Genomic DNA, 143,682 nt, shown 5'->3' with positions numbered 1-143,682 from the left:
ACAGAGTTTATTTCAGAGCTGTCACGGGACAGAAGGGAAAGAGGAGGGCCTGGGGTCAGGCAAGTCTAGGTCACTTTCTAGTGGAATGAACCTGTGGCCTCAAACAATTCACATCCCACCTCTGAGCCTTCGTTTCTTTGGCTGCAAATGGGAACAAGGACCCGACCTCACTGGCCACGCGAGGATGAAACGCGATCACAGCCGGTGGGGGTTGATACACTCTTCCATCACCTCTTTGCTCTTGACGGAATGTCTTTTCGTGACCCGGGAAAGGAGGAGGTACCAGCGAGTGAAAAGGAACAAGAAAACATTTAAAAGTAAAACATTCAGCATTCCTAATCTTTGAAAACCAAACCTTTCCGCCAGGTTCAGGCGCGGACCCTCCTGCTGGGTCCTGGCTCTCTGCCCCTTTCTCCCCACACTCAGGGGTTCCTGCTTTGCTTCTGTGCCTGGACCGGAGCCAGACAGACAACGGAGCACTACCAGCCCCTGAGCCGCTGCCCAGAGAAGGGCCAGGCGCCCAGGCAGCGGGAAGGAGCCGGGAGAGAGGCCAGAAGCCAGCAGGGAAGATGGTGTGTGTGGGAGTGTGTGTGTGCCTGTGTGTGTGCATGAGACAGACAGAAAGATGAAAGAGAGAGTGAGAGAGAAGACAGACAGCACACAGAGACAGAGACAGAATGAGAAAGAGAGACAAAGAAGGAAAATTAACTGTGAATCCCTCTCTTTGCCTGGCACCCTCCCTCCTCCCTTACCCCTTTTCTGCCCCATCTTCACTCCACCACCACCCCAACCGCCCCCCAGCTCTGGTAACTCAGCCCCCCTTCTGTAAGTAAGGGCGATCACAGCACCGCCCCTGGGGTCCCGTGAACCATCGCACAATAGGTGTTCAGTAAACGTGGCTCTTACGATGCCCCTCGTTCAGGGAAAGATTTATTCGGTAGAATCTGGGCTGTGCTTCCCGAGGGAAGCATCCAGAGGAATCAGGACCCTTCTGATGCAGCCATCACCTCATCCAGAAAACCAGGACTGCTTTCAGTTGTTTATTTCTTATAAACGTTTTGATGTTTCATTCATGAAATATGGTTTTCCTGAGGCCTCTTGGAATACAGAGGCTGGAGTGAAGAATTTAATGAGAACTCGGGCCTGTGCTCCCTGAACAGCACCAAGGACACCACTCCAGGAAGCTGTGTCTGCTCTCAGAGCACGAGTCCTCATCCTAATGCTGCAGATTAAGTGGGGGGAAGGGTGGGGGACAACCTTCAGCTACAGGAGGGAGCGGGGGTCATGGACCCATTGCACAGGGAGGCAAAGTGGAGTCACTTCAGCATGCATAAACACACACCGTAGCTGGAATGGGGATGATAGTTCAGACTTTTCAAAGCACATAGGAGGTGCACAACGAAGATTGACAGAATGAATGAAGGACATCCCATTTTCAGGTTCGACTTGGGTCCCAGAATGCCCCTGAGGATGGGGGAGGGCAACTGCCATTATCTCATCTTTCTTGACAAAGAAGCAAAGGGTCAGAAAGGTCAAGCTACCTGCCCAAGGTCACACAGCAGCAGCTGGTCCTCTTGGCTCCTGGGGAGGACTGATCCAACTCTCCTTTGACAGACAGGGGAGCTCAGGCTGAAAGAGTGACAGTGGTGAGTGCAAGGGCAGCAGCAAGGGTAGTGCCAGGGCTGGTCAGGACTCACACCCAGGGTTTCTCTGACCCAGCACAGGCTGGGTCCCTGGATCCAGGCCTTCTCCTTCTCTTAGGCCCCTCTGCACTCCCACCTCCCTGTTCCCCTCCCACCCAGAGGCTGTGATGGCCCTTGGCCCCGCCCCTCCCCGACCTCAGCCTTGGGAGCCAAATGTCTGGCACTCACCAGGCCACTGGAGCTATGCACCCCCTTCAGCTCTCTACAGCCTCCAGGGAGATGTTCCCTTGTGTCCTCCCCACCAGAAGGTCAGGGGAACGGGGACCTCCCCACAGATGTTCTGCATCATCCCAGGAAGTGGGCTGTGGTTGCCAAGTCCAGTACTGAAATACCTCTCAGGGCACTGCCACCAGGCCTCATGACCGGGCCTCGCTTACATACCTCCTGTGACGGGACACTCACTCCCCTAAGTCACCCACCACAGGGAGGCAGCCCTGACTGTTAGAAAGCCTTTCCCTAGACTCACCTGAAAGCTGTCCCTGTGGCCTTACTCTTCCATCCCAGGCACAACTGCTGGGCCACCCAGCCTGAATCCTCTTTTCCCATGGCAGCGCTCTAAATATTTGAAGGAATGATCATGGCGGTTCCTTCTTTCATGAAATATTTACTGGAAGATAGCCATGGTGGCTTTTTTCATTCATCCATTCATTCATTCATCTTACCCTGGGCTGGCTTCCGAGGATGCAACTGTGACACAGCCGCAGTCTCTGTCCCCAGCATAGTGGGCGAGGCAGGGGAATGGACCAGCAGGGACACAAAATGTGTAAGTGCTGTGATGAGGTTGGCTAGGCAAATGGCTGTGGAGCCCAGAGAAGGCACCTTTGGGAAGGCAGGTGGAGGTGAAGGGAGCAAGTTTCAAGCGGAGGGAGCAGGAAGTTCCGAAGTGGAGAGAGACTCCACAGCACCCTGGGGACTGAAAAACAGAAGGGAGAAGGCCGGGGGGCGAGGGAGGGGCGGGGTGATGAGGGGGAGGGGTGGGCACAGCCCCGAAGCCATGCTGCCCGCAGCACCCTGCACCCCTCCTCCCTACCTCAGTTACCCCCATGTCCTGGATGGTCCAAGAGGCCAGAGTCCACCTCACCTTGGTGTTCAGGTAAAAGTGAAACTCAAGGACACAGGAGCCAGGACCAAGTAGAGAAAAGGCCACGAGGGTCTCCCTAGTCTGGGCCCAGGGTAGGGACCCAGGCCAAGCAAGAGGACAGAGTGACCCACTTTGTTACCCCAGAATAAGTGCCAGGCCCTGGCCAGGCTCCCCACGTGTAGCGTGGGATCTGGACCTCACTACAGTCCAGCAGGGCGGAATCACTAATCCACCTGCTGAGGAGTTCAGTGAGGCACGTTCATTCACATCCCACAATCCCGTGGGGAGGGGCTTACTGGCCCTGCATGGGGGCTCCGTGACTTGTCCAGGCTCACACGGGTCTCTGGCCCCAGTGCTCAGTCTGTGCCCAGCCCCCTCTGGGGCGGTAAACAGGAGGCCAAGATGGGAGTGACAAGACAGCCCTGTCCAGGTAAAGGTCCTGTGGTCAGACAGGAGCCAGCAGGAGCCAGCCTTGGCTCTGCCCTGGTCTCAGGCTCAGGCCCAGGCCCTGGTCAGGCCTGCCCAAGGCTTGATCTCTGGGGGCTGGGGTCACTGGGGTTAAGGTCTCTGCCCAGGGTCAGACAGACCCAGGTTAGAGTTCTGTCCCAGGGACTCAGTGGCTGATCCTCTACTGCCTGTGGTCTCCAGGATGCTGGGAGTTTGGGGGGAGTGGGGGGTGGTGCTTGCTGTGGGATGGTTGCTCTCTGGAGGCCTAGAGGGGTAGACGGGCTCTGGAGTCAGATGCACCAGTTCACATCTTGGCTCTGACCCTGAGCAGCCACGTCATGGGCAAGCCACGTAACCTCTTGAGCCTCAATGTCCTCAACTGTAAAATGGGGAGATAACAGTACCCCTCATAGGCTGGTTGTGAGGGGTCAGTTACCCACAGGACGGGCATTCAGCAGAGTCAGAGCCCCATCAATGTCAGATGTGATTCCCTGGCAGCCCTGAGAATGTCATCGACAGAGAAAGCCCTGGGGTGACAAATCTGGGAGCGAAGCTCTGACATTCACTCCCCTCCACACTCTGTGATCCTCCCCAAGGCTTTGACCCTTTATATGTAAAAGGAAGATGGGGACGCCCATTTCATAGGGCTGTGGTGGGGATGAAATGCCAGTGTGAGAGCCCCCTCCCCAACCCCAATGCCTGGCACCAAGGAGGGCCCAGGGAATGAGGTCGCCCCGCCCCTCCGCCCATTGAACTTGCCCCAGGCATTGCTGCATGAGGGGCCTGGAGCTAGGCCAGTTTGGAAGGTATCTGGTGGGTTGGCTGGCTGGTAATCCTATAAGCTGACACCCGGCTCACTACCTATGCCAGGTAGAGAACAAAGTGCTTCGCACAGCTATTATCCCCCTGAACCCTCCCAATACAACTGCTGATGCCCCCATTTTACAGATGAGCAGGTCAGAGGTGAGCAGTGACTTGCCCAAGGCCCCACAGGTGGCAAATTGTGGAGCCCAATTAGAACCCAGCCAGCCCCCCCGAAGAACCTGCTCTCTCAGCCACCCACCCTCCCCGCCAGCAGGAGCAGAGATGAACAACCAGAAGGTGACAGTCCTGTCTGTGCTGATGGTGCCTGAGGGGACAGAACCGTCTGCTTCCCCTGCAGGAGACCCCATGACTCAGCAGGAGGGGGCGCGCCAGCTGGCCCCGCACACGGATTCGCTTTCTAGGGCAGATCTGCCCGGGACACCGTCTCCCACTGTTTCATTGTGTCTATTGAGCTGCACAGGCCTGCAGGACAGAAGGTGGGCACAGCCCTGCTAGCATCCCTGCGAGACGGGGACAGAGGAGGGACGGAGGAGGGGTGCCGCTCCGCAGTCAGCTCTGGATGTTGAGGACGCCCACCTGGTGTCAACTGAAGAAAGCGTACAACGTGAGAGCTGTTAGTTTCAGTTTTATTCAGGGATCTTACTGGGGACTACAGCCTGGGAGACGGCCTCTCAGAGAGCTCTGAGGAACCACCCCGAAGAGGCGGCGGGAGAGGCCAGTATATATGTGATTTTAGCTAAGGAGCATGTGCAATCCAGCACACACCTCGGTAGAAGGTCACTGCTAGTCACGAGGAACAGATATCTCAGTTAAGGATTTTAGTGCTTTTCTCAGTATGGGAAGATGCAAGAATCTGGGTTCATAAAAAATTCTTCTGGAAATATATCTATCTAAGGGCCTGTTTTGCCTATTTTTCCAAAGCACAGAGTACCTCATCCTGTTCTTTGTCTTGAATTCCTTTCAGGGTGTGCTGCAGGTCAGCGACTGCAGTGGCTAATGACTTGATCCTTGTAGAACTGGGTGGCGGGTAACTTTGTTTTACACCAGGCCCCCTCCTTTGGTGACTTCCCCAACCCCTTGGCAACTCAGTGACCTTGTTCCTTCTCCCCCTCATACTCTGCACCCAGGAACAGATCCACTCTCAGTGTGAATGTGGACAGAGGGGAGATGACCATTATTAGGGCTCACAGAGGGGTCTCCCACTTCATGGAAAGGGGCTTGTGGTGACAAAGAGACAAGCTTTGGGGTATATTGGTCTCAAGTCACTTAACCATTTGGGATCAGTTTTCTTGTCTATAAAATGGGATGATATGTATTGATAATTCTTGAAGCTAACTGAGGGATTCATGGGGATTTATTACACTACTCCTTCCACTTTGTGTATGTTTGAAATTTTCCATAATAAAAAAGTTTTTAAAAAATGGGATGATAAATCACACCTTTGTAGGAGGAAGTAGGATAATACCACATGTAGAGAGCTCAGTGCTGGGCAAGCCTACAGCAAATGCTCAGTAAGTACCAGCTGTTACTGTTATTATTAAAACAAAAACCATCCAGTCCAAGCCCCTGTAACTGTATGGAGAGAGAAACTGAGGCCCCGAGAAAGCAAGAGATGGGTTCCAGATTCCAAAGTTGTGAAGAGGGGGGTCCAGAAGGAAGGCCCAGGTCCTCAAGGCCTGCATCCCTCACCCTGATAGGTCTCAGCCCTGCTGGGGATCTTCTGGGTGTCCTCAGAGAAGCCAGCAAATCTCTGGCTTCAAAGGGTAATTTTCAAAGAAAGGAAACACTCCCTGTCTCTGATATTAAACATAGAACCATGTCAGTGCCCTAAAGGGGCCCCTGGATTGGGAAGGGGCTTTTGGGGAGGGAGCTCAGACACCCATTGAGCACCTACTGCATGCCAGGCATGGTGCCAGGCACTTAAGTCAGACAAGGCTGTGCTCAGATCCCAGCTCTGCTGCTGATTTGCTATGGCCTTGAGCAATTCCTTTACCACTCTGAGCCTCAGTTTTCTCATCTGTGATATGGGAAAATAAGAGCCACTTTCTGGGAGGGTGAGAGGAATAAATGTAATAATTTACATGGGGTGCCTGGCACACAGTGGGAGCTCACACACTCTAGTTCTCTTCCCCTCAGCACTGACTAGACTGGTGACCTGGTTGACCCCTGCCCCCCTGGCTCCATCCCCTCCTCTGCTGGAAACAGCCTCAGAGCTTTACACTCCTCCCCTGCACAGCAGCCCAGGGTCCAGAACACCACATTTTCTTTGTCTGCTCCTTACAGATCAACAAAGGCTCATCCTGAGGAGGAGACACCCCAGAGAGAGAGGAGCCCAGAGCACCGGGAGGCCAAGCTTGAAGTGAAGGACTTAAGCGGGCATCTCGGGAGGGATCCTCTGGAGCCAGCCCCTAGCTGAGCCCTTCCCCAATTTCTGACCCACAAAAAGGTGAGCAAAATAAAATGGTTGTTTTAAGCCGCCAAGTGTTGTGGTAGATTGATGTGCAGCAATAAATAGCTAGAGCAGAATTGCCTTCCCCAGCCGAGCAGAGCTCAGTTCCTTCTCCTCCTGCATGTTCTCAGCCCCAACATCACCTCCTCAGGGAAGCCCACCTTGACCTCCACATGGCGTCAGACGCAGGGCTCTGTGTGCTCATCACCCACTGTGCTCCTCCATCACGGTGTGCAGTTGCCCATGTGTCCTGCGGGTGTTGAATCTCTCCATCTCCCCTCCAGACCGAGCCCCCTTGCTGTATCACCAGCCCCACATATCAGGGCTCGGGAAACACCTGGGAAGCGAGTGAGCACATCTCTCTGAGAGGTGGTGCCGTCTGTCCCAGCCCCACGTGCAGGGCGGGGGCAGGATGGCGACCCCAGCCCTGCTTCCCTGCACCAGGCCTGATTCCCTCCTTTTTTTTTTTTTTTTTTAATAAATATTTATTTATTTATTTTATTTTTGGCTGCGTCAGGTCTTAGTTGGCACACGGGATCTTTTGTTGCGGCGCGCGGGCTTCTCTAGTTGTGGTGCGCGGGCTTAGTTGCCCTACGGCATGTGGGACCTTAGTTTCCCAGCCAGGGATCGAACCCACGTCCCCTGCATTGGAAGGTGGATTCTCAACTACTGGACCACCAGGGAAGTCCCTCCGATTCCCTCCTGATGATAGGTTGGATTCAAAGGGCTTGGTCACTGTGCCAGCCCTGAGGCCTAGTCCCGGGCTCTCCACCTCCGTGTGGCCCCTGGGGGTGGCCTTCCCTGGGGAGGGGACTGGGAGTACTGGGGGGTGGGGGAGAGAGAGGCCTGAGCCAGGCCAGGAGGACACCAGCATCAACCTCCTGCTGCCCTCCCCCAACAGCACCTGCCATCTGTGCCCCACAGCCTGTCTCGGCACCGCCTCCAGGAAGCCTCCATGGCTCCTTCATAACCACCAGCGGCTCCTCCATCCAGCATACACCTGTGGGCCTTAGGCCACGCCCGGGCGGCCTTTGAGTCCTGACTTCTCCTCTATTTGTTGTGCCCCTCAGGCTGTGTACTGGCCTCCAGTTGTACAACAGCCCCATTTTACTAATGAGGGAACCGAGGATCAGAGAGGCTGAGCGACTTGCCCAAGGTCACACAGGAAGTGGAAGAGGCAGGACTTGAGTTCTGATTCTCTGGCCCTGAGTCCAGTGCGTTTTCCACCTCATCCGGACAAGGTGACTCAGGAGCCCCCTGGGATTTGCAACATGTTCCTTCCCTGAGGATCAGCTGAGAGCTGCCTGCTGCCGAAAACTGATTTCTCCTTCCTCAGAACTTAAGGCCCTCGGGTCCCCGTGTTAATATTAGCAGCAAATATGAGGTGGAAGGAGTGAGCAAGTCAGACAGAGAGAGAGAAATTAAATGGCTCATTGAGAAACAGAGACAGAAATATCGAGCAGCCTTTATGAAACACAGACACCAGGTTCACAAACACATAAACACACACACATTCACACATAAACACACACACAAGGTGAGAGATGGGATGTGTGGAAATGAGAAATATAAAGAAAATATAAAGAGAAAATATAAAGAGAAATATAAAGAGAAAGGAGAAGGAGGGAAAGAAAGAGGAAAAAGCAGACTCAGACAAGGAAGGAAAAACAAAGAATAAGAAACAGTCACAGGAAGATCAAGATAGAAATATACAGAAACGGGTTGAAAGGTACAAAAGCCCACAACACGTTTACAAAGACACAGTTACAGACACCCTCACATGAAGAGAGAATGTGAAACTCAGAAAGAAACAGAGGCTGGGCGAGAGAGAGACTTAGAGATGCACAGCCAGGCAGAGATGGACAGTCAGACAGTCAGCCATATGGAGAGACAGAGGCGAGTTACAATAGACACAGGCAGAGGGAAAGAGGACCGGGTCAGGGAGATAGAAAAGGCCATAGTGAGTGAGAAAGAAGAGAGAATGAGAAGAGGATAATAAACAGAGAGAGAGAGTGATGGGGAGAGGTCATGAGAGAAGCTGGAGGGGAGGGAGCTGGAGGGAGGAGGGAGCTGGAGGGAGGCAGGAGCCAGCAGCGCCCAGAGCATCAGACGCTCAGAGTTCACCCCTCTCCTCCGCTGCCCGAAGCCCTCTTTCCTCCACCACCTCCTGACTCAGCTCACAGGAGCCTGAACTGTCAGCAGAGTGGAGACAGTCACCCTCCCAGATCCAGCCTCCCAGACACGCTCGGCCTCCATCCAGGTGTTGTGGGCACATCGGCATTGAGCAGGGCTTTCTCCTCCTGTCCTCACCTTTTTTTTTTTTTTTTGACTGCGCCACACGGCATATGAAATCTTAGTTCCCCGACCAGGGATCAAACCAGTGTCCCTGCAATGGAAGCTCAGAGTCTTAACCACTGGACCGCCAAGGAAGTCCCTCCTGTCTTCACCTTGAACCAGATTCCCTGATAGAAAGACAGAGACCTGCCCAGCATTTGCACCCCAAGCCCTGGTCTCAGAGCTGCTTGGTTCTACTGCTGGTTTCTGAGTCACAGGGACTAGGGGTGGGTACAGCCCGCATCCCCTCAGCAAACCTCTGCAGGCACCCACTATGGGCAAGACACAGCCCCTGCCCCAGGGACCCCCACGTGGGAGGCAGGCAGCCCCCCTCACTGCTGCGTGACTATGGTGCCACCTGACCTCTCAAAGCCTCAACGTCCACCTCTGTGAAATGGGGATAATGGGACTTCCCTCTCAGGTTGATGAAAAAATCAGAGGTGGATGCTGATGAAGCGCCTGACACAAAATCTGGCATAGAGCAGGTGCTCACTAAGCACTAACTTTCTCTCACTAAGAAAGTCTGAAAAATACAGCAATAAAGGCAGAAAGTGAAACATAGCCAATAAGAGTGAGGGGGTCCTGGGAAGGGAGAGGTAGGTCATTCTAATTGGGTCAGGGGACATGTTGGTGGCATTTGAACCAGACCTTGGAGTATTTAAATGTGAGAGAGAGAGATGGAGGGGGTGGTGAGCATTCACCTTCTCAGGAGGGTAGATGCTGATAAACTTCACTCTCCTGGCCACTTGGATAAGTTTGGACCTACATAGATGGGGTAGGAGCAGAGAGCTGCATGGCTCTGCATGAGTAAGAGAGAAGAGCTTGGAGCTCCCAAAGGCCATCAATTAAGGGGGGTGGGGTAAAGGAACAGTGAAAGGAGGGGAATGCCACCATTGTCACAAGTCAGGTCACAGAGTATGAAATTGTCTGGGACTTGAGCCAATCATTCCTAGAGCTGAAGAAGACAAAGGGACCCCAAGAAGCTAGCTTAGACTTTATGACTATATATAAATGCATATTTTCCTAGAGAAAAGATCCATAGTTTTTATCAGGTCCTCAAAGGGGTCTGTGTTAGTCAGGACAGGCCAGAATTATGCTTAGTAACAAACAGTCCCAAAGCTCCCTGACTAGGAGTTTATCTCTTTGTCTGTCATGAACTACACTGTGGGGCAGGTGACTCTCCAGGGTCCCACATGGGTTGACTCAGCGATCCAGGCTGCTCTGAGCTTATACCTCAACTATCTCAACATGCTGCCTCCATGATCTCCAGCAAAGAAGAAAGAGCTGGCACAACTTCCAGGGTCCTCTTCCTGCTGCAGCCCACATGACGCACATCACTTCCACTCACTATTCCTTAGTCACAACTAGTCACATGGTGCACCTCACTGCAAGGGAAGCTGGGAAGACTTCCATGTGCCCAGGAAGGGGAGGAGAGCTGGATATTGATGAGCACCAGTTATGTCAGGGACCCCCCCCCAAAAGTTAGGAGCATTAGCGTTAGAGCAGTGAGTCCCAAACTCTGATTTATACACCACCTGACTCAGATAGTATCCTGAAAGTTTTGGGGAAATGCAGATCCCAGGCTATGATCTTAGAGAGTTATGTGCTAAGGTCCAGGAATCTGTATTTTTAACAAGTTCACAGGCGAATGTACAGAACGAGTTTGGCAACCCCTGGAGTGGAAAGTCCTTTGATCACAGCTAGGAGTTGCCTCAGAGGTCATCCCAGGTTAGAATCTTAAACTGCCTCCAACTGGCTTGCTCTCCACTCTCTATATCTTCATGCTGCTGGGGTGAAATTACAAAGCCCTCTGTCAAGGTTGATGCCTGCCATCACCCAGAATTCCAGAACCCAGGCCTGTGCTTCTCATGCCAACACTAAGATAGGGCCCATTTTGCTGATGTGATACTCCATCCCCAGTAGGTATGGTTCTCTGGTATTTTCCAGGGCAAGTGGGCCTTTAAGACACAGGGTGCTCAAAAGTGCTCAAACACCTGCATTATGGTCAGTTCTCTCTTGGCCTCTGTTGTTTAATTCCTCCCAGAGAACAAGATTGGAAAGACAGTGCTAATTTAATTTGTCAGAATGCATAAAGATAAGATAGTAACCGAGGGTGATAAAGGGTGATAAAGTGCTGGGAGCACATAATTCACATCCACAAAACCTGAGCTCCTCCCATCCCGACAGCCTTCCCCACATTGGAGCTGATTAAGCTAAAATGATGGCAGTTAATTATCTTCCTCTGTTGCTGAGGAAGGCTGGCTTCCCCCAGCCAGGCCGTGGGCGTGAGAGGGTTTATAAATGGGCAAATGAGATCAAGGGGAGGAAGAAAGGAACAGAGGCTTGTGGACCCATCTGGGTCCTCTGGGGTCAGCATTATGCGGGCGAGGAGGGCACTTGGAGAACGAGTTCATTAGTTAGCGGTTCACCAATCAGCCCCCAGGGCTTGGAGTCCGGTGCTGCTGGAAGCTGTTTCCGGGGCTACCTGAAAGCGGGTTCATCACTGAGCCCAACGACCTGCTGGATCCAGAACACGGGCAGCGACATCCATTGTGTTCACAGAGGGCATCACTAGTGCTCACGGGACATTCACCTCCCTGTGCACAAGGAGGCTTTCCATCGGTGCACACAGGGATGTTGCCCATCAGCGAAGCAACAAGTATTTTCCTGGTACACGTTGGGGTGTGCATTGGTGTAAGGGCATGTGGGGATTCCAGGGGGCTGGTTCAGCAGTGCCTACATGGTGTGATGTAGAAGCACCGATATTCAGACAGCCCTGGGGATAATTCCCTGTGCAACTGCTAACTAGTTGCATGACCTTGGCAAAGATTTTTCTCTAAGCCTCAGTGTCTTCATCTGAGGAATGGGGACAGTCGTAGCACCCACTTTATAGAGCTCTAGGGAGGACCAAGAGATAGTGCCTGGAAAAAACCCGGCTCGGCCCCCAGCCCACAGGAAGGGCTCCATGATCACGAGTTACCATCAGTGTCATTACCGTGAGGATCACACGGCTCCTTTCCGGGTGAACATGAGGCACATGTTTATCCGTGAACATGGGGGGAGGGGGCTGATGCGCTGATTCATGGACCTCGTGGGCAGAGACATTTATGGCCACAGGGAGAGACCTTTCTGTCACCTCCAAGGTGCCATGCCACCCTTCCTCTGTGGCTCAGACAGTGAGGACTTGGTGCCCAGCCAGGAGGGAGGGAAAGCAGGTGGAAAGCCATCCCTCCAGGGCCTGAGAGCTTGGACTTTATGCAAAGCCCGAGACCTACTTTGCTGGAACTGGAAACAATTTGCGGCAACACAAAAGGAGGCGTTAGAGAGAGAGGCAGGCGCCCCAAAGAAAGGGAAGAACTGATTGTGGGAGAGCAATTTAACTGCAGCCACAGCCTGGAATGAAGGGTCCACATGCAGGTGCCCTGGCCCTGATGGGGGGAGGGGAGGAGCAAACCCCACACAGTTGCAGAGATTCCGTGGCTAAGCTTTAGTCTCCTTTTGTGTGGAGCCTGAAATGAAGACAGCTGATCTTGGGGCCTGGGATGGGGAGACCCTTGGACCTGGGTCAGATAAGGCTGGAATTTTGGGGGGGTGTGAGGGAGAGGGCAGAGTCACAGTGAAAGATGAAAGGGATTTGGAGCTGAGAAGGCTGTACCAGGCACGGGTTCAAGGAGTGACCCTGGCTGTTGGGGGGCGGGGGTGTGTTTCAGGGAGCGGGAGCAGGTGGGACTGAGCGGAGCTGGGAGGCTCAGGTAAGGCTGTGAACAGGGGGGCGGCAGGCGGTGGTGCCAGGTGTGTGGGGAGCGCAAGGGCTTAGAGGAACAGCAGCCTGGCTCTTAGACCCGCACCCCAGCCCCAGCTCACGACTGGGCTCTGCGACCCCTTGGGAGATTGGGCGGCCCTGGATTGAGGAAATGTAACAAACCCCACTCTCGTGGGGTGTCAACCAAGAAGACGCACAAGGCTACAAATAAGAAAAAACTTATTTGGGGGTCTTAGGAACCACAATTCGGGAGACACACATTCAGGTAAAACCTGCAGTGTTCCCGGGGAAGAGAAAGAGTCAGGGGCTTACAAAGGCAGTGTCACAAGGTTAAGTTGTCTGGAAAGAATTATGATCGACCCTGACACAAGAAAGGAAATACTTGTCCTCAAGGGATCGGCTGTCATGAGTTATTTTAGGGTAAGTGTCCGATAAGTATCTTGAGTTTCTGGAACCTTGGGCGGATGTTCTGGGTGCCTTCGATAAGACAATAAGTGGTCAAAAGGTCAGATTCCATCTGAACTGGGACGTCCATAAGTCTCACTCCCTCCATGGCCTCCCGGCTCTATTTAGAGAGCTCCCTTAACAATGCCAGCTCCATTTTGATTTTCCTTTCACAGAGAGTTGGGGATAGAAAAGCTTGTGGACATAACCCAACTCCATAACCAGACAGAAGGGATTCCCAGTTCTAGGGGTGGGGAGTGATTGTTCAAAGTCTCTGCAGCCGTTTGGATCCTTTTCAGCAAATATTCACGGCCTTCTGCCCTACTGATGCAGAGCTTGGCCCTGTGACCTGTTCGGGCCAAGAGAGTGTCAGCGGATGTGACAAGTGGCAATTCTGAGCCAAGTCCCTAAGGAGCATCCCGTGTTTCTGCTCAGCCTCTTGTGCTTGTGCCATTTTCGACGAGCAGAACACGCCGTCAGGAGCCACTGATCCACAGGGGTTTGTCCCGGGGCCCAGCAGGAAGGGCACGTGATGATCACAGAACTGGAGATATACAACACAGTAGCCAATATTCTATTCATGAATCACTCGGTTTATTGCACACAGTTAGCATGCAACATGGGTTAATCAAAGTAGGGATAAAAGGGGTAACAAACCACTTCCAGGAGAAGTCCGGGATGGAGATATTTCAGCACGAGCAGCGGTCTCCAGTCCAGCAATGGGTCTCGCCACAAGCGTGAGTGGGAAGCCTCCTTCTGCGCCGACAGGGCCTCTGGCAGCATCTTTCCGCAGCGTGGAGTCAGGTCCTCCCGCGAAGAGCCTTCAAGTCACTCGTCTTAGTGGTCTCTTTTTAAGGAGGGATGGTCACCCCAGGAGAGGTCTTGATTCTATCAGCTTCTCCTTCTGTTTGAGTGATGTACGTGATCCATCAAACTTCTTTTTTTTATTTATTTATTTTTTAAATTTATGGCTGTGTTGGGTCTTTCTGTGCGAGGGCTTTCTCTAGTTGTGGCAAGCGGGGGCCACAACTTCATCGCGGTGCACGGGCCTCTCACTATCGCGGCCTCTCCTGTTGCGGAGCACAGGCTCCAGACGCGCAGGCTCAGTAGTTGTGGCTCACGGGCCCAGTTGCTCTGTGGCATGTGGGATCTTCCCAGACCAGGGCTCAAACCCATGTCCCCTGCATTGGCAGGCAGATTCTCAACCACTGCGCCACCAGGGAAGCCCCTCAAACTTCCTATCTGAAGCAATACTCTTAGTTCATCACTCAAAGACACTCGCAGTCCCACAGTGAGCATTTCCAAACATCCAATATGGAGTTCACGTTGGCCACTGTGACTCCATTTTGAACTACTTATCGTAGCTTAAGTCCTATAAGTTTCACACAAGATGAGTAGGAGTCAAAACAACAGAGGACGAGGGGCTCGTGGAGCAAGCCAAAACCCAGCCCGAGGTCTGCCGCCAAGTGCATCCAACTCAGAACCCGGGACAGGCTGCCCAGCCAGTCCACAGACCCACGAACAAGAAGAGCAAGTGCCCACTGCTGGAAGCTACACCCTTCAGGGGGTGTTTCACGCAGCATTATGATGACAACGTCTGTGTGATATTGTGATTTATCATGAGAAATATCTGTTTGGTCTTCATCCCCATTCCTGGCACAGAGCTCCTAAAACCTTTGGAATTTCATAAGTGATGAGAGTAATAAGGATGTCTTTATTATGCTAATGAGGCAACTTTTGGACCCCACCTAAGGACGGGGGCTAGTTGCCAGGAGAACCAACCATGTAATTAGAGGGTGAGAGTCCCATCCAATCTCCCTGGAGGGGAGAAGGGCTGGAAATTGAATCAATCATCAGTGGTCAATGATTTAATCAATCATGCCTACATAATGAGGCTTCCATAAAAACCCAAAAGGACAGGGTTCAGAGAGTTTCCATGTTGGTGAACACGTGGAGGTGCAGGGAGGGTGGTGTGCCTGGAGAGGGCACGGAAGCTCCGTGCCCCTTCCTACCTACCTTGTTCTATGCATCTCGTCCATCTGGCTGTTCCTGAGTTATATCCTTTTACAGTAAATGGGTAATCTAGTGAGTAAACTGGTTTCTGAGTTCTGTGAACCGCTTTAGCAAATAAATCAAACCCAAGGAGGATGTTATGGAAACCTCTGATTTATAGCCAGTAGGTCATAAGCACAGGAGACAGCCTAGACTTTCCACTGAAGTCTGAAGTGTGTGTGGGGTGGCCGGCAACAGGGACGCAGCCTTGTGGGACTGAGCCTTTACTCTGTAGGATCTGAGACTATCTCTAGGTAGATAGTGTCAGAACTGAGTTGAATTGTAGGACACTGAGCTAGTGCTGGGAAATTGCTTGATGTGGGAAAAACTACACCCACGTAGGAATCGGGAGCAGAAGTACAGGCTGACAGAGCGCCACACAGCAAGTCAGGGGCTGAGCTGGACCAAATCCCACAGAGAATAAAGGACTCTTTCTCTACCACCTCTGTCCCCACCAGGTCATCACGCCTCTGACAGCATGCTAGCTAAGGTCTCACTCTTAAGAGGCTGTGTTTGGACGGTCCCCCTGGGTATGCCGTTTCCCGGGAGACCCCTGTGAAAGGCTCAGGCTGCCTGGAAGGGCTGTGCCAGCCCCCCTCCCTCTCCCCACAGCAGGGTCCCTCTCAGACCAGGCAGCGACACTGCGGCGACGCGGCGGGGTCAGCTGGCGGCTGTGAGGCAGAGCAAGCCCGGGAGGAGGGCTGGGCAGCAGCAGAGGAGGTGGTACCCAGGGCTGGGGTGGGGGGGGGTCACAGGAGGGAGGAGGTGCAGGGCGCCGGGCGGGCGCTGCACCCGGGGGACCGCTCTCCCGCCGGGATGAGCTCTTGGGTGCAGAGTGAGCAGACTGCAGACAGGAACGGCGCCCTGCTCCACACGCGCTTCTCTGTGACCCTGGGCCAGTGGCCTCGCTGCTCTGAGCAGGGCAATGGGGATAATGACACCCCCCCAGGACTGCGGCTCGGAGTAATAGACCCTGAAATATGCAACAGGCCCAGCCCAGAGCCTGGCAGGTGGGCGGTCCCTGCCAGAGCGGGCTCCCTCCCCACCCAAACCTGGCCAGGACGCCCCAGCCAGGGACATGGCTCCACAGTCACGCTTCTGGGACTTGTGTCCTGCTCCCCTGCCTCCTGGCGGTGAGACCCTGGGCAAGCCCCGCCCCTTCCCTGAGTCTCAGTCTCCGCATCTGCAAAATGGAGATAATGATAGCATCTCCCTGCAAGTCGAGCTGAGGACTCAGTGAGACGATCCTCCTAAAGTGCTGGCACAGGGTCTGCACAGAAGGCACCCTCCATCAAAGGCAGCCGGCGTCACCCCGAGCTGGGGGCTCTGCAGGGGCCTCTTAGTGAAGCCCTGCACCCACAGGAGGGTTGTTCCCAAAGTTATCATTCGCTCCCGGTGTCCTTTCCAGAATCCCACGTGGGGGGTTTGTGGCTGTCCCTCTCCTGCCCCTGACACCTCCTCTCTCCCTCCCCATCCAGGTTTGACAGAGTGGGTCTGGCTCTATGTGGAGAAGGATTCCCGGTTCACGTGAAAATTTCATGGAAAACAATATCTTCTACCCGGTCGATGACAAGAGCAAAAACACACCAGCATCCTTGCATTTTGCCTTCATGAGCAAACAAGCTGTCCCCATGTGTGAGGGACTCGGTAAAAACTATTCAGGGACACCTGGCTCCTCCTTTTAAGCCACAGTATGTTAAAAGCAGTTTCCTCTCCACTACATGTTACCTTTTCTCCTTTTTCTTTTCTTTTATATGCAGGCGACCCTTGTTCATTACTATGGACTTAATTAACTCCTGCCCAAAATTCGTATGTTGATGCCCTGACCCCCAGTGTGCTGGTATTAGGAGATGGGGCCTTTGGGAGGTGATTAGGGTCAGATGAGGTCATGAAGGTGGGGCGCCTAGGATGGGATTAGTGTCCCTTTAAGAAGAGACCTCAGATGGCTTGCTCACACTCTCTCTTTCCCCACATCCCGTGAGGACACAGCAAGAAGGCAGGTTCCTACAAGTCCCCTCACCAGAACCCAGCCGCGCTGGCACCCCCATCTCAGACCTCCAGCCTCCAGAACTGTGAGAAATAAATTACTGTTGTTTAAGCCCCCTTTTGTTATAGCAGCTGAGCTAAGACGTTCATTCTTATGAATGATCTGTTAAGGGAGATGAATCTAGGAAATTCATGTACTGCTGGAAAGATATAGCTCTTTACAAAAGCATTCATTTATGGTGCAAAATACAGCTGAGTGAGAGTGTGTAAACCCAGGCAAGGTCGATGGGCCATTACGGTGCAGGTTGAATAGCTTTGCTGTAGAGCTGTCTGTAATTAACTGCTCCTAACTGGTGCTCAGGGCTTCTGTTTCTGTTCATGACCTGCAGGGAAATGGTAGAGGTCTGGCGGGGTCTGTCACCGCCTTAAAGCCCCAGCTGCACCCTCAAACCTGTACAGCTCCATAGAGCCCAGGTCCTTTCTCTGGTTGACTCCATCCTTGGGGCTCCAGGCCCAAATGGTCCTGTCTCTGGACCTTTGTCCATGGCCTTGGCGTGGAGTCTGTGAGTCTCCCTCTCCCTAATGACTTGGTCCAGCCTCTTGGTTCCTTCCCACTGTCGAACCAGGCAGACAGTCTGGCAGGTGGAGCAGGGCTGGATTTCATACCATCCTCAGACCTGGGGCAAGACAGGCCCCTACCCTGAACCCCAGACATTAAAGGACCCTGCTCTGTCCCTCCTCTAGCCATGCCTCTCCTCACAGGATGACGCACATGTGTAGCCAAAAGGATGTGCTCATTGGAGACTAGCCCCTGATTTAGACAACAGTTTGGATACCTAGGACCCCAGAAATCCCCATCCAAGTGGCCTGAAGCCCACTTCCTGACCCAGGTGGGCCTCTTCCCTGGGCCTGTGCTGCTGAGGGTGGACGCGCTGGGTTGGGGGGTGGGCACCCCAGGCTTGAAGGGCGCCAAGGGGCAGCTGCTCGTGGGGGTCGTGAAAGGAGTTTGAACACGTGCGCTGGGGTATCCACGCCCTTGTGCTGTGGGGCGGACCTAGGGAGAGGAAGAGAAGGGGATGGGCCCGGGGGGGCCAAGGCAGGTTCTCCCTGCACCTCCACATCTGGGCTGGAACCCCAAGCACTTCAAGTCAAACCTGGTCTCCCAGGTTGTTATAAAGTTGTCTTTGTCAAGGTAGCAAATAGAATATATACTATTTCCACTTCACTGGTTTGATTTATCACTTTAAATATTTAGGAATGAGGGCCTCCATTAGGTGTGGTCTCTGTCCCTCAAATATCAGGGGCAACCTGGAGCACCTACAGCGTACAAACAGTATGCTGGGCCCTGGGGTCCGCGGGGAAGAAGCCCACCTCCAGCAGGTAATGCCGGCCACCTCGCCCTTGAGTGCAGGAGTCTGATCTGACTGAGGGGCAGGCGGAGTCCTCACCGGGCCGCGTGCTCCCGCTGTGGGCCCCGCGTGCGGCTCAGCCGTCCATGGGGATGGTTTTATCGCGCTGTGTGAGGGGTCACGCTCTGCTTCAGGGCGCCTTCAATGCTGTTCCAGAGAATAGCAGGGCCCTGTAACAGGACGAGAGGCTGGACAAGGTGGCAGAGGCCCCGCAGCTGGGCTTATGGCCCCATCCTCTCCCCGCTCTGTCTAATTACTCCTCACAACCAGCCCGCAAGGGGGTACGATCACCTTCCCATCTGCAGGTGAAGTCGCCTGTCCCCGGTGGCGTGCTCAGCGTCAGCACCCCCAGCCTCTGACTGTCAGACCAGGGCCCCTTCAGGGGTCAGCTGGGTGTCAGGAGCGAACGCCCAGAGCAGGGCCAGGGGCTGGAGTGGGCGGAAGCTGGGAGCAGCTGAGAGAGGCCCCAGTCACTCCTGTTTCACCCCCAGGACCCATGGTGCCCAGCCCAGTCGTGGCACAGAGAGAGCATCCCCTGAGACACGTGGCTGGTGAAGGGACGACAGCTGTGGGACCCGGGCGGGAAGGCTCCCCCAGACGCCCTCAGCCGGGTCTGTCCTGTTTCCCCAGTCTCCTTCTATGTCTGGCTTCCCCACTCTGTTCCCTCTGCCCTCCAGCATTTAGGGCCTCCTCTCAGTCTCCCAGAAGACACCAGCTCCCGCCCACCACAGGGCCTTTACAGGTGCCCTTCTCTCTGCCTAGATCACCCTCCTGGTCCCGGTGGCTCTTCCTCCCCTTCCCTGAGCAGCTCAAGTCCATATTATCACGTCTCTTTCAGAGCATCAAAGCCCTCTCCTGCCTGGCAGTTGCCCCGCGTGTGATGAATTAAAGATGTGGGCAGTGATCCATTCAGCGCAACTCTCCTCCGCTGGCTGCAAACTCCACGAGAGCGGCCACTGGGTCCTGGTCACCTGTCTCTCCAGCATCATAGCTCATGCACAAGAAATACGGAATGGATGATTGAATGGATGAACAAATGGAGGGAATGAGATCTGAGCTGAGCCTGTGACTGCAGCCTGGAGCTTCCCCCAGCCCCACCCATCAACCTCTCCCATCCCCAGACTCAACCTGAGGTCCTCCTCTGGGTTCCCGTCCCAAGTTCACGCCTCTGGAGTCCTTATCATTCTAGGTGGTCTGTGTAGATGGTCTGTGTCTCCGCCTGCCTCCCCATCCAGACCGGAGACTGTGAAGGTGGGATTCTCTCTAGGGCCCCAGTGTCCACCCCAGGGCAGGACCAGGGCGGGACAGGGAGCGTGTGTTGAATGAATAAAGGAGGGGCTTTTGAGAGAAGAGAGGCACCTGGCTCTACTCAGAGGCAATGGCTCTGGCCCTTTGCTCTGCAGGCTGAGCTGTGGTGCCTATTCTCCCCAACACACACACACACACACACACACACACACACACGTCTATGGCACAGATTTGGCTGCAGCCTTCAGAGGTCCTGGGGGAAGATACAGGAAACAAGGTGGCACCTGGGAGCTGAGGGGCTGGGAGTAGGGCTGTCAGGGTAAGAGCATCAGTGAACTGGGTCTTCCTCTCTCCTCTGAGAAGAAGCAGGCAGTGGCATACCTGAGACTGCTGTCTGGTGGTCTGGCTTCTATCGTGGCTGTGGAGTTGGTAGTATCTTAGAGGCACTGGTGGAGTGATGGCTCCTAACTCATCCCCACCCCCTTGAGGTCTGACATCTTAAAATTCATGGAACCATAGCACCTCGGGGAGGCAGGGACTCTCCTAGGCACTTACTGATAACCTGCCATGGCAGGAACAGGATTTATTATCGTGTGCATACTTATTTGCAACCATTTACACACATACACACAAACACACACACACGAGAATTTTATCTTTACCCACCCAGCTTCCCCACTTCCCTGCCCTCTAAACGAGAATGTTATCTTTGCAAGATGGTTTCCGATGTGTATGTGAGCCCGCTTACAAAGCAGAGCCAGGAGAATTGACAACAGGGAGAAAACCAGAGGTGAAACCAAGACTGAGGTGATGGTTCTACATGATGCAAGCGGGGAAGGGAAGGAAAGGAGACAGAACAGCTCTGCAAGCTGCGGGCTGGAGAGACCTGGAAGCTTCAGCTTGTGAGAGGCTCTGCAATTCCCCGAAAGTGAGGAATGGGGCCTTGAGAAATTGTGGGAGCACAAACCGCCTCCCCGGAGTCTTCTTCAGGAAATGGGAGTAAAATAGGAATTCCTTTTTAAATGACTGTTGGTCACCGGACTGTTTCTTTGGGTACAACACTGAATTGAGACTGGGCCCCACGGAACTCCAGTTACGATCAGGTCACGGCGTCATGAAGGATGCAGATGTTTCTCAAGGGCAGAGGTGGGGCTCTGGGTGTCACCCCCGGGGCCCAGGACCTGGCCTGTGCAAGGGAGACACTTCATAAATAAGTGCTGAACCAAAGAAGAGTCTTTACTTGTAGGAGTTCATTTTATCGTCAGAGAGACTGCAGAACAAAAGTAATGAACAAAAGACTATCTTATTTTTTTTTAAGGTTTTCACATTTTTTTAAAATTTTTATTGGAGTATAGTTGCTTTACAACGTTGTGTGAGTTTCTACTGTACAGCAAAGTGAATCAGCTATACGTATACATATATCCCCTCTTTTTTGGATTTCCTTCCCATATAGGTCACCACAGAGCACAGAGTAGAGTTCCCTGTTCTATACAGTAGGTTCTCAGCAGTTATCTATTTTATACATAGTATCAGTAGTGTATATATGTCAATCCCAATCTCCCAATTCATCCCACTCTGCCCTTTCCCCCTTGGTATCCACACATTTGTTGTCTACGTCTGTGTCTCTATTTCTGCTTTGTAAGTAAGATCATCTGTACCAATTTTTTCACATTCCACACATATGCATTAATATACAATATTTGTTTTTCTCTTTCTGACTTACTTCACTCTGTATGACAGTCTCTAGGTCCATCCACATCTCTACAAATGACCCAATTTCATTCCTTTTTGTGGCTGAGTAATATTCCATTGTATATATGCACCACATCTTCTTTATCCATTCCTCTGTTGCTGGACATTTAGGTTGCTTCCATGTCCTGGCTATTGTAAATAGTGCTGCAATGAACATTGTGGTGCATGGAGAGATATACCATGTTCTTGGATTGGAAGAATTAATATTGTGAAAATGACTATACTACCCAAAGCAATCTACAGATTCAATGCAATCCCTATCAAATTACCAATGGCATTTTTCACAGAACTAGAACAAAAAATTTTACAATTTGTATGGAAACACAAAAGATCTCGAATAGCAAAAGAAATCTTGAGGAAAAAAAAAGAAAAAATGGAGCTGGAGGAATCAGGCTCCCTGACTTCAGACTATACTACAAAGCTACAGTAATCAAGACAGTATGGCACTGGCACAAAAACAGAAACATAGATCAATGGAACAGGATAGAAAGCCCAGAGATAAACCCACCCACCTATGGTCACCTAGTCTATGACAAAGGAAGCCAGAATATACAATGGAGCAAAGACAGCCTCTTCAATAAGTGGTGCTGGGAAAACTGGACAGCTACATGTAAAAGAATGAAATTAGAACACTCCCTAACACCATACACAAAAATAAACTCAAAATGGATTAAAGACCTAAATGTAAAGCCAGACACTATAAAACTCTTAGAGGGAAAACATAGGCAGAACACTCTTTGACATAAATTGCAGCAAGATCTTTTTTGACCCACCTCCTAGAGTAATGAGAATAAAAACAAAAATAAACAAATGGGAACTAATGAAACTTAAACTTTCCTTGCACAGCAAAGGAAACCATAAACAAGACGAAAAGACAACCCTTAGAATGGGAGAAAATACTTGCAAGTGAAGCAACTGACAAAGGATTAATCTCCAGAATATACAAACAGCTCATGCAGCTCAATATCAAAAAAACAAACAACCCAATCAAAAAATGGGTGGAAGACCTAAATAGACACTTCTCCAAAGAAGACATACAGACGGCCAACAAAAACATGAAAAAATGCTCAACATCACTAATTATTAAAGAAATACAAATCAAAACTACAATGAGATATCACCTCACACTGGTCGGATTGGCCATCATCAAAAAATCTACAAACAACAAATGCTGGAGAGGGTGTGGAGAAAAGGGAACCCTCTTGCACTGTTGGTGGGAATGTAAATTGATACAGCCACTATGGAGAACAGTATGGAACTAAACATAGCATTACCATATGACCCAGTAATCCCACTCCTGGATATTTATCCAGAGAAAACCATAATTCAAAAAGACTATCTCAAGGAGAGTGACCAAGTCAGCATTTACTGGGTGCCTCACCGAGAGTCAGGCAACAGTCTGGTCAGTGGGCGTCACCTCCCCCATCCCACAGAGGAGGAAATAGACTCAGAGAGGGGAAGAGACTCACCCAAGGTCACACAGCTGGGCAGTGAGGAGCAAACCCCACCTGCCTGGCTCCCCCATTCATGCTCTTTCCACTCACCCCCCTGAGCAGAGGAGAGGGAGGCAACGTGCAGCTATGGGGGACCTGGGCAGGAGTCAGGGCGGGGTGGGGGGGAGGTCACATGTGAGCTGGAGTTTGAAGGAGGCTAAGCATTCTGACGGACAGAGGGGACAGGACACTGGTGTAGGCGAGGGAGGGGCGTTCCAGGTGGAAGAAGCAGCATGAGGAAAACCAGGAAGTGGGGAAGCCCAGAGCATCTTTGGAGCATAGAGAAAAGTGGGGTTTGGTAGGATCAGCAAAGGGAGATATAACAGGAAGGGCAGAGTGGTCCTTGGCCAGAAAGTCCCTCCAAGGTCACAACTTTGCACAAATCTTCCAGCCCCCTGAAGTCAACTGTGTGACCTCAGTTTGGATGTGAACGCTTAGGCCTGTTTTTTCAGCCCTTCTGACTGGGGTTATTTCCCTGCCCTATCAGTAGCCATCTGCCAGCCCTCCCTTGGGGCCCTGACCTCTCCCATAGGCCCAGCTCTGCACATCCAGGCTCAGCAGGCCCTGCAGACTCCATCTGCCCGCGCTGAGCCCGTCACCCAGTCTCCTCAGGCTCCGCCTCATGGACGGCTCTGAGCCAAGTCACGGCTGGGGTCAGTGATGAGAGTGGCTATTTGAAGCACCCACCCCTCCTGCCTATTGTCCAGATTAAAGCCACATCTTCCTAAAGCACCGGCAGAACAAGTCAGTCCCCTGCTACAGTCCACCAAGGGCTTGCCATCCCAACGGCCATGGCCTTTAAAGCCACACACGCTCTCCCGCCTCCCAACATTGCCACTTCAACCCTGTTATTCTCACCGTGGGAGGAAATCATTTTTCGGGCTGTGCAGCTGTTGGTTTAGCGCTCACTCCTAAGCCACCCACCAGCCATCGGGCACGGGCCAAGGCTGAAACACTGCTTCCACCTGACCACTCCCCTGGGCTTTCCATCATCTACTCTCCCCCAGACACATCCCCAGTATCCCTGTGTTTGTCTGTGGCCTGGGCTCTCTCCTAGGAGTCAGGCCTTGTGCTTTCCTTTAGAGCATCTGCCGGGCCTAGCCGTCTCTCTCTCTCTCTGGGAACCCAGCCCAGGGCCCTCCGTCTCTGTCTGCCAATTGGGGAGAGTGTCACCGTCAGCTCAGGGGCCACACTCAGCGTCTCTGGGAGGGGGAGGGTTTCTGGCTGGCCGGTAGCCACTACCTGCCGGACGCCTGGGTCTCCACCATGAGCGTGGGGAGCCATGGGGGAAGCACTGCTGCTGCCAGAGAGGCCCTTCTGAAATGCACATTCCCCGTGAAAGGAAGCACATCACACTCTCCGCGTTCTCCGGCCTCCCTCCCAATCACCTGGATGCTGAGTCCTGGAGTCAGGACTTGTCACTGGGGTCAGGTGCTCATGTCACCGACAGCACAGGCTCCGGATTCAGCCGGGCCTGAGCTCGAGTCCTGTCTCTACCTCTTGCGCCCTGGGTGACCTGGAACATGTCCCTTGATGGCTCTGGACCTCAGCCTCCCATCTGTTCTTGGGGCAAAAGATGCGAAGGAAAAGATGGGGTGAAAAATGGCCACCTTGGAGGGTGGAGGAGAGGATTGGATGAGATGAGTCTTGTAAGTGCTTGGCCCCGTGCCTGTGTGTAGGAGATCTCGGCACGTATCAGCTGTCGTCGCTGTCACTGTCATAGAAGCAGCAGGGCAGGGTGGTGACAGGCTCGGTGCCAGGAGTCAGCCTGGCTGGGTGTGAATCTGGGCTCTACCCCTCCCCGGTGTGTGACTGGGAAAGCTTCTTAACTGTGCTGGGCCTCAGTTTCTGCATCTGTAAGATGGGGAGGATGGTGGTGCCTTCCTCGCAGGGTTGTTGTGAGGATTCAGTGAGTTCCTGTGGGTGAAGCACTTGCTCACAGTGCCTCCATGTGAGCCCTTCCCACCGTGTTCACAGTGGCTGTTTCTGGGTCTGTCAGCTTCACCCCACCCCAAGCTCACCAAGGGCAGGGCCAGTGTCTCCATTCGGGTGACCAGCTCATCCCGTTTTACCTGGGACTGTCCCAATTTCAGCACTGAAAGTCCTGCATCCCAGGAAGCCCTCAGGACCCAGCAAACCAGGACAGCTGGTCACCCTAGTCTCCATTTGTGCATCCCCTGACCCCCAGCTTTGTCCATCTGATTCCAGCTCACCTGTCACCTCCTCAGAGAGGCTGGGCCTGACCTAAGACATATGTCCCCCACCTGGTCCCTCTGTCACTTGTCACATTAATGTCTCCATTTTTTTCCCATCCTCCCCTAAAACCTCCGGAAGGGAAGTTCTCTGGAACCAGGGGTCCTGCTCCCCCTCCTCCACAGGATCCCCAGCACCCACTTAAGGTCTGGCATGTAACTGGTACTCAATACGTAAGTAAATGTCATTCATTTATTAAGCACCTGCTATATGCCAGGCCCTGTCCTAGGCACTGGGGACACTCCTCTGAGCAGGACAGATTCAACGCCCTGGGAAGGGGGCACGGGCAGTGGGCAGAGCAGGGCAGACAGTCCAGCGTGGGTGCATCAGGGGCCCTCCCAGAGGAAGTGGTGTCTCAGCTGGGCTCAGGAGGACGAGCAGGGGTACGCAGGCCACAGGAGGGAAGAGGCTCCTGGCAGAGCCACCGGCGGAGCAAAGGCTGGGAGGACAGAGGAGGTAAAAGGATCCAGCAGTCAGTGTCCCTGAAAATTCCAGAAATAGAGCTGCCCAAAGGCTGTGCACGGCCAGAGCCATTTCACCCAGGAGGGAGCCAGGACTGGAGAGGTGAACAGGCCTGCCCGGGTCAGCCGGGGGTCAGTGATAGGATCGCTGGGCTGGGAGCCCACTGCCCCGGACCCCTGGCCGGCCTCCTCGGCCTCGGGTCTTTCTCTGCATCCCGGTCCACCCAGCCGCTGTCAGGCTGATCTTTTTTCCTCTTCTCCAGCAATTCCTCTTTCACCTTCCACCTTGGTGGCTGAGACAATTTCTCAATGTCCAGCCAAAGGGGTAATACTTATTGGATTTGATTTAAGTAATAAAACACTTGCTGGCCCAGCCATTTGGGTGGGAGAGCTGGGAACAGCGGGGCCCGGCTGCAGACACACACATCAGTCTCGCTGCTTTCGCAACATGAGACCCCAGAGGTGCTGACTTGGGGCTTGGGGCCAGCGGCCCTGGGGGTGGACCCTCTACTTCCAGGCTGCGCGAGCCTGGGGACGTCTCTTCACCTCTGGGAGACTCAGCTTGCTTCCGTGTAAAGTGGGGCACCACCATGTACCCCGCAGGGGTTGTCGTGAGGACTGGAGATTCTGAGAAGCCTGAGAATGGTGTGCGAATTGTCATCTTCCCAGAGCCCCTGGGGTTCCAAGGCCTGACAGGCAGGGGCACTGTGGCCGCAGCTGTCTTGGTCCTGCCCCCTTCACAGACACAGGGCGCTCACCACCTCCCGAGCCAAACAGCACACCTCGTGGTGGCTCTGTGTGGAAAGAAACGGATCAACCCACCCGTCCAAGTCCTCCAGGCCCCAGGACAGGCCCTGCCCATCCTCTGAGCCCCTGCCCTGCACGTCGGGCACTGGGCGGAGACCCAGGTTCGAAGTCCTGGCCCTGCATCCCCGTCCCACCCCCCAGAGCTGCTTCCCCCTCAGGTCTCACCCTCCTCATTGTACAATGGGGTCATTGCCCCTGCTTCTCGGGCTTGTTGGGGGACTCAGACATGAAGGACGCCCGCCATGCTGCCCCGTGTTCTGTGATTGCCGTCATCCTTGTTAGCGTTTTCCCCACCTTCTCCTCTGCAGGTTCTCTCGGAGCCGGGAGCTCATCCTTAGGGAGAAGGTCCCTGTTCTTATGATCTTCCCGTCTGGACTCTGAGGCCCCTCAACAGGGTTTAATCCCCGTTTCCAGCCTGAGGTTCACTCTTGTCTATTTGTTATTCAATCTAGAGCAGCACTACCGTAGAGATCGTCTGGTCCAATTCCATCGTTGTCAGGTGGGGAAACAGAGTCCCAGCAGGTCACTCGGAGACTCCGAGCTGAGATTAGAGCCGGGGAAACCCAGTGTCGAGCCCAGGGCTGTCCACCTCTCCAGGCGACCCCCTTTTCATGTGCCCTCCTCTGAGACCCACCACTGGGGACTCCACACGCAGCCTCTCCCAGATCAGGAGAGGGCAGGTCCGCTCTGCAGCCTCCGGGTTTCTCCATCTGTGAATCAGTCACAGTAATCCCTGCCTCTCAGAGGTGCTGGGACGAGAGCCTTGCTTGGAATTGTCCCAGTCAAGGAACACTGCCTGGCTAGATCCGGAAAATTCAGGAATGGGTTGAGGGGTCAGGCATGGTATCTTCGAGGGAGCTAATGGATAAATCACAAGTCATTCAGACGTGTCTGAAGCTCATCTGCCTTCACTGGACTGACCTTCCTCTGTCATGCTCTCCATCCCTCCAGCAGAGTGCAGGTGAGGAATAAATAAACAGCAGCTTCCCCACCCCACCACCTGACACACATATCAGCTTCCGTGCAGACGTCACTCACCGGGCTGGAAGGGCCAGAAGCGGGAACCCCAGCCAGCCTCCCCTCTGGGACCAACCACAATCCTAATACCAACAGCTACTGCTTATTGAGCACTTACTATGTTCCATGCATCATCTTGTTTCTGTCTCACAAGAAGAAGTGAGTTAAGCACTATAATTAGCCTCAACTTACAGAATTGTAAGAGGGTCAGACAGTGGCACAGAGGAGAAAAGACAGGCTCTGAGTCAAACTGGCACGAGTTTGAATTCCAGCTCTAGCCCTTGACCATTGTGAGGCCTTGAGCAAGTTATTTAAGCCTCAGTTTCCCCATCTCTAAAACGGGGAGTAACAATCTCGCTGGGCTCTTTTGAGGATCCCATGAACAAGTGGGTCAGGGTCTGGCATGTAGTAATTATTCAGCACATGGTGGCCTTGTTTATTCATATTATCGTTGTTGCATTACTCCTGTGTTATTTCTTTCCCCTGTGCCACCCTGGCTGCCTGTGCTGGGAGAACTGGCGAGCTGAAACCAACCAGAAAAAGAGCATGAACTTCAAGTGGCTACAGAGAGTTAAGACTTCCCTGCTGGGGGTCAACACACGCAAACACACACACGCGCACGCGCGCACACCTACGCTTTTCCTCCAGCAAGAAGAGGTAGGTGAGGACTCCTTCCTGGTGGCAGCTCCTGGGCACTCTGCAGTTCCCGATGGTTGCAGGCTCCTGGTGTGTTGCCCTGTCTGGGCGGGGTCCCTATTTGCTGGCACTAAGCAGAAGGTAGATGAAGCCTGGGCAGGCAGGAGGCTTGAGTGAGGCTCTTCCCCCTGAGATCCTGATTCCACTCCTGCTTTAAGAATCTATTCTCGACCTGCAGAATTGTCTCAGCACCCAGCACAGAGCCTGGCACCAAGGGGACATTCAGAAAATATTTATTAAATAAGTGAACAAATTCTAAGATTCTATAGTTCTAGGTACCTGAGACTCTGATGCTAATATTCTGTGCTTCTGTGGTTCAAGAATCTTAAACTGTTAGTACTTTTAACCAAGGATCCCAGGCTCAAATGCCAAGAAGAGGCAGGCAGAGAATGTGTGTGAGTGAAACGGGCCAGATATGAGTACCAACACACACACTGTGTGAGGGGCAGGCTGGGAGGGTCTGGGGAACCCAGTCCCATCATAGCTATGACCAGTATGAGCCCAGTGTGGCCAGATCTTCAGATTTTTCAGGGCAAGGCAGACAGCTGGATTTTTTTGCCTTTTCTCTTTCTACCTTTTTGTTGTTGTTGTTGTTGAATAGCCTCATTTTTTTTAACTGCCATGTTTTTTAAAATAATAATAGGAGAAACTGTGTGTGGGGTTTATGGGAACTCTCTGGACCATCTTTGCAACTTTTCTGCAAATCTAAATCTATTCTAAAAGAAAAAATTTTTTTAAAGAGAACAAAAACACCACGAGGGCCAAAAGAAATAGATCTGTGAGCTGAATCAGCCCCCGGGGCAACTGTTTGCAAACTCTGTGCTCAATAGCAGTGAAACTAGGCACTAAGCTTGAAGTCAAGGCCCAGGGTCTGAACAGCTTACACACTTCCACCTCCTGGCCAGGTCAGGGAGGCAAGGCCCACACCTAGAGACGGAGGCTGGAGAAGTGGGGGGAGAGGCAGAGAGGAGCAGGTGAGGGGCAGCGTGGGGCTGGAGCGGGGGATTCTGGGTAGATACATTAAGTTGAGAGGCCTAGAGGATGTGGAGAAAAGGGGACCCTTGTGCACTGTTACTGGGAATGTCAACTGGTACAGCCATTATAGAAAACAGTATGAAGCTTCCTCCGAAAATTGAAAATAGAGCTACCGTATGATCCAGCAATCCTACTTCTGGGCATGGATCCAGGTCCAAATCCTGACTCTGTTCCCTACTAGCTGAGTGACCTCAGGAGAGTCACCTCCCCTCTTTAGGCCTCAAGTTCCTGATCTGTAACATGGAGATAATGATTGCTTGGCCTCAGCTCATGGCCCCAGAAGCTATCTGGTCTACCACATCAGGGCAGAAGGCACAGTTCCTCAGGCCCAGTGCAGCAGGGCTCCCACAGGCAGGCCTGGCCGGCACCCCAGCCTGGCATGGCCGAGCCTCTGCATCCAGCCCTGCTGACAGCTGGCCACTCTCACTGGTGACACGGCCCATCGTTCCCGGCATCTCAGCTCTGAGGCTTCTCTCCTTCTCTGTTCTGGGCCTTGCTTCCCTTTCAGAGTCAGGTTCTGCTCCTTGATTGCAGCTTGTTTTAGGCAGAACCTTTTGTTGCAAGGGGCAGAGCACGAAGAGTTAAAGCAAAAGGTATAGGACTTGTTGGCCCACAGAACTGGAACATACAGTGCGTGGAACTGGTTCCACAGGGGCAGCTGGAGGCAAAAGCTCTACCTGCTTCCTCCCTTCTCTTCGCTCTGCTTCCCTCTGTGTCGACGTCCTTCTCAGACCGGCTTTCTCCCCACTGAGGGGAAGATGGCCACCAGCGATTCCAGGCTTAGATGGTCCTTACAGCTTGTGACCTCAGAGGAAGAGGGCCCATCTCCCTCCCAGTGTCCATATCAGAGGATCCTGTTAATAAGAGAGAAGGGAAGGGTCTGGACAAACCCCTCAGAGCTCCTCGCAATGAGCTGATGCACCCTTCAGTTCACAGGACCCGGGGAGAATGAGGGTCTGTCTCCCTGATAGGACTGCAGCCCCCTCGCCCCAGCCCAAGAAGGTGAACTGTGAGGTCCATGGGGTCAGCAGAGGCAGGGATGGGCCAGATCAAAGGTCTCAGGAGACAGCGGAAAGTCTGGAAAGGCAGAATCTGCTCCCAAGCTCTCTGATCAGAAACAGGAAACAAAGGCATGAGTGGAGGGAATGGAGGACTCGACCTCCCACCACAGTCCTCAGGGCCCCTGGAAGAGGTAACTTCCCCGGCCTTCTCCTGGGCTCTGGGCCTGGCCAAGCTGCCTCCTGCATCTGGGGGTGAATGAGTAAACAACAGGAAGGCGGATGCCTTAGAATAACCCAGGATTTGGGGAAGAAAATATAAGCAAGCAAATCACAAGAGGAACCAATCAGCAGGGACCGCCAGTCAGCTGGACCAATGAACTCACCCAGTCAGATGAATTCATTTGTTCGGCCAGTCCCGTGTTGAGTTCTGCCATGAGCTACTATTAAGACACAGTGGGGCTGGCATTGGTGCTGCCTCAGATTCCCAATGACCTTGGGCCTCTAGGAGTCTCCCCACCTCCCCCACCAGGGGGCACATCCTTCCCAACACGCAAAGGACAAAATGGCCTTGCATTGGACGGGAGCCTTTCAAGGCATGCAGGGAGCCGGGGACCAAGCCTGACACGTCAGTGGTGCACTGAGACACTCGTGTCTCCAGGCCCCTGATGATGTCAAAATGTTATGATTTCCCTGGAAGAAATGATGAGTGGAACTGAGTGGAATTAAATACCGACCTGACTGGAGAGGCTGCTGCTGAGTGTGTAGCCATGGTGACAGCATCCCTGCTGACTCCCCACTCACCAAAGGGGACACGGGCAGCCGGGAGAGAAGGAGCCTGTCGGACCCTCCTGGGGACACCCCTGAATTTCTGTCTCATTCAGGTTACTGAGGACCCAACTTTGTTCATTCGTTCCCTCACTCATTCCATATATTTCCCCAGCATCTATTTTGTTCTGAACACCATGACGTGTTCCCTGTCCTCAGAGATCCTATCGTCTAGCTGAGGAAGGAGACGTAAAGAGATAAACAAATGAATATAATCAGAAACTGGGATGCTTATTGTGAAGTGAGAGAAGAAAACAACATGAGGGAGAAGAAGATGGCGGCTTAATCTCGGGGGTCCAAGGAGGGCCTCCCTGAGGGAATATTTGAACTGAGACCAGAAGGGTCAGGAGTCAGACAAAAAGGGAAGAGGAAGAGCTTTCCTGGTGGCAGGAACTGCCAAGTGAAGGCCCTGAGGCAGGAAGGAGCTTGGGGCTTCCCAGGAACAGAGGCCGCTAGTGTGGTTAGAATGAGGCTGGAAACAGACAGGACCAGGTCAGGAGGGGCTACGTGTTCTAGTAGTGGCTTATCCCAGGGCAGTAGGGGCCGTGGGAGAGCTTTAAGCAGGATTGTGACGCCACCAGGCCGGTGTTTTTACAGCTCTTTTGTCTGCTCTGTGGAGCGTGGACGAGGGGAGGAGAGGGAAGGGAGAAGAGCGTTCCAGGAGGAGGGAGCAGCTCGCAGGCAGGTCAGGCCTGAATGAACAGGACGTGTTCCAGGAACTGCCGGGAGCGGGTGGGAGCATGGAGGGAGGGGGAGGTGCTTGAGATGAGGGGGGGTTGGGTGGGGCCCTGCCACAGAGGGCTTCACAGGTGCCTGTTCAGAGTGTGACTTTTAAACGGGGGGAAGTGACATGATTCAATTTTTTTAAGTTCCCCTTAAGCTCAGCCTTACTATGTCCAACAACCACTGCTGACCAAGGTTTTAGGAGGCTCAGCTCCTATTGGATGGGAAGGGGGTGTGGCGGGAATCCTCAGACGGAGAGGGGCATTAGGGCCCTGGCTCTGTCCTTCTCAGCTGTGTGACCTTGGGTGAGCTCCTGAACCTCTCTGAGCTTCATCTCCCTCCTCAGGAAGCAAGGTTGAGACCCCTCACTCCACAGGGCTTCCCTGAGGGCCTGACGAGCTCCTGTGTGTGGCTCAGTCCTCGGTGCTGTCACCCGTGGCATCATGAATCCAAATCCCGCCTGGGGAAGGGGCATCACAATATCCCTGGGAGGCAGAAGGGCCAGGGGTGTCTCTTCCATTTTCCAGATGAGAAAAACGAGGTCCAGGGATGGGAAATGACTTGCCCAAGGGTGGCGAGCGGCAGGCAGCGCCCAGGAGACAGAGGCTGAGGATGGTGGGTGGTTACAGTTGGCGCTCTCTGGAGCCCCATGGGCGTGGGTTCAAATCCCATCTCCTAGTCACCAGCTCAGTGCCTTGATCAGGTAGCCCAACCCCTCTGGGTCTCAGTCACCTCATCCCCAGCCTGTCAGAGGCTCAGAGGGACTGGGGTCACACCATGTGTGGAGCCCGGCACAGGGAAGAAGCTGCTTAAACTGACAAAAAGGAAGAGCATCAGGGCGAGACGGAGACACTGCCTGGGAGAATCACTCTCCCCTCCTAGGGAGCAGCTGCCCCAAATCCCCCCACTTCTCTTCTCCCACTTGGCTCTTGGCAGGATCCACTGTCATTTCTACACAGAGGTAACAGTAACAATAATTATACTAATCCCAGTTCGCAGACCCTTCCTCCCAGTGGTACTTTGCCAGCACCGGTTGCACTCCACCCACCTCCCCAGAAAGAGGGGCACTAAAGGCAGTCTAAGGGCAGGACATCCAACACCAACATGCCATGTGACTCTGAGCAGGGGCTTTCTCATCCTGGGCCTTTCTCATCCTCAGTTTCCCCATCTGCACAAAGCAGGTATGGAAATAGATACTTATAGAGGTAAGAAGTGTCAGTCACACTGGGCCACTAACTTCTGAGGCTGTTCAGAGGATGTGTGTGTGTGTTGGCCCCTCTGACCTTATCCCTCTCCCCTCTCCCCAGATCACAAAGCAACAGCCTCCATGACCTCCTGCCATTCCTCAAAGAGGCTATGCCTTTTCCAGCCTCAGGGCCTTTGCACTTGCTGTTTCTTCTGCTTCTGCTTCCCTCAGGTGTCACCAGGTTTGTCCCTTCATTTCATTCAGGTCTCAACTCAGACATCCCTTAGAGTATCACCCACCCCAGCCTATCACTCCTTGACCCCCTGAATTTGCCCCCCACAAACTTCATGTGTTCAAACCCTAACCCCCAGTACCATAGAATGTGACTGTACTTAGAGATAGCACCTCTAAAGAGGTGATTCAGTTAAAATGAAGCCGTTAGGAGGGGCCCTAATCCAATCTGACTGGTATCCTTATAAGAAGAGATTAGGACACACAGAGAGACACCAGGGATGTGTGTACACAGAGGAAGACACAGCAAGAAGGTGGCTGTCTGCAAGCCAAGGAGAGAGGCCTCAAAGAAACTAAATCTGCCAACACCCTGATTTTGGACTTCTAGCCTCTATAACTGTGAGAAAACAGATTTCTGTTGCTTAAGCCACCCAGTCTGTGCTATTTTGTTAAGGCAGCCCAAGCAAACTAATACAGCCCTCAACCCTACTTTATTTTTCTGTGTAGCACTCATCAGGTCTGACATTATTTATATATACATATTTCTTTATTGTTTGTCCTCTCCTCACCCCATACAATAGGAACTCCACGAGGTCAGACACTTGGCTGGTTCTGTTTCCGGGAATCGTAGGCACATAGTAGGTCCTCAGTAAATGAAGAAGTTGGAGCCGGACACCCCTGAGTTCAAGTTCTAGCCCCGTCATTCCCTTACACTGTAACCTTGGACTGGATCCTTGACCTCTCCTCCTTTACAGAGGAGCCCAAAGTGTCTCCTCTGTAAAATGGACCTAATAATCATGCCAGACTCAGAAGGGGTGTGACACTATGGAGGATTAATGCAGGCAAATTGCCTAGTGCAGTGCCTGGTGCGTAATATATGCTCCAGAAATAAGAGATAAGTTGTTGCTGTTCTCTTAACAGTAGTAAGTCCATTCATTCATTCATTCATTCCATAAACACATACTGACACTTTTTCTGCTGCCAGATGCTGGGGACATAGAAAATCAGGCTTGGCTTCTGACTTAGAGGTGCTCCCAGGTTAGTGGGGGAGACAGACCAGGGGATCGGTAATGAGGGTCCTTGAGCAGAGACAGAAATAGGCTCCTCAGGGAAGGTTCACAGAGAAGATGGTGTTGGGATTGGGTCTTGAGGAGTGAGTAAGAGCTCGCCAGGCCAATAGGGAGGGGAAGGGCATCCAGGCAGAGGAAAGGGCAAGTGCAAAAGCAGGGGCAGGTCCTTGCCTGGTGTGTACCTGGCTAATGTCTGTGCCTCTGCGTGGCTGGTGCAGGGCCAAGGGGTTTGGAACGTGATCCAAGGACACCATGGAGCCTGAGAAGGATTTATAGCAGGAGGGAACCAGTCAATTTTGTGCTGTGGAGGGTCACTCCAGGGCAGCGTAGAGGGCTGGAGTGGAGGTACTTGAGGGCAGAGAGGCTGTCAGTGCACAGAGCTGGAGTATGGCGGGGTGGGGGGGGTGGGCAGTCAGCCAGAAGACCAGAGAGGAGCCCAGTGGTGAAGATGGGCCCCAGGTCAGCTCTGGAGAAGCATCCAGGCCAAGGGGCTTGATGTGGAAGTGCCTGAGCTGCAGGATGGGTCTCCCGGCTAGGCAGAGCTGGACTGACAGGTAGGGCTCCATGGCTGTGGGGTCAGAAAGCTGAGGTGGGTCAATCAGGGTGTCATCTTCATAGTTCACAGGGAGTCAGGAAGGAACATTCTGTCAACCAGAACCAGAGCAGGAAACTCGACAGGACTAGAGAAGTTTCCTTCCACAAGAAAGCCAAAGGGAAATACATTTGTTTCCATGACACATGTTTTCAGGAGACCATGTGATTGTTTTTGCACTGGAAAGCCATGAATGGAAAATTCCACCTGCTGAGACAGAAACTTTCTCCTCCAGGCACTAAACAATGGAGGAAGCTTCTGTCCTGAGTTTACTGGTGCCTGAAACCCTACCATTTGAGCTTCATTCCTAAGACTTGAGGCTTTGTCCTTTGTCAAAACGCAAACAACTTCACAGAAGTCATGTCTTCAACACAGACTTATTTTCATTAATTCAACAAATATTTATTGACTTCTTGCTCTAAACCAGGCAGTACCTAGAGGCTGGGAACAAAGAGATTAGTTAAGACTTGTCCAGGTCCATACCTTTGTTTTTAAATGATTGAAGAAGACAATGTAGGTGATACAAACAAACTTTAACACTTCATGAAGCAGGAAGTCTTTGTTCCCAAGGGTCCAGAGAACTGCAAAATTGGGCAGAAGGCAGGAGGCATTTATAAGATAAAGAATAAGGAACAAGGAAGAGAAAACCAGAAAATGAATATAGAACAAGGACGAGAAAAGGAGAAAATAAATAAGGAACAAGGAAAAAGCATAAAGTCCAAAGCTGGCTTGGCCTTTGAGGATTGATTGGCTTACTAGGTATACTGCATTTCTGGTCAAGTGGAGCATTTACAGGGACACAAAAGTTATCTGGGTTTCGTCATGCTGATGTGACACCTTGGGCAGGAGCGGCTCCATCTTGGGCCTAGAGATTTATTTTATTTTACACCTTCAAGGAACTGGTAAGCTCTGTGTGTAGGGGGTGGGCAGGGGACAATAGAAAACTTGATCATAATGGTACAGCAAACGGTGGTGGGGGCACCCAGCAGAGGTGACTCATTTCGTAGTTGCAAAAGGTAAAGCTTGAGCTGCGATCTAAAGGGTGAAGGGGGTTGGAGTGGGGATGGAGAATCCCAGCTGGGGGCACAGCCAGGGAGATGGATGGAGTCATGAGCCACGATGGTGGGAGGTGGGGGACTCCATGCCTCTCAGCAGCCTTGGACATGAGGCAGGACATTGGAGATGGGGCTGGAGAGGCAAGGAAGACTTCTCATTGATTGGATGTTATTACCCATCTCAGGTGGTGGCATCTGTCACAACCTTTGCTGCCCCCACCCCCCAGCTTCCATCTCACCTCTTTCCAACAAGCCCACCACACTCTCCTTGAGGGAGCTGCCTCTTCCCACTCACTGTCATGTGGTATGAATGACTCGCCCTCAGCTCCCGAGGTGGGGCCTGATTGGCTTAAGCCATCAGCCTACCCCATCCTGCTGGTACGTGACTGGTTCAGGGCAGGGCACATGACCCAGCTCAGGCCAATGAGAGGCGAGATGTTTGCTGGAGTTTCTGGGGGAAAGGATCGCCCTCTCTCCTCTGGTGGAACTCCCAGAAGGGACCCGTGCTTTTCTTCTGGCTCCAGGGAGTGAGGGGCACGAGGGGCCAGGGGTGAAGGCAGCACTGGAGGAGAGAATGTCAGAGAGGTGGAGCCTGGCTGGAGCTACCTTTGCTGGTTCGCTGAGCCAGCAAATTCCCACATTTGTTTAACCCGTTTATTGTTACCTTCAAGTGAAAAGTTCCTAACTGGAGCAGAGCATTTCTGGAGGACAGAATTGGATAGAGCTGGAAAAGAAACAGGCAGGGGTTGCTCCGACCAGGGGTGGGGTGGGGGTGGTCTAATCCCCTTTCTTTTTTATTCCATCTCCATGTACAGTACTTATGAGTCAAGATTTTTCCCCAGAAAACATTCCCCGACCCCTATCACTGCCCTGGCTCCTGGTTGGAAAGCCCAGGTGTCAGGAGTCCTAGGTTCTATCCTAACCCAGCCAGTTGCCTGACTGTGGGGCTCGGGGTGAATCATACCCCCTCTCTGGTCCTCCATTTGTGATTCGCCCACCAGCCCCCAGACTGAGCTCTAGGGCAATGTCCAAGCAGCCCCAGAGCCCAGGGCAGGCCTGGCACAGAGCAGATGTCAATTGGGTTGTTGACCAATCAGTGTGGGAGCTGTACCTTCCTGCTCTAACCTCCTATGTCAGGGACCAGCTGCTGTTCCTCTGTTCACCCAGAATGCCTCCTGGAGACCCCAGCCCCATGTTACAGCAGCAGAAAGAGATTTCACTGGAAGAAATTTAGCATGCAACCTGCATGGTTCAGCTCACACAGAACCTCTAGTGCTGTTAAAGGCTCACTGAACCACAATTGGAGGGGGAAAAAATTCACCAAAAGCTCAACCCTTTACTTTCCAGTTGCAGCTGACCTGGGCAGTCAAGCTCTAAGACTCTCTCCTCAGTCTGCTCATTGAAAACAGCAGAGCCACAGCGCTGATCTGCTGGGTGGCATGGATTGCATCTCAGAGTGCAGGACGTGTCTGTATTCACAGGCAGAATCAGAGAAGGAAGGAGTGGAGGGACCCACCTTCTTCCATGAGAAAGGATACAACCCCAAGAGCACTGAAGGGTGAGTCAGGGGTTCAATGGGATTCTATATATGTGTGACGTGTGTGTGTGGTATGTAGCTCTTGTGTGAGATGTGAGGGTGTGGCATCAGTGAAAGTGGTAGAGGAAAAGGAGGAGGTAGCAGATGATGATGTGAATTCCAAGGTAAGTATCTTGAACTTCATCCTGTGAGCACTGTACCCCACCACAGACACACACACACGCACACACACACGCCACAGGAATTTTTAAGGTGTGCCCAGCAGTACAAGAAGACATTACATAAGCATAGGACATCCTCCCTCTGTTTCAGTTTTACTCTAATACACGGAAATATCCATTGCTCTGTATTTTATATTAAAACAATCATGGGTATAATATAGAAAGCAAAATGTGCATATTTTTGAAATATTAAATTGGAGAATTTAAAGAACCTGTGAGCTTGTGGTTTGGGGTCTAGATGAAGCACTGTCTACATTCAGACCTTTTGGTAATCTGGGTGTTCCCATATCATGACGCCATTAGCAAGAAACCCCCAGTTTCTCCTCCGCGGTCGGCGTTGGCGGGGAGGTTGGGGGGGGGGCGGTGGCGGGGTGGGGTGGGGCTCTGTCCGTGGTGCTGAAGCAGGATTAAATCATTCCAACGGGTGAGTTCAGACCTTAAAGCTTCTGGTCTATTTCTATCTCTTGGAAGGGGATGAAGGGGGAAGAGTCAGAGAAGACTCTCAAGAAGTTGAGCAACCCTGAAGGCTAGGGAGTGATTATTCCTTACTACTTACCCTTCAGTTCAGGGGACAGAATCCTCAGAGCAAGGTAGAGATGGAGGTTAATGAGGAAAGCTGGAGGAACAAGATTAGGGCAATTGTGTGTGGCATTCACAGACTTCAGCGAAAATATTTTCTTGAATTTGGAGACTTTTTTTCACTTCCTAAGAACGATCCAGTGTTCTTGAAGAAGGAAAAATCCCCAACGACCTTCTCTTTGTGTGTGTGTGTGTGTGTACACATGGGTATGTATCTGACTGACTGCATGTAATAGATTCTCTGTGTGATGATACATCTCTCATATTAAACAATTGGCATCTCATAATTCAGTTACTCAAGAGGGAGAATCTAGGACAAATCTTTAGCTTGCATTTTATCCCAGTTCAAAAATGTGTTCATTCCATGATCATTTTGAAATATATAGAAATATCGAATCATTAAGCTTACAACAGGAACTAATATAGTGTTGTAGGTCAATTATACTTCAAAAACAAACAAACAAACAAACAAACTCATAGCAAAAGAGATCAGATGTGTGTTACCAGAGGCAGGGGATGGGGTGAGGGGAAATTGGATGAAGGCAGTCAAAAGGAACAAACTTCCAGTTATAAGATGAATAAGTACTAGGGATATAATGTACAACATGATAAATATAATTAACACTGCTGTATGTTATATACAAAATTTATTAAGAGAGTAATTCCTAAGTTCTCATCACAAGGAAACATTTTTTTTCTATTTCTTTAATTCTGTATCATATGAGATGATCAATGTTCACTAAACTTATTGTGATAATCGTTTCATGATGTATATAAGTCAAGTCATTATGCTGTACACCTTAAACTTATACACTGCTGTATGTCAATTATATCTCAATAAAATTGGAAGAAAAAAATTTAATAAAAAATAAAAATTAATTAATTTTTAAATGTGTGCCTCCTAAGTTTTTTCAACTCCACCCATAGCTTTGTGATCACAGCAACCATGTAGATCTGCTAAGAAGAGAAAGCTCTGGCATCCCTAAGGGAAGAGTTCTCCTCTTGGTGGATGCTGAAGGGAAAGCCTAAAAGGATTTCATAATCCCAGGGAGCTGGAAAGCCCACAGCTCAGTGCATCCATCCTTCTGGCAGACAGGGTCCCTGGTTATACTTCATGACCAGCCCATCAGGACTGTAGGGAAGGTCCCCTCACCCCAGTCCCTCAGTCCTCAACTGCTCTGTCCCCCAATCTTGCTGGGCCTGCGAGGCCTGGGAAACTCCAGCCTGAAGATGATGTGGTGCTGGCCAACTTTGATGGGTGGTCAGAGCCTCGGCTTCAGACACCTGGGTTGGAGTCTGGGCTCCACTCACCCACGGTGGGATTTGGGGAGTGTTGTTTCATTTGATGTCGTTGCTGATCCCGGTAAGTGCCCCATCACCCCCTCTACCATCTCTCTAACATCATACCTATTGTTTATACATGTGACAGTCATTTGATCATGGCTGACATTGGCATTTCTTCCTGATGGATGTAATGACTTTAAATTTGCCTTCTTGTTATTTTAATCAGTTTAGCCACCATTAGCACGTGTATTGTTGTCCTCACTAATATAATTGCTGTTAGCCAAGTAAGAATAATTCCTGCTATAGTCAACACAATAAAAATGTGTTAACTATATTTCTTTGCATGTGTTATCTGGGTTTCTGTGCTTCTTCAGTCTTCTGTGAACTTGGACAAACCCACCTGCTCCTCTACTTGAACAAGCCCTCTTGTCTTCCTCTAGCCACAGTCACTGGGATGGATCCTACATCCCCTCCTGCAGAACACACTAATTGGTAGATTTACAGCTAATTACTCTGTTTATGTGGCCACTCTAGTTACTGTGTATTGAGAACTTACTCTGGGCCAGGCACGGTGCTAAGCACTTTGCCAAGATTATCCCTAAGACAGAGGCACCATTCTTATCCCCATTTTACTGATGTGGAAACAGGTTTACAATGGTTGAATCATTAGCCCAAAGGCCCCCATATGATGAGTAGATGAGCTGGCCTTTGATCTCGGGTCTTTCTGATTCTAGAGCCCACACTTCCTGCTTGCATTTTGCACCATTGAATGGAGACGGTCATCCCCCTCCAGATGTTTCTTCTCCTCCTCTTTGCCCTCCTCTTCCTCTCACCCCCTTTTCTTCCTCCCCACCCCCTTGTAAATCACCACTTTCTCCCTTTCCCTTCCTTCCGCTCTTGCCCACAGCCCAGCACTGCCAAGATCCCTTTGGGCAGGCACCCTGAGATTTGACATTCCATGTCAATTGCTGGGACAGCAAGAGGGAAATGGCTTCAGAGACAACCTCACCTTATGGGGAGAAAATCCAGATTTAAACCCACCCTGAAACCCCTTTGCTGCTCCAGGGCCTCTTGGCGAGGAGATGATACATTGGTTTCCCTTCACTCCTTCTAGCAGCTCAGACGTGGAACCAGCTCTACCCTCAGCATCACCTTGCTGCAGGCATGTGCGTGATGATAACACTATCCCTGAGGTTACTTTCACACAATTGTGTCAAGGAACTTCTTCTGGACATCACGTGATTCTCACATCATCCTAGGAAGTAGAGCCTTATACCCCTTAAATGGGGAAACTGAGGCCCGAAGTGATTTTTGGAAGCTGAAGAATTCTAGAGGTCATTAATCTTCTGTTTCACAGAAAAAGAAACTGAAACCCAGAGAGCAGTCTCCAGCAAGAGAGAGGCAGGACAAGCATCTGATCCCAGGGTCTCTAATTTTCAGGCCAGTGTCTGTAACAAAATGGCAGGCACAACCTGTGAGTCAGTCCAGGGTGTTGGTTGTTTTTTTGTTTTGGTTTGGTTTTAGTTTCAGCATGACTCCCATTTTGCCTGGTCTTCTGAGAAGTTGGGGACTATTCGGGGCAGATCTGTTTGGATTTAGACTTGAGTCCCAGGTTTGCCACTGACTCACTGCGCATGACCTTGGGCAGCCTTTCCTTTGCCTCTGCACACCTCGGTTTTCTTATGTGTACAGCAATCTTTCACAGGACCAGGTCGCTGAGTTTGAGTTCCCCAGCATTCTGGATGTACTCAGTGTCCCATTCCCCCAAGGGTTTCAAAACTGGACATGGTCTCCATGACCTCTTGGCTTGGGAGCAGCTGCTTCACTTCCCCAGCAATGATTTTATCTCCTCCTGCTGGAAACTCGGCTCCATGTACTTGGCCTGAATAAGTTAATTTCTAGAAATTACCATTTCCTGGGGCTGCTCACATCAGAAGCAGGTAGTTGTTCTGAGTGCTTCTGCACGAGCCCCAGAGTCCATCTGGGATAACTCCAGCCCTCCAAAGCAACGTCTGCTGGACGGTGGCATTGAATTATGTCACACTATAATAGCATCTCCCCGGGCTCCTGTAGCCTTTATTTAACTGAAGTTGGAATCTCCCACCAAGAGACGCACTTCCCTGTCTGGGGACTTTTCCTGGCAGGAGGCGTCCTGGGAGCCAACTGCGACGGTGTTATAGAGGGCAGAACAGGTATCGATGGCAGAGGGAGGTGCCTCAGGACCTGGCAGGTGGGTCAGGAATAGGCCCCCCGATAGGAGAGGAGGAGGCAGGGGTTCAGAGGGCCACACCGATGGGATAATTCAATTCACAGGGTCTGTCACCCAGCGTAGGTGCCCTGGAGATTCATGTCATCATTTACCCATTTACTTTCTCACTCCCTCACTCAGCAAACACTTCTTGGCCAGTGATGGGACGGGTAATGTGCCAGGTGAAGGGGACACAGGGGTGATGAAGAGCTTGCCGTTACCCTCGAGGGGCTCACAGTCTGGAACAGGAGACAGAGGCTCTGCCTCAAGAAGTGCAAGAAGAGACACCAGGAGCAGGAGGACGGAGCACAGAACTCCCTCAGGGGCGGGTGGGGTGGGCATGGGTCTTAGGGTGGGGCCCCCAAAGCGGACCCTGAGACAAGGGCTCTGGTGCCGGTAGTTCATCTGGGGGGTGAGTCCAGGGAGCACGCGGAAGGACATGGAGAGACTGAGCAGGGCAGGGAGGAGAGCCAGCGAAGCCTGGGCTCATGAGTGGGTTACAGCGGTGGGCACTGGGGCTCAGTCCTTCTGGGACCCTCTGAGGAAAGAATAAAATAAATGCAGGCACTTCAGTTGGGAAGATATCAGCACGCCCAGAACTTTCTGTAGCTGCAGGAGAACTCAGAAAGTCGAGGGGGGTGAGGTGGGGGATCAACAGCATCTGCTATGGCGTCTTAGAGAAGCTGACATTTGAGCTGGGTTTGAAGCGTGACTAGGAGTTTTGCAGCTGGAGCAGGCGTGGGGAGCAGCTAATCCAGGCAGCGTGAAGAGTATATGGATGGGAGGGGAAGAAATAAAAGTGGCTCAAAGGGCCAGAAGAGTTCAAGAAAATAACTTATTTTAAAATTAATTATGGGGGAGATTTGAGCAGCCTTTATGCAGGGAAGCCTTAGGTAGTGGAGTTGAGGGAGTTGACAAATGAGAAAGAGAGACAGGGACAGACAGAAACAGAGACAGGGAAAGAATACTCAGTAGGGACAACCCTTGGCAAAGGTAGATAGGAATGGATCCAGAGGACAGAAGAGATGTCTTCCACCAGAAGAGAAAATTTTCTGTTCCTGAGCTGGCTGAGAATAGGTTTAGCCATAGGAGAGAAGGGAGTACTCAGGAAAGTCAGTTACCTGTTGGGAGTGAAGGAGTTGATGATTGGGATGGGAGAGGGCTTGTGAAAGCAGAGGACTTGAATAGTCCTTGAAGGTAGGTAGGGGTGTGGAGCAAATTACAGGAAGGCCAGAAGGATGGACGATGCTGGAGCCAGCTTACGTTGGCACTGACTCCCTGGCAGTGTACTCGTTGAGTACAGTTTTCTTGATGGCTTCCTGGCAGCTCAGAACAGGAGTTGAGAAAGCAGATGGTTGCATTGGAAAATGGCTGGGGTTTGGCAGGGCAGGGTGGCAAGAGGAGAATGCCAGCCCCCTGCAGACACAGGATTCGTGAGGGCAGGCCTTACTGGCTTCCCATCTCCTTTGCTATCCTTGCCCCAGGAAGAAGAATGGGTGATAGTGAGGCCCTGGACTGTCATTCAAGTTCTGCTGCCCACTTTCTGTGTGACCCTAGGCAAGTCATTTCCCCTCTCTGGACCTCCATTTCTATATGTTAACTCAGGACTTCTCAGCCTCAGCACCATTGGCATTTGGGGCCAGATAATTCCTTATTGTGGAGAGCTGTCCTGTGCATTATAGGATGTTCAGCAGCATTCCGGGCCTCTGTGCACTAGATGCCAGTAGCACAAACACACACCCTTGTTACAACCAAATGTCTTCTAAGAAGCAAAACTGCCCCAATTGAGAACCACTGTACTAATTGGAATAAGAAGAGGAAGACCTATCCAGCCAAACCATGTGAAAATGGTTCTCATGAGGAACACATAAGATAATGGGAACTGAGGCTGGGAGAAAATCTTCGACAGCTGATTAGAGAAGTATGAGTAGTTATTTATCACAACTTCTGCTCCATTTCCTACCTGTAAAATACATGGTTCAGAGGCTGATCTGGGTCTAAAATCCAGGCACCCTGTTTCCAAGGTCCAGGCTCTTTCCATACTACCAGTTTTGTGAAAGTCCACCTTTTTGCAAGGCACCCTTGGAGGATGCCACATCCTTGTCTTTGCACCGTGACAGGAGGGACCTGAAATAGGCAGAGGTGAGGAGAAAGGCAAAGATGATAAGAACAAAAGAGAGCCCAAATCTTCCAAGGGTTGGCATGGAGATAGCAAAGGAAACCAGGGTGGAGAGTATTTGAGTCAGGGTCTGTTCAGGAGGCAGAGAGCACATCAGTGATCTGAACATGGAAAATTTACTGTAAACAAGTGTTAATTAGGAAAAGGGGGTTAATGACTAAAACTAGTAAAAAGGATACTAAAGAAGAGAGGAATGGCAAATGTAGGGAAATTTTACTACCTCTAGGAATGACCGAGGGCGTGGCTGGAGCTGGTCCCTCCAGTGCCCCCTACTGACAGATATTAACATTGCACCAGCTGGCCGAGAAGAAATGTTCACAGGGTCCAGCTCCAGTATCACAAAGCAGGGCAAAGAAGGGTAGACTTGGAGCTGAGAGAAAATAAAGTGACAACAGCCACAATCCTTACCTTGGGCTAATCAGCTTCCACATACACCTTCCATGCACGTTGGAACTTCATTCACAACACAGCAACTCTGTTTCCACCTAACAGGGCACAGCTATCTTTTGTACAAATAAGGAAGTTCTCACACTTGCCTCAAAATAAGGAGATACATAGTTGCAACGTCATTATATCCATTGCTGGCTGTATGAATGACTCCTCAAATTCAGTACAGTCACACTGAATATTCTGTTTCCTAAAGACTAAATTCTAAAGTTAACTTCCAAGAACTTATATAGAGATAATAATGGGAAGAAGGAGAGAGGAGAAGAAAATGGTTAACATACAGATAAAGTTTATAAACATAACAAGCAAAGCTACTACAGTCCTCATTTCTGTAATTGGTCAAAGCCATGGTTTATATTTATTGCTTCCTTCTTCCACTGCCTGTTTCACATTTCCCCCACCCTCAACCAGAACCTCAGCTAGTTGGGATTTTTTACCAGGAAGAGTGAACCAAAACTTCATTCCTGAATGGTATGAATCCTCAATTATTCTGCTTTTTTGGGTTGCTGAAGTTTTTCAGTAATATTTACAACTGGACATGGAAGTATTAAGAGGTGCCCCAGAGAATACCCTGAGTTCCATACATAGTCCTCTGTACTCTCATTGTGTAGCAGCAATCCAATTTCCCCTTATTAATCAGGATCAATCCTTCTATGCGGTAGAGTAACGCTTTTTTTGGCTTCAGTGTTTGTTCAGTGACATAAGGATCTCAAATGGCTACATGGCAGTCTCATTCTTCTGCTCACTGGAACCACTGTTGAATCCTCTGGTATGCCCCCTCCGGAACAGAGATCTCCAAGCCAGTAGAGCTCAAATTTGCTACGACAAGAAGCAGCAGTTCTGCAAGTGGGTGATTAAGAACGATAGTGAGAAGTACTAGTTGTCAAGTATTGCTTCTTGGCTCCAAATCCACCCTTCAAGACCTGCCTGTGGCACTAGAACATTTTTCCTTACAAGCATGATGTTAATCTTTGTCAATAGGTGGCACCGGCAGGACACAGGACACTCTACCTGATGCCAGTCTACTCTGCTGCTTCTTGCTCCTGCAGCACCTGGTTGTGTGCAGGACACTCAGCGGAGCACGCCCCTCATGGCATCAGTGGCAACCCCACAGCTGGCTTCTGAAAAGCAAGGTTGATGGGAGCCCCAGCTCACTTCCAAGAATACTCCCAGTCTTCCCTATACCCTAACCCTAACCCTAACCCCAACTCTGTGAGAAACTTCTTAGCAGCCAGTTCCCTAGCTGGCTTCTCAGTATGTTCAACAGCAAACCCCATAGCCAATTTCTGAATGGCATCAGCACCTCAGCAGACCATTCTCTGCCCACTAAACTTAGCCCACCATTAGACTACCTCTGGCCTGCACAACCCAGTGACATTTTCTGCCATCCAGTGGGCTGCAGCCATGCTCTGCCCAATGGTCTGAATTCCACCCATGGGGAGGATCCTCCCTCCCTCCCAAGTTTTATTCCTTGCATACTCTCCTTCCATCTTAGTGGTATTCTTTAGAGTTCTTTTTGTTCCCCTTTAGTTCATTTAATGTAATTTCTGTCTCCTGGTTGGACCTTGGCTGACACAGAACACTCCCATTTCCACACCTTGATTAATGGACTCATGTATTCTAATGATGAGGGAGGCAGCCTCATACAATTGTGTCTGATTCAAAGCATATACTGCATCATTTCAGGATTTGTCTACCAACTGGTGCCGTACCTGAGCCTTCAGGATGCCATTCCACCTTTCCATTAGGCCATCCACTTCCGGGTGATGAGTTATATTGTAAAACTAATGAATCCCATGGGGATAAGCCTACTGCTGCCCTTCCTTTGTTATGAAATGAATTCCTTGAGAAGAGACATTCTGGGTAGAATACCATGATGGTGGCATTCTGTAAGTATGAACATGGTGGTGTGGATAAAGGTATTACAGGCAGAGACAGCAAATTTATATCCAGAAAACGAATTCTATTCTAGGAAGGAAGTATCTCTGCCCCATACGTGATGGAAGAGATACAATGAAATCAACCTGCCACCAGGTAAGCCGCTGGTCTCTCCAGGGAATGCTGCCATATCATGGGTGCATGTTGGTCTTTTCTGTTGAAAGATTGAGCACCCAGCAGTGGCAGTATCCAAAGCTGTCCTTAGTAACGGGAAATTCATGTTTTTGAGCCCATGCATATCCTCCATCCCTGCCACTATGGACACTTTATTCACAGTACCATTGGACAAGAACAGGGACCACTGGATAAACAAGGTAACTGATACCACAAAGTATGACATGTTGTTCATCTGATAATTGAAAGCCTCCAGGGCAGCAGATTCCCATTAGTGAGCATTCACATGGGACCCAAATCTTCACAGTCTATGCCCATCCTGAAGAGTCCACCTTCATACCTCTTCCCCAGAATTCCTTGTCACCAATCTTCCAATCCCATTCTTTCCAAGTCCCTTAACATCCAGCCAAACCATACCATTAACAACTGCTCATGGGGACTTCCCTGGTGGTCCAGTGCTTAAGAATCTGTCTTGCAATGCAGGGGATGCTGGTTCAATCCCTGCTCAGGGAATTAGGACCCCACATGCCATGGGGCAACTAAGCCCACGTGCCACAGCTAGAGAGAAGCCCATGCACTGCAACTAAGAGCCTCTGCACTGCAACGAAATACCCTGCATGCCACAACTAAGACCCAACGCGACCAAAAAATAAATAAATTAATTTTTTTAAAAAACTGCTCATAAATCAGTGTAGATTCATATTTCATATCCAATTCCAAAACGGAGAACCAAATACACTGCTTAAAGTTCTACCCACTGAAAAAATTTTCCTTCACCGCTGTCCTTCAGGGTCACCCTCTGATGACGTTATAATGCTGCAGTCTTCTGCTCTGGCGTGGTACTCACATATCATGTAGCAGCAGCATCTGTAAACCAGGGTTGAGTTTGTATTCCTCAGCTAACTGGCCATAAGGAACTCCCCACAAAGCCATCAGCGTGATATGAGGAAGAAGAGGCAATGAAGCGGGAGTCTGAATCATTGAATCATACAACTTACTCATATCTTCCGGACTTGCCCAAGCGTGGTCTCTTTTATACCACTTCCATCTGATTGTAGATTGCTGCTACACAAAGTTAAATTTATGGCTAGCTGTGCTAGAGGAATCCTAAATGGGGGTCTCAGGCAGCATGGTCACCTGCTGTGGTCTCTTACCACAGACCAGTAGAAAGCTAGAAGCTGTCTCTCAGAAGAAGAAGTGTTATCTGCATAAGAGGGAAAGATTTACTCTAAAATCCTCTACTGTGATAGAGTAAAATCCTAAAATTTACTCTACTGTGATTCTCCTTTGGGGCCTTGCCTGAGACTATACGGCATTCCTATTTGCTATAAAATCTTTGATTATCATCAGATCTAATGGATTATAAGAGCCAAGTGGTAGAAGGACGTGTACTAAAGCCTTAACTTGCTCTTTTTCTTTGGTGCCCACTCAAAACTGTCCGTCTTGCAGGGATTTTGTCAATGGGTCAAAGAAACACACACAGATGTGATATATGCTTCCTCCAAAATCCAAAAAGCCTACCAAGTGCCGTGCCTCTTCTTTTGAGGTAAGTAGCATAAAGTGCAGCAACTTGACTTTCACCACAGAGAGGATATCTCAATGTGTTCCATACTATTGAAGCCTCAGAAACTTTACTGAAATGTTGTGGTATTTATTTCCCACCCTTTCATTCACGTATGTTGTTCTTGCTACCTCCTGTTCATCAAAAGCAATAAGCTTGTCATCAGTGTAGTGCACCAGTGTGATGCTTTGTGGAATGTCAAGATGATCACATTATCTGTGGACTATATAATGGCAAGAGAACTGACTTGGCTCTGAAGCAAGACTGTGAAGGTGTATTTTTGGCCTTTCCAGGTAAAGAAAAACTGGTTTGGCGGTCCTCACAAGTTGGTTTGGAGAAAAAGGCAGTATCTAGGTCAATGGATACATACTCAGTACTATACTGAGTTGCTCCCGTAAACATACTGTATCTGGGACAGCAGCTGCAGTTGGAGTCACCACCTGATGAAATAGATGAATAATCTAGTCATTCTCCAAAACTCATCAAATGTCTGCATAGGCCAAACAGGAAAGTTAAATAGGAATGGGATGGGAATCACCACCTCTGTGTATTTCAGCCTTCACCAGTCTCTGAACTTTCCCCAGGGATAGAGAATTGCTTCCAATTTACTATCACGGTAAAGGGGAAGTTCCAGGAACTTCCAGTGAGCCCTTCCTTCCACAAGTGCCCTCACTTCATGAGTCAGAGACCCAAAGTGGGGATTCTTCCAGTTGCCAAGCATGTCTACTTCAATTATACAATTCAGGAAATGGGGAAGTGACCCACCGGACACACCTGAGCTGAGTATCTATCACCTGACTACCTAAGTTTTCACTTTGACCGGTAGCCTCAGTGGCATTTTGCATTCCCAGGAATTATCATAAATTCAGAGCAGTGTCTAGTAATCTCCAAAGATCTGAGTGCCTTCCTTTCCCAAGTGTAGTCATCTAGTAAACGGCCAAAGCTTCCTCTGGTGAAGGCTTGGAGGAAGATTTATGGTACATACTCATAGCACTGCTGCAGGAATCTTCTTCAAGGGGCCTGGCCTCCTCTTCAATAAAGGGGCTCTAACCTGTCTCAAAACGAAGAGAGGCCACCACTCACCAATGTGGTGAGTCAGCTCAGGTTTTGGCTGGTTGGTTGGTTGATTTTTTTTCTGTTATGTAAATCAAACAATACTCTAGTAGGCTGTCCACCTAGTTCCTTCCTCGGGATGCACTGATCCATTAGTCACTACCAAAGATCTCTGTTGGCCAAGGCATTCTGATTACTGGTACATCCCTGCTGCCATTTATGGTAAATGCACTCACCTTGTCTTTGGCTATTAAGTACTGCCACTTAGCCTCTACCACTCCAGGATCCTACCATCTCCATGAAATCAGGGAGCCTGTCTGAATGACAGCATTATAATATCTGGTCTACAAAGGTGAACATCCACAGAGTATCTTAAGGATGTAGGTTCTCAACTCACTAATATGTTTTTCAAAGCCTTGTTTGTGAAAGTGTCTTCTTGGAATTTTATGGAACATAGTTTAGGGGTGGCTGTGCAGGTCACACATGATAAATCCAGTCCAAAATCCTCTATCCTTAAGCCTTTGGATCAGAGGAAAACATAGGCAGAACACCCTTTGACATAAATCGCAGCAATATCTTTTTCAATCAGTCTCCTGGAGTAATGGAAATAAAAACAAAAATAAACAAATGGGACCTAATTAAACTCAAAAGCTTTTGGACAGCAAAGGAAACCAAAAACAAAACGAAAAGACAACCAACAGAATGGCAGAAAATATTCACAAATGATGCAACCAACAAGGGATTAGTCTCCAAAATTTACAAACAGCTCATGTGGCTCAATATTCAAAAAATAAACAACCCAATCAAAAAGTGAGTGGAAGACCTAAATAGACATTTCTCCAAAGAAGACATACAGATGGCCAAGAGGCACATGAAAGGATGCTCAACATCACTAATTATTAGAGAAATGCAAATCAAAACTACAATGAGATATCACCTCACACCAGTCAGAATGGCCATCATCAAAAAATCCACAAACAATAAATACTGGAGAGGGTGTGGAGAAAAGGGAACCCTCTTGCACTGTTGGTGGGAGTGTAAATTGGTACAGCCACTATGGAGAACAGTATGGAGCTTCCTTAAAAGACTAAAAATAGAGCTACCATATGATCTAGCAATCCCACTCCTGGGCATACATCCAGAGAAAAACATGGTTCAAAAGGATACTTGCACCCCAGTGTTCACTGCAGCACTGTTTACAATAGTCAAGACACGGAAGCAACCTAAATGGCCATCGCCTGATGAATGGATAAAGAAGATGTGGTACATATATACAATGGAATATTACTCAGCCATAAAAAAGAACAAAACAATGCCATTTGCAGTGACATGGATGGACCTAGAGATTGCCGTACTGAGTGAAGTAAGTCAGACAGAGAAAGACCAATATCATATGATATCGCTTATATGCAGAATCTTTTTTAAAAAATGATACAAATGAACTTATTTACAAAACAAAAACAGACTCACAGACTTAGAGAATAAACTTATGGTTACCAGGGGGAAGGGCAGGGCATGGATAGACTGGGAGTTTGAGATTGACATATACACACTGCTATATTTAAAACAGATAACCAACAAGGGCCTACTGTAAAAATAAAAAATAAAAATAAAATAAATAAAATAGATAATCCTTCAAAAAAAGAAGACTTTGGAATCCTTCTTCCACATTATTCCATGGAAACTCTAGCTCCTCCACTCATTGAATGTAAGTCATTTTCAAGTCCAAGTTTCAGTCAACCAACTAAAATGTTAGAGCCACCTTCAGCTGCACAAACTGACACTTTAAATCCCAACTCTACATCCATGAATTCAGAATGATTTAGTATTCTCTTCCACCCTTAGAATCAAGTCCATATATATTCCCCAGGATTATGTCAAAGCTTGCCATTCTTCTACTGTATAAACTATCTCCTCCTGGATCACAGTATATACCTGACCCCTTGGAGCATGTTGAGATTTGACCTTCATTACGGATCTAATGGCAACAAAGGATGCTTGTGTTATGTCTTGAGGAGAATGGTCATCTCTTTTCAAGGTATATGCCCCGTATCACAGGGTTTTCAAACAAAGGAAAACTAGTCTCTTTAGATACAAGAGGGAGAGTTCTTTCTTTCTTTCTTTCTTACTTATTTATTTTTGGCTGCGTTGGGTCTTCGTTGCTGCACGCGGGCTTCCTCTAGTTGCGGAGAGCCGGAGCTACTCTTCGTTGCAGTGCGCGGGCTTCTCATTGCAGTGGCTTCTCTTGTTGCAGAGCACGGTCTCTAAGTGCGTGGGCTTCACTAGTTGTGGCTCGCAGGCTCTAGAGCGCAGGTTCAGTAGTTGTGGTGCATGGGCTTAGTTGCTCCGCGGCATGTGGGATCTTCCCAGACCAGGGCTCGAACCCGTGTCCCCTGCATTGGCAGGCGGATTCTTAACCACTGCACCACCAGGGAAGCCAGGGAGAGTTCTTTCCATTGGTAAAGTGAGCCTCAGAGTGGCTCTCCATTTCATCTGAGTCCAACCAGATGTCTCTACCAGACGTTTCAGGATCCCATTCTTTCCTAACTTATGCCCAAACTCTCATGTGAGAAACTTGGAAATGCTGTAAATTTAACTGACGTTTAAATTCTGTGACCCACACCATTAAATTTTATATTTTCTTTTCAGCAATATCAGCCCTGTGGTTACATGAAATAAGTTTCTTTTAAAGATGCCATGGAAGCTCTGTGGTTCTCAAATCATGGTTTGAGCTGAGAATTAAATGACCTGAACTTATCATTTTCTTTCGAGTAAGTGCTCCAGTACATTCAAGAATCCATGTCACTGGAAGCAACCTAAGTGTCCACTGACAGATGAATGGATAAAGAAGATGTGGCACATATATACAATGGACTATTACTCAGCCATAAAAAGAAACGAAATGGAGTTATTTGTAGTGAGGTGGATGGACCTAGAGTCTGTCATACAGAGTGAAGTAAGTCAGAAAGAGAAAAACAAATACCGTATGCTAACACATATATATGGAATCTAAAAAAAAAAAATGGTTCTGAAGAACCTAGGGGCAGGACGGGAATAAAGATGCAGACGTGGAGAATGGACTTGAGGACACGGGGAGGGGGAAGGGTAAGCTGGGATGAAGTGAGAGAGTGTCATGGACATATATACACTACCAAGTGTAAAATAGATAGCTAGTGAGAAGCAGCCACATAGCACAGGGAGATCAGCTCGGTGCTTTGTGACCACCTAGAGGGGTGGGATAGGGAGGGTGGGAGGGAGACGCAAGAGGGAGGGGATATGGGGGTATGTGTATATGTATAGCTGATTCACTTTGTTATGCAGCAGAAACTAACACACCATTGTAAAGCAATTATACTCCAATAAAGATGTTAAAAAAAAAAATCCATGTCACACCACAGTCTTTGCAGTCATAATTACTGACATGATGGTCAAGTGCACTAGTCACTTGGGCTCCCCAGACACTTGCTTCAATTAGCATTGCATCAAAATCCATCACAGGTGATTGCATGATTCCGATGCCACTATGCTGTTGACTAGCAGCATCCCATGTCCCACTGGCAGGGAGCACAGCACTGTGCTCAAGCCCAAGGGCACAACGAAACCAATCAAAATCCCACCTTTGAGGGTCTATTCCTGGGAACACCCCTGCTCCCAATTCTATATCGATTAGAATCCAGTCAAGAGACAGAGTTCAGAACCCATAAACTGAGCATGGAAATTTTTAATATAAAGAATTGTTAACTAGCAAGGTTAGTTAGTTACTAACAAGGGGTGAAAGAGGATTCTAAGGAACCTGGAAGCAGCAAGAAAGAAACACCCAGAAGAAAAAGGGGTCTGCAAAAAAAAGCAGCTAATATGTCTAGGCTGAGGGAGAGCGTATAATGATGGAACTAAAAGACAGAGGAGAAAGTCTTCCCCCAAGACTGAGATTCAGACCTCTTCAGGGAGGGTATGAGGACCACATGCAGCCTCCAGTGGCTAAGAAACATGCCAGGGAATATGGGCTAGCACTTGTCTGTAGAAAAGGCCCTCTGGAGAGTGAAGCTTGAGGATACATCCAGAGCTGGTCCACAAGGGCCACTGAGGTCATGGCTCCTGTACTGAGAAAAAAAAAAAGAAAAGATGTGTGGAGGATCAGAAGCTGGAATGGTAGGGCACTCCTGCTATATTACCTACAGTGTCCCTCTAGTGCCCCCTATTGACAAAGCCTAACATTGCTCCAGCTGGCAAAAGAGAACTGTTTACAGGGTCCAGCTCCAGTATCTCAAAGCAGGGCAAAGAAGGGTGTATTTGAAGCTCAGAGACAAAAAAATGGATAACTGGTATTGTGGGAGAGACAGACTTGGAAGGGAGCACGAGTCTGTCAGGGAAAGAGGCTAGAGGGGCAAAGGTTTCTCTGCCTTTAGCAGAGGGAGGGGCAGGCAGGGGCTGTAGCCCTAGGGAGTGAACTCTGCCCCCTCCCCGTGCTCTTCAGAAAGAGAATGCAGTCCCATAATAAACACAGCTCAAGAAAGCCACATTGTTCAGCTTTCAAATGAACAGAAAATAAAATTCCTGGACAGGTTCCCTCTCCCCACCCCTGGGAGTAAGTAGGAAGTGAGTTGAGATGCATTTCATTTCTTTTGAAGAGGCTTTCTCAGCTCCTTGGCTCCTGCTGACTCAGGCCAGCCCCACCATCTGCAGATGCAACAGACATTCAAATGTTCATCCAACAGCATTATCAGCAGGCCTACTAGGTGACAAGCACTGAGTCTGGGAGGCTTTTTGACTGTGGGCCTCAGCTAAGCCTGTCTACAGCGGTCTGTGGCTGAGCCTGGCTTGAGCAAGTGTTGAGAGGGAAGATTGATCCATGGACAAGAGAAATTGCAAGTAGTTAATGTGGTTCAGGTTCAGATTCTCCAGAATTCTGTGAAGATTACAAGAGCAAGGACTTTGGAGTCAAGTGACATGGGTTCTAATTCTGACTTGGTTCTTTAGTGGCTGTGTGACCTTAAGCAATTCGCCTTACCTCTCTGAGCCTGTTTCCTCATATATCAAATGGTTTTGGCTGTATCTACATCAGCGTTGCTGGGAAGATTAGGGATAATGTCTGTATTAAATGTAATCCAAGGACCTGCTAGGGTAGGTGCCCAGACCCATCAGACCAAAGCCCAAACCACACCCAAGGTTTCACCAGACTCACAGAGCAGATGCTCAGGCCAGTGGCCTGGCACCACCACCAAACAATGCCAGCCCCATTGTCACTAATACTGAACCATCGGTGCCCTACCTGATTCCACCTCCTCACTGGACAGAGCAGAGCCCCAGAGAGGGCAGGTGATTACCCAAGGCAACACAGCATGGTGGTGGCCAAGCCAGCACTGGAACAAGGCCTCAAATGGCATCAAGCCATTTGACCATCTGGAAGACTAAAAATAATGTGTTTCAGGGTATGGGTTCTGGAGCAAGGCAGGCCTGAGTTCGTGTCCTCCCTCTGCAACTTTCATTTATTCAGCAAATATTCATTGAGCGTCTGACACATGGCAGGCACCTGTGCTCAGTGTTGGGGACCACAGGGGAACCGGATTCACATGGCCCCCACCCTCTCACAGTCTGGAGGGCGAGACAGTGAACAAATAACCAATGAATAGATAAGCTCATCACCCACTGTGGGAGAGCAAGGAGGGACATACAAGGGGTGAGACCCTGAGACAGACAGGACAGTGGGGCAGGGGGTCCCCTCAGGGCAGTCAGGGTGGGCCTTTTTGGGGGGCATCTGAGCTGGGACCTGGACACCAAGAAGGACCAGCCACACAGAGACTGCTGCAGGGCGTCCAGGCTGAGAGCTCAGGGCAGTGAGGAGAAGTGAGGCCCGAGTGAGCAAAGGAGCAGGAGGGACACGCAGGGAGAGGGCAGAGCCCCGTCAGGCAGGGCCTCGGAGGCCACGGCCAGGAACTCAGCTTCGCCCGCCGAGCAGTGGGAGGTCACTGAGGGTCTGAGCGGCTGGTGATGGGACCTGGCGTATTTTTTCAAGCGATCGCTCTGGCTGCTGCTGTTTGTCAGTCACTCGATGGCTCTGTGACCTTGGACAGGTCGCTTAAGCTAGCGGAGCCCCAATCTCCTCACCTATAAAGTGGGGGTGACAACGGTACCTGCCTCACCGGCCTCCTCGGAGGACGACAGGACAATCCACAAGGAGCACTTGGCAACGCGCCCTGCGTCTTCTAAGTGCTGAATAGAGCTTCCTTTGCTTTTTTTTTTTTTAATAGATCTTTAGTGGCGTGTAATTGCTTCACAATACTGTGTTAACTTCTGTTGTACAACAAAGTGAATTAGCCATATGCATACATATACCCCCATCTCCCCTCCCTCTTGAGCCTCCCTCCCACCCTCCCTATCCCACCCATCTAGGTCATTGCAAAGCACTGAGCTCATCTCCCTGTGCTATGCTGCTGCTTCCCACTAGCTAACTATTCTACATTTGGTAGTGTATAAATGTCGATGCTACTCTCGCTTCACCCCAGCTTCCCCCTCCCCCCAACCATGTCCTCAGGTCCATTCTCTATGTCTACGTCTTTATTCTTGCCCTGCCACTATGTTCATTAGTACCATATTTTTTTTGATTCCATATATATGTGTTAGCATACGGTATTTGTTTTTCCCTTTCTGACTTACTTCACTCTGTATGACAGACTCTAGGTCCATCCACCTCACTACAAATAACTCAGTTTCGTTTCTCTTTATGGTTGAGTAATATTCCATTGTATATATGTGCCACACCTTCTTTATCCATTCATCTGTCGATGGACATTTAGGTTGTTCATTGCAGCACTATTTACAATAGCCAGGACGTGGAGCTTTGCTTTTTCACATCACCACGTCTAAGGCTCTCGTCCTTCACCAGCAGGACGTCGCTTGGCCTGAACCTGTTGAAACCATAGGTCCCTCCAATTCCATCAACACCACCCAGCCTCCCACTGCCCTGGGAGCACCACAGCCTCTGGTTCTTTCTTCTCCCATTTCTTGGATGAGGCCCCCAAGGCTCACTGAAGGTCAGGACCGGTCTCAGTGCCCCTGAGAGCAGGAGGCCTGCGGACCAAGAGCCCTGGACGCCATCGTCCCTGCTCATGTCACCACATCACAAGGTAGGTTCTGCCCACATAACGACACCGTTATTTCTGCCCTGGGCGTGTCTATTAAGCCCCTGTCCAGCAGAGGTCGCTGGGAGCCCAGTGACAGGGAGCAGCCAGGCCCCGCTCTCAATTAGGGCTTTGCAAATGGCCTTAGCGTCTGTCAAAGTCACGGCTCCATCTCCTGGGTGCCCGGGATATATAACATGTCCCAATCAGCGCCCGGCGGAGAGGCTGTGAGAAGTAATAATTGCCTTGGCAGGTTCCTACAGCCAGATTTATTATGACATAAAGAAAAAAATTTAGCTCCTGGCAGTCAATAGGCAGCTGGCCCCTCTGTACTTGTAGAAATCCTATTTACTGGAGTGGGGCGGGCGGGGGCTTCTACCCCACAGCTGCTCTGCCCGTGGCCCTGGGCAGAGCCAGGCTGGACCATTCGTCTTCTTGTGCTCCAGGCAGCCTCGTCTGAGAGGCCACTGCCTCTGACACATTTCACAGCATTTGAAAATCAGCGCCCAGGCCACAGATCACCCATTTGGTGTTGCATCAAGGGATCGTCTGGCTTTCAACGCCACCCGGACGGGCACAGAGCAGAGCAGTTACAGGCCCGGGCTTTGGAGTCAGCCCGGTGTGTGTTCAAGTTCAAGTCAGGGCTCTGCCGTGCAATGGCTGTGACCTTAGGTGAGGAAATGCCTCCCTCATCCTCCGTCTCCTCACCTCTAAAATGAAGGGGTAGTGGCCCCTACTTTGAAGAGCTGTCGTGTGGATTAAGTAAGAGAAAAGCCTGCAGGTGCTCAGCGACAGGCAATGGTGACCACGTTTACTACCCAGAGACTTCAGTATCATGGTAAGAGATGGCATTTACTGAGGGACAATGATGTCACCAGGGACTCTGCTAGTTCTTTTTAAACAATTTTATCTCCAGACTTCACAACCAATCCTGCACGTAGGTAATGCTATGTCCATTCTCTAGATTAAGAAACTGAACCTGGGGTGGTTCGGGGACTTGAGCAAGGTCATCAGCTAGGGGGATGTGGGAGCTTGGCTTGTTGATTCTGGAGCTGGTGCTTCTCCTAACACACAGCCCACCCTCCCAGCTCCTCTGAAAGGTCAAGTAAGGCCAGACAGACAGGCAGAACCACACCACCCTCCCTCCCTCCCTCATGCCAACATTTCCTGAACATCAGCTCCAAGTCCAGCACTTTGCTGAGAAGTGGATACACTCAGATGGACACAGAAACACTTCCTGCCCTTAAGGAACTCAGCACCTGATGGAGGGAAAAGCAGGGCTGCTGACCCACTACACACATATGTATCAGTTAGCTTTTGCTGCATAACAAACAATCCCCAAACTTACTGGCTTAAAAGAAAGAACAATTATCTCTTCCAGTTCTGGGGGTTGGTTGGGCAGTTTCTGCTACATTTAATCATATAAGTACACTCACCTGACAGGTCAGCCAGGCTGGAGGGCCCAAGATGGCCTCATTCACCACATGTTGGTTCTTCTCCACATGCCCTCAAATCTCCCAGTAGGCAAGACAGGTTTCATTACGTGGCAGAGTGCCAAGAGGGCAAAATCAAAAGCTGCAATGCCCCTTGAGGTCTAGAAGCCAGAGCTCACTTGATGTCAATTTTGCCACATTCTGTTGGTCAAAGCAAGTTATACTCTATTGCTTGGCCAGTATCTATGACATACATTTGTGGCCCATCAGGTAAGGCTTAGTGGTCAGTTCAGAATGAGTGTGAGGGGGTCGGTTTCTGCCTTAGCTAAATGGGATCACAACTGTCTAAAAATTGTTTAATTCAGATCAAAGGATGTTGAATTGCGAGGTCATTAGAATGGGTCACATCCTTTAACCAATGGAGAAACTGAGGCAGAGTCAGCCAGTGTGTGAACAGAATCAGTACATCACAGAGCCAGTCTTCATATGAAGAAACTGAGACCCAGAAACAGGAAGTGTCTTCACCAAGTCCTACAACAAGTTTGTGACAGAGCCAGGAGTGACTCAGGTCCCTGCCAACCAGTGCACTATTCCTCCCACTCCACCCCCTGAGGAAGCCAGAGACTGGGAATGGGCTGGACTCAGGCAGCTGGACAATCATCCCCACGAGATATGTGTCTGCTCTGTCCTATCTCTGTTGTGTTTTAAATGGAGCTCTTTCTGCACACCTGGCACCACATGGGCACTTAACCACTACCTCATCTCATCATGATAGAATTGTCCCCATTTTACAGATGAGAAACCAAGGCTAGGAGAGGCAGCTGATTTGCCCAGGGTCTCACAGATGGTGGGGACCATCAGCCTGACACTGAAGCCTGAGCTTCCCATGCTGGACGCGAAGGAGCTCAACCTAGATCCAGGCCCCCAGGGGTTGAGAGGCAGCTCTGTGGCCCTCGGAGGTCTCAGGATAAAGCCCCCTGTCTGAGTAAGTGCTTCAGAGGCTTGGCTGGAGAAAGCAACAGCCAAGGTCCCTTGGAACCAGCTCTGCAAATGGAAGGCCCCTGAACGATGCTCTGGTCCATGCCCCTCCCCACATTTTATGGATGGAAAATTCGAGGCCAGACCAGGGCCCTCCCGCTGCACTGGGAGGCTGGGGGCAGCTGAGCAGGCCCCAGTCAGGCCGGCCAGACACACATAAGGCTGCTCTGTGGCATTCAGAGAGTACGTTTATTTACAAAGCGCTTTACAAACATCAGCTTATGCCTCCCCACAGCCCCCTGCGAGGTAGGTCAGTAGTCATATCTACAGTTTACAGATGGGGAAATTGAGGCACGGAATGGGGGGGTGGCTTGCCCCATTTTAAAGAGACCTTCCCACACCCCCATTAAAAAATAAACAAAAAAAGCATAGATCCTCCATCCCAAAATATACCTTCTTTCTCCAAACTCTAGGGGTGCTGAGCACCCCTGATTTAATAGCGTCCCAGTGGCCAGCCTCACCAGAAGCCACAGGGACCTCAACCCCAGGGGCTGTCATTCAGCCTTGCAGATTGTCACTGACCCAGGCTGAGCAGGACCCAGCCAGTGAGGCCTGAAAGTTATAGGCAGTGGGGGCTGAGGTGACTTCATTCTGCAGACATTGGGTCAAGCAGGGAAGGGACCCCACACGGGACAGGGTAGGGGTGGGCAGATCCTGGTTCCGGGAAGCTCAGAGCACATTCAGGGAAGCAGAAATGGAGGGTGGGGGGTGGGGATCATGAGCAAAATATCCCCGGGGCTGCAGGGAGGCAGCGGGTAGAGGAGGGAGCTGAAGTTCCCCCTGGGAGGACGAGTCTGAAGTGCCCACTGGCAAATGAGGGCAGAGTTCAGTCTCCCCAGGACCCTCAGGGGCTGGGCCAGATGGGATGCTAGATGCCAAGCCCCAGTGCACTCTCTACCCATGTCCAGCCAAGCTGGGTGGAAATCCTGGCCTGGCACTTGCTCTACAGGGCCTCACTCATCTCTGCCAAGGGCTGGGATGCAATCCAGGGGCTTGGGCCTGGGTCTCCCAGAGCCGGCAGTTCTGAGCCCGTCACTCTGCCGGGCAGCGCCAGGCCTCTCAGCAGGCCTGCAGGACCCCGCGGAGGTGGGCTGGGCTGCAGTCTTGCTAAGCTCCTCCTTGGCCCGCAGCCTGCCCACGGAGGTGCTGAAAGGCCCTGCCCACAGTGGAAGGGGGCACCAGGATGGCCCAGCGCCCACTCCGGTGATTTCCCTGTGAGGGCTGCAGCTGAGCAGAGCTGGGGGCGCGGGTCTTCCTCGTCAGTCCGGGATGGTGGGCCTGGCCCTGAGTGCGCAGTGGGTGCCCCAGGCCAGGGGCCCCTGCTATCTTGACTCCAGTCCCTCCAGGTACTCCAGGGCCACGTCATAGCAGAAGTGGTACTGATCCTGGGAGAGGGAGAGAAGGAATCACCAGCCTGGTCCCTCTCTAGTACTGGGGCGAAGGGGCAAGCATGAGCCCTGCCCCATCGATGGGGAGAAGGGGAGAAATGGGGGTAACATTTTGGCACCAGAGGACTAGAACCCAAGGCCCAACTGTGGGGGCCAGATAAGGGAGAGGGGTGCTGAGGGGCCTGGCCGGGCGTGGACCGGGAAGTTGGAAGTGGCTGGGCAAGGGGTACATGGCGCCTCACCAGGGTCTCCACCATATTGGGTTTGTAGTTTCTAAGCATTTTGGCAGCAAAGAAAACGTCTACCAGGTTGTGGCAGCGGATCATCTCCAGGACCGTGGCGCAGGCGCAGAAGGTGCCGCTGCGGCCGCCCCCATTGCTAAAGGAGAGACACGAAAGATTTGGGGTTGGGCTTGGTGGGTAGGGCGAACTCAAGGGTGAAGGGCAGGGCAGGGCCAGGGAATCCAGAAGGGAGGGGCGGGGCAGGGAACCCAGATGGGAGGGGTCAGGGACGCCAGAAGGGAGGAGTCCGGGAGCCCAGAAGGGAGGGGTGGGGCAGGGAACCCAGATGGGAGGAGTCAGGGAGCCCAGAGGCGAGCAGCAGGAAGAGAAGGTTAAGGGGGAGGAGTCAGAGGATAAAAGACTAGCATCCGAAGTGGAAGGTATCTGGGAAGACAGAGCTTCCAAGAGAAACAGAGCAGATTCGAGAGAAAGGAGGGCAGACACACTCCAGGAGAAAGACACTGAGACAAAGCCAGCGACAGAAGAGGGCTGCAGAGCAGCAAGCGAAAAACCAGAGAGCAGGATGGAAAACAAACACTGGGAAGACCAGCCACCCCTAGTAACACAGATACACTCCCAGTCAAACCCATGGCCTCTCACACGGAGACCCTCCCATTCCCCCAGTCCCCAGCCCTCTCCCTCCACTGTTCCCTGTGACCTGGGGTGTGGGGTTCCTCTTGGGAGATGGGGGACGGACTAGGCCCTCTGTCCCCTTCTCAAGGGGTCTCTCCCACTAGAACCAAAAGCCCTCAAGGGCCAGGCCCTGCCTGACTCAGCTCCCTGCCCCTGCCCCCCATGTGCCCAGCCTGATACAGGGAAGGGTAAGTGCTGAAAGCATGAAGAAGTGGGAGGCAAAGAAGTGACTGCACCCAGACGTGAGTGAATCAATCAATCTGTGAATGAATGAATGAAAAAAGCTACATGCATGCAGGCATGACCAAAGACCAGAATTCCGTTGGTTTGAAAAGTATATTACCGTATCATGGGCTAAACTAACTATTCTGACAAGACTCTCTCTAACTAAATTGGCAAAGTCAAACATCACACAGAGAGCACTGGGCGGGTGTTCAGGATTGAGTCCACGCCCTGGAAAGTGACTGGCTCCTCCGTGGAAGGCAGGGCCTGCCTCGCCTCGGTGGGCAGAGTCCAGGCTGCGCTGCCTGGGAGCTCAGGGTTTGGGTGGCGGCCCCGAGGCCCTCTCTCCCACTGGCCTCTGCCCCGGTCCCGTGGGGCCCTGACCCCACCCCGCAGCCGAGGGAGGGCCGGCACTCACAGGCAGTGCACGACGGTGCGCCCGTCCCCGCTCTCTGCCTGCCACTTGTCCACCTCGGCCAACAGGTGCAGGAAGGCCTTCTTGGAGTCCGGCGTGTCCCGGTACGCAGACCAGCGCAGGAACTGGAAGTGTCGCACCAGCAGGTGCCCCTCCTGCAGCTGGGGGTGCAGGCGATCAGCCAGGGGACATGAGTGCCAAGGGTTGCACGGCCCCCTGGGGACCTCAAGAGGGTCATTCAAAGCCACTCAGCCCCCACCCAGGTTCTCATCCTGGAGCTCCCAGATCACTCACCCGAGAGATGTTCTGCACCCGGAAAACGCGGGTCACCAAGTCCTCGTCCACTGTGCCTGACATGAACTCCACCTCCATGAGGCCATACTGCTGCCGGCCCGGCTCAGGCCAGTACTGCAGGCATGGCTGGGAGCGTGGGCAGAGGGAGCGGAGCGGAGCTGAGCAGAGCCGGCTGGGCAGCTGCCGCTCACACCCACCCCCAGACTTCCACGCTTGCCCGGGGCCCACCATTCACTCCAGACTCACCTTCAGTTCCCCCCACATCCCCCCGCTCACCCATCAGACCGCAGTGCACGCCCGCCCCAGTGCATTTGTACTGACACACTCAGGTCAGCCGAGGCAAACCCTTTACAGTGGTAAACGGACACTCACTGCCGTGCCACTAGACAGCTACACCCAACACACTCACCAGCACACACACCTACACGAAGTTGCCTTCTTCCAGGGACAGGCCTCAGATCACCCCCACCCACGCCAGCACCCCTGCCCCACGGCCCTCTCTCTTGCTGCCTCGGCCCTCCAGCATCAGCTCACAGACGTGAGGTGTCCCTGTGCTGCAACACAGCTCAGCACCCCGACTCCTGCCCCAAGATCCCTCCGTGCAGTCAGGGTCCTAAATGTACCCCCTCCAGGCCACAGACTCAAGACAGTGGAGGGACACAGGAGAAGCAGCCCACACACACATACATACACGGGTCCTCTGGGCAGCTGGTCCGAAGCCCCAGCTTCTAGCAGCCTTCTAGCAAGGCTCTTCCTTTCTCTGGGTCCCAGTTTCTCCACCTGTGAAATGGTCCCTAGGCTCCTCCCAGACAACACCATGCTCCATCTGCCTCCCTCTCTGACCACGAAGGGAGGACACTACCTTCCTCTTTTGCCTGGGGGCCTGGCAACTCCTTGCATTCAGGCCTTTACATGCTGCTCCCTCTCCATGGATCACTCATCTCCCACCCCTTCACCTAGTTAACTCTACCCTTCCTACACATCTCAGCTCAGATATTACCTCCTCCAGGAAGCCCTCCCTGATCCATCATCCCCCCAGGCTCCTGTGTGTCCCTGTGCCAGCTCCATGATAGCCCTCTCCCTCTGCTGTCATGATCAGTTTTTGTACCTGCTTACCCCTGGACCATGAGATCTGGGAGGGGCCGTGTGTTCTTCTGTCTCCCCAACAGGCTGACAGGGAGTGGCCCGTGAGGAAAGGTGGTTGAATGAATGAGCAAATGGGTGACCAGTGAATGACATCTGTGTGAGACTCCCTATGGGTCCCTCGCCTCCATCTTAGCAAGGGCAGGTCCTTGCCACATGGGATTCCCTGCCCAGGTGCTGGAGCCCATTACCCTGCAGTTCTAGGTCATTTATACCAAGCGCCTGACTTGCAAAGAACCCAGTTAACAATCTTCCCCAGGCAGCCATTAAGAGGCTGTCATGCTCATTTTACAGCAAATCTTCCTGGGCCTCCTGGGATGGGGACCTGGAGAGAGCAGGGGCCCAGAGATCTAGAGAAGATGGTCATGCAGGGTGGAAGGCTGGGCGTCTGTACCTCCCAGGAGTTCCAGCTTTGGGAGCCCTGAAAGGAAATGAGGGTAGCTGCCTCTAGGCTGAAATCACTGACCAGTGTCTGGACCAACCTCAGAAGCGACTGTCACCCTCATCATCTTCATCCCTGCCATGTACTGAGCACCTGCTATGTGCTGGGCATGACACAGTGCTAAGCATACATCTCACATGGTCCTGACAATAACCCCTGAGAGAACAGATGCTGTGATAGTCCCCATTTCACAGAGAAGGAAGCTGAGGCTCAGAGAGGTAGATTAACTTACCCTAGATCAAACAGTTAGAAGGTAAGGAGGCTGGAATTTTACTCTGCCTCGAAGGCCCCCATGATGAGCAGTTTCACTGAATGACTGAAAAAGCAGAGGCTCTGGGAGGAGGCAGCCCAGGGTAGGGGGCACAGCTCTGCCACTGCCCAGCTATGTGACCTTGGAGAAGTCACTTCACCTCTCTGGGTCTTAATTTTCTCACCTGAAGCCCATAAGTGCAAAGCAGAGTCCCTGGCATACGTCAGATGCTCCATAAAGAACAGCTATTTCTCTCTAGTCTGAGCTCCGTTTTACAGACAAGGAAACTGAGGCTCTGGGAGGAAGTAGGACACATCTAAGGTCCCTACTCAGTAAGTAGGTGGCAGAGCTGGGTTCCAACCACTGACTTTTGAGATGTGTCCTTGAACACACTGAGGTCCTAGGCTGCAGGTAGCCAGCCTGCCCGGCCAGCGGGGCCCTCACCCAGGCGGAGTTGGACTGGTGCAGTTGGTTGAGCATGACGACGGAGGTGCACCCGTAGTCGTAGACCAGCCGCCAGAAGTCGGGCGTGGTGCTCTGCAGCGGGTGCAGGGTCACGATGAAGGCTGCGCTCCGCGTGTAGCTCTGCAGGGAAACCAGGACTCAGTGCTCCGACATTGCCAAGCCTCTGCAACAGACTGTCCTCCTGCCCTGCCCACCACATCTCTGCCCCCCAAAGGACCAGGCTGCCTCCAGGGGCCCAATTTGGAGGCTGGCCAGCAACTGAGGCCTGAGTTGATGGGGTGAGCCCCCAGACCTCTAATGCCCAAGCCCATGGCCCCCAGGAGCTAAACAGCAAAAGGTTCCCAATGGGTGGCAATGGGAGCTTGGGCATGGTAGGCAGAGGCTGGCCAAGCTTGCTCCCTGCCTCAGGGCCTTTGCACCTGCTATTCCTGTTGCCAGGAACAAATTTCCCAAGTGTATACATGGCTCTCTCCCTCACTTCTTTCTAGTCTTTGCTTAACTTCACCTCTTCAAAGTGGCCCTTATTACGAACTCATTAAAAATTGCCACACACATACCCCAAGACCCACATTAAGTTCTTCTTCTGCCTGGTTGTTTTTTGTAGAAATTACCAGCGACTGACATTCCATTGCATATTTGTTTGTTGACCGTCTCAACCCATTCCCCAAATACAAGGTTCAGGAAGGCAGAGATTTCAGGGTGTGGCCTGTGCCCAGAACTTTGTAGGGGTTTATCACTGATTCCCTTTGTTACAAAGCAGAAACTAACACACCATTGTAAAGCAATTATACTCCAATAAAGATGTTTAAAAAAAAAAAAAGATGTTAAAAAAACAAATAAATAAATAAATAAATACATATTTTTGAATAAATAAATAGCTAGGTCCCTTCCAACTCCACGGATAAAAGGTCTGAGACCCCAACCCAGGACCCCAGACCAGTGACCGGTACTGACTCTGTTCCCTGCTCCCAACCTTGCCCCTCCAGGTGGGCTGGCACCAGCCTTCCCCCCGTCAGTGCTCCAGCCCCACGTCTCCTCCTGGTGCCCTGCCTTGACCCACCTGTGCCATGTCCCCCACCCTCTCCTGATGCGCTTCTCTCCCGACCCCCTCCCCAGGACTCACTGAAGGCTCCCTGACTGCCAGCTCCTGAAGGCCAGGCCCAGCCAGACTCCAAAACTCAGGCCTGGGCACCCAGTGGAGCTCCCTGCAGACTTAACCACCCACAACAGACCCCAGCTGGCCCCGAGATTAGCTCACTCCAACCCAAGCATCAGGGCCTCCTGGCTCCTGGGACTCATGGTTCATGAGCCAATAGGCTTTGCATGGCTGGGATCAAGTGTGTGAGATATCATGGCCCCAGGGACGCTTCGCCACCTTACTCGCCCATTCCCATCCAAGGCCAGGGAGCCAATGTGACCCTCTCCAGCTCAGAGACTCTCAGGACCTCAGAGAGCCTCCTTTCCATCCCCCCATGTGCAGATGGGCACACGGAGGCCAAAGAGCTAGCTGAGAGGGAGGCCACAGATTCCTACGTCCCCACCCAAAGCTCGCCAGCACCCTCTGCCACCTCCCCAGGGCCCCGGCCCCCTCTCCCCTCACTCCCTTCAGTGGCTGGGGCCACTCCCCCACTTGCCTTCAGCTCACTCCAGGAAGCCCCTGGGAGGCAAGTGTGGGAGCTTTCCCTCCTTAGAGAAACCCCACTGTCCCCTGCACCTGCGTGCCAAGGGGCCCTGGCCAGGAACTGGGCCAAGAAAGGCCCATCTCCCTCGTCCCTGCTGTAGGGGAACCTCCCTCCCCACAGCTCTCATTTCCACGTGGAGGGACGTCCAGTGGTGACACACCTGGCCTCGGCCCACCTTCATGCACTCCTCCCATGGGCGAGTTTGGGATGAGGACCGAGTGCGCTGAGCTCGGCCCCTCCCCTTCTATTCCCAGGCCAGCCCGTCCTCAGAAGGTGTGCATTCAATTGCTGCTCTCCCTGCTGCAGTAAAGGCCCAGCCCTGATGCAGGGGGCATGCGTGGGGCTGTGGCCAGACAGCTGTGGCCGGGAGGATGGGTCTGCCTGCCTGAGGGGTGAAGGAGCAGCCGGTCCACTGAGCCACATCGCTGAAGTCACACTCTCCAGTGTCACTGGCTTTCTTAAAACGGTAACATTTTACCTCCAGCTATCTGGCCCCCACACCTCTCCCTCAACTGGGTCCAGTTCGGGAAGGAGTGAGGGGACACTCACAGACTCATCCCCCTCAGGTAGCAGCACCTGGGAGTTATTCACTGGACCCTAAAGCCCCTGCTCTGCTCGCAATGCCCAATAAAGGTGGTGGAGCTCCCTGAGCCGGGAGCAAGGGAAGGGGCTTCTAAACAGCTCCTGAGCCCTCAGACCATGGCCAGGCTGGGCCCAGGGAACAAGTCACTACTCCAGGCCAGGTCCTGGGCAGGCTCTAGCTCGACCACCCCAAGACAAGCTCCCCTGGCTCCAGATATCAAATCTCAAGTCCCAACCCCAAACCCTCCCAGCCTCCCCAGTCAAAGCCCTCGAATCACTCATCCTACCCCAGGCTCTGCCGGGTCTGACCCTGGAGACAGCCCTGTCTGAACTCCACCACCCAGACTTCTATTCAGGCCAAGGGTAATACCTGAGGCGGAGCACTGGCTCAAGTGCCCTGAATGGAAGATCCTTAGGGGAAGGAGGACCACACAATGGGCCTGGTCCCAAGAAAGGCAGAGGGTCCCCCTAATCAGAGCCCTCAGCTCTGTCCCCCTGGCTCCCGGACCTTCCCAGATGCTGCTGGGTGGGAGAGTCCCAGAGCCCACCCCACCCCCGTGCCCTCACGTCCGTCAGGGCTGCGTTGATGTAGTTGTTGGGGTCCCCGTCGGTGGAGATGAGGAAGGGCAGGCAGCGGTCAGGCGGCAGGACGTCCATGCTGCGGTTCTTGTCCCGGTTCCGGGGCAGCAGGGCAATGCTGCACTCCTCCACGTCCAGCGGCGGCGTGACCGAGTTCAGCGTCTACAAGGAGTGGGGAGAGGAAAGGGAGGTGACTCCTGTGTTTGTGGGGCCTCCTCCCACCCCATGAAGGAGATGGGGCTGGGTTATTAGGCCCATTTAATGGATGGAGAAACTGAGGTCCAGAGGGAAGGGAGAGTGGGAGGGATCCAGGCTCTCTGTCTCCAGGATGCACAGGGCCTGGACAGAGCTCTGGAGACTGGAGTCTGCCTCCTCACCACCTGTGTAACTTTAGACAAGCTACTGTATCTCTCAGCCTCGTTTTCCCTCAACTGTAAAATGGGATAATAATATGCCTACCTCAAGGGGCTGCTGGGAGGATAAGTGAGATAATATCAAGCCTGGCACATGCACAGCCTTCAGTACACAGATGGCACCATGAGGATCATTACCAGGTGCTTGAAAGGAGCTAAGCCCTGAAACCCCACATCTTCCACAAAGCAGACTCCAGGGACCTGACACAGGTGGTCACCTTCCTCCATCACGGCCCTGTCAAGGGACACCTGGCACAGTAGCAAGCCAGGGACTCTGGGTCACCTCCCCTACCCTCCTGCCTTCATGCCTCACGCATCCTGATTCACGGGGTCTCCATTTCTTCTCTTGTTCTTGGGGCTCCCTATCAGGGAACCCAGTCTCTCATGGTCCTCAGGGCTCAACATCCTTCTCCAGGAATCACAGAGAACATTTCCTGTGACATCACTCTATGCCGGTCCTAGAGCGCCAGGCACCCGGCATGTACCACCGAACCCTCATGGGAACCTTGGAGTAGAAAGGACATCTGGGGTCTCTCCGTACCCAGTGACCATGCTCAAACTTCTCTGGAGAACCAGCCTTCTCCCATCGCAGTCATGTGACATGGTGAGACTGGCCCTGCCCCCAGAACCAGGCCTAGGCCGATCTGTGTGCTCCATCTCTCTGGTCCCAGTGATCAGCTCAGAAATGGGCACATGAGAGTCTGGTTGGGGCTTTTATTGGGGCTGTTGGGAGCACGAAGTGCCCTCTTCCAGAGTCTTCTGACAGCAAAGATAACGTAAGCCTGGCACTGTGAGGGGCCAGAGTGTGGGTCTGAGAATGAAGCCAAAAACAGAAGAAAGCAGAACCAAAAATGGACAGAGACTAAATCTTGGCATCATCATTTGAACCCCTGGATCCAGCCATAACTAAAGCTGCACCATCCTCAGACTTTTCAGTTACAAGAGCCACTGAGCTGGACTTTTATCACTTGCAACCAAAAGAACCCTAATGACTTACAAAGACTGCAAGGACAATATTAACTATTTCTTTTCTGGGTAAGAAAACTGTGGTTTAGAGAGGTAAAGTGATTTGTTCAAGGTTATTCACAGCTCTTAACTAGGTAAGCCAGGATTTGAACCCAGGTTTATCTGACTTCAAAGCCTGGGCTCTTAATTTCTTGGATGCACTATGTCCTCCACTGTCTCTAAGTCCTTCCTAGTAACCCAGCTCTGTGCATCCTGCTTGGCCCTCGGTGACTCTTACAGCACTGAGGACCTCCCAATACTACACACACACACACACACACACACACACACTCACAAACCACACCTATACACATACACTCATGCCCCACCTGGAACTCCTCCCGAAGCTGGGAGGAATTACTCTGAGGGTCAATGCGGATCATCTCCTTGTAGGTGGCCTTGAATTCGCTGACAGGGATGGTGGTCTCCCCACACAGGCAGGCCTCCAGGATTGCATCATGGATAAAGATGTACTGTTCCTGGAGCAGGAGACGAGAATATGAGGAACCAGGAGGGGAGCAGAAGTTAGAGATTTTAGGGTTGAGGCGGGAGGCAACCTCATGTTTGAGGCCGGGTTGCTCTGAGGTGGAGTCCAACCACTTGTTACTACAGGTTGGACCCACTGTACCTGAAACAACCTTCAGGGATGTTTGCTCACTTATCTCATATTTCATCCCCATAACAACCCTATGAGAAGCTCTGAAGGTGAGGGGACAGCCCAGGGTCACACGTCTAGTGAGGAGACAAACCCAGTAAGCATTATGTCTTGACTGTAGAACCTATGACCTTGGCCCAGTGCTGTTTGACCTCACCCAACTGAACACAGTGGAGCTGAGTTTGGGAAGACCCTAAGAGGCTGGCCGGCCAAGTTCAGGGATGGGAAAGAACAAGGGGACATCCTAGGACACCCTTCTGACACACTGCACCGGCTTCAAGCTCCTGCACGAGGGACACTCCTGCTGGAGGGGAAGTGGGGAGAGGGCTGCATCCCCACCTCAGTCTGGATCATGTTGACGCGCCGGGAGCAGAGGGTCTTCACGCAGTTGTAAATGTCCACGACGCCCTCACACTCCGCCATGTCCAGCATCACATCCAGAACAATGTAGCAACCTGTGCGGCCAGTGCCCGCACTGGGGAGAGAGCAGCCCAGGTCAGGTTGGGGCCTTGGGGAGGAAGCCCGGGACCACGCAGAAGAAGAGAAGAGGGTGCCTGGGGCCCCTGGCCATATCTACACCACACAGGGGATGGGGGATACAGGAGGAGCCAGGGACAAGGCTGCTTGGAAGAGTTCCGGTGAAATGTGATAGAGGACAGAGTGGGGGCTGGGCCTTGGGGAAGAAGAGGAAAGAAAGGGTAAGGAGAATGCAGATGTGAAACCAGCCCAACTTAGCAGCTGTGACTGGGGGAGAGGAACAAAGGTGCTGCTCAGAGAACATTAATCCAAGGATGTTCTGGTCTCTTGGATGTCCCAAAATCTCCTGCACATCCTTCAAAGCCCTACGCACTCAAACCCACTCACATACTCAGTGGATCCTCTAGCAGATGTCATGCTTTTGAGCTCCCAGAGCAATTTGGGTGGACTTTTATCAAAACCTTCCTTCCTGCTCTGTGGTCATTGTTTATGTGGCTGTCTCCCTCACCAACTGGGAGCTCCTTGAGAGCTGGGCTGGGTCGGACCCAACTCTGGGATCCTCACATTCAGCACCAGGTTGAGCAGAGTTGAGAGGTGGGGGGAGGACAAAGATGACACCAAGATCTCAAGCTTGAAAATGGCAGTAGCAAAGTGTCGGCCAAGACCCACAGCCACCGGGTCTCCTGTACACCGCTGCCGGCAGCTTGAATTAGCGCAACGACTTTGGAAAACTGTTTGTAGTACCTAGTAAGGCTGAACATTCACACAGAGCAATTCCACTCCTACGTACATACCTCCCTGGAAGGTGTGTGTGTGTCGGCCAAAAGACACGTAATACAATGTCCTTAGTAGCACTATTCATAATAGCTCAAAGCTGGAAATGCTTATCCATAGCAGAGTGGATAAATACATTGTGGTTTATTCACCCAGTGGAATAGGATACAATATGGATGAACCTTATAAACATAAGGTTAAGGGAAAGTCAGATTCCAAAGTGAACCTGATGTATGATTCCATTTATACAAAGTTCAAAAGCATGCAAAATGAATCTACGGTTTAGAAGTCAGGATAGTAATTGCTCTGGAAGGGAGGATGGGGGTACAGACCAGAAGGGGACTCCAGGGGCACACTTGCTCAAAGGAAGCAAATGGAACTCAGTCCTGCCTGGTGCCTCGCCAACCCCTCACCCCTTCCATGTCTCCAGCGCCTCCTCGGCATCTGAGAGAAGGGCCTCCCCAGGTCTTGGGGAGCGCTCGAGGGTGCCAACCCCGGAGCCAAAGCTCAAAGGGCAAAGGGCCCCTGGTGGTCATCCTCCCCTGTCCTCTGTCTCTGAGCAGGATGGACCCAAGCCCAGTCTCGTTTAGGGACCTCCAACAGCCCCATTTCCCGCCCCTCTTCTCCCCGGGCTTCCCGGCACCCCACCTGCAGTGGATGACAATGGGCCCAGCATCAGGGGGCGTGGAGGCCTTCACGCGCCGGATGAAGGCCAGCAGCCCCGTGGCGTGGTAGGGGACGCCGTGCTCCGGCCACGCTGTGAAGTGGAACTGGCGGACCTCGTGGCGGGCAGAGTAGCCTCTCTGGGGAGACAAGAGTAGTAACAGTCAGAGTCTCTGCTGGCGTCTATCAGACTCTTGCTGTGTGCCAGGCACTGGCGTGAGCATCTCACCACAAGAACTCAGTTCACCCCAACGAGACTCACGAGGTGGGTATTAATGACTCATTGTACAGGCAAGAAAACTAAGGCTCGAAAGAGGAGAAACCACTTGCCCGAGGTTAGACGAGACAGATATCATGCAGGAGTTGGGCTGGGATCTTCCTGATGCCCAACCTGCGTTATTAGTCACCCATCTCTACCGCCTGGGTTACACAACAGCCCTAGGAGATCATTTTGACTCTCCAGGTCTTAGTTCGAAGGGGGAAAACTATCTTTCTTCTGAGGATTTTACAGACGATCAAATGGGACCATGATTAGGAAGATCTGGTCATCCCGGGCCCTGTGGCCTTTCATGAGTGACGTAACCACTCTGAGCCTCACTTTCCTTATCTGTAAAATGGGGCTAAGGGCAAAGGCCTAATCCCACAGAGCTTTCCAGGGCTGAAACAATATGTGCAACGGGCTTAGCCCAGCACCCAGCACAGAACAGGACCGGCACCTGGGCTGAGATCCTCATCATCCTCATCGCCTTGACTTCCTCTTGGAGTCGCCAGCAAAGACGGCTACCTTCCCACCCGTCCACGGTGCTCCCAGCAGTTACCGAGTAGCTGCCTTGCTGGGCAGGCAGCGGTGCCCTTCCCACCCTCCACTCCTGGGCTGGGGGAGGTGGGCTCTGCCCCACCTCTCAGGCAGCCTGGGAAGGGCCCCGTGACGACAGGAGACTCACCCGCTCCAGGGCAAAGCTGCGCACGACATACTCCGCTAGGATCTCCGTCTTCACCAGCGTGATCTTGATGTCCCCGTACATGTCCGAGTCCTCTGGCCAGTACCGCGAGCATTTCACCTGGAGTCCCCGCGGGGCAGGCTCAGTGGGCTCCTCACTGCCCCCGGCCCACCACACCCGTCCCCCACGGCCCCACTTACCCTGCCCACCTCCACCAGCTTGGTGATCATGACAATGCTGGAACAGTGCTCCTGCCACACCATGCGCCAGAAGTCGTAGACCATCTCGGGCTTCGGCCCTGGGGGCACAGAGGGTGCTTGTCCCTGAGGCCAGGTCTCCACCCAGGCCCAGCACACGGCTGCCCCGCACCACCACCCCAGGCCAGGAGACTCCTGAGCCCCAAATGGGGGCTTCGTGCTCACCCCACACACACCCCACCAACTGCCAACTCATGCCTGTTGGGCCCTGGGGGTGGGCATTATCAGGGAGGGGCTGCCAGGAGACCCCCCTCATCCCGCGCGCAACCCAAGAAGCAGAGCTAGAGAGCCACGGCACAAGTCTCCAGGCGGGATGGACAGATGGACAGCTGGGCGGGAAGACACAGCCAGAGGGACCCAGGCAGCCCCCAGACCAAGAGGCACAATCCACACCCGTGAGGATCGAGTCTGGCTGGCCCTTTTGCATGCAGACAGACAGCTGGACCAGGAGCTACAAGTGGATGGTGCACATCAGGGAAACAAAAACACAAAGAGGGGGCGGAGACGGATGGCCAGATTCCAGACACCCAGTCAGAGAGTGGGGCTCAGACAGACAGAGAGACAGATGGGAGGTAGGCAGATAAGCAGGGAAGGCAGGAAGGCAGGCAGAGGGCACTCAGCACACTGAGGGGCACATGGGTGGAGGTGCCAGGTACCTTGAGTGGCTATGAAGTGGTTTGACCTGTGGTAACCCTGGAACAGGAGAAGAGGGTGTGTTAAGACCCCAGGGAGCAGCCCCTCACTTGCTCAGGCCCCCTCTGCCCTCCTCTCCCAGAAGCTGCACACACCCCCCAGGGAACTGCCCCACCCTCCTGACCAGGGTGACCCTGTCCTCCCAGTCTCCAAGTAAGGAAGGAAGTACAGCTTAGACACCAGTGTCTTAGGTTTAAACCCATCTTTGCTATGTGACCCTAGGGAGGACACAACTCCTTTATGGGCCTAGAGGGTCTCCTCATTCATAAATTGGGGATAATTATCCGCAATCTGCTTACAACCCGGCTGCTGTTTGAAGACAAATAAATTTCGGGGTGACCCTGCCCTGTTCCTAAAGCCCCAGAGACCCTAAGCAACCCCAGATCCTAGGCTGGGTCTTGTCAGCTATCCCAGCCCCCCTCAGGGCAACCAGAATGGGCAATGCCCCTCCCGACTACCCCAGTCACCCAGAGCTTGGGTGGCCAGATGAAGGCTTCAGGTTAGGAGCAAATGAGCACAGGAGTTGCTCATGGCCCTTAGATAAAATGTGTTTTAAAATCTTTGAAATCAATAATAAAAACAATAACAAATAATTAAAATAATTATTTATTAAAATAATAATACATTTTTGAGGCCCTATTATGGTCACATACTGTGCTAAGCACTTTACCTACATTATCTCCCACAAAAGAGAGGCCAAGAGCTACTTCGTCCTCCATCCCCAGAGCCCTCAGGCTGAGAAGTGGAACCAGCCAGACTCTATTCCCACCCTGGGGCCTTAGCCACCCATGAGGTCCTGCCCACACGAGACACCCAGGGAATCAATGCAGGCAACACGGGACAGGTAAGAAGTACTGCAGGGCCGGTGCAAGAGAAACAACCAAGCTCGGCCACTTGCCTCAAGTTCACACCCTCAATACAGCTCCCAGCAAATCCGATGGCCCCATGGGCTTCCCAGGCCCAAGGAGCCCTGGAGTCAGACTGCCAGAGTTCAAATCCCTGCTCTGAATAGCTCTTGCTAAGTATGTGCCCTTGGGCAAATCCCTTTACTTCTCTATGCCTGTATTATCACATCTATAAAATGGGAATATTTATAGCATTTACTTCCTTGGACTGTTGTGAGGAGTAAATAAAGTTACATATGCCAAGGGCTTGGCACCATGGCAAGCACTAAGCCAGTACTTAATCAGTAACAGCCATTCCTATTACTACTACTTTAAAGGCCAACGAGTACCCCTGAAGATCTAAATGGTGCGAATGTCAAGAATTCCTGGAGATCTAAATGGTGTGAACGTCAAGAATCCCTGGGCAGACAGTGGTTTACAACAGGGGTTAAGAATCTGAGTCTTGGGTCAAGTTGACCTGGGTCTCTGTTGCAGCTCTACCAAGGAGCAGCTGTGTGATTCCAGGCACTAAGCGGGCTCTTCTCAGCCTTTACTGTGCACGCAAATCTCCTGGAGATCTTGTTAAAAGGCAGATTCAGATTCAGAAGGTCTGGGGCAGGGCCCAGGATTGTGCATTTCCAACCAGATCCCAGGTGGTGCCAAGGCTGGGCTTCAAAACACGCTCTGAGTAGCCAGGCTCTCTAAGCCTCTGTTCTCCTCCAGAACATGAGGATAATAGCAAGACATGCACATGTTGTATACCTACACGTTCCCATGAAAATGACCAAAACATAGTCAACGTTACCAATAACAAAAAGCCTCCCAGAGTCATTCAGCCCTCACTACTGGAACCTCTCTGGGTCTAGCCTAATTCCCTCCTGCCATCTCCCCAGCCACTGCCTCTGCTTCAAGACCTCAGGGGAGCTGCTGGGTATCTGGGGTCAGAGGGGCGCCCAGCAGAGGTGCTGCCAGGGCTGCCCTCCACACCCAGCCTTAGTCAAGCTGGGGACAGGCTACTCCACCTAAAACCGGTTTGCCTGAGAATCTCACGCAAGAGAGCCAGGGTCTCTTCTGATTCATCCATCTCTGTCCCGCCAGTGCCCAGCACACTGCCAGCACCCAATTGCTAGTCAGTATACAGCAAACAGCTGAACAAGGTTTTAGACAGATGGGCTTCAATATCTGCATATTAACTTTTTAATTGCGTGCATGTATTACACAATTATATCACACAGAGGACAGTGAAATGGAAAGTTTTAAATGATCAGATGTTAAAAGAAGATAAGGAGACACCTTGAGCACACCCACTTTAGAGACCAGGATTAGAGAGCAGAGGTCCTCACACTCCGGGCCATCAGCATGTCCTAGGGACCTGCTCCCACCCCTCCCAGGCGCCTCTGAGTGGCAGACACCCGTCCTTCCCTGGCGTCTCTGAGTGGGTGGAGCTGGGAGACTGATGACTTGCACGGTGGGCAAGACCCCAGGGCATCCCGATGCCCCCGAAGGGAGAGATCCAGGGTCTCGTGTAAGGGTGGAGGGCTCAGGCTGGGTTTGAGCTAATCCAGAGCCGTGGGGCCATGAGTAAGCCACTCAACATTTCTAAGCCTCAATTTTCTCGTCTGCCAAATGCAGGTCCCAACTTTGCAGAGTGTGATAAGGATGGCATGATGTGCCTGAGGTGCCTGGCACAGAGCAGGTGCCCAGCCAATGACACTCTTGTTAATGGACATTCGAAGATGAATTAAGCCAAGTCTCCTCAGGGCATTTCGTAAGAGTCTGACGATAACTAAATGAGTAGTGTGTTTTGTGGAGATTGAGACATAAAGTATTGATACAATGGCCTATATTCACCACCTCCTAAGGGCGGCGCTAGGGCTGAGTACATCCACTGCCTTCTGTGGGCCTAATATTCCACTTAAGTTTAGCAACTTTACAAATGAACTGTTTAAACAAACTCAAAACAAGGCAGAGGGTGTCTAGAAGCACATCTGGGACAACTGTCATCTCCAGCAGACGCGACAGCCGGGACCTTACACTTTATATATTAGGTATCTCCATGCTGTCTGAAAGTCTAATGATGAATTGTATTTTTGCAATCATAAAAAAAGCAAGAAATATATTTGTAAAAGAAAAAAGGAGATAAAACAGACAAAGTACCCAAAAAGGAAAACAATCCCATCGGGCGTCAACTATTACGAAAATAATATGTATTAAAAGACAAATCAGAGGATTGCTAGATGAATTGGGTTTTTTTTTAATTCTTAAAAGGCCCAAACACAGCACAATTTTTGAAAATAAAATACCCATACTGCTCCCCCAAAATAAAACATTCAAATTAGGGCTACATTGAGGGCAAAGTAGCGAGGGTTGAGTTTCAAGCAAACTGATCACAAAGGGATTTGAACACCAGGGAAACTAGTATTAAGGAGACTGCCCGGGGCCATCCTTGCTTCCTGGAAGGCCCTGACTCCCAAGCAGCACGCAGCACCCAGGGCAGCTCCTCCCATCCCACCCCTCCCAGGCCTGCAAAAGGTGTGGCTAGGGAGGATTCATCAGGCATGGGGAGCCCAGGACAAGGATGACAGAGGTGACAGCCGGTGAAGAACAGAGCCTGGGGAGGCACCCGGAGGCACCCCAGCACTGCCGGCCTGTCTCAGAGCAGAGGAGATGGAGGGAATGGTTTAAACAGGGATCATGTCGAATCTTCAGCCCTGGGCGGCCCCTGGCCAAGCTGCTGAAGTGGACGGTTGGCGTTGGGCGCACGAGTGGAGGGGAAGGAGGACAGAGACAGAGAGAGAGACAGCCAGAGACTGTGAGAGAGTCTGAGACATAGCCAGTCAGACAGACAGGAGGAGGAGGAGGAGGAGACGGGGAGAGAGATACTTACTTCACGGTTTATCCGAATCTTAATGATTCCAGTGAGGGAACAGTACAAAGCAAAAGAGACAGATATTAGGCCAGAGGCAGATGGAGGTGGACGGAGCACAGGAGTGGCCAGAATGGGTGATGCCAGCAGGGGCGGCAGAGCAGAGATGGGAGGGCTGGGCAAGAGAGGGGAGGGGCACGTCCCTGCCGGGGCCCAAGGAGAAGCCGACGGGGACCTTGAGGAGACCGAGGCGAGGCCCCTGTCACCAAAACTGCCCAAGTCTGAGAGGCGAGGCCAGGTCCGGCCCCGTAGCCCAGCCAGGGGAGAGGATGGGAGGTGGGGGAGAAGGCAAGGAATTCTGGGAAATACGGGGTAGCACATCTGGCCACCAGGAGGGAATGAAGACAAAGGAAAGGACAGGTCACCTCCAGAGTCCCTGACTACCCCCCTCCCAGATACATGCCTCCTCCACCTCCAGCCGGTCATGCTGTTCCTACCTGGGCCACCCTTCCCTTCCCTCTCCAGCCGCCCAACGCCACCACAAGCCCTCTGCTTCCATGCAGCCGGCCACAGCTAACCCTGGCCCTACCACCACCTTGCTGTGTGACGCTGAGGAAGTCATTCCTCTTTTCTGGCCTGTGCTTTTCCATCCAGTCTGACTTTATTTCACTTGTACGCTTATGTGTCTCCCCAGCTAGAATCTATATGTTCACGGAAAGCAGGGGCTGTGTCTGCTTGCTCACTGCTGTATCCCTGGTGCCCAGCACAGTGCCTGGCACACAGTAGGTGCTCAAAACATAGCTAACAAATGAATAAATGACTCTCTACCCAACTTGGCTCGCTGCAGGTCAGGGAGTCTGATCAGGGTCCGACTCCTGGGCCTGTCCTGTCTCACCCTCATCCACACTTGGGGAGGAGACTCATCACCTCTCCTTCACACTCAAGCTCAGGCCCCCTGGCTGCCTGCCCTGTCTCTGGCCCCTCCCTCCGGTCCAGCCCGACCAGTTGCTGCTGTGGCTGGCAGGACAGTCTCATGGTTAGCAGCAAAGGCTTTGGAGACCCTGACAGGCTGAGATTTGAATCCCTTCTTTACCACTCCCTAGCTGTGTGACCTGGGAAAAGTAGCTTCACCTCTCTGAGCCCCAGTTTCCTCACCTGTTAAGTGAGGCCACACAATGCTAACTACTGCATAGGGTGGTTGTAGGGATTATATAAAATTAATTATTTGGTATAAAGTGCTTAGCACAGTGCTTGGCACACAGTACATGGTCAATAAACCTGAGTTATTATTCTTAAAGTACCACTCTGATCATGGGTAAACACTTTTAATGACTCCCTGGTGCCCCTAGGGAAAAGCCCAAATTCCTCAGCTTGTCATTCGTGGCCTTCAGCCCAGCCCCTGTCTGCCTTCAGCCTCGCTGTGTATCACCAGAATCCCACCCCCAGCCTCCTGGCCCCTCACCGAGAGGGGATCCTTCCTCATATCTAGGCCTAGCTGTCTGCCCTCTTCCCTCCATTCTGCCTCACTGACACCCCACCACCACCATCCCCCGTCTCTCAGGCCAACTCTGGCCTGCAGGAAGCCCTCCTGACAGCTGCCGCCCACCCTCTCCTCCCCTCGGCTGAGCTCCCCGGCACTGACTGCAGGAGGTGGGGGCACTCAGAAGCCAGCCACGTGAACCCCCATTTATTCCCTCACAGGTCCCGCCCTGCCTGGACAGTCAGCCTGGAGCGGGCAGGGCCGGTCAGCAGAGATGACGGGGCAAGGCACTCACGTCTATGTAGTTGGCATTAATGTAGTCGGCATCAGGGTCTCCCAGCATCGGGTGCAGTTTCACTCGGTGCCGATCGTCTGGAAACACAGAGCAGGTGGCCATGGGGTGGGCAGGGGCTGAACTGGGGAGCCCAGAGCTGAGGCAGTGGGGGAAGCTTCCTGGAGGCCAGAGGTGGGGCACAGGCAGGTCAGCCAGGGAACCTAGAGGCTCAGGACCAACGAGTAGGCCCTTGGTACTGCTGGAGGCAGGGCAGGCCAGTGGTTAGAGTCTGGGCTGCAGCGTCAAGAAGGCCTGAGGTCCTGTGCTGCTCACACAAGTATATTAGCTATGTGACCTTGGGCAGGAGGCTTAACCTCCCAAGCCTCAGTTTCCTTATCTGTAAAGTGGGGGCTCTACTACATCCACTTCACAGGGTTACTGAGAGGACTAAGTGAGATAACAGGTGTGATGCTCAGCACACAGCTTGGCATGAGACAGGTGCTCAATAAATGGCTCATGCTGTTCTCCCGCTTCCTGTTCCCTCCCACCCACTGCCCCAGACCCCAGGCCCTCCCCCAGGACTCACAGGCAGGCATGGGCTCCTGCCGGCCGCCTTTGACCTTGTCTTTCTTCTTTGTAGCATCCCAGCCTTCAAAAAAGCTCTGCCAGAAGGGAAAGTGGTAGTTAGTGAGGGAGGGAAGCCCCTCTCTCATAAGAGCCCTATCCCCTTAAGAGAATGGGAGTGGGACCACGATAACAGCCAGGTTCAGGGTTAAACTTGGGGCCTGAAATAAAGTCACTGTAAATTCCTTTGTAAGTGAGGGACTAAGTTCAATACCAAGCTGTGTAGGGGGAAGTGAGAAAAGAGGGAAAAAGAGGGTTAGAGTTCAGAGACATTTTAGAATGAGGGTCAGGTTTAGGGCAAATCCAGGTTTGAGCTGGGAAGAAGGTAAAGGTGAGGGTCAAATTAAGTCCAGATGGAGGTAGGATGGGATTCAAGTCAGAGTCCAAACGGAGCTTAGGATGACAGTCGGGGTCAAAGTCAGACTGGGATTTAGGTTGGAGGTCAGGGTCAGTGTTGGTGGTCAGGTTCATATCAGGAATAGAATAAGGATCCTGGCAGGGTCCAGATGGAGACTGAGATAAGATTCAAGATCAGTTTTCAAGTCAGGGTTAGGATGAGAGTTAGAACCCAGGTCAGTCTGAGGTTAGGATCAAGGTCAAGGTCAAAAAATTAGGTTGAATTTAGGGACTGTCAGAGCATGGGTCCATCCAGGGCTGGGCTGAGGGCTGCCAGGGTCCACAGGGAGGAGCAACCAGGCAAGGCCTTGGCAATGGGTCCTGGCTGGACTGGGGCCATGCACCTCATACTCCTGCTTGAAGCCATAGCCCTCGGCCGTCTTCATCTGGTTGATGTGCTGCAAGAGGTCGGCCACACGCACCGCGGGATGCAGCTGTCCCGTGTGGTACGGGGAGCCCTTCCGGCCACACGGACGCCGCGGTGAGCCCCCCAGGAGGCTGCTGGCCTCAGTGACCCCACCACTGCGCTGGTCTCCTGTAGTCAGAGAAAGGGAAAGGGGTTTCTGATACACACGGGCCCCAGCCTGGGGAACCCCAGATGGACTCAGGGGGCCGAGGGAGGGAAGGGAGCACGGCCAGCGTGGAGGACGCCTGGGTTGTTTGCTGGAGCCAAGCAGCTGGCTGGGCCCACCCTGTGTGACCCTGGGTGGCCCCTTCGCTGCTGCATCTCAGTTTTCCCATCTGTAAAATGAGGGGATTGGTTCATATGAACTCAGAGGGCCCTTCTGGTTCAGCCCTGCCAGCTGTGATCCCGTGGTCCCCTCACCCTCCTGGGCTCCCCTGCAGGGCCCACCCTTCTGTGACTTCACCTGCTGCCTGCAGGGGGAAGTGCTCAGCAGAGCCTATGACATCCCTCCTTCCTTCCCCTCTTCCAGGGAACAATCTGGAACATTGACAACTCCCAGCAATTACCCCCATTCAAAGATAAGCAAGTCCCGAAACTAGCTGCTGCTGCCACCCCTTCTGCAGATTAACAGGAAGCACCTGAATAGAGGCATTTCTCCTGCGTAAGCATTTCCATTGTCAGCCTGTGCGTAGGCTCAGCCCGTGGGGAAGAGGTGGAGAGGCTCACAGTGCCCCACGCGCCCCAGGAAACTATCCTCTCCCTCCAGACCACCCACTCCCCGGCTCTCCTGGTCAGCATCCCCATGGACATCCCACCCTGGTCCTTAGATCAGGTCCTGGGATTGAGAAAACAGTCCTGTTCAGCCACACCCACCTTCCAACACTCACTCCCACACGCTGATTCCCTTCTCCTGGCCTGGGTGAGGTGCAGGGGCTTATTCTCCGCATGTCTCACCGCTGTTCTCTGCCCAGCGGGGCCCAGATGCCAGCCCCCTCCCTGCCCTGTGCCTTCACACATGCTTTTCCTCTGCTTCAAACACTCCCTCCTTTATGCCTGGTGAATTCATACTCATCCTTCAGGTCTCAGCTAAAATGACCCTCCGTGGGGAGCCTTCTCTGGCTGGTGCCTGGCCTCTACTTCCTAGTCATGACTAATAGACAGAACGAATGCAGCACGGGGACGGACACCACAACCCCCCTCCTCTGTGCAGCTCCACTTCCCCAAACTCCAATCTCTGCCTCTTCAAATCAGGGAGACTGCAGGCCCTGCTTGGGTTCCCCTTCCTGTGCTGAGGTTTGAAAACTGCCTCCAAGTAGAAAGGTCATGCCAGGCAAGGCTCACCTCATTTGTTTCTCTTCTCTTGGGAATCACAGTCATGAGGTGCCTGGCGCCCGATGTCTGAAAACAACTGTTTCACGTATTTTATCCAGATTTCTAGTTGCTTACAGCTGGAGGGCAAGTCATGTGCCAGTTACACATTCGTGGTCCAATGCCCCAAGCCCTTAGTTTTTCAGATAGGGAAACGGAGATCCAAAGAGGAGAGATTTGCCTAATGCAGTGGTTGTCCAAGTGTGTTCCAGAAAACACTGGTTGTGCCAGATGACTCAACGGTATTCCATTAAAAAGAAGAGAAGGAGGATGAGGAGGGGTTCTACGTTTTAAAGGAGTCTGTGAAATTGTTTTAAACAAAAATAAGTAGGTTTTTTTTCCCTGTTAAACCTCTCAGGGCTTCCAACAAGTTAGTGTGTATTTTAAATTTATTTATTTTTATTATTTATTTATTTTTGGCTGTGTTGGGTCTTCGTTTCTGTGTGAGGGCTTTCTCTAGTTGCGGCAAGCGGAGGCCACTCTTCATCGCAGTGCGCGGGCCTCTCACTATCGCGGCCTCTCTTGTTGCGGAGCACAGGCTCCAGATGCGCAGGCTCAGTGGTTGTGGCTCACGGGCCTAGTTGCTCTGCGGCATGTGGGATCCTCCCAGACCAGGGCTCGAACCCGTGTCCCCTGCATTGGCAGGCAGATTCTCAACCACTGCGCCACCAGGGAAGCCCAGTGTGTATTTTAAATCTCCAAGAGATGGAGGAAAATAGCAATGTTTCACCTCCCTCTTTCACCACGGAAAGCTTGTTTCATGAAACATCCTCAGGGGAACACAGTGTAATATGGCGATTAAGAGACATGCTCTGGAGTCAGACAGGCCTCAGATCAAATCCCAAATCTGCATGTGACCTTGGGGATATTAATTACTCTCCAGAAGTTTCCCTTTTCATATGACAAATGAAGATTAAAACTGTTACTCTCCAAGATGATGATGTAAATATTCAATAAGATAATGTGTGTAAAGCACCCAGCCCAGTGCCTGGCACATGAGCACCTGCAGATGGAGCTGTTGACATGATTAGGAGTTTCCAGGAAAGGGAGGAACCTCTGGAGTCCCAGAAAGCCAGGGCAGCTCTTTGACAAGAGGTGGCCTTTCTGTCTTGGTCCTTCTCCACTGTAGGATCTTGGTCCAGGACCTGACAATTCTAAAGACCATCTACCACAAACACACAAGACAAGCACAAAGGTTTCAAGAAAAAAAGATTTCTGCTGGCTCAAAGAACTCAGAGATGAAGGGGTCCTAAGTGTTCTTTGTGGAAACCATGCCAACTGCTCCATAGAGAGCTCTCCGGGTGGAGAATCCAGTAGCTCATCCCAGAGATCTTGAAGGGTTGGAAGCCCTGATACAGCCTCACAAGTAGGCATGGAGTCATCTTGCAATGGGTGAAGACAAGCAAAAAATCCCACTTGCTTGGGATACAGACAGGAAGCCAGAGCCAAAGCTGGGCGGCTGCCAGCTGAGCCCGAGAGCAACACAAGATGTTCTACAAATAAGACCACCAGAAGACAAAGGATGATGAACAATTATGCTGCCAAGAAGACCCTCCATTTCGTGGGGCCCAGAGAAGACAGGTCCTTACCCTTCTCACCCATGAATTACCATGGGATTTCACTCACACTCACACACATACACACACACACACACACACACACACACACACACTCCCCCCACCTCCGCCACTCCCATACACACACATACCCCAAGAACCAGCTTACCCACAGCTGGAAGCCCCTGAAAGGGAGGAAGAGAGGAAGGAAGGTAAGAGCCAGCCATCAGCTTCAAGGTCACCACTTAGGGGCTCTCCCAGGCTCTCCCCAGCTCCACTATGATTGTCGGACAATTTCGGGAGTAACCACTGGACAGCTGATGTTTTGTGGGGAGGGCTGAGGCCCAGAGGAAAGAACACTGGGTGTGGAGTCGGAGAAGCCTGAATTTGAATTCTGACTCAAGCCACTTGACCTCTCTGGACCTCAGTTTCCTCATTTGAAAATGGAGATCCTCAGACTTTCCTCAAAGATGGGCACTTTCCCCGATTCCCATCCACCCTCAGATGAAGACAGGCCACCGGTTATACAATCTAGCAGCATATTATATTTTTCCTTCACTATTTGCAATTAGCAAATAACTTTAAAGAAACACAGTCTGTAATAATAGCTAACAATATCTAATATATTGAGTGCTTTCATATGCCTAGCATGATTCTTAAGTCATTCAATCCTTAGAATATCCCCATGACGTAGGTGCTATTGTTATCCCCCCTATTAAACAAGGAAACTGAGGCCCAGAAGGGCTAAGTTACCTGCTCCTTAAGTGGAAGCATCAGGATTCAAACCCAGGCCCATCTGACTCTGGGATCCTGTTGTCTTTCTCTGTTTTCCTCTCCTGATAAAGGGGCATTTGTGGTGTCAAATAAGGGGCACTTATTTGACAAACCATTTGGCCGGAACCCACTGGTTCCCACACAGGTCAAGAGCTCCGGATGGACAAGGGCCCAGAGGGTTTGAGGGTTTTCATAGGCAAGATCAGAGTCAACGGGGGCACATTCCAACATCTTGGGAACATCCCAGCTCAACATTTACTCAGCATGGGAGGTCCCTATTTAAAACTTCCATATTGAGGATACATCAAAATCAACATGGCTTTCTGTTCTAAACCACAAAACTCTGGCCTCCACTGTTTGGAAAGAAAAGAAGGAAGTGGCGGCTAGACCAGCATGGGGCATAAAGAAAGAGAGAGAAGCCTTGAGACTGAGCTCCAGTCTCCTGAATACACCTTGAGCTTCCCAGCCGTCACACCTTCCCCATGTCCTGCATCCTACCTTCAGTGCCCCCGCCCTCCTCACCATCAGTCAAATCTTATCCATCTCAGCTGAAACCCTGACCTCCCCTGCCCAAAGGTGTATCTTCTCAAGACTATGGCAGCACTAATTGTCCCCACTACCCCCTGGCAATTAGCCTGGTGTGGACTTCCCTGGGTCAATCTCATCTCCCCAACTAGTCAGTGAGTTCCTTGGGAGCAGAACCCGTGTTTCCTGCCTCACTGCATCTCTCCATAAGACTCAGCAGCAAGGCATGTGCCCACACCACCTTCACCTCCCACTCTCCCCAGCACCCACTTGAGTTTTCAGCCCAAGCAAACCTCTCCATGTCATCCTCTGTGCCCACCTCCATGCATTTACACATGCTGTTCTTCATGCACATTTGCCTTTTCCTTCCCATCTCTGCCGGTCCAAATCCTACCCGGTCCTCTAGGCCCAGCATGATACAGCAGAAACAGCAATTTGCAATTCAGAAAGAACTGAATTTAAATCCTGACTCTGCCACCTTCTGCTTGATCTGGACAAGTGATTCTCCTCTCTGGGTCTCTGTTTCCTCATTTGTAAGATGAAGGGTTGATAACAGCTACTACTGTGTGTGTAAATTTAATGAGGGAGGTCACAAAGAGAACGTGATGCATAAATGCATGTCAATGAATTTGAAAACATAAATGAAATGGACACATTCCTAGACAAATATAACTTACTAAAAGTGTCTTGAAAAAAATAGAAAGCTTGAATAGTCCTTTACTCCTTTAAATAGATTGAATTAAAAGTATAAAATGTTTCCATAAAGAAAACAAAAAAAAAGATTGTTTCACAGGTGAATTCCACCAAACTTTCAAGGAGCCAATTACTCCAATCTCCCATGATAAGGAAAAAAGAGAAGAGACCTCAATGCATTTTATAAGACAAACAGAATCTTGATACCAGAAACCAGACAAAGACAGTATAAAAAAAGAAAAATAGGCCAATCCCACTCGGGAATACAACTTTAGAATCTTGAACAATATTATAATTATACTGAATCCAATAATTCATTTAAAAAAATTATGCATGATGACCAAGTTGAATTTACCCCAGGAATTGAAGGTTATTTTAACATTAGAAAATCTAAAAATGTCACTCGCCTCACTAACAAACTAAAGGAAAAAAATATGGCATCATAGTAAATCCAGAAAAAAAGTATTTGCTAAGTTTAATGCCCATTTAAAATAAAATCTCTTAGCAAACTAAAAACCGAAAGGAATTTTGTTAATCTGATAAGACATTTCTTCCAAAAACCTATGGCAAACTTCATTCTCAGTGTTTTAAATGTTAGAAGCATTTCTTTTAAAACCAGGAAAACAAGACAATGATTTCTGCTATAACCACTTCCATTTGAGGTTCCAGCCAGTGCCATGCAGAAAGATAAGGAAAGAAAGGATAAGAAACGAGAAATAAGAAACAGAACTGTCAATATTCACAGATCCTTTGTACTCAGGAAATCTGAATGATTCTACAGACAAATTAGAATTAATCAGAAAGTTTAGACCCTGAATAGCCAAAGCAATCTTGAGAAAGAAGAACAAAGCTGGAGGTATCAAGCACCCTGACTTCAAACTATACTACAAAGCTACAGTAATCAAAACAGTATGGTACTGGCACAAAAGCAGACATATAGATCAACGGAACAGAATAGAGTCCAGAAATAAACCTACATACATATGGTCTATTAATCTATGACAAAGAGGCAAGAATATATAATGGGGAAAAGACAGTCTCTTCAACAAGTGGTACTGGGAAAACTGGACAACTACAAGTAAAATAATGAAACTAGACCATTTTCTCATACCATATTTAAAAATAAACTCAAAATGCCTTAAAGACTTAGGCATTTTTCCAAAGAATACATGCAGATGGCCAACAGGCACATGAAAAGATGTTCAACATCACTAATCATCAGGGAAATGCAAATCAAAACCACAGTGAGATATCATCTCACACCCATCAGAATGGCCATCCTCAAAACGGCAAGAAATAACAAATGTTGGTGAGGATGTGGAGAAAAGGGAAGTCCCCTGCACTGTTGGTAGGAATGTAAATTGGTGTAGTCACTATAGAAAACAGTGCAGAGGTTCTGCAAAAACTTTAAAATAGAACTATCGTTTACCCAACAATTCCACTTCTGAATATTTACCCAAAGAAAATGAAAACACTAGTTCAAAAAGAGATATGCACCTCAGTGTTCTTTGCAGCACTATGTATAATAGCCAAGATATGGAAGCAACCTAAGTGTCCAATGACAGATGAATAGATAAAGAAGATGTGGTATATATATATATATATATATATATATATATATATACACAATGGAATATTACTCAGCCATAAAAAAAGAATGAAATCTTGCCATTTGTGACAACATGTATGGACCTGGAGGGTATTATGCTTAGTGAAATAAATCAGACAGAGAAAGACAAATATTGTATATTTTCACTTATGTGTAGAATCTAAAAAGCCAAACAAATAGACAAATATAACAAAACAGAAGCAGACTCACAGATATGGAGAACAAATTAGTGGTTGCCCGAGGGGAGAGGGGTGGGAGGATGGGCAAAACAGATGAAGAGGATTAAGAGGTACAAACTACCAGTGATAAAATAAAGTAGTCACAGGGATATAATATACAGCACAGGGAATATAGTCAATAATATTGTAATAACTTTGTATGGTGTATAATCTATAAAAATATCAAATAACTATATTATATACCTGAAACTAAGCCAACTATACTTCAATAAAAAAAAGAAAGTTTATCAAGGTGTATGGATATAAGATCAACATCTATACATATAAAAATCAACTGCATTTCTCTATATGACCAATACTTAGAAATATGATCTTCTAAAAATGTATCAATACCATTTATGCTGGGAAAACTGGACATCCATATGCAAAAGAATGAATTTGGACCCTTATCTAAAACCATACACAAAAATTAACTCAAAAAAGACTAAAGACCTAAATGTAAGACCCCAAACTATAAAACTCTTAGAAGAAAACACAGGGCAAAAGTTTCATGACATCAGATTTGGCAAGGATTTCTGGGCTATGACACCAAAGGCATAAGTAACAAAAGAAAAAAAAAGACAAAATGGACTACATCAAAATGTAAACATTTGTTCATCAAAAGACACTATCTGCAGAGTAAAAAGGCAACCCACACTATGAGATAAAATATTTGTAAATCGTTCATCTGATAAGGATTAATATCCAGAATATATACAGAACTCCTAAAACTCAACAACAAAAGGACAAACAACCCAATTCAAAAATTCTCCAGATAAAATACACAAATGGCCAATAAACACATGAAAAGATGCCCAACATCACATCATTCAGCATTAGGGAAATGCAAATCAGAACTATGAGATACCATCTCACATCCATTACGACGGCTGCTATAAAAAAAAAAACTGTCTTGAACAGAAAACAAGTGTTGGCAAGGATGTGGGGAAAACTGGAACCCTTGTGCACTATTGGTGGGAATGTAAAATGGTGCATCCACTGTGGAAAACAGTATGGCAGTTCCTCGAAAAATTAAAAATAGAACTACTATATGATCCAGCAATTCCATTTCTGGGTATATACCCAAAAGTATTGAAAGCAGGGCCCCAAAGAGATATTTGTATACACCCATGTTCATAGTAGCATTATTCACAAGAGCTAAAACATGGAAGCAACCCAAGTGTCCATCAACAGACAAATGGATAAGAAAAGTATGTGTATACATACAATGAAATATTATTCAGCCTTAAAAAGAAAGGCAATTCTGGGAATTCCCCGGCGGTCCAGTGGTTAGGACTCTATGCTTCCACTGCAGGGGGTACGGATTCAATCCCTGGTTGGGGGACTAAAGATCCCACATGCTGTGTGGCGTGGCCAAAAAATTTTTTTAAATAAATAAATAAAATATTTTTTAAAAAGCAATTTTAAAAAACACTTAAGAAAACAAAAGCAATTCTGAAAGATGCTACAACATGGATGAACCTTGAGTACATTATGCTAATTGAAATAAGCCAGTCCCTAAAGACAAGTACCGTATGATTCCACTTAATATGAGATAGAGTAATCAAAGTCATAGAGACAGAAAGTAGAATGGCGGTTGCCAGGGGCTGAGAAGGTAGGGAAAGGGGCGTTTAATGGATACAGAGTTTCAGTTTTACAAAATGAAAATCGATCCAAAGATTCAAAGCAAATTCATCCAACAAAGTTTTCCAAGGAACTTGAAAAGATGATTCTAAAATCTGTAAGAAAGAGAATGAGCGCAAATATAGCCAAGACATCCTTGATGAAGAACTAAATTGGGAGGGCTTGATGTGTCAAAAATCAAGACCTAGATAGCTAGTTTGCTCTTGGTAAAGGAATCACCAAACGGGCCAATGAAAGAGAATAGGGAGCCAAAAACACAATCCATATATGTATGGGAATGTGACATATGATAAGGGTGGCACTGCAAATCAGTGGTGAAAATACAAACTATAATACCTGATGCTGGGACAGCTGGTTTTCCCTACAGAAAAAATAAAATCCTTAATTCATATCACATACAAAAATCAACTACAGATGGATAAAGATTTAAATGTGAAATGCAAAATATTAAAAGTTTTAGAAAAAAGTAAAAAATATCTTATGACCTTGCATAAGGAAGAATTCTTTAAGCAAGCACAAAAAATAGAAATCAAAAAGGAAAAGATTGATGAACTTGACTGAATTGAAATAAAAATCTGTTCATCCAAAGATACTATAAATAACCTGCAAAGATGAGCCACAAATTGGGAGAAGATATTTGCAATTCATAAGGGACAAATGAGTCTCATCCCAAATATATAAAGAACTCCTAAAAACCACTAAGAGAGCAACAGAAAACCGAACAGAAAATTAGGTAAAAGACATGAACAGGCATTTTATGGAAGAAGAAACCTGAATGGCCAATGATGATTTGCAAATATATTCAACCTCACTAGTAATCAGAGAAATGTAAATTAAGACTATAGAGAATTACCATCTTATACAAACTAGTTTGACAAAAGTGAAGAAGCCTGGCAAATTTTGATCTTGATGTGGAGCAATGGAAACTTACACCCTGCTGCTAGGAGTGAACACAGGCAAAGACACTTTGGAAAACAATTTGACACTGTCTTATAAAGCAGAACAAGCACATACTTTATAATCCAGCAGTTCTACTTCCAGAATCTGCTGTGCAGGTGCATCTGGAGATTCATTTAAGAATGTTCACAGCAGCCTCGTTTGTAATAACAAGAAAACTAGGAACAAATCAAATGCCCATGGATGTCAGAATGAAGAAATAAATTGTGATATATTCATACAGTGGAAAGCTATACATCAGAGAAAATAAATGAACTACAGCAAAACATCCACCTGGGTAAATATTGGAATCATGGTGTTGTGTTGAAAAATAGAGAGCAATTTCATTTCTATCAAGCTCGAAAATGAGCAAAATTATATAATGCACTGTTTGGGGACACATGCACATATGGTAAAATTACTCCCAAAAAGGCAAGAAAGTTATAAACATAAATTTCAGGGGAATATTTACATGTAAGAGGGAGGTAGGGGATATGGGAGGGGCACCCAGATGACATTCAAATTCACCAGCGGGGTTCACCGGTGTTTGGTGTATTATTATGACTTTATGATTTTCATAAATGTTATTTTTTGTACAAATCAGCACTAAGTAGAATAAAAAGATGTGTGATGAAGCAATTTATGACAAGCGCCTAGCATATACAGCTGACTCACTATACTCTCCCTGCAGGCCAGGTACAGCACTAAATGATGTACACACATTCTCTTATTTAGTCTTCCAGCAGCCCTACCAGCAGAGATGATCTTTATCCTCATTTTATACATGAGGAGGCAGACATCCAGAGGGATTAAGCCACTTGCCCCAGGTCATGCACCTAAGGGGATCTGAGATGCACACTGAGGTCTGACTCCCGAGCACTTCCTCTCACACAGCAGGAAAGAGACTACTCTGATCCCACAGCAGCGCCCCCTCCTCTGAGTCCCCAGAACACTTCCCACAATTAACCTGTGAACTCGCACTCCTCTTAGATGAATCTGTGTCTAAGTCCTCAATTTTCCTAAAGCTCCTCCAGTACAAAGATAATACCTGTGCCTTCTCTGTATTCCCAGGGCTGGGGCTGGTACCCAGCAGGATGCTTAGTACTGTTGGTTCGGAGTGTTACAGAATCATCTGATGTGGGGCTCTGGGCTGTTGGCTCAGAAGTCTGGGGAAGGAGTGCCTGGGGGCCACGAGGAAGGGCCGGGCACTCACCCCGGGGGCTGTAGCCATGGCCGTCCATGAAGGAGAGGCCCAGGCGCTCATCTTCCTGCAAGGTGCTCTGGTCCGTGAAGCTCTGGTCCACGGCACTCATCATGTGGGTCTTCTCCTGGCGGTAGTTGACCGTGGCCTTGGTCATGTTCACTGGTTTCCTGCAGAGGAGGGGTGATGGGAGACATGGGTGCTCAGCTGGGCAGGACAGCAGCCAGAGGTGAATGGGGAGGCCTGGCAGTCAGGGGGCCTTGAGGCCAGGAGCCAGTCTAGAAGCATCTCTGGATGCTGAGGGGGCTCTGCCTCCATCCTTTGCCCACCAGACCCAGTGAGCTGCTGCCTCCCCCAAGAGGGACTGGGCAGGGTCCCTGTCCTGGGGACCTTTGCTGACAGCAAGGGATGGAACAGCAGTGGCCTCAGGCTGGGATCTGCCTCCTAACTCTCACTGGCCCCGAGGGCTCAGGAAAGGGGAGGAAAGTCACTCTGGGTGACTATTTTGGTGTCACAGCAGACAGTCACTGCACCCCAAACAAGGGAGATGCCTGCCCCAGCTCCAGCCCCAGCAAGCCCCATAGGTAACCTTCCTTCCTCCGTCCTCACCACACAGCTGCCCCGGGAACTCTTCCTCCTGCAATGGGGTTAGACTACACTCCTTCATGGCGAAGAGTCTGGCTAGTACTCGGTCAGTCTCATAAGTTTTCACTGGGCACAGAATGACTCCAACCGTGACTTCTTCTTGCCCCCCAGAACCCCCAGGATGGTTCCACCACAGGCCACACTAGACTTGTAAAGAAATCCACGCAGGGTCCCTATTCCCTCACTGCCCACCACTCCACCGGAAGCAGCAGAGAGAGAAGGCGAGAGGCCCCGGACCCTCCCGAGAGGACAGAGCTTCTGGAGTGCCCCTGGGCCGGGGCCACACACAGCCCAGGCCTGCAGCCCAGCTTTACAGATGAGGATGGCAGTTTGTGACCCCAGGGAACTCGGAGGAAAGTGGGAGGGAGAACGCGGTGGGGAAGCAAGGGCCACAGCTCCAAGACCGAGGGGCTGAGCAACGGGCAAAGGGAAAGGACTTGGGACCTGCGCTGAGACTGGAGAAGAGCCAGGGCCCAATCACAGGGAAGGCTTGAGACGAGAGAGCCGTTCACCTCTAGGCCCTACAGCATGCAGGGTGTGGGGCAGACCTGAGAGAGGACTTCCGGGTCATGCGGGCTCAGGGACACTGGTCATCCCTGGAGATGAAGAGGCCAGTGCAGGGATCCCCCAGACAAACAGGCAAACTCCACTCAGCCCCTCCTGGCTCAAGAGCCGCCTGGGGCCCAAGGGGGACAGGATGACCTCTGGATGCCCCTCCTGCCAGGACCTCGACGTCCTTCCTGTGCTAAGAGGGCTCTGTGTCCACGCTGGGGACCAGTGCTGCCGGGCACTGCGGTGGGCGCGGCCTTCCCAGTCTGGACAAGAGATGGCTCAGCAGGCCCAGGCCTCCTGCTCCCAGCCCCGCCCGCGGGCTCTGGGCATCACCCTTACTGTGGCCCGGGGCAGAGCCAAAGACCCCTTTGGGGGCAGGTGAGAAGAAGCCTCTGTGGCTGTGACCTTGACCATCAACATAAGAGAGAAGGTGGAGGAGGAAGGGAGGTGAGGAGGGAGAAGGGGGAAGAGGACTGACAGAGGAGGAGGAGAGTAAAGCGACAATGACAAGGAGAGAGAGAGAGAGGGAAGGAGACAGAGGGAGGGAGGGACAGGTCAGACACCAGCAACCACAGGGAAGACCGACAGAGGACAGCCCGTCAAGCTGGCTGAACAATGGTGCCCAAGGAGGACCCATCGTGAGTGGATACTGGCCTAGAAGGTCTGCAGCGGTGTACCCCAGGGCTCTGTTCCCACCCAGGCCTCCTGGTCCACTTGGAAGAGGAACCTGAAACACCAACCAACCAGATCCACAGACACAGCCAGGAGGGACACCTCGCACTGAGGCCTCCAGCCGATCTCAGGGTGAGATCAAGCAGATGCCACGTAACATGGACCCTTGGAAAAGTTCTGCATTTAGGTTCAAAATTAGCTGCAAAGTAGAGAGGGAGGGCGAGCTGCCTTGTCAGCAGCTCCTGGAAAAGCCGAGCTGGAGGCTCCACGTGAGTTGACGGGGGTGTGGTTGCTGGAAAAGCCAGTGTGACGGTGGGTGACTTCGATGCAAGAAGAGGGTCCAGGGAGGAGGCGAGAGACCACCGTCCTCTGGGCTGGCCCGGGGCCACCTGAGTCTGCTGTGCAAGGAGGGGACAAGCACAGGTAAGGGGAATGTTCTGGAAGGTTTGCAGTGTCAGCAATCACAGAGGCAGGAAACAGAACAGCATGGACAGACTGTGGAGTCAGACGGGGCCTGGGTTGTAACCCCAGCTCTGCCCGTCCTATGACCTCTGACGAGTCCCTTAAACTTCCTGAGCCTCAGTTTCCTCATCAGTAAAATGGGGTGATCACAGTGCCTCTTCTCAGGGTTGTTGTGCGAATTCTGTGTGAAGAACTGAGCCCAGGGGAGGTGCCCAAGAAACGGTGGGTCTGAGGAGCTGGGGTCACCAGCTGGAGAAGGGCTGGTGGCACCCTGGGAGCCGCGTGCACCATGCGGAGAGCTGCCACGTGTCTGCCCCACACACACGCGCACAGAGCTGTGGATCCAGAGCGGGACCCGGGTGAGGACCTTCCTGGATGCGGACTGCGGTCTGACGTCAGGAGGTCCCACCCAGCAGGAGTGGCTCAAGACACAAGGGGCTGCCTCAGGGGCAAGAGGACACAGAGGCTCAGGGAGGTCGAGTGACTTGCCTGGGGTGGCTCAGCAGAGCCAGGTCTGAACCTGAGACTGACCACAAAGCCAGCGCTCCTCACCTCCACACAGGAGGATGACAGGGAGAGGAGAGACAGAGCAGAGGAAGGAAGCTCAGAGACAGGGTGGCCGTGGAGGAGGGGCTGACGCCAGGCCAGGCCGGCATGGGGGCAGGGGCTCCACAGGAGGGGCGGGGCTCTGAGGCAGGTGCGCTACTTACGGGTAGTAGGAGTAGGCATAGTGGTCTCTCCTGGCAGCGTGCAAAGAGAACAGCACAGGTGGGCCACGGTCCTTCCCCAGGCCGGGCCCAGGGCAGCACCCCCAGCAGGGAGGGGCCTGGTGCTTTCCGTGCTGGGGACGGGGCTGGCCGGGGACCGACAGGTCAGAAGGGCCTTCCTTGACCCAAGGGCTGGCCGGGCTCAGTCTCTGAGGACCAGGACCCAAGGTCCCTTCTAGAGCCTTCCCCAAGCCCACTGCTGGAGTGAGAAGGAGGTGGGGAAAGGGCCTGGAGGGAAGCAGAGCTTTCACACACAGTCATACACACACGCATTCACAAAGAGATATGCACTGCACGCTCACATATGCAGACACACTCATATGGATACACACGCTCATACATAGAAACACAATGATGCACTTACAAACACAGATATTTACACACATGCAGACACTCGTACACATGTATTCAAACACACTGACACACACAGGTACATACACAAACACATTCACAAACGCTCACACACAGACGCCTGCGCTCACACACACGCCTGCGCTCACACACACGGACACCCCCACTCACACACTCAAGGTAACTGCCGCACTCTCCCCTGCAGACAGTCCCCACTGCGGTCCCCGTGCCGCCCACCCCTGCAGGCCCCTCTGCCCTTGACGGGAGGGACAGCCCTCTGCACGCACCTGTGCCTGGGAGGGAACGAGCGGCCGGGGCAGGGGACACTGCGGCCTCGTCACCCACCCAGACTGCCCCTGGGTGCGGGGTCCATTAAAGGAGCCGGGTCACCCCCTCACAGGCACCCAGAGCACAGGGGGCTCAAGAGCCCTGACCTGACCGCCAGGCACCAGCAGCGAGGGGGGGGGGGGGCAGGTCTGATTCCCAGCTCCCAGGTGGGGAAGCCGGGTCCCAGAGAGTCACGGTCTGTCTGGGGCTCTTGGGGGTCAGCGAGAGTCCAGAGAAGGCCCAGGACCGTGCCCCCAGAGCCAGCTCCCTCCTGCGGCCCCGTCCAGGCCCACTCCAGGGTCCTCTACTCACCCGCCCCACGTCACCCATCAGTGGGGAGGGAAGGGAAGGAGAGGGGAAGGGAAGACTGAGGCCCAGCCAGGGCAGGAGATTGGCTTGAGGTCGCACAGCATGTCACCCACCCCAGGGACAGAGGGGGGGTCCAGGGCCCTGAGCTGTTCACAGAGGTCCTGAGGGGAGGGGGGAGGGGCTGAAGGAGTGGCGTTCTTCTGGTCTCAGCTGAAATATCATGACTTTAAAAGAGCCTTCCCTAAGGAGTCCCCCACAGTCACCAACTACATTATGTCCCCCTTTACCCTCTCTCTGCCCCCCACCCCGACACCCTGGTCTTTTCACAATTTGTAATTACGCATTTGTGCTTTTTCTAGTTTAATGCCAAGCCCCCCACTTATAACCACAAAGCACAAGAGGACAGCATCTTGGTCGCTTTTGCCCACCACTGCATCCCCAGGGCCCGGGACAGTGCCTAGCACATTATATTCCTTAGATATTTTATTGAATTGAGTAATCAATAAATGAGGAAAAATAAATAAAAGAACTCCACCTTTATGAGCTTCCATTTCGTCCTCTAAACAAGTGAGGTTAATAATAATCCCCCCAAGGCAAGCACGCGCTCAGCCCTTCCCTGCCCCCTCCTCCTGCTGGGTTGGGGGGGCCGTTCAGGAGGACCCAAGTCCCCTGGGCCAGACCCTGGGGATACACAGCCAACGAGACAGAACTTCCTCCACCCCCATGCAGCTCTCAGTCCAGCAGGGAAGAGAAATACTGAGCAAAGCGCTGCGAGCATGTGAATTAAGTGCCGGGGTTGCGGGGGCCGGGGCGGGGAGGGCTGCAAAGGGAAGTGGGGAGGGTCTCTGGAAGCGGAACCAAGGGATCCAACCGGCCAGGGGCACCCTGGAGTTCCCCAGGGCAGGTGCATTCAGCCTCACTGTCCGCAGGGCAGGGCACAATGGAGAAGCCGACACCTGCCCCCAGCGCCTCCCATAACCACCCCACGGCAGGCGCCTCCTCCCTCCAACCAGGTGCACGGGGGCTAACTGGGAGCTGCCCTCCCTCCGCAACCTCCTAATCTGTCCATTACATCGGTACCCCAGGTTGATCTGAACACCCCCATCCCTGCCAGAGCTGCTCTGTCCCATGGCACCCCACAGTGCAGACTAGGCGAGCCCTCAGGAGCACAGTGGACCCTGAAGGCTGGGCAGGATTCGGGGGATGCAGCGAGTTGCTACAGAATGGGACCGAATGGCTTTCAGAGGACCTAAGGAGGGGCGGGGGGTGGGGGGGGTGGATCCTAGAGGCTTCCAGTAGCAGCTGCATAAAGTGGAGGGTTTCCTAGTGAGGCTCTGGCAGCATCTCTGACCCACCCTCTCCTGGGCCTGGCGCTCTCTTTGCAGGGGTGGGTAACATCCCCTACTTTGCCAATCTTCCCTTGAGGGTAAATTTCTAGAGCCTCAAATACCACCTGCAACCCCCAAGATCTGACCCCTCCCTTACAGCCCTCTCTATCTGCACCACTACCCAGCCCCCAAGGCCTTGCCACTTACAGGAACCTATTGTGTGCCAGTTGTGGTGAGGCCCTTCACGTGCCCAGCCGTGAGGAGGATGGGCTTTGCAGTCAGGCCTGGCTTGTCAGGACCTGCCACTTAGCCAAGTGACATGGGCAAGTCGCTTAATGATAGTTTCCTGACCTGTGAAAAGGGACTTAGACCTGCTTCGTGGGTCAGGATCCAAGAAGGAAAAATTCTCTGATGTATTCCGAGTCCCAGAACAGTGCTTCGTACACAGTAGGTGCTCAATAACTCCTGTTCTAATGGCTGATGTGTATAGAACTCCTGGCACAGAATAATATTCATTAAATGACAGTTTAAAATATTTTGTCTCAGGAATCTGTACAGGGACTATGGGAAGGGAAAAATCAGAGCCCAGCACTCTGGACTGGACATCCCCACGCCACCCCACCGGTGGCCTGCCCCACCCCCAGACTCTCTAGGAGAGTTTTTCTCCTATCGTTGCCTGGCCTCAGGCAAGGGGGCCCTGGCCAGTTCTCCCTCATCTCCCTGGATCCCACTTATCTGCTCCTGGCATCCCAGAGACCCAGAGCCAACACACCCATGTGTGCCCAGCCTGGCAGCAGCAAGGGCTACAGAAGCCAGAACCCAGGCGGGGAGAGGGTGGAGCAGGTTCTGCCTGGGTGACCTCGGGCAGGTCTATGCCCCTTCTGGGCCTCAGCATCTCCATCCCTCAATTAAGGGGCTTGGACCACAGTGTCCTGGGGCTACCTGGTGGGGAATGCGGTGGGGTGGGGAGGGAGAGCAAAGGGGTCTCAGAAGTCCCCACTTGGCTCCAACCCGAGGCTCAGCCTTCAGCTGATTCATATACTGAGCTCCCAGGAGAGGTTTATTTGGTGTTTTGAAGATGGGTTCTGCTGCTTTTGAAAGACTGGAAAACCACTAGACTAGACGTCCTTGAGCTACATGGCAGCTCTCAGTTTCTGGGCTCTGAGCCTCTATCATTCTAAATTCTGAGATTCTCAGAATCTCAAATCTTGGATTTCTAAAGTTCCAAAATTGTAAATTCTGGATTCTAAGATATGCTGGGATTCACTCTGCCCACTGCAAAATGCACTGGGAAAATGCATCCCTCACAAACACAAGGACTGGACCTTTGAGGCCCAGGAGATGGCACGGGCAGGAAGGAGGTCTCCTCTGAGTCATGGGCCCAGGAGGACTCCTCAGGGATCAACGGTAACAGAGTCCAGGGCAAGCTGAGCCCAAGAGAAGGTGGGGCCTGGGAAGAGCAGAGGGTCCTTGCTTTGAGTGGAGTGAGCCCTGCCCCCACCTCAGGATCAACACCACAAGCCCGTGGTTAGGGAGACAAGAGAGCAGAAGACCTTCGGGGGGCTGAGGATTCAAAGTCAGGTTACCTCCACACCACCCCCGTCAGAACAGCCCAGCAGGCACAGGAGGGCGGTGCCCGCGCCCAGCACGGCTCCTTGGCCTTGAGCCGGCAGTGAGTGCCCTTGCCTGGACGGTGGCACCTGGCACCAGCCAGAACTGGGCTCCAGCCAAGCCACTCTAGGGCAGCTCCATTTGCAGAGTCTCGGGCTTCCCCCGACCCGGCTTGGGTCCATTCACAGGCCTGATGCCCAGGCTGGCAGCCCTCCACACACCCGCCAGGCAACTGCCTGACCAGCCCCCAGCCTCCTCTCTGCTCACCAGGCCTCTGACGGAGAGAAGTCTCGGGTGGGCCAGGGCACCGGCCTCACTCACCCCTTTCGGATGATAATAATAATGGCCCCCAGGAGGAGGATGAGGACGGCAAGTCCCCCTGCACAGATGCCCAGGATGAGCCCCATCTCCTCCGACCTCTGGGACACCTCCAGGGGCTGTTTGCTTTCCTTGCAGGCAGCTGGGAAGAACAAAGCAGAACAAAGGATCAGAGGGGAGATCAGGACCACCTTAAGCCCTAAGGAATAAACCCGGCTGCACAAACAGGTGCACAAAGACATCTGCCCCTCATCCTCAGCATGTGTCCCGCCTTTCAATCAAACTATCTCCTCATCATCCCTCACACCTTCCGCATTCCCGTGTCAGAGGCTTTACGTGCCCTGTGCCCCTATCAGGGATAGTTCCCTTCACCTCTCTGCTTCCTCAAATCCTCCCCATCCTTCAGTGGACGGGAGATGGAGGATGTGTGGGGCCTTCAGACCCCACCCTTTTGCCCTCCTGGGAGGCAATGGGGGGAGAGAATTATGTACCCAGGGCATGGTTAGGGCATCTCAGGATGGGGAACCAACCACATTCCCCATCTGGGAGCAGGGACAATCCCTACACCACAGGGTCCATGCTGTCCCCACTTCTCCCCACCACAGGAAAGGGGGCAGATACAGACCTCAGTGTCCAGTACCCACCACCCCCGTGGCCCGACCATAATGGCTCACCCTCCTCCAGGCCCCTGCCAAGGCCCCTTCTGTGACCATGGCAGGATGAGGGTTTGTCCCCACTGCCCAGTCTGGAAGAAGGAGCCCTTGAGGTGGGGCATACAGGGAGCAAGAAAGGGAAATGTTTCCTGACCCCCAAGCCTGCCGGACCACCCTCCTCTGCTCCCACAGGCCTGGGGACCCAGGGTCCACCTCCCCAGAGCCCAGCAAGTAAGAAACCCGCTACCGAAGGACTGAACCCAGGGGGGACTTACCTTTCCTGGCAATGCGGATGCAATTCAGCCGGGTCTCCTGGAGGCACAGATGGGGGTCTCAGCTCAGCTGAAGCCAAGACCTGACCCTCCCCAGAGGGAATCTTAGACAGCGTGTCTTGGGCCTGGTCAGGGCTTTTCTGGTGTGGACTGTTACTAAAGACACCCCACCTGGCAAGAGGGCCTGGGGGGAACCAGGGAGGGAGGGGCCAAGAGGGAAGGAGCCTGCAATAGGGTAATGCCTTAGGAAAGGGGGGATGAGATAGGTGGAAACAGAGAAAGAAACAGCACGAGAAGAGGGCTGGTTGGGGGAGGCACTCAGAAATGAAGGTAGGGCCTAGATCCAGGGGTCTGCTTAGGAGGGGGGCAGCCTGGGAAGGAGCGATCCGAGGAGGGAGGAGCCTGGAGAAGGGCGGGGCTTCAGGGAGGAGGCGGGTCCCAGGCCTCCTCAAGGTCTGGTGAAAGTGGGAACCTGAGATGGGCCCCCTCTGGAGAGAGAGGAGCCTGAGATAGAAGACCAGGGCCTCAGGAGGCAGCAGGGACCAGGCTGGGAGCTTGGATAGAAAAGAGTCTGGGGAAAAATGGTTCAGGAAGGGGGTACTGCTGGAGAGAAGGTGGCCGGGGTTAGGAGGGCGGGGCTCAGGCGAGTGGGTGGGGCTGGGAGTGGGAGGAGCTATCAGAGGGCAAGGCTCATCAGCGGGGGCGGGATCAGGACGGGGGTAGGGCCTGGTGGGGGTGGGTCTCTGGCCTCTGCAGCAGCCTGCTCCAAGGTGTCGCCAATCCTGCCCCGCAACCGCCCCCGCCACCACCCCGGCCGGCCCCTCACCCCCTTCAGGTGGCTTGTTGCCTGGAAGTAGATGAGGTAGGCCTTCCTGGGCTCAAGCGGTGGGTTCCAGAAGCCACGATAGGTATTGTTGTCACCCACGGTGAAGGGCATGGCCTCAGGCAGACTGCTGGCCGCCAGTTCGGCCCCGAAGTAGTGCACCAGGCCTCGGGCCAGCGCCGCATCGAAGGTCAGCGGCACTGGGAAGCAGTCCTGGCCGCCTGGCTCCCGCCGGAGTCTCCGCGGCCGCTCCTCCTCCACAATAACCTGGTACACACTGGACATGGGGAGGGGAAAGCGCAGTGGTCACGGTTGCCAGAGAACAGGAATAGCCATCTGGTGGCTAAGGGCGTGGGCTTTGGGGTCAGGCCCAGGAGAGGGCTCATCTCAGCTCTGCCTCTTACTAGCTGGGCAAGTCACTTAAGCTCCCTGGGCCTCAGTTTCCTCCTCTGTAAAATGGGAGTGATTACAGGACTGTTACATAAGGTAGAGGTGAGGAAGGAGGCAAGTTTAGCAAGCAGCCAGTGCCTGTCAGCTGTTATTACTGTAACTAAGGCTGAAAGAATGTGAGCCCTGCTTAAGGGAACCAAGCCCTAAAGCCCCACCCTGACTCCTCAATGAGTCCTCCAGGGCCTGGGAACCCCAAGCCTCAGGCTCCAACCAGGTTCCCGACAGGTCCCTCTAGGCCACAAAGAATTCGAGTAAGACATGATGCATTCACTCATCCAGAAAGTGTTTACTAAACTCAGACATGGGCCCTGTGCTGGGCACTTGGGGGAGTAAGGCTTCCTGGAACTGCTCTCCAGTGGGGGAGCCGGTCACTTAGCAGGCAAACGAGGTCACACTAACCCTACATCTCGAGTACCCTCCCAACCCGAGGCAGCCTCGAGACTGCAACTCTGAGCCTGCCGTCTCCCAGTCCTGATGGCTGATTTGTGTTCCCCGGTCTGTATTCCCTCTGATTTGTGTCTCCTGATCCCGACTTGTGTGTTTCTATTTATTTTCATCACTTTACTGAATGGCCTTGCTGTGAACTCCTCCAAATCCTCTGTGGAACAAAGCCAAGAGTAAATAAATGAATGCTGACAAATTTAAATATTTCCAGTCCCAGCCTCGGTCACGTCTTGGCATGGGATACCCCATACTGACAGCCTGCACTCTGGCAAAGTAGAAATGCCTTTTCCTTGCTCTCCAGCTGTTTCTTTTGAGCTTCCAAGTTGGGAGGGAATCACCCCAGCACCCTGGGATTTGGGCCAGACAGGTTCATTCCATCACTAACCAGCCCAGGCCCTTCTCAACCCTCCATTTCCCAGGCTGATGTGAGGCCTCTCCTGGCCCGAAGTCCCACCAGGAGATGATAATAATCATGAGCCATGAACAAAGCACATCTTGATCTGGGATGATCCCCATGATGCACCTAAGGGAGGCTCAGAGGGGTGAAGGGACATGCCCAAGGTTGCACAGCCATCAGGCCTCTCCCCCTCACATGGCCCACCCCTCGCCCAGACCCAGCCTTGCCATCATCACCCCTGAGAGACGCTGACCAGGCCTGCTCACAGGATCCCCCAAGGGAAAAGGAAAGGAGAAGGTGATGCTGGTTTCCCAACTCCTCCCAGATTCAGAGGCAAGAGGGCCCTGAGGCTCCCGCAAAACGCCAAATGCCCCTGAGATGCCCAGACTTTTTCCTGGGGTCTGGGAATCAGCCCAGGGCAGGCTTTGCAGTGGCAAATACAGGGGAGCCAAAGAAGGAGAAAAGAGTGGAAGGGGGGAGGAGTGAGGAAATGAGGGGGTGTCAAGGGCACCTGAGAAACCCACTGCCTTCTTGGGGGGCTTAAGAGGACCCTCCCATGCCCAAATGCAGGCTGTCACCCTCTCCCAGTGCATGAAACTTTATGGTAGGAGAGGGTGGACCAGAGGGGCAGGGAGGCTCTGTGACTTCAAGGAAAGGTACAGGCTTTGCAGACAAACCTGGCTTCCAAATCCCAGCGCTATCATTTACCAGCTCTGTGGCCATGAGGGCTCGTTATTCAGGCTCTCTGAGCCTGTTTCCTGATGTGTAAAATAAGGGTACTAATACCCACTCCACAGGCTGCCACGAGGATAACATGACTCATGCAGGTAAAGTCCCTAACACGATGTCTGGCTGACACGAAGTATGTGCACACATTCCACAAACACGCTCACACTCTTTCACATACACACTCACACATCACACACACGTCACGTGTCTTCACATGTGCACACACACACAGACACACACACACACACAGACACACACACACATCTTGTCTCCAGCACCTTCTCCCCAACAGAAACAGCCACTATGGCATCAGCTTTCTCTGCAAAGAAGTGGGGAGGCCAAGCTCTTGGCCACTCCAGAGAGATGGCCCATCTGGCTGGCTGCACTAGCCTTCCAGAAAGCCCATCTCTGTGTCTCCCTGGATGGGATCCTCCAGGGAAAATGCTGGGAAAAATAAGGCCCCCAGAGTTCACTTCTCCAAGGTGTCAGAAGGAGGCCCTCTGGAGAGGCCTGAGCAGTCCCCTCTCCAGGCTGGATGTTGTCCAGAGGTCTCATGACAGTCACCACCAGGCACCCTGTGGCCCCAGAGGGGAGTGACTGCAGGCGTCCTGCCTGCCCAGGATCACAGAATGTCCTCCTCCTGACACTCTGAACCCTTAGTGCGAGACTGAGGAAGGACAAGGGTGAGCTGGCCTGGGTGGGGACTCTGGGTCAGAGCAAGGGCGTCTTCCCTATGGTCCTGACCTCCCGCCCCTCCGTGCAGGCGTCCCCACCTGATGGGCGCCCCGCGGCCCTGCGCCGGCCTCAGCAGCACGGTGATGGTGTTCTCAGACTCGCCCAGCGGCGACGGCATGTCGGCATAATCAAAGCTGGGAGCTGGGGAAGGGGACAGGACATAAGCACAGAGCCTGGCCACTGGACCAGGAAGGTCAGGCCTCCAGCCTCCTTGACCCCTGTCCTCAGATCTCTTCCCCTTCAGCCTTCACCTCCTTGTTCCCTCTGACCTGCGCTTCCCTGACCCCTGACCTCAGCCCTTGGAATCCACCGATCATCGTCTCTAGACTCCTCTGATTTAATCCTCCCTGACCCCTGACTTCAACCTCTAAATGGTACATTTATCTCAGCAGGAGCCCTCCATCACCACCCCCAGAAGCCTCACCCCCTACCCATGGAACCCTGAGACTCTGTGCCTCCTCCAAAGGGGCCAGGGCGGGTCGGGTGGGGCTCACCTGAGATGTTGGTGGTGATCTCGGTGAGCGCTGCCTGGCCAAAGCCTTTGCCCGTGCGGGCCCGCACGGAGAACAGGTAGGTGGTGCCCGGGTGCAGGTTGGAGAAGACATGGTAGGTCTCATTGCGGAGCTTGGAGATGGTACGCCGTGGGCCCGGCACATTCACCGCCGGGTCTGACGACTCGATGCTCTGGTAGCTGATCTGGGGGCAGGATGGGCAGGTAGGCGGGAACAGGGATGGGGAAGGGCATCACTGGTCCCGTAGCCTCCCACCCATCATGGTTCAGGTGAGCTAGGGATAAGGTTGGGCAAAGGGGAGAAGCTTGGTGGGGGGACCGTGGATGCCCCTTAGTCCAGGCCTCTGGGCACCTTCGCCTGTCTCTTCTGCCTTCAGGGCCCCTGTCCCCATAACACATGGGGCACAGACCCCAGCCATAGTGGAAGGAATCCCGATGCTCACCTCTGTTCCTCCGCCCCATACACTTCCCTCTCCAACCTGTGGGCCCACCTTCCACCAGGGGCCCCAGTTGTAATAGGGTCCAAACCCACCTCATACTGAGTGATGAGGCCATTGGGTTCCTGGGGCTCCTCCCACTTGAGGAAGATCATGTCCTCCAGCGGAGTGAAGGTCAGGGACTCAGCCGCAATCCCGCCAGGCACTGCAAGGGAAAGGCGACATGGGGCAGGGAAAAGCAAGCTTTGGAACCAGATACCTGAGTTCAGATTCCAGCTTTGCTATTTCCTAGCTGGAATGCTTGGACCACTCAGCCTCTCTGAGCCTCAGCTTCCTCATCTGTGAAATGGGGATGATAATAACACCTCCCTCACCAGAATTAAATGATGTGATGTACATAAAGCCCCAAGGCAAATAAATATCAGCACTCTCATATGGTTCAGCCTACGCCTGAGTACTCGAAAAGGGCAGCTGGCACTTTCATCACTGTGCAGGATGCATTTGGCAGAGAAGAATGAATGCTCCTATTTTGTTCCAGTTGAGTGGTTTTCAGAAAATATAGACATTTGCCAGAAAAATGAAAACAACCGCATTAGAGTGGCAGGATTATGGGTGGAGTTGTTTTCTTGTCTAAAAATTACTAATTACACAAACAATATGTTCAATGCAGAAAATCAAAATAGGCATAAAGAAAATTAATGGCACCTACAATTCCATCACCCAGAGATAAATACTGTCAACATTTCAGCAGAAGCCCTTTCAGGTACGGTTTTGTTTTTGTTTTGTTTTGTTTTAAGGTATCATCTTAACAGCAGGCTCAAGGAATTTCTTCAAGGAAGAGAACGACCTTTGTTTGGGAAAACACCTTGATAAACCCTTGTGGGGAAGCTGAACTCCTAAGATAGGGGAAAGCAGAAACCCAGATAACAATCAGGGGCAGCTCAAGTGCCTTGTGTTAAAATGAACAGTTAACAAGGCGACACCACTATCCACCCACCAAAATGATAAAAGGAAAAAGACAATTCCAAGTGTTGGTGTGGATGCAGAGCAACCGAAATTTTCACACACTGCTAGTGGGAGCATAAATTGATACAACCACTTGGGAAAACTGGATATATCTACTTATTATGAACACATATCCTATAACCTAGCCGTTCTACTCCTAGGCATAAACCCATCAGAAATGTGTATATCTACCAAAAAAAAAAAAAAAAGAATCTACAAGAATTTTATTTGCAGCACAATTTAAAATAGTTGAAAACGACCCAAATGCCCAACAATAGTAAATAAGAAAAATAAATGTGGCATAATCACATAATGGACTATTCAGCATTGAGAATGAATTCTCTAGAACTGTACACACAACATGGCTGAATCTCTCAAGCATAAAGCTGAGAGAAAGAAGCCAGTCATAAAAAGAGTACACACTGTATGATCCCACTGATGTAATGTTCAAAACCAAGCAGAAATTAATCTGTGGCATTACAGGTCAGGATAATGCTTACCTTTGGAGGGTTGTGAGGGGGAGGGTGCATAAAGGGGGGCTTCTGGGCTGCTGGTAATGCTTCTTCTTGGTCTGGGTGTGGGTTATCCTGATGTGTGCCATCTTTGAGAATGCTTTGAGCTGACCACTTACGATAAGCACACTTCCCCTAAGTATGATACTAATACTTCAGTGGAAAGTAAAAAATATTAAATAATGAGCAGTTATCAGAGGGAGGGGGGAGAAGAGGGACAGAGAAAGAAGAAAGAAAACCAAGTAACCCAAGTGAGGCCTGGCCAGGGGTGGGGGAGGGGGTGTGAAGCAGCCGCAACAACGTACCTAGCAGGGGGAGAGGGGAAAGGTCAACAGATTTTAAGAATGGAGCAGTCTGGGGGCTTCCCAGGTGGCGCAGTGGTTGAGAATCCGCCTGCCAATGCAGGGGACATGGGTTCGAGCCCTGGTCCGGGAAGATCCCACATGCCGCGGAGCAACTAGGCCCGTGAGCCACAATTACTGAGCCTGCGCATCTGGAGCCTGTGCTCCGCAGCAAGAGAGGCCACGATAGTGAGAGGCCCGCGCACCGCGATGAAGAGTGGCCCCCGCTCGCCGCAACTAGAGAAAGCCCTCGCACAGAAACGAAGACCCAACACAGCCATAAATAAATAAATAAATAAAATTTAAAAAAAAAAAAAAAAAAAAAAGAATGGAGCAGTCTGATATTCAGTTTGAGGTTACCTGAGAAGGGTATCAGTATATGCTACCCAAAATATGCCACTTGGTGTAAGGATCATTTTGAGCTGAATTGAGAAGGCAACGTAGGAGCATACATGAGAAAAAATTCTCTGCCCTCCCCCTATTTGCCTAAAAGTAGGACATAAATTTGTAAAGGTGCCCCCTTCCCCTCTCTACCAGGAAGGACAGAAGTTAATCACTGAGAAAACTAGACCCTTATCAGCCTGGAGGAATCTACCTAACAAACTTCACAGACTACCATTAGTTTCCCCAAATATTTGACTTCCCCTAATTTGCTGCCCCTAGAAGCTCAAAGTCCTTTTCCTTTGTCTTGTCACTTCTCTAAAAATTCATTGTTCTTTTGTTAGGACACTATATAAGTCCAAGTTCTCACCACCCCTTCGAGTTACTCATCACTGAGTACTCCCCTGTTATGGGTGATGCATGTGTTCATAAACTACTGTTTCCTAGAAAGGAAAATAATCCGAAAAAATATGTATATGTATATATATATCTTATATCTGAATCACTTTGCTGTACACCTGAAACTAACACAATATTGTAAATCAATTATACCTCAATTTGAAACTTTTTAATAAAATAAATAAATAAAAATCAACTCCTGTTTGTTTTTCTCTTGTTAATCTCTTTTTTCTCCGTCTAATTTACAAGGCCCCAACCAATGAACCTAAGATGAGTAGAAGAAAAAAGTTAAGTTTTTCCTTTCCTACATTTGCAATGATTCAGGGTAAACCCCTCTAGTCCTCACTCCCATCCCCAGCAAATCCTCAGCGCATCAGTGCAGGGCATAGAGCACACACGTTGCCTCCGGTGAGTGGGGTTTTCTGGAAATCAAGGAAGGAGTTGAATTTTATATCTGGGATGCTGCTGTGCAGAACAGAAAACTGCATATGTGAGGAAGCAAAACACAAAACAAAACAAAAAACTATTAACCAAGGAGCTTGGGGTTACCTGGGATTTTACAGCAATCTGGAGAACGCTTTTGCTGGCATTAGAGTGTAGCTGTTAAGAAAAACAACTCTCAAACAGATGGCCAGGTTTGAAACCCAGCTCTGCTACCCATCTACTAGCTATGTGCCCTCATCTGTAAAATGGGAATGGTAATAGTAAATAACCAAATAGGGTTGTCGTGAGGATCATATGCATTAATATATGAAAAGCATTCAGAATAGTGCTTGACACATAGTAAGTGCTTAATAAATATTAGCTTGACGTAAGTAGAACAGTGCACCCAACAAGAACAGAACACCTATTTTTTTCAAGTAGATATGGAATATTTATCAAAATTTAACCATATGTCAGGCCATAAAGCAAGGATCAAATTTCAAAAGACCAAAACTAGAGTGTATACTCTGACCATAGTGGAAGTAAGCTAAAAATCAATAACAAAAAGATAATTAGAAAATTCCCAATTGCTTAGAAATCAAGCAATGTAATTCTAAGTAACTCTTGGGTCAAAGAAGAAATCATAACAGAAATTAGAAAATATTTTAAACTGAATGATACTGAAGATAGGATATATCAGAACCTGTGGGATACAGCTAAAGCAGGGCTTAGAGGGAAATTTATAGCTTTAAATGTATATATTAGAAATAAAGAAATGCTCAAAATCAATGATCTAATAAGTTTCTATCTCAAAAAGCTAAAAGAAAAGCCGATCAAATCCAAAGAAAGTATTTTAAAAAAAAAAAGAAATAAAGAATAGAAAATATTCAATAAAGAAAATAAACTAGGACAAAAGTTGGCTCTTTGGAAAGATTAATAAAATTTATACACCCTTACCATGAGAAACATGAGAATAAGAGAAAAGACACAAATTACCAATATCAGGAATGAAAAAGGGAATAGCACTATAGATCCTACCGATGTTCAATAAATATAATAAGATAGTATTATAACTGACTTTATGGCAAGAAATCTGACAATTTAGGTGAAATGATCAAACTCCTTAAAAACACAGTATACCAAAACTGATACAAGAGTAGAAAACCTGAATATTCCAATATCTGTTTTGAAAATTAAAACTACTATTAAAAAACCCTGCCACAAAGAAAACTCCAGGCCCAAATGACTTCACTGCTAAATGTTCCCAGACAATTAAGGAAAAAATATACCAACTTAACCCAAAGTCTTCAGGGGAATAGATATCAGTATCATTACTTTACTGTTATACAGTCGGTTTAATCCTAAGCAAATAATTTCCTATAGCAATTTCAGTCTCAGACATGCAGCGTCTGTGGGAGGCACTGAGGACACTGGGAATAAGGGGGCCTCTTACCATCCTCGTCCGTCTGGAACGTGACCTCCTTGCCCTCCTTGCGCCCCTCGGGGTTAGTGAGGACGAGCCGCACGTGGACATTCCGGTAGGGCAGTAGGTTCTTGATGGTGTAGCGGCTGACACCCGGCTCTATCTTCACACACTCCCGGATGGTCTGGTTGTGGCTGCTGCCCAGGGTGTAGTGATAGCACAGGGACACAGTGTAGGTGTGGCAACGTGTCACGTTGTAGCCCAGTGGTTCCCACTGCAGGGTCAGCTGGCGGGCCTGGATCTCAGCAAAAGCCAGGCCTTTGGGGGCCCTCATGGGCTCTGGGAAACCCAGGAGGCAGAGAGAAAAGGCAGAAGAAATGGGAAAAGAAGAGTAGATGGGAGAGAAAACATCATTCAGCTGACTGATATCAACCTTCCTTTGCCCCCAAGAGTCCAAGAGACCCCCCTAGAAGAGCAAACAGTGAGTAAAAGTGTGTTTGGAGTCAGGCGGGGCCACATCTGAATCCTGGCTCTGCCACTTGCAGCTGGCAACCACTGGCTAAGCTGCTTCACCTCTCTGAGCTTTAGTTTTCTCAACTGCAAAATGGGATAATAGGCCCTACCTCATAGGATGGCTGTGAGGTTTAAGGTAATACATGCAAAGCATGTGCAATAATGGCTAATACACAACAGGCCCTCGAAAATTTTAGCTATAATTTTTTTAATAATACAGTTCACCTCCTATTTCAAGATCATGCTGGAGGACGTCAAGACAGTCTGAATCAACCAACTGCTGTATTTTCCTTAATTTATTAATTCCAAACTTGTTCTAAAACAGCTTATAGTAATATATACGATACAATAGTATAGAGAAGTCAGGATGATGGGGGAAATGAGAGGCAAATAGTTAAATAATGCCAGAGAATGTTAGGAAAATAGAAATGCATGTCATTAGGTTCTATGTGGAGCTAAAGATAAGATTCAAATTAGGTGGTGAGTTTCCTGGCTGCCAAAGCAAAAAGGGAAATACAATCTGTTAGATGATGATAGTGATGATGATGATGATAATGACTGTTAACATTTATTAGAGGCTTTGTATGTGCTAGGCATTGTTCAGAGGCTTTAAAATGCTTTATCTCATTTAATCCTCTCTGTAATCCAATAGACAGGTGCGATTATTAGCCCTGTTACACACATGTAGAAATGGAGGCACACAGGAGAGATAAGTAACTTGCCCACAGTCGCACAGACAGTAAGTGGTAAAGCTGGGATCCAAACCTGGACAGGCTGGCTTCAGAATCCACACTCTTAACCACCACTACCCCGCCTCCCCATGAGGAATTCACTGTCCAAAAAATAAAAATAAATCACACCAACGCCTCTGGAGAGGCAGCTACCCCAACACAAGGGAGGTGTATATTACTGTGCTTTACAGCCTCTTGATGATTCCATAAAACTGGAAAGTTATCCTCATTTTATAAGTAAAGAAATCAAGGCTTCTGAAGCAAAGCCAGGATGGAGCCCGGGAGGTCTCAGACCCCAGTCCTGCATCTGCATTGACCAGCTGTGTGATCCTAAGCAAATCTCTGGGCCTCAGTTTCCTCATCTATAAAATGATGGAAGAAGCCAAGGTTACTAATGATCCTCTTCTCTCTTGCCCCCTGACTGTGCAGGTTCTGTGACACCTGCAAAGTTTCCCCAGTTAGAGGACCTCAGGACACACCTTAATGAACAGGAAAGAAAGCACTACTGCTTGGCCTCTTAAGATCATTAAGTATGACCCTATTATCATTTTTATACGATTAATTTGCTCAGGATGCTGTTTACAAAGATGATGCAAAGAGAAACATCAGGCTGCTCTTTACTTGGGAATGCCTGGGTAGGTGGCACAGCTTTAGACACTGGTCCCAAGGACAGCACAATGCAAGTTTGTTTCCGCCCAGGAGCTTTCCTTCCTTCTCTGGACCACAGGCAAGTGGCAGTCTCCAGTCATACATCAGACCACCAAAGAGAGATTCCAGCACATGCTAAGAGCAAGGCCCACCTCTTGACTTCTTACAGAGAGCCTGGCTCTCTTCTCCCCACAAACGAGGCAGACTCGATCCCCACCTGACAAAAACGTTAAAGGGCTGGCTCCCTGCTCACTGCAACCTGAGGGTTGCTGGCTGCAAGCCCACTTACCACACTTGTGTTTTCTCTCCCGTTCCTGGCCCACAGAGATTTTCCTAATGGTTTTCTATATAGTTTTGTTTTAACCCATCGTTCTTATGTGTTTGGAGAGGAGTGGGAGGATTTTGTGTGTGCTCACTCTGCCATCTTGTTCAGAGATCCTTGCTTTATTCCCTGACTGTCTGGCCCTGGTCCTGGCTGCCCGATGTGTCCTGTTCCAAGGTGTGTATGTCTATGTCTATGTATATGTCTATGTCTATGTCTATGTCTATGTCTACTAAAGCCAAGTACCATGGCTTTATTTGCACTAGTGAGAGTGGATCTCGTTTCCCTGCAGCTCTGCTCACACCATCCCACCCCCGGGAACACCTGCTCTACATTCTTTGCCATCCTTCCAGGTTTGGCCAAAGTGCACTGCTTCCTTCACCATCCGGCAGCATTTAGAGAAGGACATGAAACGTTAAATATAAACCAGTAACACAGGCTGGGTCGGAACTATGACCAACAAGACTGTAAGTGTCCCATCCAAAAGGGGCAGCTGCCACTCAGTTCCAGGTGATATCGCCATGCAGGACTACAGGCTCAGGGTTGCCAGATCCTCCCATTTCTTAAGAGAAGCCAGAAATTCTGATTTGTGTGTGTGAAATCTCCAGATTTTTAAATACTGGCAACCTACTCAGGTTTCTTAAAACCACTTTGCAGGGCACAAAATGGTAACCTCTAACTTGGAGGATGAAACTTTCACCCTCGTGCTTGGGTATCTCATTCTCCAACAGCTGTGGTAGCCCCCATCCACCTCGCTAGAAGAAGGGGTCTTTGAAAAGAAAGCTCACTTTTCTTTCTCTCCCGACCCTGAACAAATCTGGGCAGATCCAGCGGCTCAAATAGTTTGTTGACTAAAGGCTGATATGTTGATTGAGGGGTGTGAATTCATGAGTCTCTCTGTGTTTCCAAAAACCATCTGGCACCCAGACACACTCTCTTCAGCTGCCAGCACACACTGGCAAAACAGAACTTGGGGACCTCAAAGCCCCATCTCTCTAAATTCCACATGGCTGTAGGCTACTCAGAGATCAAAGGTCAAAATGCACATTAAAACAAGAAGGTTAACAGTTAACATCTGTTAAATTAGGCCAAAATGTGTTGATTTTAATGATGTTAAGGAGGATTCAATAACCCTGAAACATTAACTGTTTCTTGAGGAAGGGGCTTTGGATGGGGTCGGGTGCTCCAGAGTTCAAATCCTATCATCTCCACCTCTCATTAGTTGTGACTTCAGGCAAGTGATTTAACCCCCTTTTGAACATCAAGTTCCTTGACTAAAAAATGGAGATATAAGAACACCTACTTTGAAGAGCAAGTGTGAGAGTTACATGAGGTGGTCTAACTTATAGTAGTTAATTAATTAATATGTACACTCTACACCCTTATATACAGCAGCACCCTTTATAGTAACAGTATAAATTAGTGCAACCATTTTTAAAGCAATATATGTCAAAGTCCTTTCTTAAACCACCCCGACTACTCGTCTGAAAGAAATAACTCAAGGAGGAAATAAAGTACGATAAGCACTAAATTTTTCAATACAGTATTATTCACAATAATAGGAATCTAGAGACAAATAGCCCAGCCATATGGAGACACTCAGTGGACTCCTACAGCCAATAAACATAATTATAAACAACATAACACATGTTAACAACACCAAGAAAAGGAAGCAGAATACAGAATGCTTTCTACATCCCAATGACAAGGGTGTGAAATGTGTACTGTAGGCATGTGGGCAGAGATTTGAAGAAGGCAGGAAAACTAAAACAGCTGTTGGGCTAGGATGGTGAGATTTAGAGTGATTTCTTTTAAATGCCTTCTACTGACGTTATATTATTGTTTTTACATTAAATAATATTGTGGGAGCGGAGTTTCATGGGGACCAGGGAGATGACAACACAGCTGGCCAATAGCAAAACAACTATGGGCCAAGGTGCCTAAGCAAGGAGGGGTGGTGATGCCAGCGAAGAGAAGGCAGGGTGAGTTGTCCGGCTCCTGCCTGCCTGGTCCCTGCCCCAGGTCCCGTCCCGGCCAGCCTATGTAAAGTGTTTAGCAGTGCTGGCACAAAGTGGGCACTCAGCCCACAATGGCAGCTGCTGCTGCCGTTCCTGATGGTGTGGTCGTGACGGTGGTGGTGGTTTCAAACACTAGACTGGAAGGCAGGACATTCAAACTTTGGTTCTGACTCTGCTACAGACTCACTGCGTAGATTTGGGCAAGTGACTAAATCTCTAAATCTCAGTTTTCTCATCTGTGAAATGGGAACGAACAACAGCTGTCACCATAAAACATGGGTTCTTAACCCACTGTACGATCACAGGCAAGTGCCTTCCTCTCTCTGGGTTTCATCTGTACACTAAGGAGAGTAGAAGAGAGATTCTCTGTGGATCCCCAGCTCTGATTTCTTTTATTCCAAGTACTTGACCAGAACTGGCTTTGAAGAGTTAAAAACTCCATAGCAACAATAGTTGTCATTTACTGAGTGCTTACTGTGTGTTAGGCACTATACTTCACAGGCGTTTAATGCATTTGCATGCCATCACCTGCATTTAACCCAAAACACTGTAAGGTCCCACGGTTCAGGCTTCACTGCTTTTCTCTTTTCCGCCTACACTTATTCCCTAAAATCTAAGGACTAAATCAGGGGTTCTCAACCTCAGCATTATTGACGTTTCGGACTAGATAATTCTTTGTTGAAGAGGCTGTTTATACACTGTAGGATGTTCATCAGCTTCTCTGGCTTCCTCTACCCCTTAGATGCCATTAGCACCCCACCCCCAGTTGTTACAACCAATATGCCTCCAGACCCTGCAGATGTCTCCTGGGAGACAAAATCACCCCCCAGTTGAGAACCACCAGCATAAGAGATCTCATCCAGTCTCATGGATGTAAATACCATCTACACCATGTCTATACTGATGACTTTCAAATTTATATCTGCAGCCCGAACCTCTTCCCTGAACTCCATACTCGTAAATCCATCCACCTGATAGATATCTCCACTTGAATAGGCATCTCAAAGTGAACATTTCCAACACAGAACTCCTTATCTACGGCACCGCATCTACTACACCTGCTCCTCCCGCAGTCTGCTCCCTCTCAGTAAATGATAACTCCATCCTTCCAGCTGCTCAAGCAGAACACCTTGGAGCCAGCCTTGACTTCTATTTCCTTCTCTCACTGTACATCCAATCCATGAACAAATGCAGTTAGCTCTACCTTCAAAACAAACCCAGAAAATAAACCACTTTTCACCACCACCACCACTACTTCCTCCCAGCTCCCAGCCTCCACCATGTCCCAGCTGAATTGTTGCATAGCCTCCTCACTGGTCTCTCCTCTGGTCCCCTTGCCCTCCTGGAATCTATTCTCCACAAAAGGACCAAAGTGATCCTTTTAAACATAGTAAGTGATGTCATTCCTGCTCTCCAAACCCGCAATGGCTCCCCAGCCCACCCAGCATAAAATGGCTCTGAGTCCCACATCCCCAGCATGACTTTGACCTTCTCTCCTGCCAGTTCCCCTCTCAGTCACTAGACCACAGTTCTACTGGTCTGCTTGCTGCTCCTCACACATGCCAAGCACGCTATATAGACTTCCTTGCTATTACGTCTGCCTGGAATGCCCCTTCCCCCAGCAATTCCTCCAGCTTCCTGCGTGGCACTGTCCTTCACCTCCTTCGGGCCTCTGCTCAAATGTCACCTTCTCGGCAAAACGGTCCCTGAGCCTTTTTGAAATGACAATTCTCCTGCCCCCACACTCCATCCCCCTTCCTGCTTTAACCTTCACAGCCCTGGTCATCTGACCATCCATATATTTCACTTGTTTACTGTCTCCTCCGCCAGAATGTGAGTTCCATGCAGAGCTCCGGCAGGAGGAACTCACTCACTAGTGGCTTTTGTCTGTCTTGATCGCAGTCTTATATCCTTAGCAACTAAACAGTACGTGACACATAATAGGCACTCAATAAACATGTGTTGAATGAATCTTCACACTTACCCTGTATGGTAAGGATTATTATCATTCCCATGTTACGAAACAAGGGGACTAAAGCTTAGGGAGGTTAAGTAACCTGACTCAGATCCCTCAGCTAGAAAGTAACTTCCACTGGAATACTCTTACCCAACACCCAAGGGTCTCTCTAAATATGACATTAAACTATATTTTACATGGTTCCCGGATCAGCTTTTTTAAATACTTAAGAATACTGATTGGCAAAAAATAAATAAACCTCAACCTAAACATGTAGCTTATCCAAAAATTAACTCAAAATGGATCACGGACTTGCATGTAAAACTATAACACTTTTTTTTTTTTTAAAGGAGAAAATTTGGGGGATCTAGGGCTAGGTAAGGAGTTCTTAAATTTGACACCAAAAGCACAATTCATAAAAGAAAATTTTGATAAATTGGCCCTCATCAAAATTAAAAATGGTTGCTCCGTGAAAGCTCAGGTGAAGAGGATAAAAAGACAAGCTAAAAGCCAGGAGAAAATATTTACAAACTACATACCCAAAAAAGGACTAGTATCTAGAATGTGTAAAGAACTCTCAAAGCTCAACAATATAAAGTGAATAATCCAATTAGAAAATGGGCAAGGACAGGGACTTCCCTGGTGGCATAGTGGTTAAGAATCTGCCTGCCGTATATACAATGGAATATTACTCAGCCATAAAAAGAAACGAAATTGAGTTATTTGTAGTGAGGTGGATGGACCTCTGTCATACAGAGTGAACTAAGTCAGAAAGAGAAAACAAATACCGTATGCTAACACATATATATGGAATCTAAAAATTAAAAAATGGTACTGATGAACCTAGTTGCGGGGCAGGAATAAAGATGTAGACATAGACAATGGACTTGAGGGCACGGGGTGGGAGGGGGAAGCTGGGGTGAAGTGAGAGTAGCATCGACATATGTACACTACCGAATGTAAAATAGTTAGCTAGTGGGAAGCAGCTGCGTAGCACAGGGAGATGAGCTCGGTGCTTTGCGATGACCTACAGGGGTGGGATAGGGAGGATGGGAGGGAGGCTCAAGAGGGAGGGGATATGGGGACATATGTATACATATGGCTGATTCACTCTGGTGTACAACAGAAACTAACACAGTATTGTGAAGCAATTATACTCCAATAAAGATCTATAAAAAAAAAAAAAAAGGAATCCGCTTGCCAAGGCAGGGGACATGGGTTCAAGCCCTGATCCGGGAAGATCCCACATGCCGCGGAGTAATTAAGCCTGTGTGTCACAACTACTGAGCCTGTGTTCTAGAGCCCACGAGCCACAACTACTGAGCCCGAGTGCCACAACTACTGAAGCCCGCACGCCTAGAGCCCGTGCCCCACAACAAGAAAAGCCACCGCAATGAGAAACCTGTGCACCACAACGAAGAGTAGCCCCCGCTCGCCACAACTAGAGAAAAGCTCGCGTGCAGCAACGAAGACCCAATGCAGCCAAAAATTAATTAATTAATTAATTAATTATTTTTAAACGGGCAAGGACATGAATAATTCACCAAAGAGGATATACAGATGGCAAACAGCACATGAAAAGATGTTTAACATCACAAGGCATTAAAGAAATGCAAATTAAGACCAGGATAGGATATTACTACACACCTCTCAGAACGGCTAAAAATTTTTTTTTAAAATAATAATAATGACAGCACCAAATGCTGGCAAGGATGTAGAAAACTGGATCACTCATATATTGCTGGTGAGGATGTAAAACAATACAGCCTCTCTGACAGTTTCCAATAAAACTAAATATGCAATTACCATATGATCCATCAATTGTACCCTCAGGCATTTACCCCAGAAAAATATGAAAAATTATGTTCATGAAAAACTTGTAAATGAATGTTCATAGCAGCTCTACTTGTAATAACCAAAAACTGGGACCAGTTCAAGTGTCCTTCAACAGATAAATGGTTAAACAAACTCTGGTATATCCACACCATGGAATACTACTCAGCATTAAAAAGGAATGAACTCTTGATTTACACAACAACTTGCATGAATCTCCAGGAAATTACAATGAGCAAAAAAGCAAATCTCAGTGCCAAGACAATTCAATGGGAAAAGAATAGTCTTTTCAATAAATGGTGCTGGAACAAGTGGACATCTGCAAGTGAAAGAATGAGATTGGACTCCTACCTCACACCATATACAAGAATGCACTCAAAATGGATCAAGGACCTAAATGTAAGAGCTAAAACTATAAAACTCTTAGAAAAAAATAAGGGTAAATCTTTGTGACTTTGGATTAGTTAATGTTTTTTTAGATATGACATTGAAAGCACAAACAAAAGAAAAAAATAGATAAATTGTACTTCATTAAAATTAAAAACCTTTGTGCTTCAAAGGACACCATCAAGAAAACTAAAAGACAAACCACAGAATGGAAGAAAACACTTGCAAATATCTCTGATAAGGGTCTAGTATCCAGAACATATAAAAACTTTTACAACTCAATAATAAAAAAACTGAACTTAAAAATGAGTAAAGGATCTGAATAGACATTTCTATAGAGAAGACATATAAATGGCCAATAAGCACATGAAAAAAGTTCAATATCATTAACCATCAGGGAAATGCAACACCACAATGAGACACCCCTTCATACCCACTAGGACGGTTATAATCAGAAGACAGATAATGACAAGTGTTACTGAGAATGTAGAGAAACTGGAACCCCCATACACTGCTGATGAGAATGTAAAGTGGAGTGGTTGCTTTGGAAAACGGTCCAGCAGTTCCCTAAATGGTTAAACATAGTTACCATACCATGTATGTATATATATATATATATATATATATATATATACATACACACACACACACACACACATACACCCAGGAGAAATGAAAACATATGTCCATACCAAAACCTGCACTTTAATATTCATAAGAATACTGTTCATAATAACCAACAAGTATAAACAACACAAATGCCTACCAACCGATGAATGGATAAGTAAATTATGGTATGTCTACAAAACAGACTATTATTCAACAATAAAAAGTACTGGGACTTCCCTGGTGGCAGGACTTCCCTGGAGGCACAGTGGTTAAGAATACGTCTGCCAATGCAGGGGATGCAAGTTCGAGCCCTGGTCCGGGAAGACCCCACATGCCACGAAGCAACTAAGCCTGTGCATCACAACTATTGCGCCTGCGCTCTAGAGCCCGCAAGCCACAACTACTGAAGCCCGCGCGCCTAGAGCCCATGCTCCGCAACAAAAGAAGCCACCACAATGAGAAGCCTGTGCACCACAAGAAGAGTAGCCCCCGCTTGCCGCAACTAGAGAAAGCCCGTGCACAGCAACAAAGACCCAACGCAGCCAAAAATAAAATAAATAAATTTATTTTTAAAAAAATACTAATGCATGCCACAACATGGATAAACCTTGAAAACTTGTGCTAAGTGAAAGAAACCAGTCACTAAATACTACATATTGTATGATTCCATTTATATGAAATGTCCACAAAGAGGCCAATCTATAGAGACAAAAAGTAAATTAGTGGCTGCCTTGAGCTGCAGGAATTAGGGGGAAATGAGGGGAGGGGTGGACTGCAAAAGAATACAAGGTTTCCTTTGGGGGAGATGAAAAATGTTCTAAAATTGATTGTGGTGATGGTTGCACAACTCTGTGAATATACTAAAAACCATTGAACTGTACACTCTGAGTGAATTGTATGAGGTGTGAATTATATCTCATAAAGCTGTTACCAAATAAAAAAGCCGATTCAAAAGGTTATACACTGTATGATTTCATTATCTATATAACATTTCTAAAGTGACAAAATTTTAGAAATGAAGGACAAATTAGTGGTTACCAGGGGTTGGCGGTGGAAGAAGGGACAGAATGATATAAAAGAGCAACGAAGGATCTTTAAGCTGATTGCACTGTTCACTATCTTGACTGTGGTGGTAAATACACAAAGCAACCAACACATTTGATAAACTGTATAGAACTAAATATACACAGATACACACAAATCAGGACAAATGAAACCGGGGAAGTCTGAATAAGATCTGTGGATTTTATCAATGTCAGTATCTTGAGTGTGATTTACACTACAGTTTTGCAAAATTCAGGAAACAGGGTAAAGCGTATAAGGAAATCTCTCTTATATTTTTTCTTACAACCGCATATGAATCTTCTATATCTCAATAAAAATTCAACAACAACAAAAACGCTGAAATCACAGAGTAAGAAAATTGTTCTGTTGTCAATTTCGCTTCTGATTAAACAATAAAGTCTCCCCTGGTGCACGTGTGCCATTGCGCGTAACAGCTGCATTACCCTTTGAAACAAGCAAAAGCGGACTTCAGGCTCAATTGCCCAGACAAGAGAATCCAGCTAGAATTTAATAACACTTTTATTTTATGGTGTTTAGTTGTTTATTTTATCTAGATGATATAATGTAGAATTAAGAACACAGATTCTGAAGACAGCCGGTCAAGTGTTCCAATCCTTTACTGCTCTGCTGCTTACTAGCTGTGTGACTTTGAGCCAGTCACTTAACATCTCTGTTAATAATAATCTGTACAGAGGTTACAGATTTTACACCTCATCTGTAAAACGGGTATGACAAGAGTACCTAGATCATGGTGTTGTTCTGAGTTTTAAATCAATAAATGACACACACACAATATATGTATAAATGTCCATCACAAAGTGAAATGTTAGCTATCATTATTTTCTTTACCATAACTAGGATTGAGGGAAGGTCACGATGTTTTAGAAAGTTTTAGAAGCACAGATCGAGGCCATACTACCGCTCGGAATGTACCCTTCGCCCCTCGGTTGCCCTGAGTCCATACCCGAGTATCTGGAGGAGGGAGTGGAGCCAGGAGGCACCCACCTGCGCACTTGGTGCGGCTGACGAGGGGCGGCCCAGGGCGGCCGGTGCCGCCGTCACCGGGGCGCGTGAGCAGGACGCTGATCTCGTACTCCGTGTCGGGGTCGAGGTGCCACAGCTTGTAGGTCTGCAGGCTGACCGCGTGCACCTCCGCCCACGGGCCGCGCGCCATGCGGTACTCAATCTCCTTACGCACGATCGGCCCGTCGCCAATGATTGAGTTGGTGTTGAGCTGGATGATGAGGTAGGTGGGACCAGCGCGCAGCAGCTGCGGGGGCGCAATGGGGGTAGGGGGCTCTGCAAGGAGATGGGAGAGAGATGGAGCCCACGGATGCCGCTATGAATCCCTGGCCCTCAGCTCCTCACCCCACCACACCCAAAAGCCCAAGAGCCCTCCTGTTCCCCCAGGCCCCTCACGAAGCCCCCAAGCCCTAGACTAGACTGCCTCTCCCCACTAAATCCCCAGGCCCTAAGGAGCTCCCCACTCCAAAAGCTGACCCCGTCCTCACCCCTCAGCCTACACCCTCTCCCTCACTCCCTTCTGAATCCCCAAGTCCTCGCCTCCAAGGACTGACCGCTTGCCCGCTCCGGTCAACCCTAGGGCCCAATAGCCAGATCCCGCCTCGCCGGGCTCACACCTTGACCCAGTCCCCACGCGGGCCCACCTCTCAGTCACATCCCCTCACCTCCAGTCGGACCTGATCGCGGGTGAGATTGTGCCCTCCCCAAGCCCCGCCCCGCGGTCAGACCACGCCCCCGGTCAAACCCTTCCTTCCCTACCCGTCCATGGGCCACGCCCCCTGACAAGACTCCGCCCCCTGGTAGAACCTGCGCCCCCACCCTCCGCTCGCCCCGCCCCTCGGAAGCCCGCCCTCTGCAAGCGTCCCCGAGCTCACCTTTGACGATCAGCTCTGCGAAGTTGGAGACGCCCACGCCACGCGGGGCCTGGGACACGCAGCGGTACAGGTCCTGCTCCGCGCGGCGCACGGCGGCCAGCGGGAAGGTGGCCAGGAAGCGCCGGTGGCTGATGTGCCTCACGCCGGCCGCGGGCACCAGTGCCCCGCTCTGTCGCTGAGCGGGGAGAGGGGCCAATGGGTCATGGGCGCCGGGGAAGAAAGGGCCACATCTCGCAGTGACCCGGGCGAGGGGAGTGGTAAATGTCCCGGCCCCATTTAGCCATCCCTACTACACAGGGACATTTGGGGTTCCTGGAACCAGCTCTGCCACAGGAAGGTGTGGGTCTGATTAAGGGAATGTGGTCGCTCTGCCTTTGATGGAAGGTGTGGTTGGAGGATCCTGGAGCCGCTCTCTGTCCTCGGGGGATGGGGCACCCAAGAGGGCAGAGCAGAGCCTAGGGAGAGCCAGGACGCATGTGTATGGGTGCTGGAGAATAACGGAAGGACTCAGAATTCCGCAAAGGAGCCAGAACTTTTCATAAGAAGTTGGCCAAGGTCCCCCCGCACTCCCACCCCACCCGCCTCACCTGCAGAAGGAAGCGCTCGGCCTCCGCTGCTCTGCCAGCAGCCATGCACTGGAACGAGGCGTTCTGGCCCGCGTTGACCTCCACGTCGCCCAGGCGGGAGAAGTGCGGGGCCCTTGCTGCCGGAACAGAGCCTTGGCGTGAGCTGGGCTCGGGCCCCCTGTCAGCAGGAGCCGCAGCCGCCCGTACCCCTCACCCTGCACCCCAGTGGGCTGGGACTCACCGCAGGGGTAGCTGAGAAGCAGGATGTCATCTAGGCCCATGTAGCCCCTGCGGTCTGAGGAGATGAGGGCCTCAAACAGCACCTGGGGGAGGCGGGAGGGTCCCTGTCATGCTGACATCCCTCCAGCCCTGCCTGGGGAGATGCCCACAAGAGCCCCCTTTCAGCTCTGCTCCAGCCCCATCCTCCTCAACAAGCAGCCCAGCTCACAGTTACCCCCCATACCAAGCCAGCTTGTTGTGGAAGGGGGTGTCAGCACCCAGAACTAACAAGGTCAAGGCCAGAGGTTCCATCCCTAATCCTGGACAGTTACCTTCAAGCCACAAAACTTCCCAGCCAGACAGGGTTTCCAAGTCAGCACTATTCCAACTCACCTCGACCCCAACCATAAACTATTCCTAATAACAATGACCTCTGACACTGAACCAGACTGACCCATCACTGAAGAACCCAATGCTGACCACAGACTGGCCACTGACCTTGACCACAGACTGACTCCTGATGCTGAACACAAACTAATTCCAACCTTGGCCACTTACTTACTCTGATCTCATGCTGACACCCCTCTACCCACACCCCCAAGCACAGACTGACCGCAGACTGAACCCAGCCCACCTGATATTCATTGGGCCAGAATGTGCTGACAGCCAGCTCAGCCTGGTGCCACTGGCGGCCGTGGGATCCAGTCATATTCCAGACGGCACTGCCCAGGGGACCCCCATTGACACGCACATAGATGCCCAAAGTGCCCGGGCTGTGCCCATCCCGGCTGTACAGGAAGTAGCTGAACTGCACACAGTGGGTGTCATTCTCACTCAGACTCTGGAAGATGACATGGGCCCGTTGGCCTGGAGCATGCTGGGAAGCATTGACCATCAAATAGGAGCCTGGAAAGACAGGAGGAAGAGGCAGGAGCTGAGAACTAAGGGGAGGACCAGGGTCAGGTGGGCACAGAGGAGGAGGCATAAACAAAGGACTCCAGGCATTTGGACTCATCTGGAGTCAGGGGCCTGAGTTCTGGTCCCAGCTCTGACTCACTGGGTAAGTCCCTTCATTTCCCTGCATCTGTTTCCCAAAGCAAAGACTTGGAGCACCAAAAAAGACACAAATCTGGCTGTGCCAAAACCCATTTCTGGCTCCTCACCTCACCCTTTATGACCTCAGTCCAAGCTTGTGCCGATCCACAGCTTTCCCCACATTCTGAGCTGTCCTGCGAGGCAAGGACTAGGACATTCATCTCAGGAGTCAAGAGTCCGGCACATGACAGGCCCTCAAAGTCCACCTCTTCTGAAGCCCTCCCTCTCCATCCCTCTATGGGTGTCTCTCCTGGCCCTTGGATCATTAATAAAGTATGTATCGCTCTCCCCACCAGCCTGTGATGCCTCAGGGCTCCGCTGCGTCCCCAGCACAGGTCTGCAAGCTGAATGAACTTACAGAACAGAGATGGAATGAAAGGGCTCTAACTTCCCTTCCAGCCCCCACCCCCTCAATCTAAACTCCTGGGATACAATTCTCTTGATTTCGAACCTAGAGAAAGGCAGCCCTGCCCCTTCCCCAGAGATCCAAGCTGTATGCTGGGAGTGGGGGAGAGGGGTGGAGGGGGAAAGGGGGCTGGAATCCTCAGGACCTGGCTGGGGGATTATGGCTTCCCTCCTGTGGGGAGAAGGCCCCAGCAGCTGCTAACGGGGTGCCTGCAGCCACCCAGGGCCGCCTCCCCCCAGGCCTGGCTGCCAGCCCAAACAAGCCCATTCAGATCCCAAACCAGGAGGCTCCCTGCCCCAGGAGGGCTCTCCAGGGACTCCGCTGGAGGGAACCACATTCATCTCTGGGAGCCAGAAGCCTGTGAAGAAGGCAGCTCCTGCATCAGTCCTGGTGGGGTAGTAAACAAAACTCCAGGTCCCCATTCCCACCCAGGAAGGGGTGCATCCCAGCCCCCGCACAGTCCCTCTCGGCCCACTCCTCCATCCTCTCTCCTCTCCCTGGGAGCAGCTGTGTGTGTGCTCAAACTGACACTTTGTTCTTGCCTCTCCCTCCTGCTCCCTCTGCCTCTCTCTCTTCTTCTTCCCTAGTCTTTTCTCACTCTGCATCCCTCCTCTTCTCTTTCATTTACTCCCTTCATCCCTGTCACCCCTCCTTCTCCTCTCTCCTGCTCTCTGACTCTGAGTGTGAATCTCCCTCCTTCCTCCTCTCTCCACCTCCGACTCTCTTGCCCAGAACGTGAGCACCAACACGGCAGAGAGATGGTCCATCTGGCTCACCACTGCATCCCCAGGATCCAGCCCAAGGCCCACACTACATACAAAATTTCTCTCCCCCTTTTCTCACTGGGTATGTCTCTGCTCGTGTGGGGGAGAGAGAGAAGCAGAGCCCACACAGGGTGGTCAGGACTCTAAGAGGTGAATTCAAATCAGCTACTTGTACCCGAATGCTAACCTGTACCAGGCCAAGGCTGGGCCCTGGGGATATGGAATCGGCCCGCTCGGCATCCCTGCCACGGTGGGCCCCTTGACAGATCACTGTCACACAGGTCAGACTTTGATACCTGCCAGGACAGAGGTCAAACAAGGAGCTGAGAGCCCTGTGAAGGCGGAGAGGAATGCCCCAGAGAGGGCACAGTGTGAGCAAATGCACAGAAGAGGGGAGGCAGGAGGGCCTCCGGGAGTCGAGGCGAGGGGCAGGAGCCCAGGCTGCGGAGGCTGCCTGTGCCGGGTCGTGGAGGGCCTCTCTCCTGCTGGCTTCAAGTTCTGGTCCCACAGTGAGAACCTTTGCTGCCCCTCCCACGCACTCTTGACAGCAGATGCGATCTCGGCCATGCTGTGAGCTGAGATGCGATCTCGGCCATGCTGTGAGCTGAGCAGCAAAGGCCCTGGCCCACTACTGTGACAGGGCAAAGGGGAGGGGCCATAGGCTGTCCCATTCTGGGTCCCCTCAGCAAGCCCTTTTGGTCCTCGCACTATGCTATGTCCTCCGACTCAGCCTTCATCAGTAATAAAGGTGATAATTTGGCCTCCACCTGTCTTATCCTTTTCTTAATCCCCAGTTGCTTCTGTACCCAGTGAAGAGGAGTGCTAGTAGTTGGACCCCCTCAAATATCTCCAACAATAGCATCTAAGCATTAATTGAACCCTTACATGCCACCCCCATGTTATGTACTTTATAGGCATTATCTAATAATCCTATGAAATGGATTATTGTGCTCTCCATTTTACAGTTAAGGAAATGGAAGCTCAGAGAAGTTAGGTGACTTGCCCAAAGTCACACAGCTGGTAAAGTGATGAAGCAAAGATCTGAAGCCCAGCCTTCATGACTCTAGAACCAGTGCACTAGAGGCCATCATCGGGGTAGAAGGCCAGGACTAGAATCTACATAATTAGTCTCCTCTCAGTCCAGTGTTCACGACGCCAAATATTCCCCATCCTGAAACAGGGGCAGGGCAGGGCAGAAGTCGGGAAAGATCCAGGAAGAAAGGGGCAGAGGCAGAAAGGTTTTACACACATCCAGCCCCCAAGGTTACTGCTCTGTCAGCATCTTCAAGTCCTGGGAGACCAGGATTCAGAGGCTCACAGGGAGAAGAGCACCTCCCTGAAGGTGGAGGATTTAGGAAGACCTGGCAGGAGTAAGGTGGATTCTGAACTAAGCTGCAATAGGAGTAATGGGAGGTGGGCTTTATCTTACAGTTTGTAAGGGTCTTTGATTACTTGAACCTGCACCCATTTAAAGGTAAAACTACCTGATGTACACAATTGGTCAGGGTCCAGAGAGCTCCATATTCACAGTGTCATTTGTGTCATTACAGATGCCAGAGCAGATGGAGGCCCAGAAAGATTAGGTAAATGTACCCAAGGTAACACAGCAGGTGGGTAGCATGCCCCTGGAAGGAGACGAAGGGGGAATGGTGATTGAGAGTAGGCTCACCATGGGGCAGGTCCGCAGGAGCCCGGGTGCCAGGGTGGATCCTCACTTGCTCCCACTGGAAGTCGTCGTACTGGGCCTGGCTGTACTCACAGGGCACTGCTGGGTCACTCGCCTCCTCGAAGGTGCAGCCGGCTGTGAGGGAAGGGCCTGCTTAGCCCAGGCTAGAGCAGGGCTGCTGGCCAGAAGGGCTCCTGGGGCTACCCTCTAGGTGCCCCCCACTGTCCCTTCCTACCCAGGCCCACCCTCATCCCCTCCATCTCCTCAAGCCCTCCCCCCACTGCTCCCTCCCTCTAATCAAACACTCCCTCCCCCACCCTCTCCTTCTTTTCATTGTCTCCTCCCAATGCCAAGACCTCTCCACATTGCCCACCCCCCCCAGTACTCCCCAGGACCCCCCACTGCTCAACCACCAATCAAAGACCCTCCTCAACAAAAACCAGTTATCATTACTATCCATTAAAGCCTCTCAACAACTCATGAGAGCAAAGCTAGAATTATCCCCACTTTACAGATGAGGAAACTGAGGCCCAAAGAGGCTGTGACCTCCTTAAGGTCACACAGCAGGTTAATGACAGAGGTGGGGTTTGGACCAAGATCCCCTGACTGCTGGTCAGTGTTCCATCACCTGCCCCTCCATCTTTGCAGAGAAGACAGACAGTGGGCCCCAGGACTGGCAGGGTCATGAATGCCCCAAGTCAGCCCTGATGGTATCTCCTTAAAAATAAGAACAATGTCCACTGATGACATCAGGCTTACGACAAGCCCTGCACGGTGCTAAATGCTTTAAGCGTGGAGTCCCATTTAGGCCTCGCCTTCTAAGGAGGTACCACTACTGTATTATTCCTACCTGACAGATAGGCTTAAGTGATGCACATTACCCATAGTCACCAAACTGAGGTCTCTGCCTGCAGGAATGTGGCAGGCAAAACAGTCATGTGTGGACTGAGGACACTTATGACTAGAGGAGGCAAATTCCCATGATTTGGAACCAATATGCATAGTTTAAATAAGACGGGGATTGAAATGGATGTGAGTCCTTTGGTCGGTAATGAGGTCCATATATCTTAGCTGGCTCATCAAAGCCCTGAGTTGGACGTAATACACTTGAGAACACCACTGGTTCAGAAAGTAACTGCAGACAGGTCCCTGCATTCACTCCTGAACCTTCGTGTTTGGAGCCCCATCAGGGGTAAATGAAGGCATCTGAGACCCGGGAAAATGCATGGACAAGTGGCGAGGAAGCAGGCACAAATCGGGCCAGGCCCTGTCCTGGGTGCCTATCAGCCGCTGGTACTTCTCCCCACTTGACAGATGAGGTGACTGAGGCTCCGAGGGGTGAAGGGATTCATCCACAGTATACGGTGGTAGATAAGCAAGTGGGCTTTGGCATCAGACAGACTTGGGATTGAACCTTGACTCTGCAGTTTGCCAGCCCTGTGATGGTGATCCTTTCTCATCCTCAGTTTCCCCACCCACAAGTGGAGTTGTTGAGGTTTCAGTGCGGGGGTCCACTTAGCACAATGCCTAGCACATGCAAGCACTCAGGAGCTAGCAGCTCTGCACCTGTTCCACCTGAGCCACCTGAGTAACAGAAGCAGAATTTGAATCCATGGCGGTCAGAGGCCAAAGTCCGCATTTCTCACCAGAAAAGCCTTCACTATGAGAAGGAGCAAGTTTTAGCTGCTTCCCAGCCTCAAGAAGAGGAGGGACAAGAAACAGAGAGTAACTGGAGAGTGAGTGCCACGTGCCAGGCACAACGGTGGGCATCTGCACGCACTGCTGGTGACCTCACTTTCAGGAGGCTCTGCTGTTTCATCTGCAGCAGGGACTTCTCCAGGTTTTCGCGGATCATGTGAAGCAGCGTCTCGAAATGCACAGCCAGGCACAAGGGGCTTGCCACTACTGGTGGGGGAGTCTCCCTTTCCTCTTTATGGACCCCATCAGAGTGTAAAACAGTAAAAGGTGGGCATATGGCTGGCACCAGGTGGATGGGATGAAATAACAGCAGCCTCTCTCCAGAGCTGGGGCAGGACGTTGGCTGAGCTCTTTGCCTCATTGTGTGAAGAGCCCTGGTCAGCATGTGCCCTATGGCCTGTGGAGGTGGGTTTTAACCCCATCTGTGCTGGGGAGGCCTCAGCTCTCCCCCTAGAAAATGATCCATAGCACAGCAGGGAGAGAGAACATAGCTAGTAGGGATGATCAGGGAGGGCTTCCTGGAGGAGGGGACAGCTGACTTCATTCAGCCTGAGCTGAGTCTGTGCCTGAGGGTCTTAGCCAAGGCCTCCCTGAGCCAGACAAATTACCAGAAAGGGAATCGCAGGATCTAGAGTCTCGCTGGGGCTCAGGTCCTTCCTGTTCCTTCCCAAGTAACAAGGCAGCTGCCCCAGATGTCTCACCCATGGCCCTGCGGCAAGCCTGGGAATGCCAGCTCCTTGGCTTCCTCCCGTCCATTCTGAGCCAGGCCACCTGAGCTGCCAGGACTCCCAGCCTGACTGACCTGGTCAGAGGGACCCCCAGACTGTCTGACCTTGGCCAGAGTAACCCTGAAGCTGCCTGATGCAGGTCAGTGACCCCCAGACAGATAGACCTGAGCCAGAGTGGCCCCATCATCCTCCAGATGACCACGAGACCATCTGACTTCGACCAGAATGACCACCAGACTGACTGACTGACCCCAGACCAGCTGACCATGTCCAGAGTGACCCCTGACTTCCGTCAAAATGGAAGTCCTGCACCTGTCCCCAGCCAGGGTGATCTCCCCGGCTGACCATTCCCATCCAGAGTACCCCCTTCCAGAGGCAGAATGACTCCCTCTCCCTGATCCATGCCCATCCCCAGCCCTGTGTTTCTGGGCCAGGCCCATTCCAGCCACAGCCCTCAGGGGGTAACATCTCTGAGGCCAGGTTTTCCAAGGTGAGCCCCACCCCCACCTGCTCCCCAGCTCACCCTGGGATGGGAACAATCAGCCCTCCTGGATCCTGGGAAAAGCCTCATCACCTCCAGTCTGGATGGCTCAGGAGCTAGGAGTCCCAACACCAAGTCCCCGCTTCTACTAGAGACTCAACTCCTGCTAGGGGCCGCCAGCCCAGGGGAAAACAAAAATAGACCAGACTTTGTGTTGAGAGCAAGAACGTTCAGGGAATACCTCTCGACTCCATCAACACAGACGTGGGCACAGACATGCACACACACATCAACGCCATCACAAGAGGGCTGCCACTTACCACCATGACCCCCTGTGCCACTGATTCCTCATAATAACTCACAAGGTCAGTACTATTATTATTCCTATTTTACAGATGGACACCGAGGCACAGAGAGATGAGGTGGCTTGCTCAAGGCCACGTCTTAAGTCCCAGAAGCTGGGATTTACACCACCTATCTTTATTCAAGGAGACTAGGCACAAACAAAGCAAGGCCCTGGTATTCTGCTGGCCACATGTGCAAATTCGGTTCTATTCACTGGACATTCATTCACTGACAGTACAAAGCAGGCCCCAGGTTGGCACTAGTAGAGGCACAAGAATGGTTAAGACTCTGCTCTGCCCTCAAGGACCTCCTAGTCTGAGTGGAGGTAAGGGAATGAGACAAAGTAGAGAAGGGTCAAGGCCACAAGGGGAGTCCAGGGGAGGAGGGTGGGTACAGGGGAAAGGCTTCCTGGAGGTGGGTGCATCTGAGCAGAGGGATGGAAGGATGGGTACCATTCTGGCCAGTAGAGATGGAGAGAGGGGCATCTGAGGTAAAGGGCCCAGCAGGAGCGAAGGAAGGTAGTGAGTAAACACAGTTGGTCCAGGGCACAGTTGGCCCAGACTGGCCAAACAATGGTAGATAAGACAGGAGGGAAGGAGGCTGAGGCCAGATCACAGACAGCCAAATGCCAGGGTGAGAAGTTCAGCCTCATTTTAAGGGGGGAAACCACACTAGGTATTTGAGCAGAGAAGCACCTGGATTCAGATGAGACAAGTGACACATCCTATAAGCCATGAGGAGGGCAGGTGTCTTCTCTAGACGGCAGGGTCTGATCTGTAGGATCAGAAGTGGGACAAGCCATCAAGGGGTCTGGAGTCAGATGTCAGGAACTGGTGAGGAAGGGGCCTCAAGTCCCCATCCTGGATGCAAATGGCACGCGCTCCAATCACACCGACAGAGATGCACAACACACACACACACACACACACACACACACACTCAATGTTCACATACACACACTCTCTCCCCCTAGCCTCGTCTAAGCCTTGGGGACACAGTCTCAGCTGGGCTGGGGACAGGGAGAAAACCAGACCCCTCCGTGGGTACGCCATCTCTGCCAGGGCCTCCCTGAGAGGGTGGGCTGAATCAACCCAGGACCCCCAGAAGCTCCCCCAGACTCAGCTCAAACTGGCCCAGCTACATTCCTCAGCTAATCTCCACAATCTGGCAGGCGGTTGCCTGAGCAACCGTCAGCCACAATTTGGGAAGGCAGGATGATGGTTTATCCACATCCGGCTGGGCTCCGGATGGGGTGAGGTAAGGGGCAAAGCAACCTCTGCAGGAGGAGCCAGAGTGCGGGAGGGGGGTCTCCCTGGAGTGAGGGTCTCTACGCCTCCATATGCTTGTACTTCCATATGCAGACCTGTGTGTGTGTGCGCGCGCGCGTATACGTGTACATGGCTGTGAGACTGATAGCCTGGTACTGACTTGTGAGTACCCGACTGGGAGGCAGAAGGCCTGCATCTAATTCCTGCTGAGCCTCTAACTTCCTGTGTGACCCTGAGCAGGTGGCTTGTCCTCTCGGAAGCCCTGCTTCCTCACCTGTGAAATGAGAATGGCGACCTCGGTGACCTCGAAGGCTGTTCCACCTCTAGAATTCTGATTCCATTTGTGTGAGCATGCCTGTGGGCAAGAATAACTTGAAGGCAGAGAGAGATACTGTGGGGGAGAGGTGCGGGTGAGTGTCGCTCTCAAAGTGTAGGTCCCTCAGGCACTGTGCTGTGAAGTTGTGGGTGTGTGTCTGTACGTTTATCTGCAGAGATATATGGGCACGTTCAGCAGTAAGCATGTGCCTAAGGGGGAGGTGAGTGTACACGGCAGGTGGAGGGGAGTCGTGCGTGCGTGAGTGTGTGTGTGTGCGCGCATGTGCACGTGGGCACCACAAGCATGGAAGCACCAGACTTCCTCGCCACCAGACAGGGAATGGAGTTCTGTGCCAAATGTGGCTGCCAGCCGCCATCGGTGTTTTCCGAAGACCCTAGGTAAACAGAGGCTGTTTGCAATGAGATTTTTGTTCCCTTTGGTTTGTCAATAGAACATTCAGTTCCCAAGGGATGGCCCCAGGAGAAACAAAACTCCTCCCAACAGGTTTCAAATTTAGGGGCCGGCATCATACCCAACCCCTGGCATAGCCCCAAGCCTCGCCTGGGGAACCCAAATACAACCCCAAGGATAACGTTGGTCTGTTTCACCGTCTGAAGCCACACCCCCTTTCTAGGTAGCCCAACCCAACCCTGGAACCAACACAGGCTCACCCTTGGACATTCCTGCCCAACCCAGCCCCATCCCATGTTCTCCACCGCAACAACAGCTCCGTCTCAGGCCTGTCTAACCCCTACCTCCTCCCTTCTTGAGATCAGAGACTGTCTCTTATGCCTCTGAGCCCCATCCCCAAGCCCTGTGTATAGTAGAATGCCAACCGTGGCTGGACTTACCGACCCCATGATCCCAGCTAGTCTGATCCAGGCTCAAGGACCATGACTCCAGCCCAGAGACCTGGCCCAGCCCACTTCACTGCTCTCCTGGCCCAGATCAACACAACCAGACCTTGGCTAGGGCTCCCCGGAGCTGCCCTCCAGAGCCCTGAATAATTGATGCGCAATTAACAAGGGCAGGGCTGGCAGCAATATGCCCACCTTTTAATCACCCGGCATTCAGCAGAGCTGCAACCAAGAAGAACACCCAGGGCCAGGCCACAGGGGGAGAAAGCTGAGCTGATATCCCCTACAGGAGCCAATACAGAACCCAGCGATGCCAACATCCTTCCATCTCTACTGAGAGTAGAAGGAAGCCAACTACAGCAGGGGAAACTTCGGCCAGGCTCACTCCCCATCTCCCGGATCAATATGCCCAGCAAATCCCAAAGTTAACAGCAGGGCTGCCATGTTGGTAGTGTAAGGGGAAGGCACAGGGTGGGGCCAGACTCCATTCTGAGGCAAAGGGCTGAATGGAGGGTTGTTCTTTGCAGAGGTACAGCGGGCAAAGGGTACACAGACCCCTGTAGTGCAGACACCGTGTGTCATATAAAAGCACAGTGCAGCGTAGAGAGGCAGAGGGCTGTGCACGAACACGTACAGTGCAAAGATCTGGACTTTCTAACGGTCCCGTGGCAAGAGAGGGCTACGTGGCTGCGGTGTGGCGTGTTGCGGGTGCAATGCAGCAGCTCCACTGTACAGAGGCGGAACGCAGTTATACAACGCAGGGAAGCGGAGAAGTGTACACAAACACCCACACAACACCTGGCACAGCTCAGCAGCACTGGTCGGTGCCATGATGCAGTGGAGAGGTGCCCCATGCATCGTGGCCATGACCCAGAGCTGCACAGAGGCACGGTGCAGCAGTGAGCGCCTGGTGGTACATTGGGCTCGTGCTCAGCACCAAGGGATAGGTGTACGCGGGAACACCAAGGGGGTATGTCCAAGCCTCACTAGGCTTGGCACATAGTTGGCGCTCCATGAATTCTCACTGAAAGGATGTCTAGTGGAGGCGTGCACAACATGCAGAGATAGAGGGAAGAGAAAGACGTGGTGCAGTGCAGAAGGAACTGCTGGGTGCTCGATACAGTCCCAAGGAGTACAGTAAGTGTAGACTTGAGAGCAGGGGTAGAAAGTGGCACCAAAATGGAATGTAGTAAAGACACCATGTGGAACAGGGAATTCAGTGCCAGAGCTCTGCATCTTGAAATCCAGTAGAACGCACACAACCCAACAGCGAACAGGTACAGTGCAGGGTAGAGGCCCAGGACAGTGACCGTGTGCAGTGCACAGACGCAACACCGGCTACTTGCAAAGGTAATGCCTGCAAAAACCCACGCCAGTCCCGAGCCCAACAAAATGGCCTCAAGATGCAGTGTAGCTCCTGACTCCTCGGGCAGTGAGCAGTGGGGGCCAGAGGAACACTGCAGTGAGGCCACCTGAAGCAAAGATGTTGCTCAACTGGGGCTGCCAACAGAAACCTGGGGAAGGACACCAGCTGACACCTCAGTGGCTATACAGGGTGAGATAACCTAGAGGGCGGCGTTACGGCGGCAGTGGTACAGTATGACGGGCTGGGCCAGGAGATGCGCATCTCCAGTGCAGTGCAGTGAAGCAGTGGGACAGAAGTGCTGTGCCGGGCAAAGGGGCACTGTGTTTGTACAGCATGACGGTGGACTGCAGACAGGCTGTGCCCGGCCATACCCGATGCAGTGCAGATGCCCACTACAACAATGCAGTGCAGTACAGAGAGGCCATGTGATGCAGATGCAGTGTCGTGGTAGCACGCCATCTGTTGGCACAGTGCGGTGGTGCGTTGCCAGGGACCATGCACAATCCCAGGAGGGTCCACAAGCCCAACACAACATCATCATCCAATAGAGTCACACAGCACAGGAGAGAGCCGCAAAGACACAAATGGCAGCGCAACTGCAGAACAGAGGTACAGCACGACGGGACAATGCGGGTGGAGCATACAGACAAGCAGGAGAGTCCACACAGCCAATGTAATGCGGAATCCCACACAGCACAGTCATGCAGCATAGGGCTGAGATGCAGTGCAGTGCAAGGATGCAATGCAGTGCCCCAGTCCTGAGATGATGGGTCCAGGACTCCCCAGAGAGCACACAGCCAGAGCAGTCCGGGGCTTTGATGCAGAGCAGTTCTTAGCGTGAGGTGAAGAGGTGGCACACTTCTCCCTATGATGCACTGGACAGCAGGGGAGCCGGGACCCCCAGAAACCCTTGTGCCTACAGCTCTGCCTGGCTGGGCTGGCTACCCCATGGGTTGGGGGTGAGACCTCATCTGCCCTGCGGGCTTCCCCCCACCTCACCTCCCACTCCCAGCATCTTCCACCCCAGTGACTCTCCAAGGGCACAGGATGAAGCCACTGCCACCCGTGGGGCAGACAGCCAGAACTGAGCACATTGTCCAGGTATTTCTATCTGAGCAGGGCCCCAGCACGCAGGCAGCAGAACAATGAATTCAGATTCTGCTGAAAAGCTTTTGGACAATTAAAGCACATCCCCTGGCCCACAGCCCAGGGCCAGGCAGTGTGGGGCAGGACGAGAGAGAGACGCAGAGGGAGACCTATTGGATTAGGCCCTGGCACAGGGTGGGCGGGAAGTGGAATGAATGGAGGGGAGGGGGTGAGAGGCGAGCCAGACCCGATGACCTGGATGGTCACTCCAGCACTCCCAGCCACCATCACCCCTCCCAGGCCTGGATTTCATCAGAAGCCAAGAACAAACTTTTCTGAGCACACAGGATGCTGCACACATACACACACACCCTTAATAATAGTTTAGCACATACAGTGCTTACCACATACCAGAACCTGTTCTAAACGATATACGTATGTATATAAAATATCTCCTCACAGCAACCCCGTGCAGTGGGTTCGTTCCATTATTATCCCCATCTCACAGATGAGAACACTAAAGGCCCAGAGAGGTCAAGTAACTTGCCCAAGGGTTACATGGCTAGCAGTGGTAGAGTGAGGATTCGAACCCAGATGGTGTGGCTCTCAAGTCCGTGCTCTCCACCACCACACTCGAGGTACAAACACACAGGCACACATGCACAACCACAAGGGAGTACACATACACACATGCAAACACACACATACACACATAGACACATCCTGAGCAATGTATTTCCCACTCTCTCAGCTGAGACCCAGCTGTCCTGTCCAGATAGGTTTCTGATACCTCCCAGTTGTCACCTCTTATCCCCCCTCAGCTGTCCCATATCCCCCTTCTATCCATCCCTCACCTGTCCCCCAACCCTCAGTTGTTCCCCCAACACGACCTGTCCCCTCATTCCCAGCTGTTCCCACCCCCCAGATATATCTTTATTGCAAGTAATCTCCCATCCCCCCCATTGTCCCCCTCCCCCAAGTTGTCACTCCACCCCAGCTGTGATCTTGCTCATCAAATATCTCCAACACCCCTTCCCAACTTCTCTATCCCAATCTCTTCATCCTCTCCACCTATACTCAGCTCCCAAACCTCAGGGACCCCTCTAAGCCCCCTTTTCCTCATCCCTTCAGATTCACCACCAGGTCCTGGGGTCTGCACCCTGGGAATCTGCTCAAGACCTCCTGAGTCATCCAGTAACAGTTGTCTTCTGAGTTGTCAACCCCAGGGGTCCTCCCCAGCCATTCTTCAGGCAATGGCAGCCCCACCCAGGGCCAGCCAAGGGGGGATACCGGCCCCCAACCATGACTGCCCTCTGGAGCCCCAGCTCCACCCCCACTCCCTCTGAGCCTTCCCTGTGTACCCAGGGGTCCACATCAATGCAAACACTGAGTAGGCACATGCCATGTACAAGGCCCTGGGGACGGGAGATGACAATGACCCAGCCCAGCCCTTCCTCCCAGCCTAGTGGGGAAGGAGACGGAAAACACTGCAGCCCACTGACACATGTGCATGGTGGGAGAAACCTGGCCAACCGTATCGGTTGGCGTCTGGGAAGGCTGTCCTGGGGAAGTGACATCAGAGCTGGACTTCTGAAGGCTGAGCGAGTAGCCAGGCCTCCAGGAAGCAAGACGGGTGGGAGTGGTGTTCTCGGCAGAAGGCACAGCACGTGCAAAGGCAGAGAGACGTGAAAGGGCCTGGCAGGTTCTGGGATCAACATCGGCCTGGTGAGCCTGGATCATAAGGCGGACGTGGGGAGTGGGGTCAGGGGAGGAGAGGCATAAACATGAAGCTGTCATGGAAAGCAGAGGCTGGGTCATACAGGGCCTTATCTGTCACGTTAGGCTTTGGTCCCTGGGTGCTGGAGAGTCTTCAGCTTAGAACAAGGGAGTGGCAGGATCCTATGCCTGCCTGAGAGGTCATTCAGATCCCGGGGTGGTAGAAGCACTGGCAAGTTGATGGCAGAATGGAGACCAAGGAGGGGGCTGCTGCAATCGTCCAGGCAAGAAATGATGGGGCTGGAGAGGAGGGGACATGGATTCAGCAAAACCTTCTTCAGTGGCCACTGAGCGACAGGCCATCCACTCCTTGAGGTGTCCGGGCCTCACTAAAGATGCTGTAGGCCTTGCACCTCTAGACAAGCACTGTCTATAGAATTTTTTGCTGTGATGGAAATGCTCTCTACCTTCACAGACTGACCAATTCAATAGCTACTAGCAACAGGCGACTCTTGAGGACTTGAAATCTGGCTGGTGAGACTGAGGGACCGAATGTTTATTTTAATGAACTGTAGCTAAGTGGCCACCATACTGAAGAGAGCAGGTAGAGAACATTTCCATCATTTTAGAAAGTCCTGTTGGATAACACAGCTCTAGAACGACAAACCATAGAGAAGCAGAACCACTGGGGTCTCCTCCAGAGGGTGCTGGCATTGGAGGCTGTAGGGAGATGAGGAGGCAAGCCCCAGGGAAGGCGGTGTCACAGGCTGAGCTGGCACAGCCCCAGTCCCTGGTCCATAGCTGGGCACGGTCACCGGGACACTCCCCACCCAAACATGCATATCCCTTTCCAGGAAATGCAGACACCTAAATATACAGACACACAGACCACAGGGCACCCCACAGCCAAACTCACAAACACCTGGGTACTCCAATGCATGCGCACCCCACTGCTGGATACATAGATACCCCACACCCGGACACTTGGGTACCCACACCCAGACACCCAGGCACCTGGGCAGCCTGGGCAGCCCCACAGCTGGACACAACACGGCTACACTCCCACACACCCATTAACCTGAGGACTCCCAGACACCTGGATACACCCACCTCCGGATCCAGAGACACTGGGATATCCTTATGTTGACACACCCGGTTCCTCCCACATCCTGGTACTGGGACACCCACACCCAGAACCTGAGACACCACCCACCCAAATAGCTCCACCCCCAAACTCCAGGAATCTGACACTTGGATACCCAGACACCCCAGCATCAGGCTCCCCAGGTTCAGACCAGCTTGTCGCCTCCTTACTCCAAATTCAGATCCTGCCACACAGGGTAACCAGATGGCTAGACTCCCTGAGAAGCCACACATGTGTCCTGTGCCCCAGGGTACAATCATACAATCACAACCACACACACACACACACACACACACACACACACACACACACACTCTGACTGTCCAGATGTCAGAATCACACCTGCACACACCTCAGCCTCCTCCCCGAACCCCACCTGCAGGGGTCAACACAGGGGGCAGCTCTCCTCCCTTCCTGGGCTCACAGGCAGCCAGGACAGAGGCTGAGACAGAGGACAGAGTCTGCCCCCCTCCCGCAGGGCCCTCCCCCTCCTCCCCAGACGCTCAGACTGACAGTTGGGACTCGATGCCTCTCACCAACTGCCGAATCTCCAGCACAAAGAGCTGAGACCAGGGGCCGGACAGGCCCTGCCAGCTGCTGGGGGGCAAGGGCAGTGGGGGTGGGGCTCGGGGAGGAGGCCACGGAGGACGGTGGCTGGGGGGAGGGTCTGGCAGGCAGAGGGTTGACCTCTCCAACTCACAGCTCCCAGACAACACTCTCTGCATGGCCTTTTCACACACAACACCATCCCCCAGCAGAATTTTCCAGATTCCTGGAGGGAAACCTATTTCTGTAATCTCTACTTTCAGTGGAGTCAGTGCGCCCCCATCTGGCATCTCCAGCTCAGAACCTGACCCACTGGACATCACTCATTCTTTCATGCTGGGTGTATTTACTCAGCAGGAGTGGGCCAGGCCTTGTACCTGGCACTAAAGATTCAGAAGGGAACTAAATACCCAGTCCCTGTCCCCACAGAGCTCATGCTCTGTAAGGGAGAAAGGACAAATAAACTGTAATTACAATAATTACAGTGTTATGGAAAAACCTAATCAACCCCCACCCTCCCTTTTTAGGCTAGAAGGGGGAGTAACCAAGGAAGGCTTCAGAGAGGAGGTGATGTCTAAGCTAAAATCCGAAGGAGGAGCAGGAGCTCACCCAGTGAAGAGGTGGAGTTAGAGAGTTCTGGGGAGAAAATATAGCTTGTGCAAAGGCCCAGAGAGGAGATGGCAGGAGTGGACATTTAGTGGGTATTAGTAAGTGGGTTAGACTGGCCACAGCATAGGATGCAAGGCAAGTAGTACAAAGCTGATGGGACTGGACAGGCAGGAAGGGGTTAGAGCAGGCAAGAGGACATAGGGGGAGGCACTTAACCCAGGAGGTAATGGGGAGCCTTCAAAGGGTTTCAAACCAAGGTTTCAAACATGTGTTTTAGGAAGATCCCGGACACTATGGAGGGAGGGGTGGAGGAAGAGGCTGGAGCCTTCCTGCCTGTGAAAGATGGATGAGGATGGAGAGAAGGGGACAGATGAGAGAGATCCTGAGATGGCATAAAGTTAGGATGCATCAGGATGCAGGGAGAGCAGCTTGGAGGAGGGAGGGGGTTAAAAGAGGAAGGAGGGCACAAGGTACCCCAGCAACTCTAGCTAACCCAGCCCTGCATGAAAAGCCACCACCCACCCCATTCTAGCTTAGTTGATGAAGGCATGGCAGGATGGCGGCATGCCTGGAGCAAGCAGGGTGTCCACCCTGGATTTCCCGACACCAGAGCTAGGAGGGAGGCCGTCCAGGAGCTCAGCAACCCCCCCACTCTGGCCACTCGCACATCTTCCTGCTGAGTCCCTCCCCCACCCCCAGGGAGAAGGGCCAGCTGCCCAGACAAGCCTTTATTGCCCAACCTGAAACCACTGGGCAGCCTCTCCCTCATTCCTGCTGTCCACAACTCCAGCAACCAAAAGGACAAAATGAGCTAGAACACAGCAGAATAAATTACTGCCAGATCTGCATGGCTCAGAGACATCACCACCCACCCTTTGGGGGGAGGGAGACTCAGGAGGCCTTCAGGGAGCTGGGCTGACTCTAACCAACTTGGGGACAAGGGGATATCACACCCCTTCTCCTAAGGGCTTCTGAATTAAGCTCAACAGTAATAGCTACAGGTGCCAGGAACTGTAGAAGTGAAGTGACTTGCCCAAGGTCACAGGGACAGCATGTGGCAGAGACAGATTTGAACCCAGGTCCCCCTGGCTTCAAATCACAGTCTCTGGCTCTGTAGCAGTCCTCAAAACCATCTTTTGTTCCCTGGCACTCACAAACAGAGCTTTAGTTTACAATCTACCAAGTACCATACACCTTCATTATGAAGCCCATGGGGCAGATGAGGAAACAGCGGCCCCAAGAATGTTAAGTAACCCACTCAAGATCTCACTCCCAAACCTCAGTCCTTGACAGTCTCCCCTACTGGCAGGAGCTGGGGCACCTGAGGGTTCTTGGAATCAAGATGATGGTGGCAGGGATGGGGGAGCATGTACCCTTGGTTTGATCTCAGGGTGGGGGAGGGGGACAAAGTTGCTGCAGGACAGGGGGAGGGGTTGGGGGAGGATAAGGAGGGAGGTCGCCTTAGGCGTCCTCTCGGGCACTGAGCGGTCAAAGCTAAAGCTGTGCGCGATGGCCTGGGGCCGGGGGGCCCGGCCGAGCTCAGAGCCCGTGGCCGGAGCGGCTGCAGGTGCCCAGGGAGCTCCGCCCGAGGGGCCGGAGGGAGCAGCGGGGCAGCGAACGCGATCGGGAGAGGCCAGTTCACGGAGATCGGCGGCCTGAAGGAGCCTCTGGGGCCGACGTGCTTCTGCCTGTGTCTTGGCTCGGGTACCCGTCTGGGGCGTCTCCCCGTTACTCAGCGCCCCGGGTACCAGGCTGAAGCCGCCCAACTGGAGGGGGTAGGGGTGCTGAGGCCGCCACCGGTAAGGGACCGGCCACCGCCGCCCCAGGGGAGGCATCCGGCGCAACTCCGCAGGAGAGGGCCGCAGTCTGGGATCCCAGGCCTCAGGGTAGGATGGGGGTTGGGAAGGGGGTGGACAGACACACCAACACACACACAGACCACACACGGTCCACAGCACACACGGGTACACAGCTTTAGATACACACATTCAGAAACGCTATCACACGTACAACTACACACACACACACACAACACACCCCAAAAGACTCCAGACTCCAAAACACACCCAGAGACAGCGCGGTCATACAGCACACAGAAGCACGGAGACACACGCTCACACACGTACACTCACTCACGGCCGTCCCGGCCGGCGTGGAGGCCGCACAAAGTTGCGGAGTCGACTGAGGGGGTGTCCCGGGAGACCCCTGCGTTCGCGGCGCCCCCAGCGCGCAACGGGAGGGGGCGCCGTCCGGCCGCCCAGAGCCAGGCCCGGCCCGCCCGGACTCACCCCCGCCCCGCTGCCCTGGAGCAGCCACGGCCCGGCCCCCGCAGGAGCGCCCGGCCGCCCGGCCTTCCCCTCCCGCCGGCCTCGGCGCGCCCCGCGGGCCCCCGCGTCCGCCCCCCACCCCCGCGCCCGACCCTCCCCGGCCCCGGCCCGGGCGCCCCGCAGCCCCGGCGCCGCCTCGGATCTGCCGCCAGCCAGCGCCGCGCCGAACTTGCGAAACAACAAACAGCCCGAAATGTCGGAGTCAGCGGCCGCCGGGCCCCCATCCCTCCCTGGCGAGCCTCAGGCCCGGCCCGACCCGGGAGGGGAGGGGAGGGGAGGAGAAGGGAGGGGGCGCCGCCACGACAACTTGTTCCGGGCCCGCGCGCCCCACACGCACACCCGAGGGACACACACACACACACACACACACACCCTGCCACCGCCCCCTCGGGCGGCCCCGGGCCCCGGGCACACACTCAGACACGGCCCAGGCGCGCACCACACTCGCAACATTCCCGGACACGCAGCCAGCACGCACGAACACACTCACATCCGTTCCAGACACGCTCCTACACACGCATTCCCGGCACACTTGGCATTCACTCGGACCCGCGCAGCCCCCCGGCGGCGCACACCACCAACCCCAGACACTCCCACACGTACACATTGCGCACACGGCGCACGGACACACACGTTCCGGACCCGTTCCCACGCTTTCACACACGTACACGGATCTCACAAGCACACACACCGCACACGCGTTCCCTGCTCCACACGCGGGCAGAATCCACAGAGCACTCTTCGCCACACGCAGAACACAAACACACGAGCCATTCTCGGACACACAACAAACAACACTCCGGGCTAGGGCACACAAAATGCCCACAAATGCAACACATTAGCAGACACAACTCCTGCCACACAACCAAACTCAAATGTACAAACAACAGGCACACAATCCTACTTGGCCCCACACACACTACACAGTGGCAGAGACACAAGAGCGCACACCCCATGCCTCGATGCACACAACATTCACCCCAACATACTCGTGGACACACAACACACACAGCACCTCTTCTTGCACATAACTCAGGACACACACCATTCGCAGGCACACAACCTGAGCACACGATTGCACATCCAACACTCAGACACACAGGGAGCAGGCTCGCAACGTCCGGTCACCCAACACTCCCACTTTCTTTCGAGCTACGCCACGGGCGCCGGGGGCTCCGCGGGGCAAGCTGGGTCCGACCGACTCGCGCTTACCTGCCGGAGTCTCGGTCTCGGGCGCGCAGAGCTGGAAGGTGAGAGCCAGGACGAGAGCCTGGGCGCGGGCCATGGTGCGCCGCAGCCTGCCCCAGGGGCCCGGCGCGGGGGGCGCAGCCGCCGGAGCCCGAGCCGGGCCCGAGGCGAGCCAGAGCCGGAGCGAAGCGGCGCGGCGCGGAGCGGGACTGGCGCCGAGTCCAGAGCGGGAGCCCAAGCAAGCGGGGCGCTGACGTCAGGCTCGGCCGCGCGTTCCTCGGTCTCGAGGCGCCCCCTGCTGGCAGCCGCGCGAGCCGCTGCCGGGTTCGGTCGCCCGCGGCCCTGACGCGCCCCTCCCCCACTCCCGGATCCCCTGGAGATCCCGGGCTGGGCCCGGACGCCCACCAGCCTCTGCACCCACCGGGCACCGACATTCTTAGGTGAGCAGGTCCACGCCTCTGCTCACTGCCCGCGCCTAGCTCCCACACAGCTCTCCAGGACAGAGACCAGGGACACCCGGCCTCTCAGTCCCATCCAACGCTTGAATCCCCTCTACCTAGATCCCGTCAAATTCGCATCCATACATACCTCCAAGGACAGGGAGCTCATCACCTACCAAAAGCGGGTGATGGGGTCTTTGGGAAAGCTAGCTTTTAACGTCGTTCATAGTATTCCTTTACCATCCTTTTAAAGTCCATGGGATCCGTAGTGATGTCCCCACTTTCATTTCTGATATTAGTAATTTGTGTCCTCTCTTCTTTTCTTGGTCTGGCTAGAGGCTTATCGATGTATTGATCTTTTCAAAGAACCAGCTTCTGGTTTGGCTGATTTTTCTCTATTGATTTCCCATTTTCCATTTCACTGATTTCAGCTCTAATCTTTGTTATTTTCCTGCTTCCTTGGCATTCAATTTGCTCTTGTATTTCTAGTTTCCTAAGGCAGAAGTTTAGACGATCAATTGCAGATCTTTCTTCTTTTCTCATATATGCATTCAGTGCTATAAATTTCCCTCTGTGCACTGCTTTCCCCACATCCCCCAAATTTTGGTAAGTTGTGTTTTCATTTTCATTCAGTTTTCATTTAGTTTGAAATTTTAAAATTCCTCTTGAGATTTCTCCTTTGACCCATGTGTTATTTAGAAGTGTGTTAATAATCTCCAAGTATTTGGGGATTTTTCAACTCTCTTTCTGTTATTGAATTCTAGTTAATTCCACTATGGTCTGAGAGCAATCACTGTATGATTCTTTTCTTTTAAATTTGTTAAGGTGTGTTTTATGGCCCAGTAGGTGGTCTATCTTGGTGAAAACTCCATGTGATCTTGGGAAGAATGTGTATTCTGCTGTTGTTGGATGAAGTAGTCTTTAGATGACCTCTATATTTAGTTGATTGATGGTGTTGTGGAGTTCAACTATGTCCTTTCTGATTTTCTGCCTGCTGGATATGTTCATTTCTTTTCTTTCTTTATTTATTTACTTATTTATTTTTGGCTGCGTTGGGTCTTCGTTGCTGTGCATGGGCTTTCTCTAGTTGCGGCGAGCAGGGGCTACTCTTCGTTGCAGTGCACGGGCTTCTCCTTGCGGTGGCTTCTCTTGTTGCGGAGCATGGGCTCTAGGCGTGCAGGCTTCAGTAGTTGTGGCATGTAGGCTTCGGTAGTTGTGGCGTGCGGGCTTCAATAGTTGTGGCTCATGGGCTCTAGAGCACAGGCTCAGTAGTTGTGGTGCATGGGCTTAGCTGCTCCACAGCACGTGGGATCCTCCCAGACCAGGGCTCAAACCTGTGTCCCCTGCATCAGCAGGTGGATTCTCAACCACTGCGCCACCAGGGAAGTCCTATGTTCATTTCTGACAGAGAGATGTTGAAGTCTCCAACTGTAATAGTGGATTCAGCTATTTCTCCTTGCAATGCTGGCTTTTAAAAAGTTCTTTCTCTTTATGCCGTGAAATCTGCCCCCCTCACTCACTCTCACTGATTCTAGTCTATCCCCTGGATACACAGCTTAAGTCCATTTGGGCATCTGCCCAGTATAAGCTCTTGTACAATGACCACAAACCAGTTGTCCCTTAGTATATAAGACCAGGCACCTTCTATGTGCTTCACCCACATAGACTCATTTAATCCCCACCACTATTATTCTCATTACGCAGTTGAGAAAATTAAGGTACAGAGAAAGAAAGTGGCTTTTCCAAGGTTATGCATAGTATGCAGCAGCACCAAGATTTGAATCAAGGCCATCCGGCTTGAATTGAATAGAAGCTGAGACCTGTCTTCCATCTGGAACAAATCAACAAACACTGGATACTGATTCATCTGTTCAACACTTACTCTAAGCCGAAGTGGAGACATAAAACAGACAAAAATCCCTACCCTCACGGACCTTATATTCCAATGGAAAGACAAGAACAATAAACAACCAAAAAAAGCAAATTCTCTGGTATGTGAGACAGTAATATACTAGAGAAATGGGGGAGAGAAACAGTAAGGGGGAAGGGAATTATTGTAGTTTTAAACAGAGCACCTGCTATATGACATATTCATTATGTGTCTGCACCTCTAGAACATGAGCCCCCTAAGGGCAAGGACTCTGTCTTATACCCCACTGCTTGGTATCTGGCATGTAGTCAGCACTCAATAAATATTGAATGGATGATTGGATAAATGAATGAATGTAGACATGGTTCTTGCCTTCATGAAGCCTACATTTTAGGGGGAGAGACCAATAGCAAACATGCAGAGAAGAGACAGAAAGGATCATCCAGAAGAGGAAGCTCAAGGAGAAACATCTGATGAAAAAAAGAAACAACCAAGGACGCTGCTGTTTCCAGAGGACTCTTGCAGGAGCCTCATGGCAGGAGTTTACCATTGGTCCTATTTGGGGGGGTGTGGAAACTGAGGCTCAGAAAGCATAAGGCATTTCCCCAAGGTCACACAGCTAGTAAATGGTGGGCCCAGAGCTCAGACCTAGATCAGACTGATTCCACAGCCCTCTGCCCTTGTGCAGGGGAAGACTATGGGCAGAGACTGTGATGGAGGGAGAAAAAGAACACAAGTAACAGATGGACAGATGAAAAGAGAACATTCTGCTCCACTTGAAAAAGACCACAAGCTTCTATAATCCTTGAGAGAAGAAGGAAGGGAAACAGAAAGTCTTGGCCTGGAGTCACTGGCTCAAATCTAGGGAAAAGGAGATGGTACCACAGGCAGGGCCAGGCCATGAGGAAATTCAATCACTTTCAACTCATGGAATATTCATGACACCTACCCTGTGCCAGGCCCCATATTGGGTGCTGGTGTCATGGAGATGCGCTAAACATGGCCCCACTCTTGCCTGGAGGGGAAATGGCACATAAATAAGTAAGAGACTATGTCCTAAAGGTCATAACACCAGTCCAAAGAAAACACAAGGGCAGCAGGGGTTAACTCAGCCTAGGGGGTGGAAAACAACATCAAAGAAGGGATATCTGAACCTGGAGTTTCCTAGACAGGCAAGGCAGGGAAGAGCATTTTAGGTAGAAGGAGCAGACTGAATAAAGGCACAGACATGGAAGTACTGGGAAGGTGGGTGTCAGGTATGGTTGCATCATAGTCTCTACATGGTCCAATAGCAGGAGATAAAGACAGTGTGGAAGCTGGGGTACAA

At 51.4% G+C, this 143,682-nt stretch overlaps 1 protein-coding gene across 8 annotated transcripts; it reads right to left on the bottom strand.

The window, feature by feature from the left end:
- Nucleotides 1-58,864: 58,864 nt before the first annotated feature.
- PTPRU (protein tyrosine phosphatase receptor type U) lies at nt 58,865-140,238 on the bottom strand. 8 transcript variants are annotated; one of them, XM_057549172.1, is made up of 31 exons: nt 129,165-132,040; nt 128,318-128,396; nt 124,374-124,505; nt 121,074-121,345; nt 120,462-120,543; nt 120,242-120,357; nt 119,655-119,829; nt 118,762-119,055; nt 107,704-108,012; nt 103,285-103,394; nt 102,736-102,937; nt 102,280-102,382; nt 99,490-99,763; nt 98,667-98,703; nt 97,742-97,880; nt 90,409-90,566; nt 79,811-80,001; nt 79,033-79,108; nt 78,468-78,544; nt 72,906-72,942; nt 72,193-72,290; nt 71,996-72,112; nt 71,037-71,191; nt 69,477-69,612; nt 68,812-68,961; nt 67,053-67,226; nt 64,201-64,341; nt 61,922-62,047; nt 61,631-61,788; nt 60,319-60,454; nt 58,865-60,073 (listed from the first exon to the last, which is right to left on the bottom strand). In XM_057549172.1, exons 2-31 carry the CDS (start codon nt 128,355-128,357, stop codon nt 60,011-60,013), a joined length of 4,278 nt encoding a protein of 1,425 aa, XP_057405155.1. In that variant the 5' UTR covers nt 128,358-128,396; nt 129,165-132,040; the 3' UTR covers nt 58,865-60,010. The 8 variants fall into 8 exon arrangements, with proteins under 8 accessions (XP_057405155.1, XP_057405146.1, XP_057405151.1 ...); XM_057549163.1 differs by lacking the exons at nt 128,318-128,396; nt 129,165-132,040 and adding an exon at nt 140,070-140,238; XM_057549168.1 differs by lacking the exons at nt 128,318-128,396; nt 129,165-132,040 and adding an exon at nt 140,070-140,238 and having other exon boundaries at nt 72,202-72,290.
- Between the last annotated feature and the right edge of the window lie 3,444 nt (nt 140,239-143,682).

Source organism: Balaenoptera acutorostrata, chromosome 1, assembly GCF_949987535.1.
Source record: "Balaenoptera acutorostrata chromosome 1, mBalAcu1.1, whole genome shotgun sequence".
Lineage (NCBI taxonomy): Eukaryota > Metazoa > Chordata > Mammalia > Artiodactyla > Balaenopteridae > Balaenoptera > Balaenoptera acutorostrata.
The sequence above is the reverse complement of the archived record's forward strand: the minus strand, read 5'-3'. Positions and strand labels throughout refer to the sequence as shown.

Coding starts and splice junctions, on each gene's coding strand:
- PTPRU (XM_057549163.1), bottom strand. CDS start 140,142: ATGGCCCGCGCCCAGGCTCTCGTCCTGGCTCTCACCTTCCAGCTCTGC. Junction 71,192..71,995: donor GCAGCTTTGCCCTGGAGCGG/GTGAGTCTCCTG, acceptor TTGTCTCCCCAG/AGAGGCTACTCTGCCCGCCA. Junction 60,455..61,630: donor CGCACCGTCGTGCACTGCCT/GTGAGTGCCGGC, acceptor TCTCTCCTTTAG/CAATGGGGGCGGCCGCAGCG.